The sequence below is a fragment of the Malaya genurostris genome, chromosome 2, assembly GCF_030247185.1.
Source record: "Malaya genurostris strain Urasoe2022 chromosome 2, Malgen_1.1, whole genome shotgun sequence".
NCBI classification, from domain to species: domain Eukaryota; kingdom Metazoa; phylum Arthropoda; class Insecta; order Diptera; family Culicidae; genus Malaya; species Malaya genurostris.
Window position 1 is genome coordinate 325,120,189 of NC_080571.1, and position 144,179 is coordinate 325,264,367.

At 37.6% G+C, this 144,179-nt stretch overlaps 1 protein-coding gene across 1 annotated transcript; it reads left to right on the top strand.

The window, feature by feature from the left end:
• The first annotated feature begins 5,966 nt into the window (after positions 1 to 5,966).
• LOC131431416 (homeobox protein 5-like) lies at positions 5,967 to 111,799 on the top strand. The gene is made up of 3 exons (XM_058597112.1): positions 5,967 to 8,228; positions 34,486 to 34,957; positions 111,107 to 111,799. Exons 1-3 carry the CDS (start codon positions 6,814 to 6,816, stop codon positions 111,431 to 111,433), a joined length of 2,214 nt encoding a protein of 737 aa, XP_058453095.1. The 5' UTR covers positions 5,967 to 6,813; the 3' UTR covers positions 111,434 to 111,799.
• Positions 111,800 to 144,179: the final 32,380 nt, after the last annotated feature.

The window sequence follows — 144,179 nt, forward strand, 5'->3', positions numbered from 1 at the left end:
AAGATCCGCATTGCTTGAAAGCGTTATATTGCTCCTTGGTTCGTCCTATACTGGAAAATGCTAGCCTAATTTGGAATCCGTATCAACTGGTTTGGAATTTACGGATTGAACGCGTACAGAAAAGATTTGTTCGTCTTGCTCTAAGAAACCTTCCTTGGAGGAATCCGCTTGAGCTCCAACCGTATCCCGATCGCTGTCGACTGATCGGACTCGACTCATTAGAAAGACGCAGAAAAATTCAGCAAGCTGTTTTCGTGGCAAAAACGAAGATTCTGTCTCTACTTGATTTCCGTGCTTCACAACGATCGCTGCGCTCCACCAGTTTACTGCAGCCGAGATTTCATCGAGCGACGTTCGGGTATTACGAACCGATAACATCTTGTTTGAGGACGTTTGGCGCTGTTGAACATCTTTACGATTTTGGTGAACCAACTCACACATTTTCGCAGAAAATACTCCGTTCTACAATTTTATGACTTGACTGATACATATTCATTAACACCATTTTATTGTCAGATGAATTTCATAATTATAAATAAATAAAAAAATCAAAGTTACTAGAAATTATGATGGCGACAAGATTGTCGAGGACGAACACTTTCTATCTGTCTTCAGTAAAAAGTTTATTTTTCTACTAGTCTTCACACACGTGCTAGAACATGGTCCTTTATTTCCATAAGACCGCGCCAATAACCCCTACATTTTTGCAGAAGACACCAACATGGAAAAGTTTATGATAAGATCGCCAAATAATTAAAGGCATGAAATTGCAGTTTTAAACTACTGTTTATTGGTGGAAATCTTGTTTTAGAATCTTGATTTTTTTTACTCAAATTTTTGAAACTTTATAAAAGTACTAAATTTATTGAAAGTACGTAAAATTTTAAAGAAAGGTACTTGAAGGTACTAATGAAAATGTAGCCAAATGAAACCGTTACCGAGATACAGCGACTTAAAAATGAACTTTTTGCTCTAGGGTTACTTTTTGCTCTAGGCAGTAGCTTAATGAGTTATATTCATTAGACGATTACTATTCCAGAAACACAAAAATATCGTACATTTATTTCAGTTTCTGTATTTGTAATGGATGTGAAGCATTTTTCAAACTATGATAATAGTCAAAAATATACACAGAAACATGTACCTTATGATCAAAAAAGAACCGGAATTTTCATTTTAAATCTCCCGCGCTTGTCCAATCAATAAACTTTTATTCTCTCAACGTTGGCAACACTTTTATACACATTCTGTCAAATTTTGACGCATATCGTACGATTAGTTTTTGTTTGGCGTCTATACAAAGAAGTTGAAAATTTTTCGTGTGACGATTTTTATAATGAATGAAAATTTAGAACAACGTGCGTGCATCAAATTTTGTGTTGCAAATGGATTTAAGTGTTCCGAAACGTTGAAAATGTTAGAAAAGGCCTTTGGTGAATCGTGTTTAGGAAAAACACAGGCATACGAGTGGTATAAACGCTTCAAAGGTGGTCGTACAAGCTTGGATCATGATGAGATCCCTGGCCGCCCAACAACATCTGTTACTGAAGAAAACATTGAATCGGCGAAGCAAATCGTGTTGCACAATCGTTCTGTACCGATAAGAGAGATTGCTGTGTTGTTGGGCATCTCTTATAGATCAGCCGAACACATTTTAACTGATGCTTTGGGTTTGAAACGCGTCGCTTCTCGGCTGGTGCCAAAAAAGCTGAATTTCATTCAAAAACAGCGTCGTTTTGATGTGGCCAAAGAGATGATTTCCAACGCAGATAGTGACCCCACATTCATCGAATCAAATCATAACTGGTGATGAGGTGTGGATCTATGAATATGACGTCGAAACCGCACAACAATCGACCGAATGGCGTTTCGAAGGCGAGCAGTTGTTCTAAATTTTCATCCATTATAAAAATCGCCACACGAAAACTTTTCAACTTCTTTGTATAGACGCCAAACAAAAACTAATCGTACGATATGCGTCAAAATTTGACAGAATGTGTATAAAAGTGTTGCCAACGTTGAGAGAATAAAAGTTTACCAATTGGACAAGCGCGAGAGTTTTAAAATGAAAATTCCGGTTCTTTTTTGATCATAAGGTATCATAATAAAAAATATATAACTCCATGATATCATGATCACTGTTCATGATATCATGAATGAAAAGGTGAGTTTTATGAAAAATGAAGAGTGCGATCATGCATATCTGATCCCTGACCATGATCATCACAAATACTTGTCGAATCATGTTTAAGCTATTTGCGCATCTAAGTGGTGAAATAAATGAAAGTTATATTTAGCTTGATATTGTTTGATTCATCCAGAACTCAATGGTTTGAAAAAATTGTTTATGTATTTTGAAATGCTATTTAACACATGGGCTGAAAAGTCCCGGGTCTAACAAAGAGAACACGATTTTTTGGTTCAAAATTAACATTATTCATCAACGTAATCTCCAACGCAATCATTCCAGCGCCGCTCTAACATTTCAATACCGCTTTTGTAGAGCGTAGCACCAGCCATGCAATGGTTCTGTACACTTTGAATCGGCTGCGAAGTCAGTTGAAACAGAAGGTCAAATTCCGCTACAGGAATGTAATACCAAGGCTTTGCTTTTTGTAGAACTATTTATCTATTGCCTTAAAGTAGGCCTCAGTTTCAGCGATAATCTCTATCCGTGCGAAATTTCCTACCGGCGAGTATTTTTTCAGCTCTGCGAACAGCCAGTAGTTGCTGGGAGCCAAATCTGACGAATACGGTGGATGTGGAAGCAATTCGGTCGTTTCTTTGCAATCTCAGCCTTCAAACGCTTCAGTAATAATTTCCAGTATATAATTTTCGCTGTTAATGGTATTTCCTTTCTCAAGATAGTCGATAAATATTACACCACGCACATCCCAAAATACCGAGGCCAGAACCTTTCCAACCGATTGCTGTGTTTTCGGGCGCTTTGGACGAGGTTCACCAGTTGCTGTCCACTCAGATAACGATCGTTTTGACTCCGGAGTGAAGTGATGAAACCATGTTTCATCCATTGTCACATATCGACGCAAAATTCCGGTTTGTTACGTTTGAACATGGCCAAACACTGCTCAGAATCATAAACACGCTGTCGTTCTTGGTCAACAGTGAGCAAACGCGGCACCCACTTTGAATAGAGCTTTCTCATAGTCAAATGCTTATGCAATATAAAGCCAACACGTTCTTTTGATATCTTTAAGATATCAGCTAACTCACGCAACTTTATTTTTCGATCATTCAAAACGAGTTTGTGGATTTTATATGCTTTCTGGTGTTACCGCCTCATTTGGACGTGTCGGTGTCTCTACGACCACGTTTGAAGTCCAACGTTTTATTGTTGTTTTTGATGAAGAGAAGTCTCCATAACACATTGCAAACGTTAACAAGTTACAAGATAACGATATTTTTTCAAATTTGGTTTTATATGACTTATCTGGTTAAGTTTTTAACTTATCCTATGTTAAATAACAATTTTAACAAAAAGCAATTTACTGATTATAATTACAATATTATAAGAGCCTTGAAGAGAACAAAATCTAATAATAATAATTCTAAATATTAAAGAATAGGATCACTTATAGAAATCGCTTTATTGTAGCCGAATTTGAATTTTTGGAATGTCGGGTAACAACTGATAAAATAGTATGGATTGAATTCAAAGAGCACACTTTCAAAAAAAAATTGATAAAATAACTGTGATTTTCAGTACAGTCCAAAACTTTCTCCGAGTATATGAACAGTATACAAGATGGAAAAGCAATTGTCAAACACCAAAATGATTCTTATGGATGCCACCGATGAAATTTTAGCCGTAGATGCGGTAAGGTCAGCCGGGTTCGTTATGTTCTGAGGAGCAAAATATGCAGCAGAGAATATTCTTCGTGCAATATACTTATGTACCTTATGATCAAAAAAGAACCGGAATTTTCATTTTAAAATTCCCGCGCTTGTCCAATCGGTAAACTTTTATTCTCTCAACGTTGGCAACACTTTTATACACATTCTGTCAAATTTTGACGCATATCGTACGATTAGTTTTTGTTTGGCGTCTATACAAAAAAGTTGAAAAATTTTCGTGTGGCGATTTTTATAATTTTTATAATGTTTTTTCCTAGACACGATTCACCAAAGGCCTTTTCTAACATTTTCAACGTTTCGGAACACTTAAATCCATTTGCAACACAAAATTTGATGCACGCACGTTGTTCTAAATTTTCATCCATTATAAAAATCGCCACACGAAAATTTTTCAACTTCTTTGTATAGACGCCAAACAAAAACTAATCGTACGATATGCGTCAAAATTTGACAGAATGTGTATAAAAGTGTTGCCAACGTTGAGAGAATAAAAGTTTACCGGTTGGACAAGCGCGGGAATTTTAAAATGAAAATTCCGGTTCTTTTTTGATCATCAGGTATCAATGTTATATATGTTTTGCATTTGGAATACGCATCCGATTGCTAACCTCTTTGGGTGTTCATGCAAGCATATTTATTCAAAATTTTCGCGTCAATAATCGAAATGTCCAAAAGCACACGTGATCTATTGCAGGAAATAGACACATAAATTTGGCTGAGAGTACCTTCGAAGCATAAAATAACCAAAGCATAACTTAACCGAATGAATCTGCGTAAATGATTTAAAAAGAATTCCAACTTAGTTACATTTATGATCATGATATCAGTCGGAATTATTCATGATCTTTGTCAGAGAAAAACGTCACACCTATGCTTACAGTAAAAAATCATGATTTAATGAACACTATTCATGGTGTATTTTCATAATATGAAAATACAGCGTTTTCATGAAATCATGATAGATTTCGCTCATATGAAATCGATTTTGTAAGTGATATGCAATAATAAGAAGTCAGCAACAAATGACAGTCATCTTTGAGAAATCCATTACTTCCTATGATTTTGCTAGGTCTGGTCGAGGCGAAAATATTGGCTTCGATTGTATTGATTGAAATCTCACAATTTAACAATCCTGCTGATGGTGCTTTCTTTTGTAGAACGCTGAAAACTTATGTTCAGGTTTAAAATAATGAATAATAATATGATCAATTTTTTCATGGAACTCCAATGTTTTCCTGCGGAACGCGCGACCAATAGTTGTCGACCAGCACACACTAAGATAGTGTACAAGGGTCACATTTATTAAGCCGCCTATGAAAGCCGTATGGTATATGGTGTATAGTAATAACAATAATAACAAACAACAGCAACAGCAGCAGCAGGTAAAAAGCTAACCAGACCCGGACCCTATCAGCTGAAGCTGAGTCAGACAGCATATTTTTCACGTTTGCATGCTCTCCGTGTTTTGTTTTGCGGCTTTGGAGTATTTGTGGGGGTGGTCATGATATCATTTATTTATACCGTTTATTTATACCCGGCTGTAACCTGTTGGTCGTTCGCCGGCTCATGATATTTACGGGTGATGGCTACAATCGTTGACAACGTTGAAGAGTGCGGGAAATTCGACCTGACCGTAAAGATATTTTGTAATTTACAAGAATCCCGTGCGATGTTTGTTTCAAGCAGTCAAATAGATATTTAATTAGCATAACGTTTAAAATTCGTGGAGCATGTATAGGGTTGGCAAGGGATCGACTTACGCAACCGGTCCCCAACAATTGACATGTTTTCGATAAATAAGATTCAGTAGCATAAGTGCTTCTGTAAATTTTTGATAGAAGAGTTACTTATTATCATAACTGTTTATTTTATTTATATTTTTTTTTTAATTTTTTGTTTAAAAAATCATAGTTCCTCGTTTTAGAAGTATAGCTTAAACCTTCGTAGCATCCCTACCAACATAATCGCCTTACTCGGCTTCATACACCGTCCATTCACATTCACACGCAGCTACCTCCCGGTGTGTTGGTGTTGGTACGAGCTGGCCGACTCGCTTGGAACACCTCCGGTAGTGGTTCGGTTCTGAGGTGCTCTTTAGTTCGCGTTTGAATATCGGTCGGACGGCTCGTGGAGTAGCTGCTAGTAGCAGGGTTTGGATGTTCGATTGGATCCTCACGTACGCGTACGACGACGTTACGGTTCGAGAAAGAAAAAGTAGTTCGCGAATCTGAAGAGCTTCGACTTCTTCGTTGAAACAAGTTTTGGATATTGCTTTTTTTTCGCCGCTAGACGTGTGGTTAATTTGTGCACAAATTTCAGCGCTTGAAGGGTAATCATTTCAGCGATTTCACGCCGTTTAGTAGTAATTCACTAAAAGCCTATCGTTGCCCATTGAAGACCCACGGGCTGGTCGGTGTCGAAACTCCGTCTGCTATTGGAGTAAATTAGATGAATGGTGGTACCCTTCATTGAACGGAATGGTGTGTAGATTAAGTCACTCCGGTTGGTGAAGAGAATCCATGTATCGTGCTGGAAGTTAGTTGACCGCAAAACGAGAAGAAGCGCGATCACATTCGAGTTCGGAATCGGGTTCAGTTGAAAGTGAGAAAAGTAGGTCTCGTGACGATTTATCGCCGGCGGACGCGTAGTCAGCTGGAACTGTGTGGAAGTTTGTTTTCTGTAAGCTGATGATGATTCATGGTCACTACGTCGGGAGGTCATACCGAGATTAAACATTATTACTGTTGTTGTCGCATTTCCTCTGATCTTGGTCGGCTGTTTGTGTTAGTTCAAATCAATGATACGATCGCTGTTCGTTCATTGATTTTGCGGCCATCAGTGAATAGGTGGCGAGAAGAGATCTCGGATTTTGAATTTAAGTGTAGTGTTTGAAAATAATGCATTAGTGTTGTAGGAGAACAGTGTGATAGAATTACAATGTTAAGTACCAGAAAACCGGGTCCCCCGGTTCCTCCAAGGCCAAGTGCTGCTGCAGTGGCCACTGCTCTGGCTAAGCACCGTGAGAATTCTCCTAATCAGTTGGGCATTCATACACTGAAACCTCCTCATCCAGGGCGTACGGTAATTTACAGATCACCTACGCTGGAGCATGACATTCACTCGCAGCAAGTGATTACCAATGGAACTGCTAGTGCCAATGCCTGTCTGAACCACGTTTCGGATAACGGAACAGAACGTCCCTTTCAGAAGTCGGAAATTTACGTCGGTGTATCTAACAGTTACAATGTACCGCGACCTATTCACCCTGTGAACAGTTTTGTTAATCGCAGTATTAACAACGGTAATTCCAACATGGAAAACAGTAAATTAACATATACATCAACATGCAGTATAATTGAGATAAATTCTTCCTCATCGGCATCGACATCGACATCGTCCTCTCCAATGTCAACACTGCAGAAGTCCGACTCCAAACCCAATCTCGTCGGCATCTGTAATGATCGTAATCATCTTAATTCTGCCGACGAGGATGATACCATCGTCAGCCAAAAACTGAATGCCTATAGCCACCGGCACACGGATCCGTTAGAAGACGCTACAATTAAGCGCAATTCGTCGGACGTGATTGTGATCAATTCGGCGTCCTCGGAGCATGACAGTGGCACCGAGCAGTATTCAGCGGATACCAACAGTATCGCAAGTAGTAACTCACTTGAACGGAAAAATAACTTTAAAAACGCAGAAACCCACAAGACACACATGACTGAGATCATCATTGGGCATGGTGCCGACAGTCTGTCGAAAACCACCACCACCACCACGGTCGTTGCCAATGGAACAGCCACTATCATTGAAGCTCGAAATGATGCCCTCCAACATAACGGATCTTCCCCCGATCCAACCACTCATGTGATACGAAGCTCGTCAATTCGGCTACCATACCGCCCCGAACCGGAAGGTGGTGAATATGTAACACCATCACAGGATCAGAATCACGGAGTTAAAGTTATCAAACGTCCTGTGATTGATCCGAAAACAATAGATTCCAAGCTAAGTGAGAAAAAAGTAGCATTCCACGAGCAGCTCATCTCGGAACTGGCTGCAATGAGAAATGCACATGAAAACACAACTTTCGACACAGTTTCGAAACGTCAACGATATCCACCGGATAATCGATCATCAACGGAAGTTTCTCCGAATGGAACTGCCACCCGGCTGGCTAGAATTCGAACTTCTGACTGGATTGAGGTAGGAGACAATGGAAAAGAAGTGATACTCTCTAGTTGCCAAATCAGCTTGGAAGACTCCGGAATGGAGGATGAGGAAAAACTGGATGATGCGTCCTCTGGTGTGGGGGATTCCTGGGATAGCGTGAAGGATGCTGAAGAACGGTAAGTCACGTTTTTTTTCGCGTTGCTAATTTATTGCGTCGGAGAATGTAAGCAAGCATTGTTCTCTGTTCTGTTCTCAGCAAAGGCAGGTTTAGGTCGAAGGTCAACTTGCTGTTGAACAAACTAGCTAGTGCTGTGGTCGCATTTTTGTTAGTCTGTTTGAGATAGAATTGCACGGCGATAGCTATCGGTTCGATTCACACCATACTAGGATCGCTCAATGATTTATGGATCATTATTTGTCGGCGATTGTCGGGGAATGGTACGTTATGACGAACTGTTACCATAAATGTTTGAAGTTTTTTTGTTGTTGTTTAGAGCGAACCATATTTCACTGAGAACTAACCTCGCTAACATCCCACGTTGAAATGCAAATTGAATCTATCGGCCAATCAACGATTTTGCGTAGCCCATCATGTACATTTACTCGTTCAGTGAAGAATATTTCATTCTATCGCTTCGTCATAGTCATAGCCATAGGTTCGTTACATGATTACCTTCCATAACAGCCTTCCGAGTTGTTGCGACTAGTGCATTGGCTACATTGCACAGACATCACAGTTGAGTTCTGGTCGTAACACGAGCTAGCGTTTTCTAACGTGATCAAGCAATTTTGCGATATCATCGCGCATGTAGCCACCGCCCCGCTTGTTGAACTGCCGAGAATGTTTCAGTTCTCGTCTGGAACATACAAATCAGTACAGTCTCGTTAAATGTGCCACGTGTTCGACCGAACGGTAGTCCGTCCAATCACCTGGGAGCGGCCGTAGAGCGCGAAAATTCACTAACGGCAGAAAAAAAAAACATGCAACCCGTAGCAGATGAATAATAAAACAAACAAGAAACCAAACTATTCATACATTATTAGTTCCAACTGTGGGCACTTGATTGTAGCTGTTCGTACTGTTCAATGTCGAATCTAATGCAATATCGGAAGGGCTTATTGTTGTTGGAATGGCCATGTGCTGTGGCCGTTGGTGGTGTGAACTACGGTTAGAGTTGGATGACGCTGTAATTTTTTTTTCGCTGTTGGACTGGCGGTACTTTCAGTTACGTGACGTTACGTGACGTAGATGCAGAGCCATAATTTTGGTTAAATTTGAATCGAGCTTAGCTATTGATCATGGCTTCAAACGATTGAAAACTTCTATTTAATTTTAAGAGAATCTACTACAAAATAAAAATTACAGTGACATTTCGATTTGATCAGTTAGTTTTGAACTGATAATTTATACAATTTGTTCTTATTCAACGCAAACCTTTCTGGTACGATTTTTTTTATTGAGCTTCAGGGCATGACTTATTGAAAAAGCATTAGTTTTGATCGCGATTCCTTTATAAAAACAAAATATTTATCAAAATGAACAGGACAATTTCAATAAATACTTATATTTTCTTGGGTTGTATAAATACTTATATTCTCGGTGAATGTAGTTGTAGACAGTTGCAATCGATTTAGTTTTTTCCATAAATACGTTTATTTCTTAAGGCAATTTACATAAGTTTTTCTTCGCCGTAGCACCACTTTTACATAGAATTCTTATCCTAATATAATTCTAATAAATTCACAACGATTTGAATTTAATAAAACATTTTCCTCTTATTTTTTAAATATCATATTATTTGAACCAAACGATTAACTGCTATAAATTATAAAATAATTGAAATTTTTATACATTTTGTTGATGTTTTCATAAACTGTTTCGAGTTTGTTTGTATCAGCACATCATTTCTATTCAAATTTAGCTATTGGATGAACTAGAGGACGAACACTACGAGTCAGAACTAAGTCTTAAAAGGGTCAATTATTAAATTGAAACTCCAATTGTCTTAAATTGTCTTTTGATAAAAAAGCTTCATGTATGGAAGGTCACGATAAGCAAGAATCTCTCGAACTGGAACATTCGATAGTCTACCTTGGATACGCAAAGAATTTATTAGTTGAGACCTGACACCACGATGCTCCACGCATGTCCAAACGACATGATCAATATCGCAATAACCTTCACCACAAGCACAATCGTTAGTCTCGGGAAGTCCAATTCTAAGGAGATGTGCATCTAACGTGTAGTGATTGGACATGAGTCTGGACGTCACACGAATGAAATCCCTACTCACATCCGGTCCCCTGCGTCATGCATTTGTCGATATTTTAAGAATAATTGAGTGCATCCACCGACCGAGATCATCTTTATCCCAAGAAACTTGGCCGCTGGCAAGTGTTTTTTGGAGAGACGTGCTATAGAATTCGTTGAAAGTAATCGGACGCTCATAAATTTCATCCACAATAGCACCACATTTGGTTAAATTATCGGCTCTTTCATTGCTTGGAATGAGGCAATGAGCCGGGACCCAAAGTATTGTGATTTGATAATTATTATTCAATATGTCGTTCAGGCACTGTTTTATTTTACCCAAGCAAAACGATTCATTGGACATACCAAACCCAGTAGTATCTTCAATTCGTGATCCGTCCGTGTAAAACATTTTCTCAGAGTTGATATGCTCGAACTTTGTTGCTAATGAGTTACGGTAATTTTGAATTTGTTGCTCGACTTTTGTTATTTTTTTTTTGAGTACTTCGCTAAGTTTATATGAAGTTAATGAAGCACCCCAACCAAATAAGCTTGAATACAAATCGAAACCCAGTGGATAGTTTGTTGTTAATAAGTTGCTAATTAGTTACGGTATTTTTAAATTTGTTGCTGATTACATCCTACTATCCATTGAGTATCGATTTGTTTTCAAGCTTATTTGGTCGGGGTGCTTCATTAACCCCACATAAACTTATCAAAATACTAAAAAAAATTGAAAAAAATTGAGCTACGAATTCAAAATTTCTGTAACTAACGAGTAACAAACTATCCACTGGGTTTCGATTTGTTTACAAGCTCATTTTGTTGGGGTTCTTCATTAACTTCATTTGAACGGAGTACACAAAAAAATAAATGAAAATTGAGCATCAAATTCAACATTACCGTAACTAATTAGCAACTAATTAGCAACAAATTATTGACTTATTCGCGTTATCATCGGCTGCTTCGCTAGGTTTTTGTTCATTCGATATCTTCGTGAATATTTGACGAATTTTCACAATCTATGGCTGGTTGTTTGTTTGGTATTACGATTAGGTATCTAAATAGGAAATTATATTTAATTTTCAAAATCAATTGTGAAGGATACCGTCAAATTTTGACCTAGTAGTTAGTATAACTCGGAAAGTAATCATCAGATCCAAAAACAAAAACAATACTTCCAGGAAGATCTTTCATTTTCAACTAGTTTGTTCAAAATCGGTCCAGCCATCTCTGGTATCTACGCCTCTTCATTTTGCACGCACTTACATACACATATTTATTCACTTAGTTCGTCGAGCTGAATCGATTGGTATAAATACTGAAAGTTAGGTATTTCTTATTATTTGCTTTTTCATGTATATTGTAAACAATTAGCAAGACAGTCTGATGAAAATCGATTTCTCATAAATTTTAAAAGAATTAATTATTCAGTATTATTTGTTTTGTTCGACCTCTTGGTGATAATCTGTAAGTGCTAGGTTGATGTTATACGGTGGATGTGCCTCTGCTTCTCAATCCAGCATCAATAATCTTTTACGAGCGCCCAAATGTTCATGTGATCGAGCGTTGTCATGATAGAAAATAACCCCTTTGCGCGTCACTGATCCTGACTGCATAGTGTTTAATATCGGGTTTTAATTTGATTCATCTATTTTATCCCATGGACCCTTTCACTTTAATCTACTGTCTTGAATTTCCCATATTGTATCTGGGAGGTTTTTTTTATAATTATTGATCTACATTCTACAAAGAAAAACAGCACGTAGTACATCTTGGACCTCAAAATCTCTGCAACGAAATTTATTCAATCTACGCTGATACTGGTTTTCACAAATTGAGTCATCAATTATCTCATCCACTTTATACATGGTGGGCCATTTAAAGTGGAAGCATCGGACAACCCAATAACTTTTGATAGAATTGTCAGAACGTTTAATGATATACCGCGTTGGAAGTGTCGTTCCAAGAGAATTTTACCATGGAACAGTACACACTAAAAGAACGCGCTGAAATTGTTCACGAAATGACCGAGAACGAGAACAACTTTTTGCGAAAAATCATCATGTCAGACGAGGCATATTTCACGTTAAATGTATGCGTTAATAACCAAATTTGTCGGTTCTAGTTACAGTTTGGTGTGGTGTTTGTGCGGATATGGTGATTGGTCCTTTTTTTTCAAGACGATAATGGAACACCAAAAACTGTTAATGGCGTTATCGAGTCGTGATAATTGGTTTCGTGATGTTCATTGTTCGCAAAAATGATTTGAATGGCTACTGATTTCAAGAGGACGGTGCAACATGCCATACAGCTCGACTAACAATCCATTTGTTACAACCATTGTTCTTCGGACGAGTCATATTGGAAAACGGTGATTTTGAAATCACCAGACTTTTTTTGTGGGGCTATTTGAAATTCAAAGTATACGCTGATAAGCTAATAACCATAGCTCAACTCAAATAAACATACGACGTGAAGTCGCCGCCATTTCGACGGATACATTGGCCAATACATTTTGTACTTAAGGCCAAAGGTGGCAATTACGCGATATCATTTTCAAAAAAAAAAAAAAAACTGTAACATATCTCCTTGAACCAAAATAAATTATAATCAATATGAGAGCAAATAAAATTTGTTTTCATATATTTTGTTTAGAAAAAATTGCTTCCACTTTAAATGGCCCACCCTGTAGCTAGGACTTTATTCCATTCGAATACCACATGTTTCGATTCAAAAACTCTACGTTATACTTTAGTCGATGGACTCAACAGTTGGCTAGTTCTTGAGCTCGAAAGATGAGATTATTCGATGAGGGATGCATCTTTGCTTTCTATATGGAGCTGCCTTCGAATTCGAATTCGAATATGAAACCGCATTAATAAGTGATCAGGTTCAAGTATATCTGGTTCAATCAGAATAAAACAGTACATTGTATTTCAAAATGCTGGAAAACATTTTCACCAATCGATTTGATGGAACGAAAGTAAGTATTTTGAATGTTTGCCAACGAAAAATTTAATTCAAATCAAACAGTGTTATATTATACTTCCTATAGAACTACGATCCTGTTCTGACTTACGAGATTTCCCTATCAGAAACGACAATATTCAGAGAGTTAATGACACATCCGTTGGAAAGTATTGCTCTGATTTGTCATTCCGAATAAGGCAAAACAGTAAAAATATTTCAACCAATATATTGCTTAACCAATATTCGGTTTACTGCATTAGTTTTCTCGTGAAAGGCAAAGCATGTATCCGAGTGCGCGTGAATCGAATATAGGTTCATATATTTTTCGAATACAGAATTGATTGTAGATCTGTAAATTACTGTTAATTAATTAATACTGTCATTAATTAGTGAAATGTATTTTCATTAGCACAATTATTATTGGAAAATTCTAGTTGTTTATTCCAAGATCGACAAACTACCTTATCTATTACTGAGGACTAACTAAAACAACAACTGAATAATAATTGCATTATTTTGGGTGCATCGGTAAAAGCCTTTTAGTTAAGAGTACAGTTTGATCTCAAATTTATGTAAACCCTTGGTTTCTGTTTAACTATTCTTCGAGTATTTATACAAATAATGAAAAAACTGCGATTTTGTGTGAATATTCTACCAAGTGATTTGTCTATGTAGTATAAAAATATCCCCATTTTGCACGATAGCGAATATGAACGCCGCAACGCACCGGAAGGAAAGTCTTCAGAAACTAATTCTGCCACTTATCTCAAAATATAAAGATTGTTTTGGTTTGGTTTGACTTCTTTCCACTATGCGTGTACCATCTTGAATTGGTATTAACAAAATTATTTCTAAGTTGTAAAAGAGGAGATGATTTCGAAACCTCTTGTAAAACATTAAGAAGGAGGCGCAAGAACTGGTCAGATCCAAGAGTTTGGGATGCAAAATGAATAATACACGTTTGAGTAAAGCAGTTTTCTGCTGTACTCACACTTTTCGGTACAAATCTTAAAGTTTCCTTGAACATAGCTTAGTAAATCTTTGTAAAAATGAACAAACGAACAAACTAGAAAAATATCATTAAGGTCTGAGGCCAGTGTGTTTTAGGGTCTTTTAGAGGGCTGTTTTCACGCTACAAATCTGATTTTCTCAAAAACGGTGACGAACATAAAAACCCCAACTGACAATCTCTTAGAAAATTAGTTTAGATTGTTCTGTGAAAATTTCAGAATGATTCATTGACTTTAGCGGTCGGGACAGTCTTTTTTTCTGAAGAAAGAATTGCAAAGCTGAAAACGCCATCTTTCAACTTGTTCATTGAATATCTCGCCTTCAAAAACAAGGATCAAAAATCTATACTGACAATGTCTAGATAATTTAATTTAGATGCGAATAGTGCTTAAAAACATATATGTTATCGCGATAAAAATGTAGTGAATGTTATTTTTGTGAAGGTAAGTCGATTTTTATGCACGCACCATTTTTTCTGCTCCAGTTTCCTGGTAACGTAACGAAATATGAGAGAGAAATAAAATCGGCTCAGCAAGGCTGCCAAACAAGCGGTAGCTTTATTGGATGCAGACACATTTTATGCAAACTTGTAACCGAAAATATCGAGATTTTTGTGGTCGCCCGGCCCTTCGAGAGTCATTTTGTACATATGCAATAGAGCATGGAGAGAGAGACACGTGGGTATACGCCACCTACTGGCCTCAGCCCTTAATAGCAAACAGCGAAAATAGAATCGTGTGACAAATTTTTTTTCAGAGACAGATTTCTCACATATCCACATCCAGCGGGGAATAGAAAATAAATCCAAAATTGATGACTGTGTGACCTATTTGTGCTTTCTTGCGGAACCACACAAAGCGTGCCTAATTTGAGAATATACTTCCGTTCTCTTCAATCGGATTTCTTTCGGAATAGTGTTTCGCCACTTCCAGAGTAATTCAATTGGCGGAACGATTTTCTCGGTTTGGAGAAAGTTTTCAGGATCATGTCCAGCTTCTGGTGCCTTTTTTTTTTGCTATTTTGCTAATCAAACACTTTATTATTTGTTATTTGATTTTGGTTTGATATGAATTAATCTAAATTCATGTCGAATTTCTGCCATAACAAACAAAATACCTCACTCAGAGCAAATTCAGCAGCTGATAGTTTTATGTAGGAGATCTATTATAGAACTAAAACTGGAACAAACGTATCTTCAGCAAGCCGTTTTAGTTTTTTTTCATTCGATTCATTCGATACTGTCAAATTTAAAACTGGTATACGCTGCAGCTCTATCTTTTGTATTCTAGTAGAACGCTGCTTGTTATAATTTCCAGATTGAAATTATAAAACTGACATAAATTATGCATCTAGAACTAGAACACTACTGAATATGGGCTCAATTTGATGTTTTATATTTTTATCGTAGTAACCGTGGGAAAAAAGAAATGATGATCCACCCGGCGAGCGAACATAATAATATTAAAGCCGGGTCTAAATAAATGATAAAAATATATGATAAAAATCGCAAGTTTCTCTATAATTGCAGAAATGATCGATGAGAGTCTATAGTTGTAATGAATTTTGCTGTAGAACATCACATAAATGACCGGATAAAATTACAATCGTTGGATCACAGTGTTCATATACGATTTGCACGGTTTCATCGGTATATTTTCGTGAACGTAATTTCCCCCATTTTAGAGAAACTCAATCTAGAAGATCAGAACATCGATTCCATAGTCTGAAGAAGGTTGTTTTTTTTTTATTTAAAAGATATTTTTATTCAGGCCTATTTGCGTACAAGCTTTACGTGGCCGATTGAGCCGATTTTTTAAATAATTTTCTTTTGAGTTGGATCTCGTTGTCACACTTTTTCTAGGGGGAGAGGAGCTTCCATTTCCCTCCTGCGAGGATTGAGGGGCACTTCGTTCGTGGTTCGTCTCGTCATCCATTGCCGCATCGATGGTATTGTTGTCGATTTCCGTCTTCTTTTGGCTGTCACAGATGTACTGGGGTTGCTTGGGGTTGGTGTGAAGGAAGCACCGTTGTCCTTTGGTGTGGCTGTCTCCTTGTCCAGTTTATCACATGGCTTACCGTAGTGAACAGCTTTTTGGCAATATTGACATGTGGCCATCTGATTGTCATAGGTAACAAGTGATTTGCACGGAATTCTTGTATCTTGACCGAAAATCACATAAGAAGGTATAGGCTTCTTCAAGTGTATGCGTAATTAACGTACGCCATTTAGAATACCGGGGAAAAAATTCTTCCACTTTTCTTTTTCCATAGAGAGAATCTCTCCGTATTGGGACATAGTTTTACGAATATATGAATCGGTGACGTTTGAGGGAAGATCATGCACACGCACTTCTATAGCACTATCTTCCATATATACTGGAATGTTGTACTTAATGTTCTCGTGCTCCACAAAGTGCACATTGTTATTGTCTTTTGCGAATTGAATTGCATCCAACTCTTTATAAAACTGGATGTAAACAACATTATTTGTCTTATTGCATTGACGTAAATGCACATGTTTAATGTCAAGATGCATTTGCTCCTTAAGCAAACCTTCAAGTTCTCGTATCGAAGGCCGAATTTTGCACTGCCTAAAGTCAACAACAATTGTATTCTTTCGTGTCGGCGGTAGCTTTTGTTCGTTTGGTTCACTCATTTCGAGGTCGTTCTATTGTTCACTACACAATACTGTACTTGATTTTTTCTGTCCCGAACGTAAGCGGTTTTGTTTTATCGACTGACTTGGATGAGATGTGAAAGCGGACTGAAGAAGAAGGTTGTTGATTCTCTGGTATCTCCATAGCAGAACTGTTTCACGTATTGAAATTAGTTTTCAAATTCATTTTTGGCTCTGATGATTAGTTTTGGATCACTTTGTTCAATCTGTCTTCATTGGTGCTTGATACAAACGAAGATAATATGTTCTGTGTACGAATGAAAATTACCATCTGGAATACAGCTACACTTTAGCAGAATATTGATTTTCGTAATTGCTCCGTAAAACAAAAAATAGAAGGAAAGTGGTAAAGTATAGCACATTCCACATTGTAGTAAATTAGTTTAAAAATTGTAGTAACTTAGTTAAGAAATATGAACAATTACGGAACCGAACTACGGAGAGAGCAGAAAAAAAGATATTTTTACGCAAATTTATAAATATGTTTTCCAATTGCCAAAATATTGAGAGGGCATGGCCACTCTAATAAATCATTTGGAGGGGCCAAAAATGCTTTGTGATGACTGAATGAAGTGTGTTCTAGCTGGCTTGCGATATAAGATCCTTACCTCACCGACCGTCCACAGTGTACATGCACATGTGTTTTTCTCACATCTACAAATCTTCATTTAAATTTTCAAAAATAGAAGAACATTGAAGCACATAATTTTGGTCTCTGTTTCTATGCTGTTTCAAGAAAAATACTTCTAAATGTTCTGCAATCAACCTTGAACAAATCTGATCATTATAATAATCCAACTAACCGTGCAATTTACAAATCGATAGCATTCGGCGAGGTGGAACATATTTCGCCTGGTCATGTATAATTAATATAATAGCTTCTTGGTCAATTAAATCTTGGTACTATGCTTTCGGCCGTTCCATCGGCTGATTTATGGTTCCAAATGTGGCTTCATGCAAGGATTTTTGCTGGTGTAAGATTCGGCTCCTATTCATACGGTGTCAAGGTTTCAACTAAAAGCACCGAAAATGGGCTTTTAGAAACTTTCACCGATCACGATCTCTTCAATTTTCTAACCGATCAGTCGGTGAATAATAGCACATTAGCATCTTCAATTGGGGGGAAAGAAGGACTAAACTAGCCGTGAAAACGGAGGAAAAGTAACCCAACTACGGGTTTTTGCTTTGCTGCTTGTGCAGATCACCAAAAGCGGTAAATGATTTTCAAGTGCACGCTGCGACTTAACTAGACCTTGATGTGCGTGTGCTTATTAAGTACCTCCGGTACAATAATTTTCGATCACACTGGAACGTGAGAAGACCGGCAAAACTATGAACGGACACCAATATAATACACTGTCGGATGCAGTCTGACTAAGCGGAAAATTAAGTGGTAACAAACAACAATAGATCGCGCTCCCGATTGACGAGGGGTTTCTCAGGCTAAGTGGCTTTGGTTACCGGGCTAGTTAAGCTACCGGGTAATTTCCGAAACCGTTAGCGTTGGGTGGATATGCCAAAAACTCAGTACCAATATGATGTTTTCGCGCTGGTTTGCTTTAGGGTTTCTCATTGTTTATTAATAACAAGCAGGAATCGATGTGATTTGTTTCACATTTTCAAACCAATGAACGAAAACGTATTTCGTGGGCAGTCGATATTTTATTGCATTTTTGCGACATATTCGTCACATAAATTTGTTAGGTTTAATCCGCTAGTTCTGAACGTTGTTGATTGTTATATCAGATGCGCAACTAAGTAGTCTCAGTTAGAATCTCCCTAACCCCACCCTCGGATACATTGACGGTAGAAGCGTTTTATTTTGAGGTTATCTACGATTCAAATGATTTCATGATGTTTTCATTTGAGCGACGCTGCTGATTGGTCAGGCAATGAATCATCAAACGGAACAGGTATTTATTTGGATGGCGTAATATCTGAAAAATATCTGGAGTGGGGTAGAAATTCTAGCCCCCAAATACGTTAATCTACTAGACAGCATCCAGTATTTTGTTATTTTTGGGTAATAAATATATTTCATCATTATAAATTTTCTTCCAACACTATTCTGTCAGAACAGTTTGTTTACAATATTTCTAAGCTTGGATCATTACGTTTTGAATATATGGATTGACCAATTTTCACAATCATCAATTGTAAACTTTGTCTCGATCATATTGGTATAGTGTATTGTTATCGTGATGAGCAGGTATATAGCCTTATGTAAAGCAAAGAATGTAAATTTTCAGCGTAGCTTGATGTGAGAAAACACAAATTGTTTCAACTTGTGAACAGATTTTCCTGCAAGTTTGCTCTTCATATTGGCTCAGCCATTTTCGACAGAGTTTGCGTCGAAAGAGAAGAAGGGTCGGTCTAATGTGGCGATACCACTCTTCTCAATTCCGGCGCTTCATTGCCTTTTGGAAGGACCCATTTAGGCTTCGTTGGCAAATTTCGATTATTTTTGCAGCTTAAAAATTTTTCCTGGAAATCTCATTTTTACGAGATGTTTAAGTCAATTCGGTACTGTTTCCCAAACAGGCACGAGCGAGAGAATTGTTTTCGACCAACTAGGGGGGGAAGGGGTATAAATGATGAAAAAAACACCATTTTCGTGATTTTTTTCAGAACTATCGTTCAACAAAATAAACTCAAACATTTTGCATAACACAAAGCATCATTCGAACAATATTGTGTAATTTTTTTGTGGGAAAATATTGAGAAATAAGACGGTGAAGAGGTATTTTTGAGAACGCTTCTCATGATTTGCGGTGTCCTCTGTATCTCAGCGCAGACTAATCAGAAGTCAACAAATCAAAACAGCATAGTTAGAGTAAAAGTTTTTCTAGACCCCAACGTTTCTGTTTGATTTTTTTAATTTTTTTTCAATTTTTGGTGGTTTTTTATATGTAGCAAGTGTGTGCAAAATTTGAACAAAATTGTAGCAGTAGTTTTTGAATGACGATGGACACGCACTTTTAAAAGCTACTTTTGAGAAAAACGCGTTTAAAGTTTTTTGTCTATAAAATCAATGGAAACCATTTATTACTCCAGGGAGCCCGCAGGACCTAAAACTTTCAAAAAATCATATTTTTCTTTTATAATATATTATAATGAAACATTTCAAGAATGTTTTGTCAAGTTTTGAAGTCAATCGAAGTAGAAATCTTGAGCCTGTGCGCCGAGCTCTTGTTTCTTCGCAGAATGAGATAGCCATAGATAAAGGTCCATAACTTCCAGAGTTTCGTTCCAATGGACTTGAAAATTTTACAGAATATTATTGAAATGTTTTACTATAAGGAAATATAAAGAAAATAATAAATGATTTTTAAAAAGTGTTAGACCCTACCCGCCCCTTAATATTTTTCTTCGCTCAATTTAGATATTTTGTCGTTTGTGGTTTTTTTTTTAGCTCGATTAAGTCATCTTTCCTAAGATGGAGTTGAGTTTTTTTTGCTTACTAAACCAACGAGCGAACGGCAAATCTTATTTTGCCCTGGGCGCCAAATTTCCTCAGTACGCCACTGAACAGAGGTCTCAACCTTGTAGAGCGGTATCGCAGGTTGGTTTTCTGTAAGCGTCGTTTGATCGTGTTGAGACTAACGAAAATTTCTTTTCTGTCAAATATGACTTAGAATTCACGCAGACGCCGAATAGGACTATTAATAAAAATCTGTGCTATCAGACAGAAAGACAGCCTAAAAGTCCAGTTTGTTTCGTTACACGACAATTCGCTTCGAAGTTTAGAACAATATTTACGTGATCGAGAAACTGCGTCGTAACCAGCCGATTTTACTAGTAAAATAACAACGCCAGACTAGTAAACTAATAACGACAACTTTCAATATGAGTGATGGAAAATTTAAAACCATAGTCCCATAGTCTACGATGGGCTGGGCATGTCATAAGGATGCGGACGACTGCCCAGTGAAAATGGTTCTTGAATCTAATCCGACTGGTACAAGAAGAAGAGGAGCGCAGCGAGCAAGGTGGATCGATCAAGTGGAGGGTGATCTCAGAAGCGTCCGTGCCTTGAGTGACTGGCGACGAGCAGTCATGGACCGAGTTATGTGGAGACGTATGCTTGATACAGCAAAGGACACCCCAGGCCTATAACTGTTAGGTAAGGTAAGATAGTCTGATTCTGTTCGACTCTTAGGTGCATTCAATTCAACTTTAACTGCTATGTACTGAATAGTCGAAGACGAAATGTGAAAATAGAGATAATGTGACGATCTTTTCCTTTCATTTTTTTTTAAATTAAGGAGATTGAAAAGGTTTCCCCTCGTTCACCGTGCATAACTATCACATTCAGAGCTTAAAACTGTCACGCATTCTCAATGAAAGAAACCATTCCAACAGCCTCATTTTCAATATTTTACTGTCTCATTCGTAGATGACCGACACAAGAACAAACGAAGAGAGACGAAGCATTTTCGTTTCTCATCGAAAAAATGAGAGAGTATAATTGCCAACGTCACTCTTTGCTCTATGACAAGACCAAACCAAAGTATCGTCTGCAGGGAGCATCAGCAGGATTTCAATTCTCATTCTTTCATCGATGTATTGAAAATCTGTGACGCTTGGTTATAGAGAGTGTCTAAAATATGACAAATCGAAGTAATTACATCCATGATCCTCTTTGGAAACCAAAACTACTACAAATTCGAGCACCAGCAGGTGAAAGTCATTGTGAAACCTTTTTCTGTCATTTTCGATTCTCAAAACTTCGGTTGAATACCGACACTGCATATTATGGGACTTTCACTAAAAACCACAAATGACTGAAAGAGCGAATGAAAGAAAGAACATAATTTTGAAACTACCGTTCCGCTTATGTCACTGACTGGACATGGATTTTGTTCTCATAGTTTCCAAGCGAAGCTGAGAGTGACATTAATTTCTCCTCGTTTTCGTCTATTTTGAGTAAATAAAAATGACTTTTATTAGCCCTGATCACATTTCGCATTCGTCGTTGCAGTTATATCAATGATTTAATTCTTGGTTCAAGTAACGATGAAATGCATCATGGGGAGCTTGAACAGTTATATTAATAATAAGTTCAAAGATTACGTCAAATGGAATGCCGAGCAGTGTCCTATTTTTGTCTGCTCCGGCATATCGGATTTCTCTGCCATAGACGACGGGTTTGAAGGTGTAAGCGATATATCAAAGGGAAAGCATCGGTCTGATTGGTCAATCGATGCAAAAGTGAAGCTGTTGGAAGCATGCGAATTTATAAATGGAAACAAAATTATAGCTAAAGTTGCAGTCCTACACGTAGCACGCTAGAGGTAGGTTGTTGCTAGACAGCAAGACAAAAAGTGCTATAAAACGATTTGAAGCTTTAATTGGTATGCTCTGATCTTGTGTCATGCAAGTTCGGATGAAATTCCATGTTATGTCGTTTCACTTGAGAAATTGACAACTACCCCAGGGTAAATTTGGAGTGCTTAAGATTAATTTCTAATTTATATAAGACGGACTCGATTGATAATGAGAAAAAGTTTATCACTTCAACCGAAATCGCAGAATGGTATGGAAACTTAACGCTATAAAAATAACTACTTGCATACAAAACTTGAACACAAGCTTGGCGAACAGAAGCTTTATATCAAAATCCGTATTGCAAGTATGTATACATATATACAAGTATGTATACATATACAAGATATAATTGCATTCATTTGGGATATTGGTATAATTTTGTCGGCTATAAAACAAACAATGTTCGGTGTTGGTTCCTTATCAAAATAAATCTAGGCAGACCCTCGTGCAATTGCGGATTCAAAAGTGTGACGATTGATTGAACTGTTTGATTGTGGATCATTGGAAATTTTGGTTGTTTTGTTGCACATCAATGGCTCGAACAACCACATGGGGCTGATTCTTGTAGTTTTTTCTAAGCCATTCACCTCATTTTCTCAATACTACTGTAGCACTTCTTCGCTGTAGTGGCAGCTTGCCAAACTAGACCAAATATTTGTAAGTTTTAGTGCAATGCAAATTGCAAGTCATTGAAAAAACCTTGTACTAAGGTGTTTGTGAAATTTATGTTAGAACCAACGAATTGAATGGCTTCTATCAAAATAACTTTGTTATTCTCATAAGTTATAACAATCTTATAACACTTTTCAAAATGTTAATCTATTAATCTGCACGCGTCGTGTTCGACTCGTCGGTGCATGTCAGTTCGAATTGAACTCTCAGTGCATCATATCAACTTAACACAAACCGCTAGACAGATATAAAATATGACCTCACTTTTGACCACACATGTTAGTTGCGTTGAAGTGCAATGGCTTTGTTTAATGCACCGTAGCGAAATGTTTTTGTTGAGCTGCTATGGTGCTCTAGTAGCTCAGTTTGAGCGGTTATTTCAATCCCCCATGTAAACTTCGTAAATCTAGTTAAATTCGTGTAACGTGATTTTTTGGCATTAAAAATGCCTTACTTTTCACTATACGGGGCCGGGTGTCAATTAAAAGTTTCAAAAATAGTCGCGTAACCTTTTTGTGTCATAATTTTGAACGTTAATAACTCGGTCATTTGTTGATGGATTGTTATAATTTAAAAACCAATCGATTCGGAAACTTTTAACTTAAACATGTATGACGACGTCGTTTCAGTATTTCAATAGTGTACTATTGAAAAAATGGTTGGAATCGACCTATGTTTTCATCCACCAATCCCTGTTGTACAAAATGACGTCAACTTTTTGTTCGGCATAGGAGGCTTTGCGTCATGCATAAAAAACACCGTATCGTTATGACTAGTATGAAGAGAAATCTATAAATACAGGCTGCACAATATTTCTTTGTCTAGTTGATGTTTGACTGTGCATGAAACAAGTAGCTTGTCCAGTGAGCTGATGACTGGATTGTATATGCGTTCACTTGCTGGATTGTCGCTTTTGCATTATGTGTTGGTGAAATTTCCTACTGTCTGCGCAACACCGTGTTCGCTTGAGTATCTTATATATCATCTAGCTATTGAAGAACCGAATCAGCGTGGTTACCGATTCTTTTGAAATATCCCATGTATTTAGCAAATTTTTGGTCGATTTTGCCATTAAAAATGCCTTACACTTCGCTTCCCGAGGCTGGGTGTTGTTTAAAACATGCAAAACTAATCGCGTAACATTTCTCTGTCATAATTTTGAACGCTTATAACTCAGTCATTTGTTGATGGATTTATTTAATTCAACAACTAATCGATTCGGAACCATTTAACTTAAACTTATGAGATAACGTCATTTGAATATTTCAATTGCATACCATTGAAAAATTGGTTTAAATTGAGTATTTTATTTTGGTTCTCTGGTAACTATCAGGCCAATTTAGAATTATCAGCGATAGATTTTCCGGATCTAATTTGCAGCGCTTGTTCCTCGATGATTTGTTAATGGATTTTCCTAATTTAAATGATTCCAAAGCTTCAATATTGTAAGCTTAAAAATGTTTTAATTTGTCAACGGATCGGTTTGCATACTTAAATCTCCATTCCCATACGAACAAAACTTGACAGTATGACTGAACAAGTTGTTGTCCCACCAGGAATTAAACGCTTCAAAAAATTCAAAATTAAATTCTGAAACTTATCTAAAAGTGACCTTCTCGGTTTAGTAGTATAAATAAGTTCCACAGGCTCACATATACAGTACAATTAGATGCAATATCATATAGTATCAAAGATAAACTCAAGGTAAGTTTACTTGCGATTTTACATGTATCGTTTGAATATGAACCCTCGTAGAATTTAGTTAATGACCAGTTTTAGTTGAATTATTATTTGCTTCAAAACAATAAGCGTCTGATGGCTACACGCGTTGTAACTATGACAATGTTTATTCATGTGTTAATAACATCTAGTTACAATATGAACAAAATTTCGGAATTTTGTTGCGTATCCATTCCGTATATTCCTAATATGCCAAAGCGAAAATCAATGTAAGTAACTAAATATTTTATGCGGGCTGTTTCACATGTTTTCTTCCTCGTATTGTTGCCATATTATTTACCGACACTTTCCGAAGATTATCGACGATTTTGAAAGATTAATAAAATTACACCATTACTGAGATTACTGGTACAACATTCTCTTGGATCGATTAACTGTTTATAAAATTAATAAGTCCACCCAGTGAACGACCATTATTAGGTTAAAACTAGGGGTAAATAAACGATATAAATGAAATCAAATTAATAAATTTGTACGTTTCTCGAAAATTATCATCATAAAATAAAATAGTTTCATTTGTTCAGGTTAAAATCTTTAGGTTGTTTGTATCTAAAATTGAGCTTTCAAGTAACTTTAAAGTGTAGTGAAGTTTAGTGTATCATCATCATTATCATCTTTATTTTTGTATTTATTATGAAGACCCTAGAAACGTTTCATTTTTAATGTTATTGTGCTCGGTTGTGTCTTGAATACAACCCTCTAATTTTTTTCTACCAGAATTACCTTCTTGATCACACCGAATCCCTAAAGCGCTTATAACTGTGTATGCCATCTGGATCCATCACAACAGAGTTGCAAACAGTCAATTACAGCGATGTATCTTCCGTTAACATAATGACCTCCATTACAAGTCCATACTTTCTTCGCTTGTCATCGTCAACCCCCGGCCCCATCTCTTTCTCCCAAAAAGCAGTAAATTCCTCTCGACTCAAAACAAGCAAAAACAAACCATTAACTCAGTTTTTGACCGCATTAACAAAACTACAAGGACTGAACGATCATGATGAATATCCGAAAATAGAGAAATAAGTGACAGCCGAAATAGGCTCGGTTCCCGCGTTCCACTGCCATACTGCGGGCATGGCAATTTCGACTGATGGTCAGTGGCCCATTGCTTTGGGCCTAGCTGCTACGAATACTGCTGCCTACCCGGTCGGTTGGTGGTTGATGGCCATCGGTCCGAGAGTACGCGAAACCCAATTTCAGTTGTATAATAAATTCAAACTAGTATTATATGGACACTTAGGTTAGGTTTTCTCCACTGGGCGGTGCTGGCGGAGCGCACGCTTCGGTGAGCAAGCGCAATTTTGCGTTTTTTTTTAGATCCTAAGTGTGCGCACATGCTAAACCAAACAACCGATGGTCGCCCGAGCGATGTAATTGGTGAAAAATTTGGATCATGTGAGCAGATCAGTCAAACTAAATTTTGGCTTGCTAATTGTTGGTTGTAACAACTAGTCGGATGACACTCGGAGGCTTGTTAATGGCTTTTATTTTCTTTCTATGATGTGCTCGGTTTGCGAGATTTCAACAATTGGTTGATCTGGTCACATTAGGTTCGCAATTTGAAGAACCATAACTGTTTCGAGTTTGCCTAAATCAAATGTTTAGTCACGCATTCAAAATGATATTCTAATTGCTGGCAAGGCTTTGCTCTGTTTTTCTCACACATTCCAGTCTGAATCATTTTTTTCATAAAAGTGTTGATAAAATTTTTTGTGGTCACCTCAACACAGGCAAACATAAAGTAAACTTGGTTTCTTTTGTTATTTCCATTATTGTAATTAACTTTATTATTTGTATTTCTTATTAATAGCTGATTCATTTCGATAAATGCTGATCAACACTTATGATGATTCAGAAAAAATACCTAATACAGAAACTATTTTGATATAATATTTAAATTTAAAATTAAAGAGATTCTCAAACAAATGGCTACTACTTTAAATGTCACATACGATTGAGTGCCTTCAGAAAAGATGAAACCGTGAAAAATAGAAAAAATCTTTCATCACCCATTTAATGTACTACTGACTGTTTAAGGCAGGTAAACACTGCGAGCTGTGAAACTGCCTGGTAGCAGATGGGAAAATGTGTGCCATCAATAATGCAACTTTTGCAATCCAATAGACCTAAAAAAAAGCCGAAGCCGGTTTCTAATGCGGTTTACCGATCCGATAAGCTGAGAAAATAAAACCGCTAGCTTCTTGATGAGAAATTGCGCACCAAGGCATCCAGGCAGGCGGTGATCGACGGCGGCTGTGGTGTGGCGATGAGTTTCCATGTTTGGATGCAAAGGCGAATTTTTTCTTCTTCATCATAAAAGTGACATTTGTATGCATTGATAGAAATTTATACAGAAGAAAGATTTGCATGGCAGAGTTTTTCGTATGTGAGGAGGTTGAAAGGCTAAGTGCGGCTAAGTATGTTGTTGCATAATTTTTACTTTCATTCATCATAAATTACTCATCTGTTTGGTATGGTTTTAGGTAATTTCGTAACTGAACAACTGTTTCTGAAATCTCATTTATTTATTTAATATTAAAACTTAATACACATGTGTCGGTAGAACGCATATTATTTTTATTTCAATTTCTTATATATGCGTTTTTTTAAAAGCATTTAACTATTATCAAATTCAATTATTTTGAGTTTCGCGCCCTCGTTATTGTTACTCAACAGTAATATATCGAACAGCTTTCATTTATTGATTCCCGCCCTAAAATAGTACAAACGATAAATCATTCACAATGATTTCCGTAATGAAAGTTTTATGAATTATGTTTGAACGTACTCTAATCGGTAGCTTTAAATTTCGCGATATGGTTTCCGAACTTGTACAGCATATTCCGTAATATAGAATATCATCATCAGAGCGCAGTAAAGAGTATTAATTCGAATGATTCGAGTAGAAATTATTGAAATCACCAGAATTTCGTTTTTGAAATACTGACTAGAAATTTTAGGTATTACCGTTACTACATCCGGACACGAAATTTGTCTATCTTGACTTGACAGATTTTCCCAGGCGATTTATGTGGAGGCATTTGTGCTGCTGTCCAACAGATTCTAAGAATCCATTCAACTCGGGCTCCATGCATAACACTCTTTCAATAACGTGGAAGGGCATAGAAAACAGTATTTCACGTAGAGTAATGCTATGGCAATCACTGCGAAAACCGAGCATTCAACCAAAGGTCGATATACTAAAGGGTGATTTTTTACTGGTATCTTTTTGGCAAACATTGTTTTCGACACCTCACCCGTGAATCGTGTCTTGTGTCATTGTCAAACTAGTCACTGTTTGGTGTTCTTCAAACATTTAATTATATTGATCGTTCTATCGATTCCAATGAAGGTTTCATCAATTTTCTCAATTTTTTGTGTTTTCAAATTCTATATCTCTCTTATAAAATCACCTTTTATTATATTGTTTGAATCCCGTCGTTGGAACTTTCATCAATTGTGAAAGGAAATATTACCTTAAGATAAAAAAAAGAAGGGGAATTTTCATTTTAAAACTCCCGCGCTTGTCCAATCGGTAAACTTTTATTCTCTCAACGTTGGCAACACTTTTTTACACATTCTGTCAAATTTTGACGCATATCGCACGATTAGTTTTTGTTTAGCGTCTATACAAAGAAGTTGAAAAATTTTCGGGTGGCGATTTTTATAATGCATGAAAATTTAGAACAACGTGCGTGCATCAAATGGATTTGCAAATGGATTTAATGTTAGAAAAGGCCTTTGGTGAATCGTGTCTAGGAAAAACACAGGCATACGAGTGGTATAAACGCTTCAAAGGTGGTCGTACAAGCTTGGATCATGATGAGATCCCAGGCCGCCCAACAACATCTGTTACTGAAGAAAACATTGAATCGGCGAAGCAAATCGTGTTGCAAAATCGTTCTGTACCGATTAGAGAGATTGATATGTTTTTGGGCATCTCTTATGGATCAGCCGAACACATTTTAACTGATGTTTTGGGTTTGAAACGCGTCACTTCTCGGCTGGTGCCAAAAAAGCTGAATTTCATTCAAAAAACAGCGTCGTGTTGATGTGGCCAAAGAGATGATTTCCAACGCAGATAGTGACCCCACATTCATCGAATGCATCATAACTGGTGATGAGAATAAAAGTTTACCGATTGGACAAGCGCGGGAATTTTAAAATGAAAATTCCGGTTCTTTTTTTATCATAAGATACATCACTAAAATATTAGGTTTTTATGTATACAATTTATGTCATTATTGCTCATATGCTTTTCTGATTTACAACAGAATCGAGACTTAAAATTAGTGAAGCAAAAGGTTGCGATCATGCGTTTTACGAGGATATTGATCGTTGATGAATAAAGATTATATAAGTGGTCTCAGGAGACTTCCTTGGAAAACGTTAGTTGCCATTTCGAGTGAATTTTAGTATACGGTATTAATTTTAGTGGAATTGTCTACCGATAGTATACTATATCTAGAAATCTATTTCGAAATTCGGTGCAACGACATAGAAAAATGAACACCTGAACACTTTTTACATAACCTTCAATCCCAGGAAAGAATTAGAAGCTTTACCAAGATCATCATACCGAACGATTCTCAACTTTATGTTGGCAGAAGTTAACTTGACTTGAAGTAAAATTAAACGTAGGCGTAATCAAACTTTCATATGCAGGGTAGCTTAATTGGCAAAACAATTTCTCCGGTTGAAAGCTAGCTACTGGTTCGAGCCCTGTCTCTGCGGTAACATTTTCGCGGTTTTCATTACATAGTTGCATTCGTTTGTCATTTTTCTAATCTATTTTCCTCGTTAGATACTGATCAAATTTATCATAGGTATTACAAGATTATAACATTTAATTTCTATATTGATGCAGATAGCTATCGGTTGATCTTCGCAACGTAAAGATAACGAAACTTTCTGTTGGCTTGAATATTGAAACATAATTAAAACAAGAATAGTTAATTTCTTTTTTTTAATTTTTAATGGAGACGCATAAAAAACACTTAATTTAAAATCAAATTGAATTTCACTCGTCATTCTACAATGTTTACATCGTATCAGGTTTGTAATTTCAAATACTATGCTGCTTTTTTTATTTTCTATGAAGAAGCATTCTGGATTTATTCAATGTTTACTGTGCTGTTGGTGACTAAGTTTTAACTAGGGTAAGCGCTCCCTATTTCATCTCAGCTCCAATTTCCATCTCATTCCTTCACCTCATAACTTTGAACATTAATCATATCTTTAAACGTACCTGAACAAAACTGTGGAACGTTTTAAAACATTTATTCTAGGTTTTGCCACACTTTCCAATTGAAAAAAATAGTTAAAAAACCTTCAACGATCGCTTTTTTCATTTAAAATAAACTCACTTTTCGATTTAGGAACCACTTTCCTCTGAAGTTTGACAATTCATCATGTTTACAATTCATGAATATTTACTAATCGATTCGTCTCAAAACATGATCACTATTTTACATAATTACACCACTATTCAGTGTTGGATTACTTCATAGTTAGTAATGTTCACTTTCCACTTGTTTATTCAATTAGTTTAATTATATCATATAGAAAACCTTTGCCACGTTCTTTTCGATCCATTGAGCCTGATTATTCCGCTTCTTTATTTATTTATTTAGGAGCAAAAGATTAGATTTTCGTTCTCCTTCTCCACCAGGCATAAAACCTTCTCATCTTTTGTATCAACAGATTACATTTGTCCAAATGATACAAAATCAAATTTTAAATTACCCTTATTTAAGCTACAAAGCTAACTAACAACTACTCATATTGACTTATTATCTTTAAAAAATTGGCGAAAATAGATTCGGAGAAGATGGTGTTTGATGGTGTTACGAGATAAAATGAAATCAAATTAATCAGAGCAAATATTCAATACGCGAAACATACTGGAAAATGGTTAATTGAATCCATAGTTAGTTCTAGCACGAGGAATTATGAGAAAGGGATTAAAGACTGTCCCAGAAAGTATAGACGCACTATGATTTCGCTTTAAATAATTCACAAGTGTTAGACATTCAAATTTTATTCGATATACTGATAATATTAGACTACAACAACAGAATATTATTCTCAACATTTGCTACTTAGCCATTGTAGACTAGCTGGCGCACCTTCTTGCGAACGTTTCTCATTAAATTCCGTACAGACTTCTTGGCGACAAGTTTTGACACTTTTTCCCAATCTTTTTCGATCTGTTGAATGGTTTCGGCTGCCGAGACATGTTTCCCAAAATTCCTCAATTGGTCGAGGTTGTGGGCAAGTTGGTGGATCATGTCTTTTGGGACGAAAGTGACATTTTTGGTAGTATACCATTCTACCGTAGATTTCGAGTAGTGGCAAGAAGCAAGATCCTTGTGGCTTCGAATCATGGGTAGAAGTCGTTTTTGTAAACATTCCTTGATGTATATTTCGCTGTTGATTGAAGCAGTGGTGATGAAGGGTTTCGGAATCTTACCGCAGCTACAAATTGCTTGCCAGACTATAGTTTTCTTACCAAATTTTTCGGCTTCAATCGATGTCTCGGACCATAGTTAATTCTCGTATAATATTGTGGTCCCGGCAAGGATTTGTAATCGAGTTTCACGTAGGTTTCGTCGTCTATGTTATGATTATGCACTTCAAATTTCCAGCAAGAATCGTATTGTACAGCTTTCGAACCCTCGGCCTGATCGATGCTTTTTGTTTCGGACTACGTTTTGGTATTCGTTTTTCTTATAGGTTCGAAGATTCAAACGTTCTTTAGCACGAAGAACATTTGACTTCGAAGTGCCCACTTTTTTGGCCACATCTAGAACTGAAATCTCCTACTTTTACTCGAACGCCTTCAGTATACGTTTATACAACTGAGGGTTAGCAGGATCTTTTTTTCGATCCGTTTTCGGTTTATCCTCAAAGGTGTTATCCTCACCGAACTTCCTGATTGCATTTCGCACGGCTTTTTCACGTACTTCTTCCATTTTTGCTATCTTTCTCAGTGACAGTCCGCGTTCTGTGCACCATTTGTACACAATTTTTCGATGTTAATTCGCTGAAAGTCCACGCATTTCGAAACAAACTAATGAAAACGAATAAACCACTGCACAAGTGGTTAGAGAAGAGTGTAAACAACAGGACGCAGCCATAAAAATTGACAGATTTTGAACCATTGCGATATGGCAGCGGTTTTTGTTTGCGTTCATACATTCTGGGACAGTTTTTAAACCGCAAATTACGCCGATGAATGTCAAAACTTAGCAGTTGTAGGAAATCTGCAGAATAAAATTCGAGATTGGATCAAGTCCGCAACGAAAACAGCTTTTAGTGTATCTCGGCGGACGTAGCTTTCGTAGCTTGTAAAATTCATCGAATCCCTCCAGGGCAGGCGACGCAAAGCAAAACGAATGAACTTGCGTTGAACAGTTTCAATGCGCAGCTTATCAGTTTGGTAATATGGTGCCAAAATAACAACAGCATATTCCAGTATAGAGCCAACTAGAGTGCAACATAACTATCTCAAGCAGTATAGTTTATTGAAATTTTTTGAAATGCTAAAGATGAAATTTAGCATCTTGAATGCTTTAGAGGGGGTATAATCTTTGTGATCTTTGAAACTAAGTTTTGAATACAATAACACTCCTAGATCCACGATCGATGTCTCCCGTTTTAGTACCGCTTGCGAAATAGTTTAATCATACGTGATCGTGGTTAGTTTACGAGAGAAGGAAGCACCAGTATGAAGGATTGCTTCATATTTGCAATTACAATTTGATGGTTAATCTTGTCCAATGCTGCAGGGAAATCCGTATAGATGGCATCAACTTCCGCTTACAATGATTGAATGATACATGATGTATATGAAACAAGATTCGTGGAAGTAGACCATTTAGGCATGAAACCGTGTTGAGTATCAGATATGTAACTGGAGCAGTTGTGAGTTATGAAGTACAGTACTATTATTTCATATAGTTTAGAAACTGAACATAATGTGGCAATTCCTCGATAGTTTGCAATGAGGGATCTATCGCGTTTCTTATAAACGAGAAAAATGGTAGTTTTTTTTTCCAAGGTTCGGGAAAACATCCAAGTTGGAGAGATAGGTTGAACAGCTTTGTCAAAAGTACAAGGAGACTTCTGCAGCATTTCTTCAACACTAATGACGGAATACCATCAGGGCCGGAACTGAATGATGATTTCAATTCCAAAAATGTATTGTTAACTATGGTAGTCGTAATCGTTGGATATTGACCAATCGATGTACGGAGAAAAACATTGCTGGTAGCCAAGAGAATATCCTGCTTAAGCAAAGTTTCCTCGGAGAAAATTCTGCTAAAGTAGTTGCGGAATAGATTGCAAACACGCAACATATTCGTGCCAGCTTCAGTCTATGTCCATAAATTATTACCAATCTAAGCCGAATATTCACCGGATCTGCATAAGCATTTCCAAAGACGCTTCCGACATGTACTCGTGTTTACCTATTTTGGTCTAGAGTCGACAGATGAAGCATTCAGCGGTATCTGTGGAATCTTGTCCAAAACATGTCGTGTACTTTGACTTATTATCAAAAAATATTGCAGTCTGGAAGGTAGTGATAGTCGCATATGCAAATTGTGGACCTCGTCCAATAACCTATTAAACATAATAATGTTTAACCGTACCCGACCCGAACCCGAATTTGTTGTTTGTTATTCCATACCAATCGAATTCGCTTTTGAAACCATCTCTACTGGAAGAATTCCTATTGTTAAAAGAATAGTGATCTTATTCGCTTCTGTCCAGCAAATTATTTATGGTTAAAGTAATCCCTCCGTATGTTTTCGATGAAAATTGTCAAATGGGTCACTTCACCGAACGCCAAATCGCGAGATCAGCTCAAAGTAGGATGGAACATCAAAATACACGCGAAAACCTTCTGACTACACTTGAGGTTCTCTGCTAAATATTTTTATAATCATCAAGCAATTCTGTCTGTTCGTTTCAATAAAACTAGTTTTATGAGCTATTCAAACGCGGTAGGATACCAACAATCAATAAATGAAGCAAAACGAAAACCTATTGTATAACCATAAACTGCAATAATACTGCTACTGTTCATAATCCAATTGCTGCGTATGGGTTTCAGACACGATCGTATTCCTATATTATCGTTACCTTGTTCCCACATGAGCTGTATTGCTCGCAGCGATGCTGATCTGCGGTTGTTTAAACGACTCAATTTTTCACAGTGAATTAGAGCCGGTTTCTCATCAAATCGTAACGCAGTTTGATACGGCTTTCCACACTCGTTATCCGTGCAGTTTTGAAATCGTTTGGTGTGGTGTAATGCGGCAGAGCTTAACTGGAGTAGCAATCTGTAATAGTCGCTGGAGACACGGGAGAATAGGTGGGTCGTTTCAGTTGTAATTGGTACCAACTGAATGCGAGAGGAGGTAATTTCTTAACCCCTTTTGTTAACAAGTGAACGGGCTTTCTGGAAATGATGAGTCGTTTACGAAAAAGAACGGGATGAATGAGAATCAGGTTAACAATTTCTCCCGCTACTGTGTGAAAACTGCCTTGTAATTTAAAAAGCCGGAATCGGTTTGTCGATTTAATTATTAGTCATTGGCACTAGTTGAGTAAAAGGTGCTACGTCGATCCGTTTGCTGGGGGAAACTTGGGTCGACTATTTGCCATTTTGGGTCAAATGCCTGTGATAATTCTTACTCTAATGATGGTCATTGTTTATTATTTTTTACCGGAATCATTCGACTAATTATATTTCTTTTCTTCTTTGCAGCATCACGATGTCCCTACCGGGACTACCCCCACTGCCAAAAAGTCTTAGTGGTTTCGATCTAGCCGGTCAGCAACTTTTATCTCACCAGCAGCATCATCAGCAGCAGCAACAGCAGCATCAGCATCATCACGTTGCTCAGCACCAGTCATCTCAAACACAGCAACAACAACAATACCATCATCATCATCCTCAGCACACACCTTCGCAGCAGTTGTTGTCTCACCAGCAGCTGCCACCATCGCTGAATCACCATCCCACGAATCCGTTTATCCCGATGGGAGTAAATCTGCAGAGCGTTAGTATGGCATCACTCGTATCTCAGCGCGGTCAGTCACCGATTAGCACCATTAGCAGTTCCAGCAGTATACCGGTCACTCCCAACAGTGGTTCTGGCGGCGGCGGAGGAGGAGGTGTGAGCGTTAGGAAACCAACAACGCTTGATACTCAACTGGCTGTCTTGCGAAGAGAAATGGTAAGTAAAATTATTTGCTTTGTTGGCCGGGTATGTGGGATTTCGTAGCGATTATCTCCGTATCCACGATGATTTAGTTACTTGTCACGCTTTTTCTTACTCCGAAGCAATAGTGACCTATTTTAAAATCAAAAACATTTCTCGCCCTGCTGGAAAATCAAGTTTGTTGTATGGGCATAGACCGTCGTCCGTTCACTTATTTATGCTGTCCCATTCAAGGGACGCTCACATGTCATTACCGAACGGAAATTGAAGAGGCTTGAATGCGTGATCGAACAACTGAGTGTTTGAGTAAGAGAGAGAGAAACAGAGAAAGAGTAGTGAAAGAGGCGATTTAAACAGCAACCCCGTGACCTCTAAATTTGACGAGCACAAAAAGGAGATGCGAAATTGACCCCTACCGCAGCATCACCGGCGTAACTGGCCGCACCTCTCGGGCAATTTCCATCGGCTAGGGTCCCGCCCGCACCGGTAGTGGATAATTGAAACTCAAGCGAAATTAAAAATTCAACACTTTTTACGCTCGGTTTGTTCAATGGCTGAATGGATGGATGAATAGATGCATTCGATGGTCATCAGCACTATGCGCGCCGGCTGTGGACCTCGCTTGTAGGTCAGCGCGTCTCTATGCGCGAAAGTAGTGGCAAGGTCTCACCAAGTCGGTCCCCCAAGTCCACGGAGGCAAGAGCTCTAGCAGCAGAGAAGATCATTATTTATGTCAGATAAAAAGTGAAGTGGCATCAGACGTTCGCAGGAAAGTTGATTGCGATTTTTGTTTTGCTTTCTTTCTGCGGTTAGAGCTTTCTATGATCAGCAGTAAAGCATAGCAAATGCCGCATCTTGATTGTTGATGTGACGTTGATTGCCGCAGTGCCAAAGCTGCGAGTGTATATGTCATTTTTGCAAAGATTATTTCGTTTAATGGTTTGGATCCAGTTTTAGTTGGCGTCAGTAAATTCGAGTTCCGTTCAGGATTTCATTGTCAATTGTTATTCAGCAAGCAACATGTCATTCCAAATTTGTGGAGTGTTCTGAATTTGCTCATTTGTTTTCCAATGGACGTAGGTGCCATTCAATTAATTCTGTCTGTTTTATTTTTGGAACACTTATTTTCCTATCCGATTTTGGTTCTTGGAATGCAATCATTTCGATCTTATACAAACGCCTCTCAGTGTTCTTTTCAGAAGTTTCCCCCCGTTTGTGTGGCGATCAGGAAAAAAACGCGAACCGTTTAAGTTGAACACACCACATCTCGACACGTATGACTCATCTTCGTAAAACGATTCGATCTTCAGGCATACACGCGCCAAGTTGTTGAGCAAACATAAAAAAACGTGAAGGATTGACGAACGAAACAAAAGAGATTCGAGTTGGTAGCAAAACTTTCGAAACGCTTAATTCATTTACTGTGGTCATATTCCTATGCTGAACAGTTCTGATTTTTGAACAAAAAAAAAGAAAAGAATCGTGTATTGTCCAATTTCGCATTACTACGGTACCTGGAAACTACTGGAAATCTACCTTGGGTAACAGGTTCTGAATGATTGAATGAGTCATACTATCCGACCTGTTCCTATCTGATATTAACGAAAGTTTGTTACTCGTTTCTCACTCATTGGGTTTATCTGTACCAGGACGGGAGTGAATCATCTTGGGAGCACAGATATTTACTGTGCGAAGGAACGATATTGCTTAGTTATCTACCTAAGTTTGTGGATGCTTATGAGAGAATTTACCTAGCTTTATTTATTTATTTATGTCAACTTTCATATAAGATATGTTTTGTAGTAAGAAAAATTTTCAAATTCTATTTTCGTTTAATTTTTTACTACTAACGAACCCAAGCCTGCATTCGTACTGACCAGGCACCACATACATGACTTTTTGCTTCAGTTTAAAGCTATTTGTAATTTTTGTCCTAGATCTAAAATATGACTAATGCACAATGATAATGCGCATAATTGTGGTCAATTTTAGTTTAACATTTCCTTGTCTATATTGCAACTTAAGTTTCTAACAACTAATTTCGGTGCTTTCGCAATCAAAAACTCGCAACGAGTAAAACTGATGTGAGTTTGAATAGCCTAAATTAACAATACCATCAAATAAATATAATGTTTAAACCAGTTGTGAATATTTCCTACCTTTTTTGAATCGATTTTGAAACACCTTTTGCCTTATTATTCCGGAAATCGGGAGTCGAAATTGAACAAAATTTGACGGCAGTCCATGGGACCATTTCGTTTGAATCTAAAATATTGAGAATTGCTACTGAATCATCGATGTGAGTTCCATTTTGATGTTCTTTACTGCTACGTCCGGTGCTTGTTAAATCGATAAACTGGGACTACTAGAGCAGAAATGATTTTGTCTGACCATTAAATGTCAGGACCTACAAATTGGAGTAATTAAAAGAACAGTTTTAAAGATTTCGTAGATTTTTTGCGGTGTCTAATATTACGTTTTGGATTTTAAACATTTAACCTTCGGGAACGGATGTTGGATTCGTATAAAATTTGTTAACAATTTTTAGTATCAGAAGACCTTTCATTTGATTCCAAGTTTGTGAAAATCAGTCATCTTTTGGCAAAATTAGAGCGAGCTGTATTTTGAAGGTTTTTTCGGCTACAGGTGGAAACTCTGAATCGGTATAAGTAAGTTTATGGTTAAAGATCTTCAAAATGTGATGTACCAGAATCACGAACACGCACGATTACGTTATAACGCAAATCACGGTTTGATATAGCTATTATTGTTGCATAAGAGAGCAATCTAACATTCGTCAGTAGCGTGTACTCTTACTCTTTCAGTTGTAGGCCACGGTCGGATGTATATAGGAGTCTCCACTCCACTTGATCGATTCATTGGATCATTTTCGAGGACCATTTTAAGCGGGATGTTCTCAGATATTCTAGCAACTTGCCCGGCCCACCGTAACCGTCCGACCTTGATCGTTTGGACGAGGGTTGGTCCTCCCAGCAACTTGCAGTTAATGGTTCATTCGCCGTCTATACGTACCATCTTCAGTCCGCTTTTCACCATAGACGGTTCGCAACACCTTCCGTTCGAAAACACTCAGTGCACGTTGATTCTCCACAAGTATTGTCTAGGACTCATGCCCGTAGATGATCACAGGTCTAATCAGAGTTTTGTAGATAGATAACTTCGTACGACGGCAAATTTTGCTCGATCGAATCGTCCTATGTCCAAAGTTTGTTTTATGTGGAATTTATTCATGCGAATTCGGGTTTTTGAAGTAATACGGTAAGCAGGGTGGCAAGTGACCGGGAAAATCGGAAAAAGCGAAAAAAATCAGGAAATTGGATTCATCGGGAGAAACCGGGAAAAAACCGAGAAATATATTGCAAAACCGGGAAGAATATTACTAGCTGAAATCTGAGTAACGGTTTTAGCATCATTGTTATTCAATGATATAATATAATTTTCAGGCCAACGGCTTTTTCTAATTTTAGTTGACGACAAACATGAATCTAGGGTAGTATCATTAGGTAATGTCGTATTGGGGTTTAAATAGTCGATTCTCGAAAATCCAACTTACAGCTGACAATCGCAAGTGGTCGGTGAACTGAATATAGCGTGAGGCTTCCAGATAACTTTGGTAAATATCTATGCTGGTCGCATCCTACGGTCCGTGTGGGTCCGCGGGAAACACCCCCAGGCTACGAAGACCCGGCGGGTGGCCCGCATGCTGGTCATCGATTGGAGCGGTCTTCCATGGGGGTTGATGGTTATGTTACGGAAGAGAATGAAAGAGACAGAGGAGTAAATATTGTAAAAAATCGTGGTAAAAAGGGGGTATGGGAACGAAATGCCTAGAAAACGACAGAGATCTAATTAGTTGACAACGAGGTGGTGAAGAGACGGGGGAAGGGAAAACAGAAAAGTTAGTGACAAAAGATCTATTTAGTCCCAATGAAGATGGTGAACAGGACGACAGACCGAGAGAATCGGGCGGATCTTAGTGTCGAACCAGTAGTTGGAGATTGTTCTTAGCCATAATTGAAATGTCGTCGAGGAATGGGAGGAACTTTCTCTGCAAGATATAATAGATTACACTTGTATATGAATGTGTTCAAAGAATTGGTATATGAGAAGCATGTCTGAACTATCCCGACTCGCCAACACATCCCGAACCGGAACCTCAGGTGGTCTACCTCGGGCCCTAAGGGATTCCAGTAGCGTCGACCTGGCGTCGCGATACTCTATGCACGACCACACGACATGAATGCCTCCGCTTGATTTTTATTAAGTTTGAAAACAAGTAACACTTGAAAAATTGTTCACAAAGTTTGATAATGATTGCCCTAATTTCATCACAATTTGTCTCAGTAATATCATCTTGAGACTCATATTTGTGTGAGATATTGATTTCAATAGGACTCACAAAATTGTTTCTTATTGATTCATTTTTAACATTAGGTATACCAGAAAATAATAAAAACAGTCATGTGTGCTCAGTACAAACCGGTTACTTGTAACCAAAGTCCCTAGATGACTAAAACAAGGACTGTATTTTTCTTATATGCACTTCTAATAATGAATGTTTCCTTTTCATATATCGAGATAGACGAAAAATACTTCAATCTTCAACTAGCGGGCATATAATAATGTTTTTTTTTGACATGAGATTTCTGTTAAGAGTTTGAATTAAAAGAATATTTAAAATAAAACTCAACAGAGGCCTATTTGAAAAACCAAGAAAATTTAATCTCGCAAACTGAGAAAAAACCGGAAAATCGGCAGTCCATTTGCCACCCTGGGTAAATAATGTTGCCCCCATGAAAAACTCTTCAGCGCAGGGATAAAAAAACGCAGTTCGCGTATGTAAAATCCGTTCATGACTTTTATTCAATGATGACTTTTCTACATAGAATGTAATCAAAAACACATCAGTCATTAAATAAGAAAAAATATGATCTGCTTTTGTGTGCGGTATTAGATAATTTGGTTGATTCCTGCGATCGAATGAATGCATTAGTTAAATGACCTGTTTTATTTTTTATCAATATTAACGTTTTGCAGAAAATTACTACTCAATTAGTTGTGCGTTCGCTGTATGGTATGCAGTGTTGGTGATTGCCCAAAATTTGACAGAAGCTGCTCGATTTTTATCTATATTGTATACAACATTTTCAATGCGGTAGAAGGTGCTACAAGAACTCGAGTCTCTCAATGTATGAACCGTGAGAGAATTTTTCTACATTTCTTCGCACCACTTCATGCTCTGAGCATTTCACGGCCCTTAAAAAAATTACAGTCTGATTGGTGCTGTGTGGAATTTATCAAGAGAGAATCGCAAGTTGACAATTATCGCAGATGATTCTCATACTAGGTTGCAATATTTCAAAACCCTTGTGTGGAGCATTCACATACATTTTAATAGACATAACTTATACAAAGGTTATATGCACATGGTTAGAATAAGCGGCAATAGTAACATGATTCTATCGCAATTATCCACTGCCCATACAGAATCGGATCGCGAAACTAGAATAAGCGACCGTTTGTTGCTTCAGAGAGAATCTCCACAGCAGCGAGCTAACCTTTGATTCTCAGACAGGTCATCGAGAGAAATTCGCTCTCGCATTGGTGTCTATTCTATGTTAAATGAACCATATCGGTTTTTTGTTGCTGCGATGATATCCGTCTCTCTTTGATGGCACTGATTGAACCGTGTGAAGAGTTCTTTGATACGATAAAAGCCATCCTTGATGGTATGTAGTGTCATCTTGTTAGGTCCGGGGGCTCCCAGGTCTCTTTTAAGTATCTCCGGTAACACAAAGTACGACAACATGCAACTATAACGATCACCGTTTAAGGGTCTCACCAGATGTGAAGATAGTCGGACCAAAAAACTTTTGAAACATTTCAGCGTCGTAGACAGGTGTTTGAAATCTGCTTCATACTAGTGTTACTCTAAAAATCATGCTTAGCTATCAGTACCTGAAGTAATAAAGAAAAATTTACGTAGACCAAGGGGCCCATTCATTCTCTTTCTGAGGACGTGGAGGAGGTTAAAGTTCCTCATTTTCGTCTATGGATTGATCCATTATGGCCGATCCACTATCATTCCGGTTATGGCATCGGTTCTGCTTGTCATCGTTCAAGTGGGATACGTAGCCTAGCTCGCCTTGTTTTGAATGTATGTAAACCAGAAGCCTTCATCCTCGCATCAAAGTAGCATTTTCTAAGAATATGTTTTTGTAAAACGAATTAAATGGCAGATAGCATTTTTATACAACGTGTACACTCAAGAAATTCAATACGATTTATTATTTTGCTACCGAAAAAAATACTACTTTCAATTGTGGTTTTCTTTCATATCACCCAACATATCATCAGATTCTTCAGACTTTTTCACTTCGTTTAATAACCTACAAAAAAGAGGCTTCATCACAGCGATCAAATCTGCATTACGCTGTTATCGTGACCATAATCTAACAAACGTGTAATGGAAAATGCTCACACGTCGCTCTGTCGGCACTAGAAATCGATTCGTCATGCTCGGAAGTAGGCATCTTGTATGATAATGCGGAAAGGCCTTCTGCTGCTGCTGCTGCTGATGCTGATGCTACTGTTGTTGTTGTTGTTGCTATTGAATGTAATTTTGTACGGGAGATTAAACGTAATCATCAGCAGTCCGATCAGAGGCGTGGCTCATTAAACACGCACGAAAAGCACATTGGGTTTCAGGGCCTAGACTGATCGGATGAAGAGAGAAGTAAAAGACCAAATCGTGAAACGCTGAAGTGCAGATTTTCCCTTGTACTCAGAAGCAGATGTTGTTCTTGTTCGAAACGATGGGTGAATCTTTCTTAACTGTAGATTCCATTCGGTTGAAGTTGATTGAGAAATTATACAGTTTAGCCAACGTCAGAATTTGAAATTCGATTCCAGCAAACCTCGTTTGTTTGATGGTCGGGTTGCCGATCAGAATGGAACCAATCTATGCTAATCTGTTTCGCCCACGGTTAGGATGCTGCTAGCGTGCAGCCGAGGTGGAATGTTCAGGTAGCTATAATTCTAATTAAATTTAATTCAATCAATTCATAATTCGAAACTCGATCGCACCTGTTTTGCGTGGTTCGTTTTGTTATTTATGTCTGCTTGGTTCATTCGCCCTAGCGGATTGAGTCGGTTCAAATTCGTCGACTATTTGATTAACGGATTTTCCACGTTCTCCGCCTTTAATACACAAACTCGAATACCCAGGGGTTGCACTTTGCACTTTCACTAGCTAAATACTATTATTGATGGTAAAGCTATACATATCTTGAAGGACGCTCAGTTGACTGTCGGACAACTACTGGATGCTAGTGCTAACACTAAAGTAAACAGGTCTCCTCGTATGCACTACTAAGTAGCCGAACTTGACCGTTCAGTTTTCACTACTTATATTCCACTACGACCGAATGCGTTGGTTCCGCACACCGAACCACATGAATTAATTCATGCAAAGAGTCGGTCGTAAACTGGATTTATGGTTTACGACGTCGTTCCGAAGTTTCGATGCTACAGGGGATAGATAGCGATCTTGGTGTAAATGTATTCTCCAGGTTACCGACACCGTTTAGTGCGTTGAAGTTTTATTGGCATATCAGCCAGGCGGTTGATGGTTTGCAGTCCTTTTCAGTTCATCACATCCTTTATCCATTTGGTTGAAGGCGATAATTTAGATTTTATGAGTCCTTCTTAAATTAAATCTTGAATTGTAGCTTATCATGCGACGCAATTCTCGATTGGAACGTTGAACGAGTGAGCACTTAACCCTGGTGCGTTTGAAATGTGTCTTTTTGACATGAGTTAAACAGTTTTTTAAATGTCTGGCAAGATCAGAAAAACTTTTATTTAAACAAAATAATGACCAAGCCGGATGTTGGGTGTGAACTGTCCTAACTGTTCATCAAGTGGCAGATTATCTGAATCAATTACGAAATATTAAAATAGGTATAGCTTTTTATCGGATTTTCGAGTGTTATTCGTCATCCACTAGATTTCGTTTGTTATTGTTTATAAAAAGTCGATATAAAAATGTTGAAATTCCTACAAGAAGAAAGCATTTAGATCGCTATATTTTACTTCAATCAGTAGTTTATTACTTATTTGTTAATCAATGAGATGTAGTCGAGTTATAAGCAAAATTATTACTCTAGTTTCGAGTGAAGCCGTTTTGCACCTGGGTTTCAAATTTGCGCTAGATGTCGATATTTCACATCTCATTATAACTTGTTTTTAAAACTACATGAACAGATATGGTCCTTTACGGGTGCCCAATGCTCAAAATAGGCTAACCATTGAATGATCATACCTCATTCGGACAATATAAATCTGAAAATATGTTCTCGTTCGGCACATCGGCGAAAACATTGCGCTTCGGTCCAAACTAACGAAGTTGCAACATTAGTAGAGTTTGAGCTTTACGTCTGTTTAGCAGTTTATGTTGAACTGCTAGGTGGTGCAACAGTTCAACATAAACTGTTATGCATTAACTGATCGTAGACGTATCGTAAAAATAACTAACGGGTGTTATTTAGAAGGTTTGTTTTTTCAAAAAGGATTACTCTATTGTCTGAAAGTTCTTTCCAAACTGTGAAGCGACGTCGCTACTCAGTATTGTTTGGCTAATCATCATGAATAGAGTTAACTCCAGACCAACGCTTCCGGATCGTGGAAATTAATTTTCGAAATCAGTGTTCAACTAGAACTGTTCATAAGGCACTTTGTGAATTTTATGGTGCATATAATCCTCCGTCTGAGACCACCATAAAAAACATATTTACCGGTCTACATTCACTCTTTTAGATGCCAAGCCATCGAAAGAGAAGAGAATTTGATGCGGTCTATGGGCTGGTGGAATCATCCGTCCTTATTTCTTCAAAAATGAGGAAGGACGAGGCGTTACCGTGAATGGAAATCGATACAGAACCATGATCAATGAATTTTTGTTACCAAAAACAGATTAAGATATGGACGAGGACGAAATATGGTTTCAACAGGATGGTGCCACTTGTCGTACTGCGGCCGACTCATTGAAAGAAAATTTCAACAGCAGTATTTCGAGAAATGGAGTAGTGATTTGACGTGAATCCGTGTTCGTGTGATTTGACACCACTCGATTATTTTTTGAAGTCATTGGTTTATGTAGGTAAACCAACAACACTCGACACTTGACAATTGACACTTTGGAAACAAATATTCAGCGTATCATTGCTGAAATATGCCTTCAAATGCTTGAAAAAGAGGTCCAAAATTAGACCTCCAAAATGACTTTTGTGGAAAAAAGTCGTGGCGGCTATATGCCCGAAATCATATCAAAATGGTCAATGCTAAAAATTTATCTACCGAATAAAAAAAAATGGCCATTTCTTAATTTGGCATGTGTTTTCAAATTTAAAATTAGCAAGCTCTTGAAAAACACACTTTACATAAGTTATGTCCCTATGCATCCTTTTCTTTTGAATCATTTTGTTTGTCCTTAAAAGAGCCAATGTATATTAAATTCTTCGACATTTAACAATGTTAATGATACTTTTCTCGGATGCGAGGGATTGCACGTATTGGCAATTTTGCTTGTTGACGTATCCATTCAACCAGAAATGAGCATCGTCATAACACAATTTTTCGATAAAAAAGTGGATCTTCCTCCAACTTTTCCAGTGCCCATTCGTGATTAAATTGTAGACCAAACGACGATTTATGATTAAATTATAGACCAAACTGAACAAGTTTGACAATGACACAAGACGCGATTCACGTGTAATCTGTCGAAAAAAAAATGTTACCAAAAAGGTACCAGTAAAAAAATCACCCTTTATAACTAATGATTTTCTCATTTCTTTGGAATTTATTGAATGGTACTTAAAAGAACCGATTAATTAAACTTTTTCGATGTTCAAATATGTTGATGTTGGCGCACAAGACAAATCAACACATTGTTCAGTCGCTGGTTTTCATTACCAATTTTCTTATTTCAATGGATGAAAAAATAGAAATTAGTTTTTTAGCAACGGTTTATTGGTTCTTAATTGGTCAAAAGAACCAAAACTTCTGCGATGTTCAACAATGTTGATCGTTTTTTCGACGGATGCGAAGGATCAGCATAATATCGATGAAAAAGTTTTCTCTTGTGCTTGGAGAACGGTGCTCGAAACGACACACATCACAGTCAAGCGTCGAATGATGCCAGCAAACGTGAATTTTTTTATTTTTGTGTCGGTTTTGTTTCATTGAGTAAACAATGTTTGAGATATTGACAACAAACTTACTGCATTCCCCACGTTTACCACGTCAAATAATCGAACAACGAAAAAGTTGTTAAGAAACTTCATCTGGAGTAATTTTATCACGCTTTCGATGTGTAAAATTTGCGAGATGATACACAGGTTAGTATAGCCAAGTAAGGCGTAGTCCTATATCAAAATTAAAGTTTGTCGTGCAAATTGTACCGAAAACTGATGATCTGTCAATGATTTTACACCTGTGAGCTCGAAACAATTTTACTCAACAACAACGAGGTGATGGTGAAGTATTTTTTTCGCTTTACTAAGCTTTAATATAAAGGGTGATTTTTTAAGAGCTTGAGAACTTTTTTAAACAATAAAACGCATAAAATTTGCAAAATCTCATCGGTTCTTTATTTTAAACGTTAGATTGGTACATGACATTTACTTTTTGAAGATAATTTCATTTAAATGTTGACCGCGGCTGCGTCTTAGGTGGTCCATTCGGAAAGTCCAATTTTGGGCAACTTTTTCGAGCATTTCGGCCGGAATAGCCCGAATTTCTTCGGAAATGTTGTCTTCCAAAGCTGGAATAGTTACTGGCTTATTTCTGTAGACTTTAGACTTGACGTAGCCCCACAAAAAATAGTCTAAAGGCGTCAAATCGCATGATCTTGGTGGCCAACTTACCGGTCCATTTCTTGAGATGAATTGTTCTCCGAAGTTTTCCTCTAAAAATGGCCATAGAATCGCGAGCTGTGTGACATGTAGCGCCATCTTGTTGAAACCACATGTCAACCAAGTTCAGTTCTTCCATTTTTGGCAACAAAAAGTTTGTTAGCATCGAACGATAGCGATCGCCATTCACTGTAACGTTGCGTCCAACAGCATCTTTGAAAAAATACGGTCCAATGATTCCACCAGCGTACAAACCACACCAAACAGTGCATTTTTCGGGATGCATGGGCAGTTCTTGAACGGCTTCTGGTTGCTCTTCACTCCAAATGCGGCAATTTTGCTTATTTACGTAGCCATTCAACCAGAAATGAGCCTCATCGCTGAACAAAATTTGTCGATAAAAAAGCGGATTTTCCGAATGGACCACCTAAGACGCAGCCGCGGTCAACATTTAAATGAAATTATCTTCAAAAAGTAAATGTCATGTACCAATCTAACGTTTAAAATAAAGAACCTATGAGATTTTGCAAATTTTATGCGTTTTATTGTTTAAAAAAGTTCTCAAGCTCTTAAAAAATCACCCTTTATAAAAGGGTAAAGATAAAGCTCCTTTACCTTTACCGTCTAAAATTTATTTTATTTGAAATTGGGGACGGGTTTATCGTGATGGATTAGTCGATGTTATTAAATAACATAAGTACACATATCTGAATTTATTTAGGGTTTTTTAGTTACAAACAAAAGTTTAATAATCAAAATTAAATGGTCTTGGTTTCCATATAAAACTAGTGCTACTTAGCAATTCAACTTGTGTCATTAAGCAGATGTACTCCAGTATCAATACTTCTTCCAGTATGACGTGAATACTTCTTCCTTCACTATGGGGCGCCTTTTCAAAATTCGTCCTGTTAAATAATGGGTAGAACTTAATCGTGTATATTTCGAGTTCTATTGAACTCAACAACATAATTCTTTCTTCATATCATCAGAAATATGATCAGCAATTTATTATTAAATTTTAAAAAGTGTGAGATAACCAAGGATGGCTTTTATCGTATCAAAGATCGCTCACTAGCAACTCTTCACACGATTCAATCAGTGCCATCAAAGAGAGACGGATATCATCGCAGCAACAAAAAAACCGGCATGGTTTATTTAACATAGAATAGACACCAGTGTGAAAGCGAATTTCTCTCGATGACCTGTCTGAGAATCAAAGGTTAGCTCGCTGCTGTGGGGATTCTCTCTGAAGTAACAAACGGTCGCTTATTCTCGTTTCGCGATCCGATTCTGTATCGGCAGTGGATAATTCTGTATGGGCAGTGGAGACAGTGGATGTATGGGCAGTGGAGATAACCATAGATTACAAATAAATTAAGTTTGTTGAAATTTTTGGAAACGATGAGAAAAACGCATCACAGCGACTGGACGAGTATAAGACCTCAAAAATCGATCATTTCTCCTCATGCATTGTACGGAACTGGACGTCATGGCGAGGACCTTCAACCAGTAGCAGCAAAAAAAAAAACCCTTTTCGTAGTATTCACTTTTCGGATGTCCTGGATATTCATCGGAAAAAGCTCTAAAATCGGATCTTTTTACAAGTATTGAAATGTTCCCAAAAGAATTGTGCCAAGTTTTCCTCTACTGAGAATGTAAATTCCAAGAAATAACTAATATAACATTTTTTGTTGCATTGTTTACATACATTTGTTTCGTATTATTTAAATGTATGGTAGAATATGTTTGGCGTCAATGAATCGTACTTGAGTATAGATGCACCGTTCCAATTCTGGAAACGAAGCAGTAAAAGTTGCAAAATTCACACAATCAATCAGCTAATACGAATGATTGTCTAAATTTGGAAGTGTGGAAGAGAAATGCCAATTTTACTCGTATTCACATCCTCCAGTTATGTCTGTGACATTACCCACCCGTCTTTTTTATATAGGAATACAATGTACTACGATCCTACTGATTATGAATCCTTCCAGGTCGGGGCTCGAACATATGAAAACTGGCTTGTAAGACCAGCGCCATATGCATTGAACCGCCAACCCGGGCCAATGGCCAATGAACGCATGATGTATGTTCACTGACACACCTAAAACGAAGCTTAAAAGTAAGAAAATAGGTTTGTAAACAAAATCTAACAACTTCAAGAGAATGATCGTATGATCTTTTTGATTTCTTCAATCTCATTGCCTGCTAACTGTGTTCCTATACCTGGATTATTTTAACTTGAATTTTATAGAAATTTTTTCAATGAGATTTAAGTTTACCTTGCTTACTTTTTCACCTCAATCGTATAGCAGTATGTCGCGGTATGGTTGATGTATTTACAGTCATCTTATGTCCGACAAATACTTGTTCCCCTACGCAGCATCAATCCCGGTTCGTAGTTGCTTTGCATTTCCATTATCAAACAAAACACCTGTTTCTAAGAACGCCGGATACCGTTCAATCAAGTCGATCCACTTGTCCAACGGAGCAACAATTTGGTTGTTCACTTCGTCGTAGGTGCACTCACCCACAGATCGATCGAAGTAAACTGATTTGGACTAGCATCGTGTAGCGGTGGTTGCATTTGGTTTATTTATAGGTTATACACAAAACAAAAAAAACCGGTGCAGCGCTAAATCGACTCGGTGCACTGCGAAAGCGGCCGACAAGTTGGTGGTTTTCTTGTATGCAAAGGAGAAAAAAATCCTACAACTCGCGCTCTCGTTGCTTAGCTCGCCGGGAAGCCGAAACGGTTGCATTCAGCAGTACATGTAAATGTATGCTACAATGGAAAGGTCATGTTATGCTGCTTCAACCTGATTATTTGATGTCGGTTGCCGCAGCTACACTTGTACGTTTCGCAATGCTCGGCAGGTTCCTGTGCTCGAGCAGGATGTGTGCGGCGTCATGAGTCTAGTGGAAAATACTTTGTTGCATTTATTTTTTTAGAGTTGATTGATTGCAATCCGAAGCACTTGCCAACAGAATACTAGATTTCATATAATGCTGAGTTCCGTCATGTTTGTCCATGAAAGTAAGAAAAAAGGAAAATCATGTGCTATTTCAGAATAAAATCCGTACTAATGACACTGTTGATGACGAAGCAGAGTTTACGCAGACAGGGAAGATGTTAAAATTAAAACCCACATTTAGTCTCGCCTCCCGACTCTCCAGATATCATGTAGGATCGTAAATGTTGGTCATTAGTTAGAACAACAGACCGTGACCTAGAATTCGTTACAGGAATTGCACGAACGAAATAATAAACTGATCGTTCGAAGGGGGTTTAAAAAAATAATCACAAATGAGGCCCCTCTTCTGAATTCTGAATCAAATCAACGACAGGAGAAAAAAAACAACACCATTTCACCGAGGTTATGGGAAGCAGCTGACGAGCGACTCATTCATTGGAACAATTCGGGGTTTCTCCTCAAATCGGGCTCAGAATCTTGGAACCGTCAAGAACACAATTACTTTGCTACTGCTGCTTTTGATGGCAATGGCAATGGTTTGCACACGGTCAACCATTTTGAGCGGAACCGTTTCCCAGAAAAGGGTGGAGTGGCATGCGAATTCAGTAAACCTTTTAAAACGAGAGAGAGAGAGGCATTCTACGGTTGATGATGAAGGTCTTACCGGAAGTTTGAGACAGTATGCGTTGCAGTTTTATTAGATCGCTATATAAAGACGTAGTTAATGAGAACTTACATCCGGAACAGTAATGATGGTGATTTTTTAAGTCAGTTTATGAAGCGATCACAAAAATAGACACTCGAATTGTTTTGAAAGTTATAATAATAACTGTTCTGCACTGATGAGTCAAAGACGAAACGTAAAAAAAACTGTGTATATTTATTCTCCAACTATCACAATACCGTTACTCGGTGGGATAATTAGTACTGGAGACATAATACATAGTGATGCTGCGGAAATCAAAAAGTCTTGAAAGCTTTTAAGGTTTCTTAATGTCTTAATATCGTATCACATACCAAAAGTGTAGCTATTGATGGTATTTTTATGAGGGTCTATCCTAAAAAAAACTCAATAAACACTGGATGATGGCCAAGAAAATAAGAAATCAAAACGTAGTTAATGAGAACCTATCAAACTTTCCCCGAAGAGTTGTCTGTGTTGTCTGTGAAACTCAAATAAAAATTGTTTTGAATATTCTTAGGCAATTAGAGAAACTTCAATTGTTTTTTATGGTCATTCTCCTAGTCCTGACATAATAATACTAAATTTGTTCAAGAATCTGCCTAACCTATATGTCAATTTCAACACGACACTTTTAGAAACCAAGGTTTCGAATCCTTTCGAGTTTTAGAAAACTTATGGAACTTAAGTTCCAAAACCTAAGTTCCAAATTTGTCGCAAGAAATAGATCCCTTTAAGAAACATAGTCGACGATATTAGTATTCTATACTCTCCTGATCTTAACCTTAAAAAAACGATATGTCCATGCCAGAGGATACTATTGAATTGTCGCGCTATCTATGCTAGGTAGAAATCCTGAAAATTTTTTCAAATAATATAAGCTTAGAGCTTGATTTCTTTCAGTAAGTGTGGAACAGCCTCTGGTTTCTATCGTCGCCGCTTAAAGACAATTTGCCTTGAACAGTATCTAACTGACAATTGTCTTTCGAATCTTCTTGAGGTTCCGTTTGACGATGAACCAACATTTTCATATTGAGTGAAGCTCTGATGTGTCAAGAGTGTTTATGTCCTACCATCTAAGTGTTGTTCGCGACAGGATGCCAAATCTAAACTGGAACGATTGTGTTGCTTGCGGAAAGGTAACAGACATTCCAGTCCTCGTGCTTAGAAATATTAATGTTGCCTTCCAAGCCACAGCAACAGATGGCCTTCCCAACGAGATATCTTTTACAAACTTCGATAACTTGAAGCGTTTGACAATATCTGCACCTGTTCTTTTCTTGTTGCCGTTTGTTATTCCTGTTCATTAAGCTTTCGATACACGGATAGACAGAAATCAGCATTTTGGCGAAAAAATTAGTTGATTTTCTGATTTTAGTTAGTTATTTTTTGAGACAACAAAAAAAAATCTTACTTTGCTGATTTAGATTTTTTAATTCTCATTCCCTTAGTAATGATAAAATATTAGTTTAAATGACTATTTTTTTAGTTGAATTCAACGTGCTGTCATTTATTAGCTAAGGCACACTCCATTTTCATTTAACTAATTTTTGAATTAGAAAAATTAAACGTTGTTGTCAACCAACATGAATGGTTGAATTGGTTTCTGTAATCTGCAGCTATCTGGCGCACTGTCACCGAAAAAACGTTCACACTGTAATGATTACTAGCCACTAGATAGCACACCACTACTGAGAAGAATTTTTCAGTCGCGGTTGTCTTTTCTATATTGACAGGTATAAATACGATAGTTAGATAGTATTGGAGGAAAAGGCATAAACGAAACATAAACTAGTTTTTTTTATAAATTTTCTCTTCTAAATCACTGTTTTCTTCATTCGACTTCGCGACATCGACTCTCTCACTGAAAACTTTGAGCACTCGGAAAGCAAAAACCGAATACAAGTAGTACTCCGGATCCTTTTTAGTTTTTTAAAGGATTGTTTTGCTTTGACACATCTCATGAGTTTTTGGCTAATAAACACATATATATATATATATATATATATATATATATATATATATATATATATATATATATATATATATATATATATATATATATATATATATATATAATTTTTGATTTCTTTGTGCTGTCTTTCAGCAGTGATGGTGACAGAACGAATTCTTCAAATTTTCTGATTTTAATTAGTTGTGAATGAGAATTTCGTATTGGATTGAAATTTTGCTGGCACGGTTGTAGACAACACTCCTAGTATGCTTGCGACATTTAGGAAGGGTAGAGGGATGTTTCACTGAAGCAGCTGGGCACTCGTTTCAAGGTTTTTGTGGTCTCAGGTTTCCGACTGTCGACACATGTTTTTGTTTTTGTAAAATTTGTTTGGCCATATTTTACAAAATTAGCGTGCGAGTATCTCGGGTTTACACGCAATGCGAGAAAAATTTTGATGCGTTGCTTCTCAAGAAACTTTCATATAAAATTTAACCAAATTTTAATCGTGTTATAGATTTGGAAATACCTCAGTTCTCTAACACAAAGGCATCATGATTGTACCGAAGTTTGGATTTCGATTTACAGTTCATATATGATAGATAATGATAGAACAGATAGTATGAACAAACTTGATACACTTCACGGCGAAGCTTACAGAAGACCACAGCGCTTTTATTGACTCCATGATCAATATTGAAAGTCAAAATTTCATTTGAAGGATTTCCAGGATAAGATAATAACTATAAACTTGATAAACTTCTCTATCATATCGGGATTGTAGCATAATTTAGTTAATGCCTTTTTTATAGTGTTAGGGTTACGAAAAACTTTACTTATTTGGTAATTTAGATAAAAATGTCGGTTTAGACAACCAATATGGTTAGACAAAAAAACATGTGTTATTCAAACTCGACCTTCTCCGATTTGGATGAAACTTTGCACATGACTTCAGTATGGCAAACCATAACTTTTGAACCGATGGAGAGGTCAATTCGGCTCACGACTGATATTTAAAAAGGGCGTATGTATTTTTGCATTTCATAAAAATTGCCTTTTTCAAATCGTTGTAACTCGGAACCGTTAATTGTACAAAAATGGCGTTCAGGAAGAAGTTGTAGGGAATCGATTGGGCACTCTAAAAAAATATACACTGAAAAAAAGATTTGATTTTTTTTCTTAATAATTACAAAATAATCCGAAAAAGTTAAATAAAAAAAATCAGGGATTTAATTTTTTTTGATAGTTTTTATTTTAAAGTTGTTATTAAAACCTACAGATTGATGGCTATCCCATCCGTGCCTTTTGAACAATGAAGAAGTTACAGCTAAAATAATTTACAGATATATTCGAAATTTCAAGTTCTCGTTGAAAGATAATCATTTAAACAGTAGAATATTATTCTACAGGTTAAAGGCAATAAATTTGTTCATGATATCCTTTCTTCTAAAAGTAGTTGTTCTTGAGATACTTGGATATTTAATTATAACACCATTTTTTCTATTTCCATGATTTGTTTATTTGCTTGCTATATCTACAATTATCACATGTACAGGAATAGTTCTTAATTATATTAAAGGTTATCAATCTGTAGGTTTTAATAACAGTTTTGAAATAAAAATTATCGAAAAAAAATTAAAATCCTGATATTTTTTAACTTTTTTGGATTATTTTGTAATTATTGAGAAAAAAATCAAATCTATTTTTCAGTGTATATTTTTTTAGAGTGCCCAATCGATTCCCTACAACTTCTTCCTGAACGTCATTTTTGTACAATTAACGGTTTCCGAGTTACAACGATTTGTAAAAGGCAATTTTTGTGAAATGCAAAAATACATACGCCCTTTTTAAAATTCAGTCGTGAGTCGGATTCTCCATCGGTTCAAAACTTATGGTTTGCCATACTGAAGCCATATGCAAAGTTTCATCCAAATCGGAGAAGGTCGAATCTGATTTTGTCACTTTTTCGTCTACTCATTTCTGGAATTGCTCAGTATTTAAATTACATGTCAAACTTCATAAAGTCTGATAAACGATTGATATTTTCTGGGAAATGTATTACATGCCAATCCTCATTAATCGCATTAGCTTCGAGTTGAAATCTTTCCGGACTTTCCCCATTCGTGAACCGGTTGTCTAAATATTATTTTGAAATGTCAAGGTCACGCGATTCCGCGCACGGTGAAATTCTCACCAATATATGGTTACTAAATTCATTTTTCTTCTATTTGAATTTTTATCTATTTGAAGGAATGTCCGAACAATGGAAGTTTATATGTAATCTTAGGGAACAATGTTGATAGTTCCAAAGTTAAAACATCCCTGTTATTGGGAGTTACTGATCGAATGGCGAGTAAATACTTTCAAAAGTATTTATATAATCAGAATATTGCATAGTGAACCTTAAACTCCTGGAAATATCAATCAGATAGAATTTTTCAAAATCTTTGTTGGAAGTATAAATACTAGTTGAACATTCACAATTTTATCTCACTTCCCATCACTGTGTTTCGATAAGAAGTTTATTGGATTTGTTCTGATCAGAAAAAAAACATAACCTTTGAATTGTTCGAACATCGCTCAGAACAACAGTCATAGCTCCAGCAAAATAAAAACGTGATCAATCATTTGTTCCGCGATCTTGACTTCATCCATCCCAGCTGTATTTTAAAACTTTGACAGCTCCGGCGCTAATCGCATCGAGCGCTGTCGCTGTCAGCTCGAGTTTGCAGTTGGTTCTGCTTCTGATTCGATTGAACGCCTCTCGAATCGTCACGGTGTGGCGGTTGTGAGAAAAAGTGATCGATACTGGATATCCCATCCTGTCTTGTGCAGGTAGAGGAGGAGGATGAGGATGAGGGGACGCATACTTACTAGACAGCTATTCGAGCGGAAAGCTACCTCGCTGATGACGCCAAAGATGGAGAAACTGCAATAATGCAACGTGCGTAAAAAGAAGCGAAACTTGGTCGGTTGCACCAAGCGAGAAACCCGTTTCTGTCGTCGAGCGAAGAATATGGTAGCGACTGCATCGGCAGATCTGGTACAGGAAAAGAAAGACCGATCAATATATGGATCATCAGAGCATAACCTCAATATCGTTCGTTGCTTCTTCTATATAGATGTATAAACCACTAGATGTGGCAAGCGGTTCCCGCCGAAAAAAGTCATCGCCATCTGAGATCAGCTCGTTTCCTGTTTGTGCACGCAGCGAGCATCGAAACCCGGGACGGACAACCGGATATTGAAAACCAGACCTCCCGCTCTGGATGGTGCGTGAAAAATGTGTGTGCAATCAACTGAAGCGCCAGCAACCGGTTCCAGCTTTTAACAGATATTTTTGGCCAACGCGTTAATTCGATCCGTTTTGGCTCATTCGAAACCGGTTTGATTGGTCGCCGTGGAAAAGTAGATCACCACAGAAGAACCAGGGTGGGTGGAGGCTTTTTTCTTGGGTGAAGACTGAAACACAAACAAACAAGGAATTAGATTGATCATAGTTGCACCGCGACGTGTAATGTTAAATGTTTTCCATTTATTGGGCTCCATGGAAAAGGTGGTTGGTTGGCTAGTTCGAGTCAATTAGAATTGTGCAATTTGGCGTGGTTGAAAGGTGGCAGTCGAATGGAAAATTACGAAATTTGTCCATTTTAAATCGTGTCTTTTGGTTTACCGGTCATGTTGTGATTTTGTTTAAACTTCAGCACAATTATATATCAGTGAATTGCCTTTCTCAAGACACGAGTTGTAAATAAATATTTTAATTACAGTTTGAAAAGTTTCAGTTATTTAAGATCTTTGAATGTATGTATGTGCTTGAGTAAAGAAGTTTCATTTTTTTCACGTGGATGGATGATTCTACATTTCAAAAATTTTGAATTCGTTATCAATGACTTTTGATAATTATTAATTATTTTCCGGGTTCAGTCTAAACCAATTGTTGATGATCAAGTCATTTGAGTAATAGCCGTTATTATTCAGTAACTCTGTACTCCCGAAACATGCATATCTTTCTCGATTCCAAATATTCAACGAGTGTGAGATCAGCCTGGAATTGGATGGTTGTTTCTAAGTTCTCTACCATGTGTTTCTTGGACTGTTTCATGATTGGTATCATTGTTTACTTTAAACAGTTTGATTCATGTGTCTATCTCGGTCTATGCATGTTTCAAAACCTTACCAAGCTACGCAATCCGTGCACAGTAGATTTTGCAGTTGAAACCATTTTATTTTTATTTTTCGACGAATTCGTTTTCAAATGTCTAGTCGTATTGTACTCAATCCACACATAATCGTATTGTACTCTTTGACACTCAATTGTTAGTACTACTTGGTTTTTCGCGTTATTTGACAGAATGAATGATTGGCCCTCTTTTATTATACCTATCGAAAATATCTGGGCCTTCATGTTGAGCAAACTTGCAGGAAAGCCAATTTGAAGAAGCTATTTCGGAAAAAATGAAAGATTTGGTGTTCTCTTTCAGCAAGCCACACTGAAATTCCATCTGGAAGTGAATCTCGGAAAGGTGGAGGTCATTCTCAATGGTGGTGAAGACTACAGTGTTTATTAATCGATTAAAGGTTGTTTAGTGTTTAATGCACTGTAACGATCGATTGAAATAAATACTTGCATTTCTTTCGAAAAACTCGCGTCTTCTTTCATATAAAACAGGTTGTATCACCTCGAATAGATAGCTCTTAGTGAGACTCTAGAACAAGGAAAACACAGTTGAATTTTCAGTAAGCAATTCATATTCTGCTGTGCCGCGCCATCGAATTTCTGCAATTTTTGCATCTCTCTAGCAGTAAAGGTGACATAAATAGCTCTGACGTTCTATGTATCGAGTTTCAAATAAATCTCCGAATAGTGCTTTCGTTTCTTTTGATGATTAGTTTGGATATGATACCGGGATATGATTTGGATATGGGAAGCCGGCTCAGAAAAACAAGAAATCATACATTTTTATGGACTTTCCATTTCTAGTTACCATTTCCAAATACGATTTGTGTTTTAGTGACATTTTTGCGGTTTTCATTATATATTTGTATTAACATGCCAATTTTACAATATGTTTTTCTCGTTATTTCCAAATAATCTACCAGGAGTTACTGAATCTTCACGTGCCTTGACTAGTTGATATGAAAAAAAGTTGCACTATACTACGAAGTTTTTTTGTGTGGAGGATATTCACCGTGGTTGGGGAAAATTTCATTAAAAAAGCTAACCCAAACAAGAAAACTAATAACTTTTGAAAACTTGCATGAAATCGCACATATCTTCAAAATTCCAAATAAAATGTCACACAACAGAGCAACCTCTTCCGTTTTAACCGATTAGACATTAAATATTTATGGATTGCGAAAAATTCAGTTCAATATTATTTCTGATGTCTCACACAAGACAAAGAAGCAGTTCGTGTTCGCATCTCCTCCGACACAGGAGAAAAACACTTACGGTTGAGACTAAGACACAGTGCAGTGAACAATAGTGTAATCGAAATGAGCAAATTCGATCTATGAAATCCTGAAACTTAACCTTCGCAACCAAACCTAATTTGGAAACGAAATTAAAATTTTGCTGAAAGTACGAATGCATCTGGACGTAGAAGATGTACATATATGAAATACAATTCAACAAGGCTTGTAGCTCAGTGTATATCGTGTTTAGACGTGAACGAGATGCAATTGCATTCGTTTCGGTTAATAACATTAAATACAAAATCCCTGTATACATAGGAGACAGTGCCATAGAAGTGCGTGTACATGACCATCCTCCGCAGATCAATGAAAATTACATCTGATAAAATACGTCGCAGTACGAAAAAGTTCTTTCCATCTAATGAGAAGTATGGTGAATTTTTCACCCGATATCCGGATCGCGATTGCATCAGGCGATTCCGCCTTTCGCGGTTTTTGGCAGGTATCCTTGTAAATCGTTGGTTACCTACGATAATCAGCTATACAATATAATTCATGTACTGAAACTGCGTAAACCAGTGCGTCGTTTACCAAAGACAAGGATAACCATTTAGCAACGATAACTAGTGAATACGATACACCCCGATTGCGTTTTTGAATCAGGAGTATATTTCACCATAGAACCAACTAGCTACTGCGATTTGGTGTTCAACAAGGTGTATTGCAGCAACTAGTAAAGACCCCAAGATTGCGATCAACAAAGAGACGAAAAGAAAATGGGAGATCATCATCATGACAACGAGATCAAATAAAAAAAATCTTAACCATAAAAAAGGCGGGTGGGTAATGTCAGAGACATAACTGGATGTCGTGAATACGAAAACAACTGACATGTTCCTTAACACTTCCGAATATCAATTAGTTGATCAATTGTATGAATTATGCAAGCATTCCTCTTTTTCGCAAAAACAAAGAAGGCTTCACTTGATCTCGATTACTGTGAATTTCTCACAGCAAAAAGTGCAGAAATCTAACCAATCAGTTCTAGATTTGCACTAAACTGAGGATTTTGACCTTCGATTTGCGAAGAAGAAATCCTAATAGTTCTTTAGAAAACTTTTAGAGCCATTAGAACGGCTGATTTTGTGTGATGCTCTCCACCGTTGTCCCCTTTTCGTTGTTTTTTCACCAATGCAAACGACTAGCAGCTGTGACGTAATCACTCTTGTCGGAGGCGAAACTAGCTTTGCAAACGACACACAATACATCTGCTCGCAGTGGTGATAGAATCCAAATTGATCCAATTTTTGTTAAGAGGTTACTTTTTACGTGATTTCGTTTGTAGCTTTTTCACTAATGGGAGGTCCTAACGGCTATAATAGTAACAGAATATAGAATTTTAATGTCGATTATCTCATTTCGGATTTGCATTTCATTGAAAGAAACTATCGGGATGCTGTACGGGATTCATTCCTGCCTTTCAGAAGGACCAAATTGTGGAACTCACTACGATATTAAGCATTGTTCGGGACATTTTTCTCGAACGATTTGTTGTTCATCAGCAGATATTTTGTTCTCTTCCTCAGAACGCGTTCTGATTTGCTGGTGTTGACATGGGTCAAATGGGACAGGTTTTTTAATAGTGTGCTATTGAAATACTTCAATGCTGTTGCTAAACGCATTTAAGTTGAAAAATTTCGATTCTATTGGTAGTTAGATTATATAAATCCTTTTACAGATATCTGAGCTATGAGCTTTAAAAATACGAGAAAGGCAAACGCGCCTTATAAATTATTCTCTTTGATACTCATTTATACCAAACATTTCAGAAAAGTTTAATTTTGAATTATTTGAGACTATGTCACACAACTGAAAATTTTATCATAAAATTGTGATCATATTTCCGATGGTATGTAGCAAAAATTATGTTGATTCGTTAGATATAACAAGAGATATTCACGATCAAAAACTTATCACTCTCTCAGAGGGTACATTTTGAAAAGACGCCCCATAGTAAAGTAAGTCGTATTCACGACAAAAATTGCTCAATCGGACGACAACGTTAAGCTTGTACGAAAAAGCCTGAATAAAAAAAAATTAAATAAAAAAGACAAAGAGGTAGTTTCGGGTCACATATAACGTTACATACCATGATCAAATGAGCGTTGTCCCTTTCATGCTGTTTTCTGGCTTTCGTACGCAACCAAAGTTTTCAAAAGTAACGAGTAGTTCTGTCCCATACCCTAGAAAAAACTACATGATATAATAAGAAAAAACCTTTTTTAATTCACCTAGTGGTGTAATGGTGCCTTTCTCATATTACTAATATTTTCAAAAATATCACTAGAAGATTCGACAAAAAAAAATTAATCTTGAATATAATAAACATTCTTTTGATATGAACTAACATAACCTTTTCAATTTGTAAACAGTTATGTCGAGTTAATAAGAATTTTTCTTTATTTCGCATCGTCGCACTAAATGATTAAACACACTTTGCCCTATAGATCTGGAACCGGAAGTTAGATCCGGATGAAATTAAACAGCAACCTATGAGTTTATAGGAACTTTAATTCGAGCCTAAGTTTGTGGAAATCGACCAAATCATCTCTGAAAAAATTGAGTGAGTCTCGTTTTAGAGTTTTTGATAACTATTTCCGCTACCTCTGGAACCGGGAACATGGAACCAGTATACCCGAAGTCGGTTCGTTTAGTAAGTAACTAATATAGCCTACAAATTGAATTAGTTTTGATCCAAATTTAGAAGAACTCTACCCTCTTTTGCATCGTCAACAAGTCCAAGTGAGTTCTGTTTTTGAAGCTTCACTATTATCGGTGCTTCCGGAAGCGGAAACCGGGGACTAGTAGTCCCAAAGTAGTTTTATATATTCATTAACTAACAAGATCTGCCAATTAGATGAATTTAACAGCAAGTTTTATGAAAATAAGCACCTCGTTTCGCCATCGTTTGTGAAAAAATACTCATGAAATTGAAAATTTTCACTTTTCGGGGACTTTTTAAAGAATTTCAAGACATTTTATTTGTTCTTTAGTTTGAGAAAATCATTTCAGCATTTTTTCATAAATTTGCACATATTTCCTTGTAATTCCGAAACCGGAAGTCGGATTCAAATGAAACCCAGGAAAATTGTGTGAGGCCATAAAACCTTTCATTTGAATCTAAGTTTGTGAAAATCGGTTCTGCCATCTCTGAGAAAATTGAATGAAATTATTTGTCACACACATACACACGCATACATACACACAAACATTTTGTGATCTCGACGAACTGAGTCGAATGGTACATGACACTCGGCCCTCCGGGCCTCCGTTCGAGAGTCGGGTTCCACAGTGATTGTATAACCTTTCTATATGAGAAAGGCAAAAACGGTTTGTTTCACTTTTTACCTTATTCCTTTTCATGTAAAGTAGCCATTTCTTGTTACCGTATTTAATATGTCTAGAGTTAAGACGACCAAAATGCTAGAAATCAGAGTCATTATTATTGCAATATCAGCATGCCAGTATAATTTGATCTCTAGCTTGCCATGGCCGTGATCAATAACGGAGTTGTAGAACATGAGACGTAGTCAATGCTAATGATCTAAGACTTGGCCTTGGTCTCGGTTGTTCTACAATTATTTTAGCATTAGGAAACTAGCACCAAGAGGTTATACTCTGATAGTTCGTATTTCCTACGGGCTTCAAAATCATTGGATCTGTTTAAGTCTGATTATGTTATAAGTCTCACTCGGTAGTGCCGATCCTATTTTGTGATGTCAGGATATTGTTAGCTTCAAACTATTGAAATTTGCATTTACAAATAACTGAAGCCCGACGTGATCGATGCCCATTTTTCCCCTGTGATTCAAATGATCGCGTTATGCGTCTCGAAAGGCCACACCGATTCGATATTATGCTGCCGTTAAATCACTCGATTAATGGAAAACATGTTACAGCACCGTTGTTTATTTCGAACTACAAAGATACTAGAAACCGTAAAAGAACATTTCGCTGTCGTTCACCGCATCTCTTATGTACGCTAGGCACACGGTATTCAATAATCTGAATCAGTTGATCATTATTTTACTGGTCAGTGAGCATGGTCGTTAGGCCCTTGGATAGGTTGTCAGCCACGTTTCATAATTTACGATCACGATCTGTCCCCTTCGATGAACAAGGAGAAAAAAAACGATTCGTTGATCAATCGGAAAAGTGTCACGATCTTTTCTTTTTTTTCCACCGTTCAGTGTCAAACACGATACAGTACTAACAACGTTTTGAGATTGTAATTAACTAAGTAGACTGTGAACACCCATCAACACTAGCTCGTGTGCTAGAACAAGGATAGTTTGTGGTAAGATCTTAGCAATTGGTACCGTTTCGAATAAAGTTGAGTTTCATATTTATCTGAATGGAATTACATAACAAGACGTAATTCAAGAGCAGTGTGCGCATATCCAGCTGTTATTTGGTCTATGAAGATTACATTCAATCCAAAACGAGAAGAAACAATGACTTTGGCCAGTCGGTGTTGGAGCAAGTAATATTTACTCGCGGTAAAGCCTCGCGAAGCCCTCGAGCGGTGGTCAACGATCCGAAGAAATTGTGGGCGCTTACTGTAGGGCACTTAACCTATTTATTTCGGCTCTTTGGCACAGTCTCGAAGCTTGCACTGATTAGCTCTAGGAGCTCGGCTTTCAAGCATCGTTGATCTCGGCATCTCGGGTTACATAAAATTGTTTGGTTTTGGTTGATGGTCATCTGCGCCACCTGTGTTCAGTTGCCGACGCCGCAGCCGCCGTCGTCGCACTGCTTGCGCTCTGTTGCTTTGGATGAAGTAATTTCATTTGAAATGGTAAATTAGACTAATCTAGTTATGGATCGCGGGTGTTATTCAGGGTATGCCCGGACGAAGGGATAGGTGTTGATGAAGTCGCTAAAACAGTGTGCCGAATAGAGGAGTGTAGTCTAGAGTTGTTTGATTGCCGTGGGCAGAATTTTCGCGTTTTAGATGAAGTTCATAACAATGGCTTATTGTTTACACCGGTGGTCGTCTGTTTGTATGGTTTGTCAACATTTCGGTTCCACTGGCAAGCATAACAATGTTTTCATACTCGTTTTAATTTTGCATCATTAGCGACATGCGTTGTTGACACAATCATCATAAACGAAGTTATGCGGAATGAAACCAGTCAGTATGATTGTGAATTTACCGTGTATTAAAGGTATAAAAAATAAAAGCGCAATCCAGCGCCTCTCGAAATTGTACATATTTATTATGATTGCTTATCCGTGAACTTTCCCCTGTCGGACTGATGTTTGATCCTGAAAGCTTAAGACTCAAGTCACATCCTCGCAGTACGTCGTCACCCTGCATTTTTGTTTTGTTTTGGGTGTTTCCTTGCAAACAGAGTCGATCTTTTCACAGTCTCCAATCGTTGCCGTCGTCCAACGAACCCGGACCCGTTGTCCGTTGCAAATTTCTCCTGGCAATGGGTGGGTGGTAGCGGCCGTCGTCGTCGTTGTCGTTGTCGCCGCCGTCGTCGCCGTCGTCACTCTTCTGGGGTTAAATATTTTTCTCACGTTCGAAAACCTGGTTCGCGTATTTATCCAATTTCAATTCAATTTCCACCGAGATATTGTCGTACGTGATCTTCTTTTAGGGGTTTCGAAAACCGCAAAGTCAACATATACCGTTCGGTCCGTCACATGTCAGTGTCGGATTCTCTGTCGTACCGGTGCGGAATTGGTCGAGAATGGTGAAAATGACGAAGCACTAAAACATAATCTGCTGTGTGATGTGTATTGTAATGAATGGTATAATATTGATACAATTCTTCACTAAAATTTGCACATGACGTAAGTCATGCTGTGTTTTATTGTTTGATATCACATCAATTAACATCTTACTAAATTAGCTGAAACGTTAAAGGGACCTGATATAATATAAAAATTCAAGGGCAACTAAAAAGTGAAATTGGGACTACATTTCACTTGGCAAGATATTCACTTGAGACATGATATTTTGGCAAGATATTCTGACCTGGACCTTTGTTTTGTTTATAAATTTTGATTTCAAGGCTATCGAACGATTTATTTGACACGAATCAAAACTCTACTTGATAATATCATACAAGAAATGTATGTAAAAAGCAATTATTTTTCTGTTACTGGATCTCGTAGATATGCTTAATCTAATAGATCTAGGAATTTGAGGTCAATTGGTTCACTAATCGTATTTTCGTCCTATGATTCGTCGTTGTAGATAGCAGTGCTGTTTTTGTTCCTATCGACTCTGTTTGGGATATTGGAACCGTTGATGTTTATAGTTTTGCATTGGTTGCAGTTGATACCTTGATCAATAAAGTTACATTGTTGTTAATATTCGTCTGTAAAATTATGCGAATTTTTATATTCGAATTTTCAAAGTAATGTGGTTTTTAGGCGAATTTTCAGTTATGCGAATTTGCGAAGTTATGCGGTTTTTATGCAAATATTCAAAGTTGCGATTTTTATGCGATACATATCCATGTGTTCATTTGCTTTTTCTAGGCGACTAACGATTTCGCTGGATACAAATTCCCGACACTTCGCATTGGCTCAACCGTATTGAGACATATAATTTCCAAAATGTATCTTCGAGAACCACTGAAAGAAGGTCATGCGCACGCACTTCGATGGCATTGTCTTCTAGGTACAAGAAAATTTGATATAAAACATGTGAACTACATTAAGAGAAGGGGGAAAAAGACTCGTGATCGATGTAGGTATATGTTTCTGTTGAATTTGTTTCCCTAGATATAGGACTGTAAAGTGAATACCGTGGTGACCAAGTACAGCGAAGCATGCTTGGTTTCGTCTAGTTAAATGGACTTTCTCTTCATGTACTTTCATATGCAGGGTAGTTTAATTGGTTAAACAATTTCCTCGGTTAGGAGTTCGAGTCCCGTCTCTGCGGTAGCATTTTTGCGGTATTCATTACATAATTGCATTCACATGTCAATTTTCCAATGCATTTTCCGGAATCTTTTGTTCGTGTTAATGTCAATTTCGGTTTATTGTTTGCAGCACTAGAATGTTCTTCGAACGATTAGTTGATAAATGATGTAGTTAAGTCAATGTTTAAGGGATATTGTGTCATTGTACAAGATTGTTTGGTGGTTTTTCCATTTTGAATCCGACAATCCGACAATACCGATGCCATCTCTTTTTCGACCCCTTGAGTTTCCCTAAGATGCTTTGGATCACTCGTCTCGACTTCAGTCCATTGTCAGGCACATACTCTACTATCTGATGTGTAAAATCTGTATCCAGCATTCAATAACAGTGACCAATCGACACCGAATTGGTATGGTCAAACATGCTTCCGAAGTGAGTTTGCGTTCGTGTTTTTGGCTCGGAGTTTCAGAGGTTTGAGGGCCTGCCAGTTTCGGTCAACACGATACTTTCGAAAACGATATTCCTCGTAAAAATCGTGGAATCGGACTATTCTTGTTTTTCCCTCGTTGTTTTTGTTTATCTGTTTTCAAGAGAACGAAAATCGATTTTTTTCCACATTCAACATGTCTGAGGCACCATAATTTTTGTAGCGATTGCAGCGCATTTTGGAGGTCAATGTTACTTTTCGATCACTTCTTGGCCTGACGGAAATTTTTTATATACTAATATGGAGCACTCTTGCGATTCATGAAGGACATCACAGTAACCTTAGGTTACTAATACAGTACAAATTTTGTAATGCGCGTATGACAACTTTTTCAAATCAGTACACTGAATCAAATAACCCCAAATGTAAGATATATTTCTCCATATGCACTTTACGAAAAAAATAAGCTTTAAATACGGTTTAAAATAAAATCTTTGTCTAATTCGGGAGAGAGATTACAAAGGTATTTTGGTCACTCTGATATATTCTGGCTTCTCGCTAATATTTTTGGTTATAATCAAAATGAAGCGCATATTTATATTTTCTTTACTTTTCTTTACGTTTCGTCTTACGTCAGTGCAGAGCAGTTCAAATTGAACTGCTTAGTGCAAACTTAAACAGTTCAATTTGAACCGCTAAGCAGACGTAAAGTTAATGCTATTTGCAAAACACTTTTTCAATTGGCATCGAAGTGCCATGTCTTTTCTGACGTGCCGAACGAAAACGTCTTTTTCGGCTAATACTGGCCGATTCAGGTGTGGTAATTTAGGGGTTATCCTAAGTTTGTGCTTTGGGCACATAACCGTTTTTACTTTTCTTCACGTTTCGTCTTAGACTCGTCAGTGCAGTGCAGTTCAAATTGAACTGATTAGTGCAAACTTAAACAGTTCAATTTGAATCGCTAAGCAACCTCTAACCGCGGTTCAAATTGAACTGTTTAACGTTCAGTAAAAAAACATCGATCTAATAGTAATTGAACAATCTACAACGATTTTTATAGAAGGGAAACATATTTTCCTTGAGCGTTAGGGGTTAATTTCATTCTACACAGAACTTTGATCGGTCCATAGTCTATAATCAACAACAAAAAATTCTTAGAATTTTTTTTTAGTTTTTTATTGTCTCATCCCATAAAGCAATAAATTCAGTTGAAGCAAGAAATCGTTATGTGCTCAATATAAACACATGCTTGCTTTCTTTCTAATTTGTATTGTTTCCATGACATTTTGCCGGAGTTAGTCGATGCTTATTAACGAAGGGTCAATGAAATTACTTATTGTCGAGACTATTGGTTTACGATTACTGACCCAACATTTTCCCATATTCAAAGGTCGAGCATTTTACTCAAACACATCCTAAAGTTTGACCAGCGTGTGTAAGTTGAAAGATGAATACGCTTCTTGTTATAATAATTAATACGAATAGTAGATTAATACTCCTTTTGTTATATTCTTACGTTTCGCCTTTGGCTCATCAGTGCATTAGCAGTTCATGTTGAGCTGCTACGCCACCTAACGGTTCAACATAAACCGTCTAACAGACGTAAAGTTAACAATATATGCAAAACATCCTTTGCACCGAAGTAGCATCTCCTTCTTGAAGTGCCGAAAGAACGAAACTTAACTCGCTCGGTTCTGATGTTTAGCACTAGAATTTTATCAATGAAACGGTTTTTATTGCACTGTCATTTGTTTACATAGGTTTGCACGCTTGCTGCGCGATAAGAAAAAACTAGTGTAAAATAGTTGCCCGTGAATTGCTTCGAAAATGCATTTCTTCGTGCAGCAATGAATCACGGTGCCCCTGTTTGGGATGTTCGACTGCACGAAAAGTGCCCAAATCGAGCAAAATAGTAGTTTGCTCAGTTAGGGGCCTTAGGTTTTGTCTGGTTTTACATTCAATTTTTCGTTCTCGTTTTATTTAACCAAAGTTAAGAACAAAATTAACAGCACACCCAAATAAGATAAAGTAATATAATAATTGTTAGTTAGCTGTAATAATACCTTAATTTAATTCTAAGCTGCTACAAACAGTGATGAACTATTTATACCAGTGATAATCAAGGATTTCTATGTTCGAGATTATTTCCTAGTGATGATTGTTTTATACATTACGATCAATAAATGTCTAGAATTCGACCGTGATAGATTCTGTAGCTAACCAAACGATCTTTTTCTCCATGGTAGTAAATTTGCATCCAACAAAACTACAACCAGATTTACCGAAATCAAGGAAGTAAAGGCTTCTTGTTCCACAAATCACCCTGTCAGCTGTTTATTGTGTTTTCCTGGCAGCATCGTCTGCAAACTGTCAGCCTCTGCAGACAACATGCAGTTTCGTGAACGTCGTTTCTGGTCTAAAGACTGTGTGCCCCGTGCCGTTTCAAGTAGGGATGAGTTATAGCGGAACTATTTTGCGTTCAAACGTTTACACATTCCACCGGTTGTTGTATTGCTGCATCGGCAAAGACCGACTCGAATAAAATTGCTTCACTCTGTAATGCGGCACAACCCGATGATGTACGACTTGCTGGCTGGAAGAACAACGCAATGGCCTTTTTTGCGTAATGGAAAAATCCACAGATAACAGTTTGACTCATCGTCGCATTAACCGGTACATGTTCTACAGGTTCTCACAATATTATTTTAGCGATAATTTTTGCAATCAGAAACTGACGGTAGAAGATTTCAGCCTTGACTGGTATGCGTAAACAAGTTCGAGCTGTTTAGTACGTGATCAGAACTTTAAAACACCATCGGCAAGTGGCACTACTCGATTAGTCATCCTGCTTGATCACTTCACGGGAAATTGGTCACCGGTTTAATGCGCAACTCAGTTTGATCGCGTTTCATTGCAATGCTCCGTCGGACGCAAAATCCTGAACGTGATCGAATTCATTGATTCGGTTGCTTTCGCGGCAAGATTCGTGGAATGCATTTGCAACACAACCCGCCGCCAGTTAGTGTTTATATGTAAATCTAAACGCTTATATGGGATTGTTCGATGCGCTAAAATTGTTGTTCACACTTTTTTTTTCGTATGCTCACTTCTTAGTTAACAGTACATGTTAAATTTGCCGCGAGGTTATGGGAATTTTCCAAGGCACATCCGAAATCGCTCAACCGTTGTGGGTTTACCAGAGTTTTGAGATATAATGTAGAAGGCTTTCTATAACATGTGAAGCCCTGTACGTTCTCCAGTGTCTAGTTTTTCATTGCTGTAGAGAGCATTATACTTATTTTCTTTCATCAGATTTCAAGTTCGGTGCTACTCGTGATTGTATTTCCTCTCGAAAACAAAACATCAACAACCGAACCGCATTTATTGCCAACTGTTTTCCAATGTTATCATCCGGTGAATGTGAAGCAATCTACAGACCGTTGATAGACCTTGTTGAATAAACTTGTCCTTCAATTACGTTTGTATTTCGCTCCAATGAAAAAAATGCGCAAGACCCTAAATTTGTAAATGAATGGTTATGCATCTGAGGCTCACTCTATCCGTAATAAAATCCAGCATCTTCGAGTAGTCCATCACGGATGTTCGATGTTCGACAGGGAAATTGATTACGCACGCCTTACAGCGGAATTGAAAGTGAACCCGGTGTTCGGAAGAAAGCAGTCGACTTTTTTCTGTCGATGAATAGGGCGGATATGATGATGACGCGAGTAGGGAATAGGGACAAGAAAGAAAGAAAAAATCCGTATGTCGTGCTCCGTCATATATGTCAGATTACTCGATGTTTTAAGTCTAAGTAATGATCTACGAAAAAAAATCCCTCCTTACTAATGGTCGATTTTCTTTCCTTTTCTTTCAGGTGAGTACTGCCAGCGTCGGTCACGGAGCAGATCAAATAGCGGTAGCCGTTGAGTGTGAGTTTGTTTTTGCTCGAATTCATACAAGTGTTGCAATTCATAGCCTTCTCCGTTGGTTGGCTTGTTGGCGGTTGATTTAAGTGCACTCGGAAGACTGCCACTCGGAGGTTATCTGAAAACATTTTGACGATAAAATGTAAAGCGCTAGCGCCGATTAAACAATAGCGATTGCATTTCTAGCGAACAGCTAAACGTTAGTCTCGTACATACAGATCTACGGAACGAAAACGTTGAGAAGGCAAAGTACCCAATCAAGATAAGATCGAGGAAACAATAAAACCATTAAACGGAGTGCATTGAGTTGCTTGTAATGTAAACGGATAAGCCAGTAACACCTTCTGCATTGATGAAGATTAGTTTTTTTGTTGCGGTAAACGTTAGGGAATAGAGTCCATCGAATTTCTAATAGGTCGTTAGTTGTATGTCAGTTTTTGTAGTTTTGAATCAGATTCAAGCATTAAGCATTCTTTTAACATTTTTGGATTTGTTGACAAAAAAATTTCACCTTACTGTTTAGATTCGATTGTGTAGATTCAATGGCAAATTAGCACCGTTTCTTTGTTGATTGGTCTTATCGAGCAATAATTATAGTTAAATTGCTTTACAGAGACGCATTTGCCATTTTGAAAAAAATACTTCTGCTTTGCTCATATTTATCCACCGTTTGCGAGGAATATTTAGTTTTCTTGAGAGCTGGAGGACTTGTAAAGAACCGTAGAAATTGTTGGTATATGCTTTGATTTATTCAATGAATTTGTGTTTGGTTTTCATTTTAAGGTGCTTAACTATGGATTCCATAGTAGGATAACAAGAATGTTGATATTGATGCAGGTAAAGGAGCAGTTAATGATAGGAGAATAAATTTAGTTTGAGCTTTTGGAACTGATAGACTCCTAACTTCAATCATATAATGATTTAAACAATATAATGCTGTGTCGATAGCAGCCGAGTTTCCCAAAACAATATCAGGGTTCACATTGCTTCCGGTATGAGATATGTATCCTAGACGATTAGGTGGCAGAATACAGAACTAATTGAATTAATCATTGCCTTATTTGAAATCCTGAATATTATTGGTAGATGATACGAATCAAAGTCTGAGTAATCCATTCACTGCAAATGTTACATTAATCTGCTAGATCCAAATCAATTAAAGAAGGATTTCTCATAGAAGATAAACTGGTTGGGCTTTTTGGAAATAAAACTGCTTAGAAAAAAAGCAAAGAGTTCATTATGAAGAACTCGTACTTTCTGGTTATTCCACTAGAGATGTTAAGTTTTTTAAACCTCATTAGGAAAAAAAATCGATATCTTATGCGTTATCGATAATTTCATTTAATTCATTTGCTCATCAACGCAAACAAGCGACTACCAATTTCTTATCCTTCACTATATTTTTTCGGATGCTATATCCTGCGGCTTACAAACTGACGTTATCTATACAGACCTATCCATTACCTTTGACAAAATTAATCACGCCATTACAGTCGCATAGTTAAGCAGATTGGGCTTTAGTTCTAAGATGCTCCGTTGATTTCGTTAATACCCCAATAATCGCCGATTATCAATCAAGACAGATAACTTTGTATCCAAACAGTTTATCGCTTCATCAGGGATTCCACAAGGCAGTCAACTTGGACCGCTGATCTTCCTCCTGTACTCCAACGATGTGAATTTTTCTTTGTGATGTCCACGTTTATTTTTCGCTGATAATCTAAAACTATTCCAAATAGTTCGAAGCAACGAGGATTCCGTATTTTTTCAATACCAACATCAAAATTCTTCAAAGTTATGTAAGATAAATCAAATGGCTTTGTACATGAACAAATGCTCAATTATCACGTTCACACGCATTAAAGTTCCTATAAGATACAACTACTGCGTTGGTCTCTATATTGCTCACTCACTCGTACAACGCTCGAGTACTTCTCTAAGATATGTGGAACCCATATTACTTTAATCGCACCAACCGAATAAAATCAGTACAGCACAGATTAGTTCAATTTACTGTTCGACAGCTATCTTGGAATGACTCTTACGAGCTGCCTAGCTACGAAAGCCGCAGATTATTGATTGGACTCGACACTTCCGGTATTCGACGTGATTTATCCCGTACTATGTTGATCGTCACCATATTGAACAACGAAAAAGACTGCTCTGCACCCCGGAGTGAAATTTTTATTTTCGTTTTAAAGATATTTTTATTCAGGCCTATTTGCGTGGCCGAATTAGCCGATTTTTTAAATAAAGAATTTTTTGAAGTGGATCTCGTTGTCACTCTTTTTCTAGGAGGAGAAGAGCTTCCATTTTTATATTACGATGATTGAGGGGCACTTTGTTCGTGGCTCGTCTCGTCCTCCATTGCCGCACCGGTGGTATCGTTGTTGGTTTCTTTTTTTTTCTTCATTTTCCTTGTAATTCGCAGTCTTGGGTTCGTTGTTAGTTGCTGTAGACACGCCTTGTTGTGCATTAATTGCAGTTGCTGGTTGGTTTGATGGTGCAACAGGAGTACTGCACTCACTAGTTTCCGTTGTTGGGCGGTTGTCCTTGTTTTTGTTTGATGATGTTTTTTTTTACAGTTTTAGTGCAAGGTTTGCCGTAGTGTGCAGGTTGTTCACAAAACTGACATGTAACCAGTTGATTTTCATACGTAATCAGCGTTTTACACGGATGTATCCCGTCTTGATCACAACTGATGTAAGATGGAATTACTTTACGTAGTTGCATACGTACCACTCGCACGCCATTCCGAATACCCGAAAAAAAATCCGCGTACTTCCCTTTCGATAGACAGAACTTCACCGTACTGCAACATATTTTTTCCGAACGAACTGATCGCTGGTCTGCGGGGGAAGGTCATGCACGCGTACTTGTATGGCATTGTCCACCAAGTACACAGGGATTTTGTGTTTAATATTGTCACACTCAACGCTGTGCACCTCGTTGTTAACCGAAGCGAATGCAAATGCATCGCTTTCACGTTTAAACATAATATACACACAGTTAGACGACTTGTTGAATTGAATCTCAGTTACATTATTAGCGTCTAGATGCATTCGTTCTTTAAGTAAGATTTCAATTTCATTTGCTGCTGGTCTAACTTTGCAACGCTTGAAATCTATACAAATTGAATTTGGTCTTGTTGGCCAAGTTTCAGGCTTTGTTAAATCGTATTTGACCATTCACTGCACTGTATTATCTTTGTTTCTTTTGCTTCGACCGCAAACGATTTTCGACTGTGTCGGGTGAGATGCGAAGACGAACTGAAAGTTTTATTGTGACTTAAAATTTTTTTGTCGGGCTTCACATTGTCAATTATTAAATTTATGGATTTTATCACAGTCGGTGCATGAAAATTCTTCTGAGGGTTTCGTTCATTGAACAAACGTGTTTACCACAATTTAAACAGAGGCGATTTGGGCCTATTCTAAAAACCGGGAATTTTTATCTCGCAAACCGGGACAAACCCGGAAAATTGACATCGGCAATTAACTTTTCACCCTGTTTGATACTGGGTCTTAACTCCCAAAAATACAGCATTCAATTTTTGTTGGAATGTAAATAATCTCGTATTATTTGTAAGTAAATATCCTTTTATCTTTGAAATTGTTACGAAACGGTCTCACACGCAACGAATAGTAATGTTCATATAAAACAATACGCCGTTGTTTTTATAAATTAATGGGTGCCGAGAAGCTTCGCAATCAAGGCAAAAATGAACGATTTAAACTACTTCTCTATTCAACTTATTTGTCCGAGTAGGCTCCCTCGAACTATTTGTTTCAAAAGAGGTAGTTTTCGAATGTTCGCCATAACACTTCCAAATTTGATTGCCATTGTTGTCTTTCAAATAAGTTTAAGTTTCGAGAAAATTCGGCCGATGAGAAAAATAAGGTTAGTCGGTTACGTCACTTATACTATTATATCTTCAGAAGTGACAACCATTTGATTTTCGAACTTCATCCAAAATCCAATAGTAGCTTTTAAACGAGCTTAGACTTGTAGAAATAAGCTCTGCCTGAAAAAATTGAGCTGTCAAAAACAACGCGTTTTGTCGGTTACGTCCCTTGTGTTATTATATCTCCGGAACCAGAAGTGACAGCCATTTAATCTTCGAACTTGATCAATGGCCCGATAATAGCTTTCAAACGAGCCTAAGTTTGTTGAAATCGGTTTCGACCATCTCCGAGAAATTTTTACTTTCCAAAGTGACAGTAAAACGACGATAATGAGACTGCTGAGGAGATATATTCATAGAAAATATATGAAATGAATTCCAACTTTTTCTTGCATTGCTAAACTTGATATGATAAATGATAAAAAATTGTCATCAAGAGAGGACTATGGAAATCAATTACCAAAGTTTTTCGCCAGTAGGGACGATACATTACATGATTGAGGCATTAGGAAGATTACAAAACAAAATTATGTAAATTTGACACAAATAGGGCACTCTGAATCACGTGAAATATGTGAAGTATCGAGATTCTAGTAAAAATTTGTTAATCGTCGATGATCTAAAGCTGTAAATTAAAACAATTGGAATCACAGAAAAGACGTGAATAGTTTCTACTCGTGTAAATTTTTGTTGAGAACAAGCCTCTAGATGGCTAAATTCCAAATTTCATGACAATCTATCCACTAGTGTTTGAATAACAGCTGATCGTGTCAGACGGGTTCTAGTTCTCATCAAACTATGGAAAAAGACGAGTTTCAGCATTCAACATAAAAGCAACGGTGAAATTGAATGATTTACGGTACGGATTGGTCCATCAACCCCCGTATTATCCAGACCTGGCCCCCAGCGACTATTATCTATTTCCAAACCTGAAAAGGTTTCTCCAGGGAAGGACATTTTTGTCGAATGCTGAGGTCATTCCAGAAACGGAAGCCTATTTTGAATCTTTTTTTCCAAACGGCATCAAAATGTAATAGATGGGTCAAGTTAATTGCTCTAGATGGAGATTATACTGAAGAATAAAAAAGTCTTCACGATAAAAAATCAACACGATAAATAATCAGCTCGGGACTTCTTATTTCATGCAGTGACTTGTATAAAATTTAACTGTAGCCACCGGAGTTGGTATACCTTTCTTTTTTGAAGTTAGTGATACCCGTTTTTGGAGAAAATTTTGAGATACTTTTTGTAGTTATTTGACACCTGATGTTTCCGTTTTGTTAACAATTTATAATTTGCAATATTAATCGGAGACTGTTGGTTCATGTTTTATTAGGTTTTATGTCTTTCCGGCACTCATTAAGCCATAAATTGCAAACACAATTAAAATTACGATTGAATATAGCAGCCATTCTTTGTTTCATTCTAAAACAAAGCATCTTGGCTATATTGTTTCATAGGAAAATGAGTATCAGTAGATTTCAGTGGATAACATGGTTTAAAATGGTATTTACTGTATTTTTCATTTCCGAAGCCATTGATTAAGAGCATTTTCTAGAATTCTTTACGATCCGATGAATACGTGTTACAACTACCAACGTTTAACGTCATCATCACCATCATCACTACTCTCACTTGTTGCGTAGTGTAAAATCTGCATATCGCTCCGATCTATTATCGGCGCACGGTGGCATTCCGACTGTGTCTGGTGGTGGGTTGATGTGCCGGCCCGAGATCAGTATGCAAAACGAAAGCATTTCATTGCTAGGTACTTTGTTTTGTAATTCGCTCACGCGAAACGCATCGCCCGGCCAGCCGACCGGTGCGATGGGGGCCTCTTTCTTGATGTGCATCCGGTGGGACCTTTCAGTGCGCCGAAGCGTTTCGAACTCTGCTCGATCTGTAATTACGGAAAATAAATAAAACCTGACACGCAGCGCATTCTGGGGTGCAACGGCACCGGTAACACTTTTATGGGATGTTGAGGAAGCATCATTGGGTCTTTTTTCGGTGTTCCAAAAAAATGAAATTTATAACAATTATTGGGCGATAAAAAAATGGACTGCATAATTTTGGTGATCTAAGAGTCTTTGATACGAGAATTACAGATTTAATTCGGCTGACTATCAGTTTGTGGCCAAATATCTCCTACAGCTACAGAGCCATTAAAAATAGCTAGGTAAAACAAATAGGCACTCGGATTGTAACCGTAATAAAGTGCACGAACAAATGGGTGAAATCGGTGAATTCCTCGTCTAAGAATTCGTCGTCTAAGGAGTACGACGGTGACACAAAGTCAAAACTCAGATATTATTAATTCCGACAGTTTAATTGCGATTAATTTCGACTTACTTTTTCCGAACGGTGTACTTTCCAACGACTGATCGGAGGGGTCCTTATAGAAGTGATCCAGCCTCATCCGGATCATTCGGTTCAGTTGGTTCAGTGTTGAACAATAATTGGAGTTGACACGCGGTGAGAGCTACCGGCGCTCGCTCACAAGCTGTAGATGCAAATCTCATCCGACTGATGGCGACCGGTGAAAAGTGTGTGGACTTAGTGTCATTCGTAGTGTACCTAATTGGGTGGGACGTCCGGCGGAGCCTTAAGTGTGGATATTACGACCTCGCACACTGTGCTCCGTGAGCCACACGTCAGTCGTCTGGTCCTTCGACAACTGGGCGGCAGTGCCGGCGACAGTCGTTCGACGGGAGAAATTTAATAAATTTTCATTTTCCTGTACGATGCGATAAATCATCTGAAACAGCAGAAAGTCGACAGCCAGGAAATGTACTGGGCGACGTTGAGTTCGCTATACGTGCTTGTTGCTACAGCAGGGATCTTCCTGTTGGATTTTTATTTGACGATATGTGCATGTAATTTACTTGGAATATATCTTGATTATATTTTGATATACAGTTCCATTTAGGTAGATTTGTACGACACTTCGTAGTCGAGAAATGGTTATTAGTAGGTAGTAAATGACAGTTGTGTATCAGGTTTATATTGATAAATTATGACTGGTAATGATCTCATAACAAGCAATAACATGACAATAAACTGCATTTAACTTGATTTTTGATATTGTTGACTTATTGTGAATCAGACAAAATTTTAAGTGGTTATTTGGGAAATAACAACAGAAACGCAAAGCACTTTCGTTAGAGGTTTGAGTTAAATAATTTCTACTCTAATTAACAATTTTTTTTACACATATTAACCCGAGCTACTTTTCCTTACGAGAAAATCTTGGTCTGCAAACAAACCTGTTACCAATTAGCATGCATTTATTTCCACCGCACAGGACATAATGAAATTATCATAATTACAGATACTTCTCCCTGCAGTATTCATTTCCATAATGTCATACTACTTTTGCACCGGCTTCTGACTGCATGAAAGTTTTGTTTTTGCCAGTCTTTGCAGTAAGTATTGCAACACCTTGTTTGTCGCCTTCTAAATGGAGCATAACACTGCGAATCGAATGGAAAAAAATATGATTATGACAGAACCGCAAACAACCTATGCTGCGAAACACACCAAAGTCCTTTGCGTCTAATGGACTTATGGAGTGCGGTTGGCGAAATATTAGGTCGTCATTTAATATAACGCTTCCTTGCCTCGTTGAGGCTCACCAGTGGAGGTGACAGAAATGTGATCCAATAAACAAATTAGCGTATTGGGAACGAGTCCATGAGAAGTTTTAGAAAAGTGCCACAGTGTCAACGTGACGTAATTCTTCGGCTCATCGTAGTTAGATGCTGTTTTCGCTACATGTGAGATCATTCATACATTTTCCCACCCGTGTGAGCAAAAGTCGAGCAGCACGCAAAACTCTCGTTTTTAGCAAAGACAACAATGAGCTCATAAATTTAAATGCTCTAGTCACACAACCGAGTGCAGGTATATTTATCTGAAGTCTTGACAACGAACACCAACAATGAAGATGCATGCGGGAAGTTCTTCATTTGTAGGTGGTTTTCTGTCAACGATTACGCAATATTTACTTGACGATTGTTATGTGCTGGCTAAAATAGTTGGTCTCTATAGAAATGCATGTTACTGCACAATAGTTAGTATGGAGGAGAAAAAAACTAGCGAATGCACGCACTGCAGTGCAAACTGCTTGGTTGTCTCACCATTAGTCAAAGTAAGTCATAATTATGTCCGCGATGAAATTGCTACTTACGCAAATGATATCTGTATTTACTTTCGACTTTGCAGAAAAAGGCTAACAGTGTAATAACAACTGCAAAAAATAAGAAATGTTATCGAGTTATATTTTAGCAAGAACTATATCTTATTACCTCTAATTTTATCAAGTCAAGGTGAATAATTGTTGAAGGCGAATTGAAGTGACGGATCCTTGGTTAGTGGTTCTGGAAGTAATATGCCGATTCAATTAAGTATATTTCTACGTTTACTCTAGCGATTCAAGTTAAACTGCTATGCGCTGTTGCCGTTCTGCAATGCAGTGTATTTTAGTAAGAGTGTTCTGCCTTCGTAGAAACATTCGGTACGAAAAAGCGTTCAGTTTAGACTAGAAATGGATAAACCCATCTAAGGAGTGTATCGAAAAGTAGTAAGAACATTGATTATTGAAAAAAAAAAGCGAAAAAAAAACATATTTTGACATCAGTTTTCAATATATTGTAGAAAAATTACATTTTTATGCATTTCACTGATTATATTGAAGAAAATCCTAGTTTCTGTGAAACGCTCGCACTTTGGACTTGACATTCTTCATTAAATTCTGCACAGTTACTTTTGTGACTTTCCTGGTGGCAGATGTCCAGTTTTTTTTAACTCCTGCATGTTTTGGGACACTGTACCATCCTTCCGAAAGTGCCGCTTGACAATTGCCCAATACCTTTCAATTGGCCGAAGATCCGGGCAGTTCGGTGGGTTGATGTCCTTTTCCACGAATTGTACATTATTTTTGACAACCACTGTAGATCGGAGTTGGCGTAGTGGGCTGAAGCTAAATCCGACCAGAAGAGAGGAGGAGCCTAATGCTTTCTGTACAGTGGCAGCATTCTCTTCTTCAAACATTCTTCCTCGTACACCTTGGCGTTAATTGTGCCCTTCGTGAAGTAAATCGACGATCGCAAACCACAGGTACAAATTGCTTGCCAGACCAACACCTTCGGCCCAAACTTTTCCAGCCCACCGTGGCATAGGTTTCGTCGTCGATCAGGATGCATCCGTCTTTATTCTGTAGAATCTGGTTATACAGTTTTCGCGCTCTTGGTTTGGCCTGAATTTTCTGTACCAGGGACTTTTTCGGCCCCTTCTGTTTGTTGTACGTTTTTAGGGTGTTCCGAACTTTGATCCGTTGAATCATCCCGATGCTGGTGTTGAACTGCTTGGCCAAATCCCGCGTCGACGCCGATGGGTTTTTCCTGATGTACTCAACCACTTTTAAGTCCCGGCCGGGCTGGCTGGGTCCCGTTTTCCTACCGGATCGGGGCAAATCCTTCATGGAAAGGGTCTTACCGAACTTCTCGATAATATTTTTGACACTGGTGTGGTACACTTTCACCCGTTTTGCAATTTCGTTGTGCGTGACACCACTTTCTGAGCACCAAGTGTGCAGAATTTTCTATCGCGTTTCCGGATCAATTCGCCTCATCATTGCAACGATAAACCGTACCGAAACCAATCGATTGCGCAGCTGTTATTGACATGTAAATAAACATGTCACCGCAAAACACGCTGCAAAAAATTAAGCCATTTCAGAGTAATAACTGTTTGAATGTTGCTAACTACTTATCGATACACTTATTAGTTTAGTCTAGAAATGGGCTGATAATAAACATTTTCCGAACACTTTTATTAAAAGTGAGAGAAAACGTTCTCCGAACACTTTTATTAAATTGGTGACATTGGTTAATTGTTCACAATCAAAAATTCTCCAAATTTGTTGTGCGGGTAGGCCGAATTTTCGAGATGCACGAGACACATTTTAGCGCGTTATATCTCTTGCTTTGATACCATATTCTTAACTGAAGAGCAAATGTTAAATTCAAACAGTATGTGTAATGGTCTACTAATAGAAAATAGAAAGCAACTCGTTTTCAACTGCCATAAGCATAGGCCACTGAAACCTCTCCTGAAGGTGTGCATACAAGTTCTCACAGAGCCAAACATGACAAATCTCAGAGCAGAGTTGAGTAATTCGCTCTCTTCTTGAATCTGTGCAGTAACTCATGTGCACGGAAAAGACACCAACACAGCAATGAGAGATATTTCAAATTTTAAATTTTAATGTTTATGAGATCGGCGTAAAGACACGCAATTTCGGTGGACAAGGCATAGTGCTCGACAACGAGGTAAAAGTTCATTTCAATCGAATATTTTTTGATGAAAATGAAATTTATGGCTGTTGGCTGTCAGCATATCCCTTCGTATTCATTTGACTTTTGTTGCCGAAGCTCTCAGAATTCATCCTCATTTGAATAACCGTACCTAGTCACTTGAAGTTTTGCTTGCTCAGTTTGTAGTGCCAAGTAGTCTACCTGTTTCATTGTCTTCACTATGGGTAGTGAGAAAGTGCGAATGAATAAAGACTGTCCCAGAAAGTATGGATGCAACCAAAAACCGCTGCCATTTCGCAATGGTTCAGAATCTGTCAATTTTTATGGCTGCGTCCTGTTGTTTACACTCTTCTCTTAACACTCGTGCAGTTGTTTATTCGTTTTCATTTGCTTTTTTTGAAATGCGTGGACTTTCAGCAGAACAACGTCGAAAAATTGTGTACAAATGGTGCACAGAACACGGACTGTCACAGAGAAAGATAACAAAAATGGAAGGAGTAAGTGAAAAAGCCGTGCGAAATGCAATCAGGAAGCTCGGTGAGGATAACACCTTTGAGGATAAACCGAAAACAAATCGAAAAAAAGGTCCTGCTAATCCTCAGTTGGATAAATGTATACTGAAGGCGTTCGAGCAAAAGAAGAAGGTTTCAGTTCGGGATGTGGCCAAAATAGTGGGCACTTCGAAGTCGAATGTTCTTCGTGCTAAAGAACGTTTGAATCTTCTAATCTATAAGAAGCAGAAACAACCAAAACGTAGTTCGAAACAAGAAGCATCGATCAGGCCGAGGGTTCGAAAACTGTACAATACTATTCTTGCTGGAAATTTGAACTGCATAATCATGGACGACGAAACCTACGTGAAACTCGATTTCAAATCCTTGCCGGGACCACAATATTACACAGTGCGAGAAGGGCAAGTGTTAAACCAGTCCGAGACATCGATAGAAGTCGAAAAATATGGTAAGAAAGCTATGGTCTGGCAAGCAATTTGTAACTGCGGTAAGATTTCGAAACCTTTCAGCACCACTGCTTCAATGAACAGCGAAATATACATCAAAGAATCTTTACAAAAACGACTTCTACTTATGATTCGAAGCCACAAGGATCATGTTGTCTTCTGGCCAGATCTTGCTTCTTGCCACTACTCGAAATCAACGGTAGAATGGTATGACTAAGTAGCAAATGTTGAGAATAATATTTGGTTCTTGTAGTCTAATGTTATTAATATATCGAATAAAATTTGAATGTCTAACACTTGTGAATTATTTACAGCGAAATCAAAGTGCGTCCATACTTTCTGGGACAGTTTTTAGGCATAAACATCAACTCGATAACACAAAGTCTCTCCAAGCATCAAGTTTTCAATCATCACCAGCAAACCAATTAAACTAATTCGAATGTTTACATAAACCTCACTAGAAGACCACTCTCTCATGTAATTGTAAGAGATATTTTGTTACTTCAAAAGAAAGAAAGACGGTGGTTAGACCTTCGGTAGCTTCGGTAGAAAGAGAAACGAATGAAGAACGGGATGATGCCCATTCAGTGCGACAGTGAAGGTTGTGAGTTAGAATGTGTAGTTTACTGCAGTAGAATGCTGTCATTCGCCTCTTCGAGCCAGAAAAACCTTCTGACCCTATGTGCGGGGTTGAGAATCGAACCCAGGTGGGCTGCGTGAAAGGCATCGACTAACCCATCACATTATACCCTCCCACTGTAAGTTTTCGTTGTAAAAGTGCATCGCATTTGTTTAACAGGATTTCGTTGATAACGTAAAGCATTGCAGCTTTGTGGCGTTTTTCGAGTGTTTGTAAGTTTATGAACATACAACGCACTTTATATGATGGAAGAGTAAATGTAGTTCAGTTGAGTCTGAGAAGAGCATACAGTATTGAATTTGACCTCCGGTTGCGGAATTACAGGGAATTAAGTGAATATTATTTCAATTTCATGAGTTTGTTTTTATAAGTGACGTAATGAAAATGAGATGATCAGTGTATTCTTATAGTTTGCAGAACTTAATAATTGCTAACGAGCTCATTCAGATTATTCCAGTTCTCGATTTTTTGCTCCAGAAGCTCCGGAGTAGTCGTCAAAACACCGAGATGGAACTCATGTCCATTTGTTGAACCATTTTTTTCAAAGTTGGATTAAAATAAAATGACCAGTGCTACGATCCTACGGACACTATGAATCCTTCCAAGTCAGGACTCGTACATACGACATCCAGCTTGTTAAACTAGCTTGGCATTGCTTTTATGTTACAGACAGTATAATATGTCGCGTGAGTTTCCAGGAATAAACGATCGGCCTCAGTCTTAAGTGCTTGCCATAAATGACGCTCATTTGGCTCGAAAAATTATACTAAGGTTAACAATGCTAATTGACACGAAAATTCCTTTTTTCGGCCAGGTGCAAATCGCCTGCCAAACCAAGTACTTTTTGAAGAACTCGAACAAGTTTTTCTACTTAAACCGTTCGTGAACCTATCACTTTTCGCAGACATGTTTTGCGTGAAGGAAAGCTTCTGAAGAACTGCTTTATTCGGTACAGTTTTAACAATTCGTTGAAATATACTGTTTTTTCCATATCCACTCTGGACTTGCGTTAGTTTTGAATGTAAATACCTCAACGACTAAGTCAGAAGCGATAAAATGTCCCCTTCAACTGATGAAAACCCAAGAATAATAGTGATTGTAGAAATGTTTGCTCAGACGAAAAGATATATAGAGTTTGGATCCAGAAGAAAAAAAAATAGTTCATACAAATAGGAACCCGGAAACCAAAGAAACACAATTTCGCACTTTAGATAATATACCAAAGAGAAACAAAAAGTCAACCCCCGAAGTTGAAGGCCTGACGAGTGTTTTGCATAATTATGGGCTTAATTGCTTCCTGTGCGGATGGATTTCTTATTCAAAATCCCATCTGTTGCGCTCATCACTACTCACTGAACTGAACACAGCCTTGTCACTTGACACGCGAAGTAGTCGACGAGGTTTGTGATGACAGCTCAGGATTTGCACGAAATTCAATGGGAGGATTTTTTGACTTCTATTTGGTTAAAGTAAAACGTTTCTTTAATATCCACAAGCAAACTGTTTTCAATATTTTTCAATTTTTTCGTGCTGAATATTTACTCTAGACCCATAAAATTCCCCCAACGCTCACGCCTATATTCAAATGAAACGGTTGCGTATAGTCGATATATTATTGGTTATAATATGAGTGGGCGCTTTACCGATCAATTTTGGTAAGGTACAATTAGCGTGATTCAAACTTTTAACCGAATTCATGTCAGGCATCCAGCGAGCCTTCCAATTAGTGATGCGGGTTGCTTATTTCTCAAGTAACTTGCATCTTTTAATCTGAAGAAATTTACACAATAATTGGCTGTTGGCTCTGAAACTCTGACATGTAATTGGAAATTGAATTTAGGTCCAAACCTGCTAGCTAACAGCGCAGATTCCTTAACGTTTACTTGCTCTAAAAACCTCCCCACATCTCAATTATATCGGAACAAAGCTTTTCCAGTGAACATTTACGCACCAATAAAACTACATTCTTTAGACTAATCACTTGTCTTGTTAGCATACCGATTCGAGGTTAGTGGTAAGTGCTGGTCAGTGATGTTATTCCTGGTTTCTGGTTCTTCCTGCGTTCCAGAGCATGCAACAGAACATGATGCTTTGATTACATGTATTCGCGAGCTAAGTCCCGTTGCAAGTGGATAACTGCATTACCGGCTGCTCGGGTTTGTACTGCTAGCTTTATCGTGTTAGTTCTTCCTGGGATTACACGGCTGCTGTCTGGTGATACCATTAATAGTATAATTTGTAGGACGCTACCCCCGCTGCAGTCTCATCGGGCCGGTTATTGGAGGATGAGTCAACTGATAGAATGGGTTTCATAACATCTGGAAGGTTCATGAAAGCTTTGATTTCATCATATTGCTGAAGTTCAAATCTTAGCACAATACAAACATTTTAATTTTTGAAAGATTTGTTGTCAATCTCCAATGATTTCAATCGATCAAGACATCAACTTTCAAACGTATTTGACTGCCTTCTATTCAAACATACTGGGTCTGCTAATTAATGATAATTATTACTCAAAGAACGTGGTGCATAAGAAATGCTTCATTGATTCTTGGTTGTTTATTCTACCCTCTGATTAAAATTGTATCGCTTGAAGGCTCGAAGATGTTGCGCTAATTTCCCACCAAGACCAACTAAAAAGTACCCTAGACAGCAGTTTTACGCTTTTGAAGGTTCTTCGTTCAGACAGAAAAGCATAAAAAAAAACAACATGTTTTCGAAACCTAGCGGTTTGCACGAAGTCGCCGGTTGGGGATGCAGCAGTTGTGCGCTTTGCTCCCATCGTGATATAGCAAAAATGGTTGCAAATGCGTGGGCAAAATCAGTCACCATAGAAAAGTTCGTGTACCGTCTGCCGTTCGGCAGCATGCTTTACGAAATGCGAACTGATGATCACCCTGCAGTAAGGTTTGGGTGTTGCTTGTCACGCAATTTTGTAGTTTTCATGTCACACACGCTTGTAGTTTGAGTCCAGTGTTTTATTCATACATAATATAGTAATAAAAAAAATACTATTTCGACATTTTCAAAACAATAAAACATATTCGTACAAAAGTTCATTGACTGATAAAGCGCAGTAGTGTTGTTCCAAGTTTATAAAATCGCTGCAAGTTTGTTGTTTTTGATTTGTTTCTTGTCTACGGAAGCTCAATTTCACAAGTAAGTATGTGGATGGAATGGCAGCCTAGTTCCTCTTTCTTCCATCGTACCCTGTCATTGTGGCAAAAGTAAAGCATCGTCAAACGTCGGAATATTATCGTAATACGCTTTTCAAATGTGCCAGCCTGTCAGTTTCCGATGGCACCGTCCGGCTGTCTCATTGTGATTCCCATCCTCTGAGCAACGCAATGTGTTCGTTTCGCACGACCAGCTCTACTCAAATTCCCACCTACAATCATATTAGCAACGATCGTGCCAACTTGCTATTATGTAACGTTGTTTCTTGTTTCGTATTTTGTTGTAATTCTATAATTTTATAGCAAACGCACGCACTGATGACCTGGGGCTGCCGTTGCCGTTGAATCAAATTTTAACAATTTATGTCTATTTGTGTACACTTTTCTGATTTATGCTTACTGGGTGTTAGATAGGTGGATAGATTGTGGAAGTAACGATGGGTATAGTTCATGTGGTACATTGAAATACAGTCGATAGCAGAAATTTCAAGAGAGATATTGTTTTTTTACTATCTCGACATACAATACAAAACGCTATTTCAAAAATGCTTCTTTCAAGTATAACGATCATGCGATACATCAATTAAGAAGAATTGCACTTATGTGTATCTTCTGAATTTGAAAGTTACCATTTCAGTTTAGATCGATAGCACGTGCTATTATGACTTGATTAATATACAGAGTTTATTAATGACGAATTTCGCGCTAACTCGAACAAATGCTAGCAGTACCCTCTCAGATTTAATTGAAACTTGCTGTACATGAAGACTTTGTCACAAAAAACACTTTGCATACATAGTTTTTCCAAAAATAATCCTAATGACTGTCTTTTTATGAGGGCCAAACTTTTTTTTCACAATTTTTTTCAAATGGCTGTAGTCTAAAATAAGCAAATCTTACAAAAAAATGTTTTATGAGTGTTTTGTACAAAGTTAATCAAGTTTTCGAATAAAAACACTGAAAAATATTTGACTCCAACACAGAAAAAACTACAAGGATCAACCCCATGGGGTTGTTCGAGCCATTGATGTGGAACAAGGCAACCAAAATTTGTAATGATCTACAATCAAAAAGTTTAATCAATCGTCACACTTTTGAATCCGCAATTGCACGAGATTCTGCTTAGATTGATTTTGATTAGGAACCAACACCGAACATCGTTTGTCTTGATTTGTATTTGTTTTATAGCCGACGAAATTACACCAATATCCCAAATGTATGCGATTATATCTTTGTACATACCTGCGATACGGATTTCGATATTTAAGCTTCTCTTCGCCTAGCTTGTGTTCAAGTTTTGAATGCAAGCAGTTATTTTTATAGCGTTAAGTTTCTCTACCATTCTGCGATTTCGGTTGAAGCGATAAACTTTTACTCATTATCATTCGAGTTCATTCAACTTAGAAATTAATCTTAAGCACTCAAAATTTATCCGGGGTAATTGTCAATTTCTAAGGAGAAACGACATAACATGGAATTTCATCCGAGCTTGCATGACACAAGATCAAAGCATACCAATAAAAGCTTCAAATCGTTTTATGGCACTTTTTGTCTTGCTGTCTAGCAACAACCTACCTCTAGCATGCTACGCGTAGGACTGAAACCAGGGATGCCAGAAGTTAGTAGTGCCATTTCCGTAGATTGATTTTTCTCGGAAACTCTTCCGGTGGAAAGCTTCTTTTTTTTGCTCGCCAGACAAGACTAGTTCCCGTAGTTCTCCGTTGATAAATTCAAATTTCCGTAGATTTCCGTAGGAAAAATCCAATTTTCGTAGATTTTGTCTACGGATCCGTAGGTCCGTAGAATATCTTCGAATCCGTAGATCAACGGAACTTTCCGTAGATCTTACATCGCTGACTGAAACGTTTGCTATAATATCGCTTCTACTTAAAGATTCGCGTGCTTCCAACAGCTTCGCTTTTGCATCGATTGACCAATCAGAGCGATGCCTTCCCTTTGATGTATCGCTTACTCCTTCAAAACCGTCGTCTATGGCAGGGAAATCCGGTATGCCGGTGATTTTTAGCAGACAAAATAAGATACTGCTCGCTACTAATAAAAAATTTCAATCATTTATAATTGAAAATACGTGGCTCGATACATTCAAATCGAAACTTAGAAATATTTCCAATCAAATGATGAAATAATACTAATTATTGATACAAAATAGACTGAGCTGTAAGTGTTTAAAACCTGACCACATTTCTACGTGTATTTTTCCTTGAGTTTCTGATTTGCACCCCTATATAGAAAATAAAGATGTGTTCCACATCAAAAATCGATTTTAAAAATTTAAAGTCGATTTGCAAAATAAATTTGTATATGTTGTTCATGATCTACATCAAACATTACATTGAAACGCCAATGGTCTTAATGAAATGGTAAAGAAGTTTCATGTATGGAAGGTCACGACAAGCAAGAATGTCTTTGGATAGTCTACCTTGGGTACGCAAAGAATATATTTGTTTAGACCTGACATAACGATACTTCACGTATGTCCAAACGACATGATCAAAATCTTAATAACCTTCGTCCAAATCGAAGAAGATGTGCATTTAACGTATAGTGATTGGACATGAGTCTGGACATCACACGAATGAAGTCCCTACTCACATCTAGCCCCCTGAACCATGCCTTTGTCGATATTTTAGGAATAATTGAGTGCATCCACCGACCCAGATCATCTCTATCCCAAGAAGCTTGCCCGCTGGTAAGTGTTCTTTGACGAGACGCGTTATAGAATTCGTTGATAACAATCGGTCTCTCATAAATTTCATCCTCAATAGCACCACGTTTGGCTGAACTATCGGCTCTTTCATTGCCTGGAATGGAGCAATAAGCCGTGACCCAGACTATAGTTTTTTGATAGTTATTATTCAATATATCGTTCAGGCACTGTTTCATTTTGTCCAAGAAAACCGCTTATTCTTGCCAGAGAATTCGATACCCAGATGAACAGCCCAAAAAGAACAAGTTATCCATGGTATCTTGCAATGTTTTTGCAGATTAAAAGCTTTGGGTCCAGTAACTGAAACCACGCCATCATCTGCCAGTTGTCTTAGTGTGCTTGGGGGTACTAGACAGCTGTCAATGTAATTCACGTAAAAACTATAGCGGAGCAGACTGAGGCATGAGTAGCTGATTCTGAATGTTGCCAAATCCCCATGTGAAAAATACATGCGGTTCTCTGACAAAAGGTTGTGCAAATTTTTAATTATAACCGCTGAAAGAACATAAATGGAAACTGAATCAAATGCTTCTTTGATGTCCGAAACTTGAAAATTAAAATCACCGAAGAATATTCAGGCAAAAAACTCATGAGAATGATAAAATCTCACTGCTAGGTAGATTAAGCACATTTTTTGTGCTTTAGCTGATAATGGAAGATGTTTGTTGTTCTCTAGATCCAGATGGAAAAATAATGGACTAAAACCGTAGATTGTCGGACTTTCGAATATTTTGTTATTTTTTATGTGGAACACTTTATTTTCTATATAGGGGTGCAAATCAGAAACTCAAGGATAAATACACGTAGAAATGTGGTCAGGTTTTAAACACTTACAGCTCAGTATATTTTGTATCAATTATTAATATTATTTCATTATTTGATTGGAAATATTTCTAAGATTCGATTTGAATGTATCAAGCCACGTATTTTCAATTATAAATGATTGAAATTTTGATTAGTAGCAAGCAGTGTCCTATTTTGTCTGCTAAAAGTCTCCGGCATACCGGATTTCCCTGCCATAGACGACGGTTTTGAAGGAGTAAACGATATATCAAAGGGAAAGCATCGCGAATCTATAAATAGAAGCAAAATTATAGCTAACGTTCCAGTCCTACGCGTAGCATGCTAGAGGTAGGTTGTTGCTAGACAGCAAGGCAAAAAGTGCCATAAAACGATTTGAAGCTTTAAGTGGAATGCTCTGATCTTGTGTCATTCAATCTCGGATGAAATTCCATGTTATGTCGTTTCGCCTGAGAAATTAACAACTACCCAGGGTAAATTATGAGTGTTTAAGATTAATTTCTAATTTATATAAGATGAACTCGATTGATAATGAGAAAAAGTTGATCACTTCAACCGAAATCGCAGAATGGTAGAGAAACTTAACTCTATAAAAATAACTGCTTGCATACAAAACTTGAACACAAGCTTGGCGAAGAAAAGCTTAAGGGCTGAGGACAGTATCGTAAAGTGGTAGGTTTTTTACTATTTTCCCGTTTCAAATTAAATTTTCTAGGAAACGGTGCAGAATATAGAAAAACCCACCTGACAAAGTCTTCGAAATTTAGTTGAGAATATTCTGTGAAATTTTCAGAATGATTCATTGAGTTTAGCGGTCGTGTTGTATTTTTTTCTGACTGAAGAACTGCTGAAAATTGGAACGCTCGGAAATGTATACCTCTACTTGTTCATCGAATATCTCGGCTTTGAAGGCTTGTATCACAAATCTACCGTGACAAAGTCTAGATAATTTAGTTTAGATGCGATTAGTACATAAAAACATATATGTTATCGCGATAAAAATATAGTCTTATATTTTTCTGTGAAACAAAGTCATTTTCAATGCATCCGCCATTTTTTTCGCTTTGGTTTCCTAATAGCATTCTGAAAAAGGAGAGAGAAATAAAATTGGCTCGACAAAGCTGCCAAACACACAGACATTCAATCTTTGTGAAAGTTGAATAATTTTTCATTGTTCATTGGAATCCATGTAATGTCCAACCCATACGATATATTGATGTGATAAAACTTCTTATCAAAATAATAAAATGTATGCTGGCAACCCGGTACAGTTTGCTCATATACGAGAGAGTACAAGAGAAATACGATGCGCAAAGGGAATTGAGCGAGCCACGTGGTTGATTTAAAAATCAACACGCGACCCTCTGTCCTCAGACCTGAAATATCAAAATCGTATCGCAAGTATGTACAAAGATCGGCTATAAAACAAACAATGTTCTGTGTTGGTTCCTAATCAAGATCAATCTAATGTCGTTTTCGTTTTCAAATTGCACTACACCGGTGTAGCGAAAGATGCACTTAAACCGTTCGTTTTCACCAATTGCACTACACAAGTGCTACACGTTTTCTGCACCGATACCACTGGTGTAGCACTCATTAAAAGTTCGGTGTAGTTCTGTGCAATGGAATCGTTTATTGTAGTCAATGGTTACTGTTTATGTTTTCGTAATTTTTGTTCGTTTATTCACGCCTCAGTGTAGCACTGTACTGGTGTAGTGCAGTTCAAAAACGGAAACGTCATAAGCAGACTCTCGTGCAATTGCGGATTCAAAAGTGTGACGATTGATTGAACTTTTTGATTGTAGATCATTAGAAATTTTGGTTGCCTTGTTCCACATCAATGGCTCGAACAACCCCATGGGGCTGATCCTTGCAGTTTTTAAATAAATTTTGTCTTAATTATCTGCAAGTACGCAACGTTAGAAATAAAAAAGGTGCTGATCAAAATTTTACTTAATACTGTCGTTCCCGAAACCAATCAAGTATACTCACAGTCAGGTCTAATGTCTGCTCAGTTGAAATTCATCACCTAATAAATATTCATAGAAGCAAGAGAAACTAAACTAATTAACTATGACTGGCTGACTGCTCTAGTAATTATACATCTTATGTTCTATTTGTTATTGTTAGTTTTCTAATCGTTTCAACCTATATATTTTCATCTACAAGTCCAATTGCAGCAACAATAGAACATTCTTGTTTTATCTTCGTTGTTTCTGTCATAACTACTTTATTTCAATCTCAACGATACAAAACAGTTCACATTTAGATATTGTTTGTTATTCGCCTTGTCGCACACTGTTGTTAAAATATCTTCTAATGATTTTTTTCGGTATTTAAGTATTATGCTCCATCATCCCTCGTCCGAATCGTCATGTCGTGTCGGATTGAAAAAGAACCAGCGACCATCATATGTCACTTATGCTAATTTGATCACCCGCCTGGCCGATGTGATGATTTTCAAATTAGTCTTGTTGAAATTTCCTGTGTAGCTTTTGATTATACCATTACCATTCGGCCGACTGCCTTCCAGTAACCTTAATGTCGTAATCTGAAATTTAAATCTGATTCAACTGATCAGCGTGCAGACGGCTTCTGAATGACTAATTCAAAGTAACGGCACTCCAAAATAGCGCATTCTCGTGTGACTGCCTGACGCCTGACGAATCGCATTAGGTGAGATTGGGAAATGTCCAGCAGTCTGCAGTGTTGTGTTCTGGTTAGGTTAGGATTTGGTTGGCGCTCCGAAGGTTGGCGGTAAACGACCTCTGCTAATGTGCTGTGGTGGTACCTTTGGAGTCTTCCATCAGAATCACTAACTGTTTGTGTAGCGGAGCCATTGATTACTTCATCGTGTCGTGTATGAACAAGAAGAAGATGAAGGTATCTCTCACGGAAAAAGACTCCATGAACAATTAATTTGCAGGCCAAGCTCCCCTGAACCGCTGCAAAAGAAAAATGTGCAATGAGTGTGCGATTATTAAACCATTACCACAATTATCTCATCAGGGTAGCAACCTGGTGGTGGTTTTATCGTAACTTGACTTGTTTGGCGCAAAAATAACATACCTCAAACATACTCCTCTGCCTTCGAATAAATCCCCGTAGCCTGCGTGTCTCTCATCGAGAGGGTGTTGTTTTCAGAGCTTGTATATGTGGTAATTGAAGCTAATCGAAAGTCTCGTTTATTTGTTAGATTTGTTAATATCTGCCAATCCACTGTGTTCAACTTTGGTATTTGGTATGGTTGGGGATAGCTACATTGTTGTACAAATTTTAAAACCATCAAGCGATTGATTTGGGTTCAAATGTCATCTAAGCTTGGAACTTGTGTAGCAAAAAATTTGATTTTTTTAAATAGGTAGTCCAAAAGTTATTCGAACTGTACTTTTTATTGACTCGAACAAATTGGCGCTGTTCGCAGAAGAAAATGTAAAAGAAAAATATTATACATGTTAATGGAAACTGTTTTGTTTTCTACTCGAATGTGACTATCTCAGCAATTATTTAATCCTTTGCACCGCTACCTTTCCGGTCTAATGCGTTCGTGCGCTGGCGGATCGTTTTGCAGCGCTGTTCAGTTAAGCCCATAGTTGAAGAAAATAATAACACAATAAACAATCGTATTACTCCCCCGCTCGTCCTTCGCCGTTTGTTTGTGTTTTTTCTATTCAAGTTGACACAGAAATTATGCATAGGCGATAAACATAGCCACGGTTTTCGTGCATCGAAGTGATGTTGTGGCTATGCAGAATTGCTTATTGATAGACCCACTGAACATCTATCCGCCGAACCACTCCGGGAAAGACAGTCCTAATTGGTATTCATAGTGATACGGTCAATTAATATTGCCACGATCGTCGCCTGCGAGAGACGCGACTCCGGTGTTCATTGTCCGTGTATGCGGTCTGTCCTCTTCATGCGCCAGTGAGCTAGGATGGAAGCACTCAGCCTTGCAGCAAACGAGTGAACGAGCCATCGATTTAAAGGAAATGTCAACAAAATTTCACAAGCTCTCCGTCGTATTCCTGCAGTAAATTGAATTATGTTTTTTCCCTAACTGTCTCTACCAGGCTAATTGAATTATCACCATTGGCGGATGGAATGATCTATCAAGCTTGAAGTGAGGAAGTCATAGGCAAATCAATCAGACAGACATTTCGATTCGTTATGGATCCATTCAACCAAATAAAACAACGTTGAAAGAACGGAAGAAATTGATGATGAGTGTGTGTGTGTGTGTGTTTTTTTTGCTGAACCTTTATTCGAGAGGAAAAAATGAACTTGCAAAAATCATTATATTTTTCACTGCACATGAAACCGTTATGCATGTCATGCAAATGAAATACGAGCAGTACGGGTAAAAAGCGTACCTTTGAATTTATGATCAGACTTCAATGATCGGACTGTGTCACTTGGAAGCATTGTGTTTTCATCAAAGGACGTGGTGTTGTCAAACCTGATTAAACATCTTACGGACAATGTGATGTTTCACCTGTCGACGGAAGCCGGCGAGAGGCAGGTGTACGCACGATTTTTAATGGAACCTTCGGAGAACCAGTATGAACAGTAGCGGAATCATTTTTTTAAAGAAAAAGCGCCTTTTTTCTACATTGCCAATGGCAAAATATGCATTAATGTGAAAAAAAACTGAACTGTAAATTTCACGGTCAATCGGTTAATAAAAGGGTCCTTGATAACTGTTCAGGTATCGACAACATGCAGCGTACCTTGAGGAAGCTGAACGATTGTTGTATGGTGAATTGTTGAATGACAGGTTTGCATAAGCTTAACATAAATCTCGTATAATTACCTATTATTCTTACTTTATGCTAATTTTTCTTGCAACAGCGCATTGAACTGTTACTGAATACAATACATTTGAAAATTGAAAAATTACGTATACAAATTGAAATCGAAATTCGTTTTGTACATTCCAGTTGGAATCAGATTCAATTGCTTCTATTTTTATGGAAAACCTACCATAGAGAGAATAAAATCGGTTGAAAATCTCAATAATCAAAAACCTTTTCCACCTCCACCCAGTGGTGCGATAATGTCTTTCTCTCTCCATTCAAAAAGTTTCAATAAAACATGTTTTTTCATTGTGATATTTTTTGACACAAGTTCATTCAGATTGGCTCGGGTTGTTCACAACAGAAACCAAATGTATTAGTTCTAGTACATTTGAACTTGTTCATTGGACAAATCTGAAATGTTTTTGCGGTTAGGAAAAAATGCTTTTGTCGGTTACGTCAAAGTCAAACAAAGTCTTGGCATTACATTTCCTTTTTGTGGAAGTGGAAGTCTTTCGGTTTCAACAGACTTCGCAGCCGATTCTTAGCGTTCAGAATCATTGCATGGCTAGTAGTACTACGATTCTACTGACACTAAGAATCCTTCCAAGTCGGGGCTCGAACATACAACAACCGGCTTGTAAAGACTGTCCCAGAAAGCATGGATGCACTTTGATTTCGCTGTAAATAATTCACAAGTGTTAGTGTTAGATATTCAAATTTTATTCGATATATCGATAATATTAGACTACAACAACAGAATATTATTCTCAAAATTTGATACTTAGCCATTGTAGACTAGCTGGCGCACCTTCTTGCGAACGTTTCTCAATAAATTCCGTATAGACTTGGCGACAAGTTTTGACACTTTTTTCCAATCTTTTTCGAACTGTTGAATGGTTTCGGCTGCCGAGACATGTTTCCTAAGATGTGCCTTCGTTAATGCCCAAAATTCCTCAATTGGTCGAAGTTGTGGGCAATTTGGTGGATTCATGTCTTTTGGAACGAAATTGACATTTTTGGTAGTATACCATTCTACCGTTGATTTCAAGTAGTGGCAAGCAAGATCTGCCCAGAAGACAACAGGGTCCTTGTGGCTTCGAATCATGGGTAGAAGTCGTTTTTGTAAACATTCCTTGATGTATATTTCGCTGTTCATTGAAGCAGTGGTTATGGAGGGTTTCGAAATCTTACCGCAGCTACAAATTGCTTGCCAGACCATAGCTTTCTTACCAAATTTTTCGACTTAAATCGATGTCTCGGACTGGTGTAACACTTGCCCTTCTCGCACCGTATAATATTGTGGTCCCGGCAAGGATTTGTAATCAAGTTTCCAGTAGGTTTCGTCGTCCATGATTATGCAGATCAAATTTCCAGCAAGAATCGTATTGTACAGCTTTCGAACCCTCGGCCTGATCGATGCTTTTTGTTTCGGACTACGTTTTGGTTGTTTCTGCTTCTTATAGGTTCGAAGATTCAAACGTTCTTTAGCACGAAGAACATTTGACTTTGAAATGCCCACTTTTTTGGCCACATCCCGAACTGAAACCTCCTTCTTTTGCTCGAACGCCTTCAGTATACGTTTATCCAACTGAGGGTTAGCAGGACCTTTTTTTCGTTTTCGGTTTATCCTCAAAGGTGTTATCCTCACCGAACTTTCTGATTGCATTTCGCACGGCTTTTTCACTTACTCCTTCAATTTTTCGACGTTGTTCTGCTGAAAGTCCACGCATTTCGAAGCAAACTAATGAAAACGAATAAACAACTGTACAAGTGGTTAGAGAAGAGTGTAAACAACAGGACGCAGCCATAAAAATTGACAGATTCTGAACCATTGCGAAATGGCAGCGGTTTTTGGTTGCGTCCATACTTTCTGGGACAGTCTTTAAGATCAGCGCGCTATGCATTGAACCGCCGGGCTACGGTTACGTCACTTCAACGATTATATCTCCAGAACCGGAAGTGTTGATAGCTTTCATATGAGCCTAAGACTGTTGACATCGGTTCTTCCATCTCCGAGAAATTGGGTATTTTTTACTATCTCTTCAGCTCTGTCGTATCCCGAGTCACCTTATGTTACGATTTTTCAACATATTTCTCAAATAGCAAAATTGACTGTAGTGGATTGTGAGTTTTAATGTACGTAATAATACGCTTTTTCAGACATTCTAGCTTGTGCATTTACGAATCCATCCGTTATTTCTCGTTTTTCAATACTATAGGTTGTGGTGAGCTCGATTCATACGCGTTTCTCATCGCTTTTTCTCATGTGGTGATTCTTTAGCGGAACTTTCATTGAAAGCATTTCGTTTAGTTGTTTGTAGTTTTCGTTAGTTCTTACGCATCTTTTACTAACTTAAACTTTAGTTTTCCAACGTATATTCTAAGCCGTCTGGGGGATGGTGAGTCTAATTTTGTCTGCGTCCTTTGTCTCTTTTTCGAATATGGCGATTCGTCAACAATAAAATTGTTGCACTAGAATAATGTGCGAAATTTTATTGATCTGGAACACATATCTTCTTACTGAATAAGCTGTGTTAATGTTTTGTTTACTGTTCCGAGGGTCGCAAAACCATAGCGATAGTTGTTCGTAAGAGTTTTCAAATCAAATATAATTTCGAATAAGCTAACTATCGACTTATTTTATCATTACTTTAGTTCCTCAGTTTGGAATTAATTGAGCTTCAATTAAAATAACTCTATATATCTCTCTTGGTAATCGGTTGCCTAGAGATTGAAGAATAAAACTATAAGTTTAAAAATTTAAATTTTTCTCTGCATTTCGTCTACTATAAATAATACGTGCGTTATGAATAAGATGCGATTTCCATTTTTGTTGATTATTCTTATAAAATAATTACCTTTGATATCGCGTTTCGAGGTACGATTGCGGATTCGGTTGGTTTCAAACCGATTGACTATCGTCCTGAGAGATTGAACGGAACCTAATGCATGAAATTTTAAATCATGAATATATTGCGGAGTTCGGGGTCGTCGTGAATCGGTATTTTGATAATTAATTTATATTTTCAGGTTACGAATATTGGTTTTCAAATCATTAGATCGTATTATCTATCAAGTGAAATTCTGATAGTTTCATCGTTCTACTAACACTATTATATCCACTCTGCACTAGCGGAGATGTGCAGAATTCCTCGGTCACTAGTTGCAACACGTGTTGAACTAACATTCCTTCTCTTCCTACAGTTACCTGCATGGGCATGACGCATTTGGTTCAACATGCAATTCAACTGGTCAATTAGGGGTTTACATTTTTTTGCATAGGACACATGACCGTTTTGTATACTTTATGTTTCGTCTTCGACTCGCCTCATCATCCAGTATATTCCTAAAAAACACGTTTACTTTCGGTACGTCACCTAAAACATCGCAATTCGGTGCAAACTAATACACCCAAACCTCCATTTACGTAACTAATATATTTATACATGTATTAATAAACGTATGCATATGTGAAAATATTTGTATTTGCTAATACATATAAATATTGGTGAAGTAAAAGTGATCATTTATATGTATAAATATATACACATATATGCAGACGGGTAAGTGTCATACATATATAAGGTTCGTAAATGGAGGTTTGGGTGTAAAGTGTTCTGCAAGTGGCAGAAATTTTATGTCTGTTTAGCGGTTTATGTTGAACTACTGGGTAGTATAACAGTTCAACTGTTATGCACTGACATGTCGAAGTCCAAACAAAAATTTCAACTGATTTTTCAGTATAGCCTTGGGTTGTTTTTTAGTTCCACTACGACTCTCGTTGTGATCCTGCCGATCGATAATATGTCGCTCACGTACAAGTTCAAGAAAGCTACACGTGGCTGATATTGCTAATTACAACTACATTGCGATGGTTCGCGGCTTCCATCAGGTATAACTTTTGTCGTGAATATGACTTACTTTACTATGGAGCGCCCTTTCATGGGTAGAACTTAAACATGAATATCTCTTGTTGTATTCAACGCATCAACATAATTTTTTCTCCATATCATCAGAAAGCCACCGTTTTATGGTAAAATTTCCAGTAGTTTGAGATAACCACAAATGATTGAAAATTGAAGTTTTCTAAAAGTTTGATATGAACGAGCATTAAGGTGAAATTCAGTGATAAAATAAGGCATGCAAAGTTTTCAACCACATGTATGGAACGAATCACAATAAGCACAAAGCGTATCGTGCAAAACCGACACATAGAAATGCGGAATTTTTTATGTGATTGAATGCAGTGGGTTTACATTTTTTGTTGGTTAGTTTTTTTATGTTTCAATTATAGAGGTTTTAACCTTAAGGTCATTCACCTCTTCTGGCCAGAAAAGCTTTCTGACTATTTGCGGGGTTGGGGATCGAACCCAACACGCTATACCCGCCCCCGTTTGTTGGTTAGTAAAACAGACACTAAACTATGCATGATTATAAACCATGAGTATTTGCAATTTATTGGTATGAGGGAAACACATTTATGCAAGTTGTTCCTAGGGCTAGGGCTGTCCCGGGTTGGCGGTTCAATGCATAGGACGCTGGTCTTACAAGCCAGTTGTCGTATGTTCGAGCCCCGAGCTGGAACTATTCTTAGTCTCAGTAGGATCCATATTACTAGCCATGCAATGATTCTGTACACTAAGAATCGGCTGCGAAGTCTGTTGAAACAGAAAGGCCAAATTCCACAAAAGGAATGTAATGCCAAGACTTTTTTCCTAGGGTTACTATCTAATTAGTTTTAGTTTTAGTTAGTTTAGAAATACTATGTTTAAGTGAAATGTATCATTTGGATGATTGTAATCTGTTGATGCAAAAGATGAGGAGGTTTTATGCCTGTTGTAGAGCAAGTTTGACAGAAACTAACTCCACCGGGCTTTTCCCTGCTCCAGCATGTTTGTTGAAGACGGTCAATTTAGTCACTCAATTTATAACCGAACTGCTCTTATAATTTTTATTCTCGTATGAGACGAATTTGTTCATTCTTTGATACAGACCAAAATCTTTGGCATTTTTCACTTAACTGATTCCAACTAAGCATCATTTTATGTAAGAACTAAATAATATTCAAATAAAATCTTTTTTATATGGTACTACAACTGGTTTGTAAGATGTTCACTAAAAATATCTAGTTTGTGAAGCGCATAGCATATCAGTTTATAAGTGAATAATATGTCATAATTTCTCATAAAAGTTTGAATTATTATTATTAATATCATTTATTTTACTCCGGCTTTAACCTTTTGGTCGTTTACCGGGGCCTAAATGTTTGAGGGAATTCTAGATGCTTTTCATCCACGCTCGACGAGTTCAATTCATAGTTTTAGAATTCGTGAAATCGAAGATGACTCGGATATTCTTTCAAACTCGCTATACAATTTGTATAGCCGAGACGAGTTTGACAAGTAAGTTATTGAAGTTAATATTATATTAATTCCTAACTTACATTTTGAAATCCCAGGCAAAAAACGATTTGTTGTGCAATGTTTCAATTCATGAATGAATTTGAACATTGCATTTTTAATTAAATCGTTAATTTCAATTTGATTTCAATTATAATTGTACCGTAACAATTCTGCAAGAAAAGTATTGAAAATTTTCAAAATCCACACAATCAATTTACGTGCGATTTTCGATATTCGGATGTGTGGAAAAAGCATGTCAGTTTTATTCGTATTCATTTCGTCCAGATTTGTCTCTGACATTACCCACCCGTCTTTATTGAAACAAAACATATCGTGATGAAAATTTCAACACTGAAAACGGAAGCATTGCAAAACTAACACCATTCCGGATCTAACAGCTAGGAGTGCTACAGTAAAATGAACAATGTGTCCAGATCAAGCTTTTGGAATTTGTTAAGTTAGCGGAATGCCTTAATTTGAATTTTGACCATAACGTATATAGCAATAATTCTTTGGAAGATATACACTTCTCACTTACACAACGAAGTAGTAAGTGTGAAGTGGTCATTAATTGTAACCGGTAAGCCTAGATAATGATTTTCTCCCTGAAAGTGAATTGATTTGTTTTTCCATGTTCAAATGAACCAACAAATTGAATCACACTCAGCAGTAACAATTAAAATTACATCAACAAGCGGAGGCCATATGGCACATAAGTTGAGAAAAAAAATGCTCTTGATTTCCCCGTTCAAGGCCATTCAAGGTGTACCTTCCTCTAAGGCATATAATTGGCATGCTGAGCGAGCAGATGAGATCTCTCAAAAGTTGAAAATAAAAAAAACATACAAACCAACTGGTCCTGCAGCATCACTGGGCAAGCTTGGCCAAAACAAAAATTACGAAAAAAGCAAATAATGACTTATTACCGGCCGCGATGATAATTCGCCGTTGGAGTGAACGCTTTCGCGGTGTCTGCGGACTTCCATCAATCCGACATCTGCAGACAGCGCTAAGTCTCATCATTTCCACAGCTGTCGATCACTTTTACCACTGACATTGACCTTGGCAGAGGCAAGAGCTCATCTCAACGCTGAATCCGGCGCAGCAGGTTGAAATGTTCGTAGTTTGGTAATATTTAAATTCACAACAAATCCTAGACTAAGAAATTTCTTGTCCAGTGCCGCATACAATTCAAGTGGAATGTTGAGCTAGAGAATTTAGGACAGCTAAAATTAAAACCTGAATTTTCATGCGTTGGAATTCCAACTGATCGCAAATTGATAAAATAAACCACAAACGAACGAACAAAAACTCCGAAATTATGCGGCGTGGCCTTCTTTACGAGATGGACAGATAAAACAAACGGGAAAAATCCGATCATCGAGAAATTATCTAATCGATTAAAGAAAATTGTACCGTTCATCGTTTTCCCCAATTTCTTCGGCCGATTTGTTGAGGCATTGTTTACGGTTGGTCATTGGAGAATTGGGTGAACTTGGTTGCGGTATGACTCAATGGTTTTGACGCAACATAATCGTTGTGCGATGGAACGTTGCCTCAGAAATTGCATTTTCCAATCATTTTTTCGAGATGTTCTTTCGTCCCGGTACGGTACGGTGCGTACTGCGGCGGATAAATGGAGTGATGTTAGAACATAATCGAGAACGAGGTTGCATTGAAACTCACTCGACCACTTAGCCAAGATAACGGCTCTGCACGAGGCGATTTGATGATGATCTGTTTAACCAGTTTGGTGCTAATGAAGCTGAATCGTTCGCATGTTTTTGAGACTGCTTTCGAAAGCAGGTTTAGGCGCCAGGGGAAAATAGAAAAAAAAGAAAAAACAGCTGCAGACGTATTACAAACGCCCTATTTATTTTTGATATGAATTATGGTGCACTTCCTGAAGGCGGCTGTTTTGTGTGGTATGCCTTGAAGGCGAAGCAAATTTCTTTGCAGCAAGTATCGCACACCCGCCCTGAAGTGCCTTGGTAAATGTGCCGTATCCGTGGTAATAATTGGGATTTGCGAGGAATTATTGATTAAATAATATTGCTTACTGTATCGCTATAATTGAATTGGCCATGGTCAATCAATTTATTTCAACACCATTTGAAAGAACACGGGTTTAAAAGTTTTGTATCATGGATTTCCTTGGAATTCATACTATCACAAAGCATGATCTCGCATACGGTACATTGTTAGATTACTAAAAGCCAACAGGTTATTACCATAACCGGTCGGCGCCGATCTCGCTATCGCGGATCTATTGGGGGAATAAGCTTAAAGGGTGATATACATCGTTTTCAATTAGTTTCGGTGTTATTGCATTTCGATACAACGGCGGATTTGAAAAGTGCAGGAGGGCTGGTGCATTTTATTACGAACTGAGGAGGTTGGAATGTTACCTTCGAGAAGGCAAACAACATTCTTCTGCTCGAAGCTTAACCGATAAGCTAATCCATAGTATACCAAGCTTTTTATCTCAGAACTCAATAATTAATTAATAGTGCAAGCTTATGAGAAACTAGGGCAAAATATGTCTTCAATATTACAACACAGTTGAATTTGTTTTATCGTTTTAAGACATTATATCCGAGGAAGCAGTTTATCGAGTTTGTAATTAATAATGAGTTTGTACGAAAGTCTCAAAGTCAATTACTCGACTTTTAATCAACGAATTATGATAAAATCGGAATATTTTTGCTTCGGCTCTAGGAAGCAATATCACAGAAAAAATAGTTGGGAAACTGTTCCATACTGCTGTTAAAGACTGTCCCAGAAAGTATGGACGCACTTTGGATTTCGCTGTAAATAATTCACAAGTGTTGGATATTCAAATTTTATTCTATATACTGATAATATTAGACTACAACAACAGAATATTATTCTCAACATTTGCTACTTAGCCATGAAAGACTAGCTGGCGAACGTTCCTCATTAAATTCCGTACAGACTTCTTGGCGACAAGTTTTGACACTTTTTTCTAATCTTTTTCGAATCTGTTGAATGGCTTCGGCTGCCGAGACATGTTTCCTAAGATGTGCCTTCGTTAATGCCCAAAATTCCTCAATTGGTCGGAGTTGTGGGCAATTTGGTGGATTCATGTCTTTTGGGACGAAAGTGACATTTTTGGTAGTATACCATTCTACCGTTGATTTCGAGTAGTGGCTAGAAGCAAGATCTTGCCAGAAGACAACAGGATTCTTGTGGCTTCGAATCATGGGCAGAAGTCGTTTTTGTAAACATTCCTTGATGTATATTTCGCTGTTCATTTTAAGCAGTGGTGATGAAGGGTTTCGAGATCTTACCGCAGCTACAAATTGCTTGCCAGACCATAGCTTTCTTACTAATTTTTTCGACTTCAATCGATGTCTCGGACTGGTTTAACACTTGCCCTTCTCGCACCGTGTAATATTGTGGTCTCGGCAAGGATTTGTAATCGAGTTTCACGTAGGTTTCGTCGTCCATGATTATGCAGTTCAAATTTCCAGCAAGAATCGTATTGTACAGCTTTCGAACCCTCGGCTTGATCGATGCTTCTTGTTTCGGACTACGTTTTGGTTGTTTCTGCTTCTTAGAGGTTCGAAGATTCAAACGTTCTTTAGCACAAAGAGCATTTGACTTCGAAGTGCCCACTTTTTTGCCACATCCCGAACTGAAACCTCCTTCTTTTGCTCGAACGCATTCAGTGTACGTTTATCCAACTGAGGGTTAGCAGGAACTTTTTTTCGACCCGTTTTCGGTTTATTCTTAAAGGTGTTATCCTCATCGAACTTCCTGATTGCATTTCTCACGGCTTTTTCACTTACTCCTTCCATTCTCAATGACAGTCCGCGTTCTGTGCACCATTTGTACACAATTTTTCGACGTTGTTCTGCTGAAAGTCCACGCATTTCGAAACAAACTAATGAAAACGAATAAACAACTGCACAAATGGTTAGAGAAGAGTGTAAACAACAGGACGCAGCCATAAAAATTGTCAGATTCTGATCCATTGCGAAATGGTAGCGGCTTTTGGTTGCGTCCATACTTTCTGGGACAGTCTTTATAGCGACGTGAAAAATCGAAGCGAATGTACTTATTTCCATCTCATTATCAAGGAACGAAGTAACGAACAGAGACAGCTGATCTTATTCTAACTAATGGTTTTCGTATATGAGATGACTACTAAAGCCGTTATCCTATCTAATTTGAATAAAAATTTAATTTTTAAAATAGATGGCGCCATTAGTAGATTCAAGGCAGTAATGTCAGATCTCACGTGTCAACTTAAATGCTTGAACATTAGGTAAATCATTATTTAAACTTGCCCATTTCTATCAGCGTCGTGTAGTTTCCTAAGTGAAATTTTTGTGCGTTTTAGGGCAAATTATCGTAGTTTGCAGGAATCGCTGCTTCCAAGTTACAAGAAGAGTTCGGTGAATTAAAGGACGAGCTTTTTCTGTTTGGCCAGCAGAATTGAAATTGAGAACAGTAAGAATTGACAGCGAAACATTTCGTACAGCAATGCTACACGTCATCGTAGTTGTTTACAAATCGTATTTTCACTGGTGTCAAATTGAGTATCCATCATCAACATAATATGGAGCAATTCGCCAAAGTGAAATATTCACATAGACAAAGTCATCATTTGCATATGGAAAAATCCGAAGCACTATTGTGTCAAACTCAACTAATTTGAAGCGGTCGTTGAAATAATAATAGCTAAAATACGAAACCATGAACGAAGTCGTAACGTTCCACCACGACAACGCTCGGTCAGATGGTGTGGCTTAGGTCAAAAACTTTCTGAATAGCAGTGCATGGAAAAACATCCGTTTAGTCTTGGCATCTTCCGATTGCTACTTATTCGATACAGAACCCACATACCGGAAAACGATTCACTTTGGAATAAAAAATTGGTACGATTTTCTCTTAGGTTCAAAAGATGAGAAATCGTTTTTATATGCAATCCATAAATTGTCTGCAGTGTGGTAAACATTGTGGTTCGCGATAAATATTTTTATACAATAAAGCTTTAAATTTTAGATTTTGAACGAGTTTCGTTAAGTCACATTGGAAAAAGATTGATAAATGAAACGGCAGAAATGAAAATTTGCATGAAAGGGTCACTGCAGGGACGAAACTCGAACCCGTAGTTTTTCCGTTTTGCCAAACTGCCCTGCATATGAAACACATGTTGAAATAAGCCTAATTGAATAGAAGGAACTCAGTTGAGCGCCACGCAGTTCAATTAATAGTCATGCTCGGCTTCTTCTGTTCTTCTTTTATTCTGGAACCATTGTTTCGACGTGTTTGAAATGTCGATGACTATAACGAACGTGGCTCGACACGACAGAGCCTAACGACCTCACAAACCAGATTGAATATGTGAGCAGCGATGCCAGATAGTGCGTGCCAAATTTCCGTATTCCATTCAGTATCGGTGTGGAAATAAAATCAGTATAAATCCGTAAAACTTATTTTACATTGATAACATATATTTATATCAATAATAGCGTAATTTATGTAAGGGCGAAAACTTTTCGGTCGAAAAAGGAAATTTCATAATTTTTTAATGATGGAAAAGCAATGTCTTGGTATTACATTCCTGTAGTGGAGTTTGACCTTCTGTTTCAACAGACCTCGCAGCCGATTCAGACTGTACAGGACCATTGCATGGCTGGTGCTACGAACCTACTGACACTACGAATACTTCCAGGTCGGGGCTCGAACATAGCACAACTGTTTGTTAGACCAGTGCCCTATGCATTGAACCACCAACCCGGGATGGAAAAAAGTATAAAATATTATCATGAACTATATTTTGGTGTGAATTTTTTTCTCATTGTTCGTAGAAAAAGTTTGAAACATAATTCAGTATTAATGTACTACAAACTTTCGGTGCGTTCTGAAAGTACACCAGTTAATAAGTTCAACCGAGTTCAACTTGCGCAGGTTTGCAATGATTTAACTCGGTGGAATTTGTCGCCCGGAATCGGTCCGGTTGTCGAACCGATCACGGTCCTATAGCATCATATGGTAAAGCAGGAAAAACATTCAGTAATATTACTTATATTGGTGGAAAAACCCGAGTTTCTAGAAAATCTGTATAATATCAGTATTTTTTTTTGCAAAATCAGTTTAAAATCCAGTAAATTGTACCAATGCACTTGCTAATAAGTAGAATACTAAAATATCCGTATATCTAGTAACGTCTTTGATATTACCCACCCACCTGTTTTAGCTCGATCCACGGTTGTAGACGACACTAACAGTTTGCATCTCGGACCGAAAGGTTGGGGTTCTGCTGCTTAAAACATTTGGGCACTATTTGTGATGTTTAAATATGTAGGCTACGGCTTACGATTACCCCAGATCCAGTCCTCAAGGCTGCCGTCAAAATGTTCTCGGAGCACTTTTGATGCATCGGTGAAAATTACTTTTGTTACATTCCATAATTTTCAAAATTAGCGAGCAAGGTAATCGGATTGTCGGGATGCACTTGCAAAACAACGTCAAAAAAATGAACAAAAATTGCCGATTTTTGATGGGTTTACCTTCATCCGCACTGACGAAACTACCCATGCAACATCAATCATAGTAACCCATGAGTCAGCAGACAAAAGATTTTTCAGTCGAACTCTAACCGTGATGGCGAATACAGTGAAGACAGATTTTCATTTTTTACGTTTCGCTTTCAGCTCATCAGTGCGTCAGCAGTTTTTGTTGAATTGCTAACGCCACCTAATGGTTCAACATAAATCGCTGAGCAGAGATAAAGTTAATGGTATTTACATATACAGGGTCCGCCATGTAACTTTTTTTTAAACATGCAATAAAACACAAACGGTTCATCCGATTTCAAAACTTATTTTTTCATATTAAAGGACAATCCTTCCGGTTAATCTATATATATAAAAATGCAGAGATCATTCTTTGTAATCGCATCACCTAAGAACGGATGGACGGATTAAGATGATTCTTTTTTTGTTTGATCCGTTTTTACTCCCACCGGGTTCGTACATCAAAAAAATTAGGAAAACTTACCGGAAAAGTGGGAAAAATCCATAAAGTTGTTTTGTATGGACAATGGAATTCTCCGTTGAAAAAGTCGTCTGTGCTTGCTAGATCATCGATAGATGTTTGGCGCACAACGAGTTGCATAAATGTTTGGCCGTCGAAGAAAGGAATACTAGATCGTTGAAAAAATTGTTTGGCGGGCAACGATTCATGATTCATGTGGCTCTTCTTTTCGAGCCACGTGCTTAATTGGGTATCGAAATTATTGCTTGCCAAATGACTCAATGACGGAATGCTCAGTCAGGAGAAAAAGTTCTGATATCATTTACCAGTTGATGAATTGTGTTCAATGGAGTCAGATGAATAGTATTGGTAATCGCGAGCGCGAGTTCAACTAATCAGAATATTTTTGAGTGAATCAATGAAAAGAGTGTGCCGTAGAAGCGCTAAGGTTAACCTAAGAGATTTCACTGCATTCTGCTTTCTAATGATTTAGATTACACTAAGCGCACATAATAAGTTGTATTTAGAACAATGTTCATTGTTCCATTATGATGATTACCATAATGGAACGAGACCGTCATTTTATATTTCATATTCTGTGAAGAATGTTCAAATTGGTAAGATGAATATCAAATTAAAATTTAAGCATCCTCTCTCCAAACAACCAGAAGTTCCACAGTACCTGAAAAATATCCACTTTATTAGAGCTGTGAAGTACGCGTGGCACTTTTTGGCAACTTGAACGTACAGAACAAATTCTGAGAAAACTTTCTCACTACTTAAAAGCTGTAAAAGCTTCAAAGTTTGTTCTGTTCCGTCGGGTGAATATTCAAGTATGAGTAATTCCTTAAAAACAGATTATTCAGAATGCTCTTAAGAAATTTTTTTTTTTTTACGATCTTTTTGTTACTTGGGCTAAATACAAACTGTAAACATATCCTACTCTACCGAATGATCAACTCTAGAAGAGAAACACTTCAGTATTTTGTTAGGTTTATCAATACAAAGTTCTGGTTAGTGAGCTTCTTTATCGATTACCGAAAGCAAGAATCACATCTGAAAGAGAAAACGTGGCACCTTATATCTATTATGTCGAAGCCATTAGTGAGGGATCTCTGTTCAGTATTTTGATCTTTAATATCTGATAATCTGTACATTTGCTCAATTTTTGCTTAACAGAAGTATTTCACATTTTCACATTAATTCTTGGTGATATTTCTTTTTCGGGCTAAAGCGAATGTGTGTTTAATTCCATTGATTGTAGGTTAATCAGAAAAATAATGGAGAGAAACGTTAACCATTTAGTCGTTTGACAACTCTGATATCCGAAAACATAAATTCGAACAAATAATTGTTGGGCGAAACGAAGTTCGACGGGTCAGCTAGTTGTTGAATATAATTACATTCAAATGGCTGCCTCGGCTGGCCTTGCAGTACGCCATACGGTCCAGTTTTTTAGTACATTTTCGATTGTATGCAGCTTTATTTCAGCTATGGCTGCACGAATGTTGTTCTTCAAGGCTTGAATTGTCTTTGGCTTGTCCACATGACACTTATCTTTGACAACCCCCCAAAAAGATAATAGTCTAACGGCGTCAAATCACAGCTCCGAGGCAGCCAAACGACATCCGAATTTCGACTGATAATTCGATCTTCGAAGACTGTTCGCAGAAGATCGATCGCAGCGTTGGCTGTGTGGCACGGAGCGCCGTCTTGTTGGAACCAAATGATGTCCAAGTCTTCCTCTTCAAGTAACGGGAAGAACCAATCGCGATATTGACCGTGGCGGCGGCTGCTGCCTCATTCTCGAAGAAAAATGGCCCAATGATGCCGCCAGACCAAAATCCGCACCAAACCGTCACTCTCTGAGGATGCATCGGTTTCTCCATGATAACGTGCGGGTTTTCCGTCCCCCAGATGCGACAATTTTTGCTTATTAACATACCCGCCGAGATGAAAATGTGCCTCATCCGAGAAGATGATTTTTTGGCAAAAATCGACGTCTTCTTCAAGCTGATCGCAAGCCTAGTTGGTACTATTTTCATGCGTTCCTCAAGTGTATACACAACCATTTTCGTTCAGCGGAAGGATATAACTAAGTTTCTGTCAAATCAAAAGTTACATTAAGGTTATCAAAGTCGAAATAACCGCTAGTTAAAAAAAATATATATATATATGTCGGACCCTGTACTCTTATTACACCGAAGTGCTATGTCCTCACTAACGTGCCGAAAGAAACGAAATTAAGTGACGACGTTCTGAAGGAACGCCGTTCAGAAGTGTGCGCGTTCAAAGAATGGCACCCTGACGCGTCGAAAACGGACAACGTGCAGCACTCTGTGGACGACGGATATGTCCGTTCCGGCATCTACAACATCTTGGCTCTATTAGACAACAATCAGAGCATCGAAAAGGGCTTCGGTTCCGGACGGCCGACGACCCTGAGCGACAAGAAGCTCTAAAGGGAGTTGAAAAGGAAGACTAAGGGAGAAATCTCAGAGCTGAAAGTAATGACGGAGCGTCAGCGGCTGAATGAGATAGTCAATTCGATTTTCGACGATGACGAGACCTATCTCACCCTGAATGGCAACGGCTGGCAGGGCACTTCGTATTTTACATCTCCCACAAAGGAAGTGAGCTCCGAGGTGAAGATTTTTTCACACACCAAGTTCGCCAAGAACTGTGACTGAAAATCAGCGAAACAGGGAATGTCAAAGCCGCTCTTCTTTCACTCATCGTGAACGGGGAAATTTGGGGCATGTTCAGGAGTGTTCTAGTTCTAGATGCATAATTTATGTCAGTTACAAAATTTAAATCTGAATTTTATAACAAGAAAAACTGGCAGCCCAAGCAGTGTTTTACTCGTGTTTCAAATATACAAAAAATAGAACGGCATCGTAGACCAGTTTTTAATATGACAGAAGAACTGGTAGAATAAATAAAACTAGAACGGCTTGCTGGGGATACGTTTGTTCCAGTTTCTGCTCTATTATAGATCTTCCATATAGAACTTCTAGCTGCTGAATTTGCTCTTAGAGTACGAAATATCTGGCGGAAGTTGCGTTTTTCATCCAGAAATACCATAAAAAATTCTGGGCCAACCTGCAACGTAAGATCTACTCAAACAATTTTGTAGTGAAAACTGAAGAGGAATTAAAAAATAAAACGAAAAAATAACTCAAAAACATGCCTACACGCATGTTTTCGTTCGGCGAATGTTCCGGGTAAATGTTGGAAGGCCGCTCGCGAGTAATCTTGAATTATTACACCCTTCACCCCCTACCACCCACCCCCCCCCCCCTCCCCCCAATGAGGTTTTTTTAATGCAAACGTTGTTTACGAGTTCACGAGTTTTTTTCACAGCAGAGGTTGATTAATTTTCGATCGAAACGCCCTTCGAAGCAGTTCCCGATCAACAGAGCATAACAGGATTCTATCAAAATTATATGTGATCCTAATATTTATATCTCAATATGTTATAAATATGATTCCAAATCAGAAGCAAACATTCAGATTTTATTAAGATTAAGATTATAGCAAGTCCAGATATTATATTAAGGGTCGTTATATTTCAGGTAAAACTATACTAGAGAATTGAAAAAAAAGAGGTCAAACACTTTTGTCGATCATGTTTCTGACTTTCAACCCGAAAAATGCTATGCTTCAATAACAAACAGTAACATAACAGTAACAAACATTTTTTCCTATTTCACATACCTGGAGATGCTTTTGAAAACAATAATTTGATATTTGATTTTGAAATGACAGCTTAAATTTTAAATTTAAGAACGTTCATAAGTAATTCCTACTCAAATTGTGTAAAGTTGTTATTCAAATATTAATTTTAAATTGAAAATAAATATTTTTCAAGATTATTTTGCACATTTTCTTTTATGAACAAAGAATGGTAAGGGTAAAAGCTTCAAAACTCGGGTCTAAACGATGAAAAAAATCATCATATTTGCGAATTTTTACTAGAATTATCGTTCAACAAAATAAATTCAAATGTTTTGCACATCATTCGAAGAGCATTTTGTAATTTTTTCGTGGAAAAATATTGAGAAATAAGTCGGTGAATAGGTATTTTTGAGAACGCTTATTAATAATCATGATTTGCGGTGTCCACTGTATCTCAGCGCAGACTAATCAGAAGTGAACAAATGAACGCAGCATAGTTAGAGTAGAAGATTTTCTAGACTCCAATGTTTCTGTTTGATTTTTTTTAGTTTTTTTTTAAATTTTTGGGTTGTTCAAAGTGAAAACTACGATTTTTCACGAAAAAATCCGCCATTTTGTAGCTGTAAAACCTCCCCAAAGTAACAAACAACGAAAAAGAAAACGTTGGGGTCTGTTTTTCTATATGTAGAAAGTGTGTGCAAAATTTGAAAAAAAAATGGTTCAGTAGTTTTTGAATAACGATAATCATTTCCGTTCATTTACAACTATTCTTCAGTACCATAAAAAAGCTTGCTCATAGTTCTAAAATAGCTCCTTTGTCATTCCTATGCCGGTTGGAAGGAAACGACGAAAGAGGTGGAGAGCGATAGATTGTTTTTGTAGCAATATGGACTTACACTAGTTATTATATTATGCCAATATATCCTTCCAACCTCAGTTGGTTCTCATGGCCCGATGCAATCGTAGCGTATGTTGGCAACTCAAAACTTCCCGGTTCGAAACCAGTCGCTTAACTGTATATGTTTTTTTTATCGCAAATCAAATCGCCTAAAGGTATGCAATTTCATCTTACTTGGCGAAATCTATTTTTAGATTTGCACGATAAAGCCTTAACCCCAAAAAATGGGTAATAACAGCTGAAAAGTCGTACTAAATTTGTAACAAATTTAGATATAATATTGATATTTACATATCAAGGTTTGTTACAATTTTGTTATCACCTAGGTTAAATTGAGTTATAATTTTTGTTATTTTAACTATTAACAAGGCCAAGCTTATAACTAATTCAGATAGAAAAAACGAAACAACCCCAGATACAATTTTGTTATCCCTTGTTGATCGGGTTGGCATCTAGATTCTGGGCCTTATTACGGGTATCACTAGACGGTGAAAACCAAGTGAAGTGAATGTAGGTCTTTATCGCGAAAGTCGCTTCAGATAAAAAAGTAATTATTTAGATTAGCTTGTTGTTATTACGAACATCAAATCACCAAAATTTTGTTGAATAAAATGATTTTTTTCACTACAGTGATCACTTCACTATGCGTGATACTGGTAATAGGTAAAATCAAGTAAAGTGACATGTAAGTGAAGTGAATGTGAAAGTGGAAGTGAGAACGGTAATAAGGGCCTCTAAGACTAAGAAGCAAAAATAAAAACCTTTTTCGAACCAAGAAAAGTGTACATGAACATGTACAAGTGTGTTTGATCAAGTCAGTTTCGTGATATGTGATCTTCCGGGTAGCTCTATTGGCATAGCAGTTCTACGAAATAAAGAAACTTGGAAAGCACTGTTATGACCTAAGGGGGATATTTTTCAGTAAATTCAATTTTGATTATATTTCAGCTATCCTTTTTCAATATCGTCGTTTTCGTTGGGTAATCATACCGTAGTTAATAACTATGCTAGCAAACACACTCAAAAAAAAGCACTAGAAGGAAAGTAAGGAACGAGGCGGAATGAACTGACATATTACTATGTGAGTGTCGTACACAATTAGCCATCCGAGCATGCCGGCTATAGTAAATATCAATTGAACACAATCGATTTACTTTTACTCTTATTTCACTTCCAATTCATGAAATCCGACTGGAATTGTTTCAATGGATTGGCGAGCCAGGCAATCGCCGACCGGATTTCCCACCCGTCTTGAGAAAGCTCATTCAAACGGCTGGCTATATCACATGTCGTTGCACCTTCCGGGGCAGGATATACTTTTTTTTCGACACGCTATCCGACGCTGCGGACCGATTCAATAAATATTTTCCAACGATAAGCGAGCTTCTAACCAATTGTGCGATTGTTTACTAATAACTCTTGTCCCCGATGGCTTGGGTTGTGCGACACCAAATACAACGGATTGTAATCAAATGGCGAGTTGGTCTATGCAAAAGACATGTATTCCTAGTGATTTAGTGGCTTTCCATGCCGCAGTTAACTGCATTTCCCTCCCCGATGACTAGTCGATGTAAGGCAGCTTTGCGAAAGGGAGAAAAACACAACAAAATGTTTAATCCTATTCAGGCACCGGCTGAAATGTCACACTTCATGTGGTTTTATTGAGGAAATCGGTAATGAGACGAACCAATCGTAATGCGTCACCAGCGAGCGGTGGTTGGAAATGTAATATGAAAATGTGTCTGCTCGTTGGCAAGAAATTGTTTCCGTCGGTTCCTTACGCGGTGATTATCACTACTGTTCAGTTCGCTGACAGGCTGGTAAGCTTTGAGTTATGCGCGGGCACGTGAATATTAGTCGAGAATAACTCGTTTGCTGTCACTCGACGATCGATGTTCGAACTTTCACCAGGATGTAGAATTCTCTGAAGATGGTTGGACGGGGAAAATTTATGCTTGTGGACATTTGCTGATAGATGATTGCCCGCTCGTTTTCATTAAATATTTATTAGGATACACAAACATGGACTAATTGATGATACTGTTTATTTCAGAGCCGTGGGAAGTTCTGATTGTAGAATTATTAAACCGAAGACATAATTACTTGGGTCTGCTCTGCGACACGGAATTATGTAATTAAGCTTTACAATGTGAAAAAATATGGCATTCCGGTGGGACAATTCTGCTCACAACCCCCAATGGGAATTTCATAACAGAGTATAACTTAAGATTGTTTTTTTTTACAGTGATTAAAGATGGTATCTGAATCATTAAGAACTATTTCTCGGCTTGATACGGGTTGGTATGTGTAACTTTGTAGCTTGTCTACGCGACTGTTCGCTTAAAATCTATTCTTAAATGTTGGATCTGACGACTTTCCTCACCACCAGTGAGCAGTCGGTGATTATGACAAAATAGACTATAACATAAAGTAGAACTATCTCCGTAATGACAATTTCTATGGTGAGATGATTGCTGCGTGTGCTTCCGTTAGCTTAGATGATTCTCTTGATCTGTTCCGTAGACGCTGACACCGTCTTGATTGAAAAAAAAAACAAACTATTACTAAATCATTTGTCTTTTCTTATCTTGCAGTACGGTCTGAGACAGCTGGATCTGTCGCTTCTGTCCCAACTGTGGGCGCTAAATGAGTCAATTCAGGAGTTCCGGACGATGCTGCAGGAGCAGGAAACTCTCTCGCCACCCTCGCCAACGCCTTCCAATTCGGACGCCAATTCCGTGTCGTCCGACGATGATGAAGACGAATCGTCAAACACCGCAACGACCGGTGGAATTGGACCGAATCACAACTTGATCGAGTCGGTCGCAGCCGCTTCGGTGCTTTCTTCGAACCAATCGAACCGGATGAGAGCGCCACCACCTCCACCACCCAATCGGAAAGCACCCTCCCGACCGGTTTGAGTTTTCCACAGCAGGCCTAGATATTCCAAAAAGCAACTTCACTCTCTCCAAGTTCTAGCCAATAATTGAACAAATTTACTCCGTTTCGGAGCGATCCAGTGCATTGGGTGGATCTAAAGCGTTAACTATTTATGTTGCCGCCGAAGCAGCAATCACAAAACACGTAAGTCAATAGAACAAGACAATGGTGAGGGTTTCCGAGGGCTAGCGCTCAGCGAGAACCGCACCCTAATCATTAAGTAAGTATTTGCTCTGCAGCCCTTTTGTACATAGTAATTAAACGTAATTCTTTCAATTCACTACAAATAAACAATAAAGAAACCATGTTCCAAAATAGAAATCGCAAGCGTCAAACAACGAGTAAAATTGCAGATTTTTTTAATAGAAAATTTGAGAACGAGCTCTGGTGAAATACTACCAACAAAAAACATACACGGTGCTCCATAAGTTTCGATACACTTTAACATCTTTAAAAAGTGGAAAATTTCTTGACGTGAATACGTCTTACATTACTATGGGGCGTCTGTTCAAAATTCGTCATTGGAAAGAATGGGTGAATATCTCTAGTGATGTGTGATGTGATGTGAAGTGAAGCCACCATCAGTTCAAGGACTTGCCAGTGGATGCGGGTAGACTTACAGTAGCCCCGATATGACTCATCCATTCACCTTCTTACTATAGCTGTTACCGAAAAGCGAACAAAAAGGGTTGGGCGGATACGTAAGTAGAGTCACTTACTCGTATTCCGCGGGAATAAAAGATGCTCTTCCAACCATAAAATCCAGTGCATGGATGAAGCATATCGCTATACATGCTTGAACCCGCCTGATGGTTTGTTTGAGAAGGGCGCGTCAGACTCATTTCAAACCTTCAGAAGGAAACAAGTTTCCTTCAAGTGACTTGGGCTGGCTATCCACAATACCTCGTCCAGTCATCAATTCGTCCGATGCCCTGATGCTCCCTCCCTTTTACGCCCCCGTGCAAAATGTTTTATATTGATAAATACAATGAAACATAGTGTAATGAAATTAATATAACATAAAATGATATAATAGATTACAAAATAATATAATACAATGTCATACAATATAATATAATATATTGTAAAACATGATATAAAATAACAGTCAATGTAGAGAGTCAGTTATGCTCTTCTATCTTCGCAATACTGAAGGAAGTAGAATATTTCTCTTCTAATAACAATAATAATATCCACATCTATAAAAATAATATATGTTATTATTATTGATGACAAATTAATAATAATAACAATCAATATAATAATGAAGATAACAACAAAAAACAATATAATATAGCACAATGAATTATATAATAAATAATAGAATAAATAAAATGATATGTTGCGATATGCTATGATATTATATTACTCATTCTGCCATCAACGCATTCCATCGACCTTTTGTCACCACAGACACACGGGTAGGCATGAAACAGGAACCAGTGAGGACCAAGCTCACCTTGTGACGACCTTGATATTTAGTTGAAAGTTACTTTAAAAATGATAACTTATAAGGAAAACAAATTTATATTTTGCGCAGAGGTACGTAGTACTACTCATAATAAACCCTACAATATAATATAATATAATAAAACATAATGCGATACAATATAACATAACATAATAGAAATATAATATAACATAATATAATAAAATATAATGTAATATAATACAATATAATATGATATAATGCAATGCAGTATAATACCATACAACATAGTATTTAATAACATAAAATAGGGTAAGACGATAATATATGAAATAATATGCTATGATACAATATAACAGGTAATGTCGCAGTGTAAGTTACGCTCTTCTAATAATAATAATAATAATAATAATAATAATAATAATAATAATAATAATAATAATAATAATAATAATAATAATAATAATAATAATAATAATAATAATAATAATAATAATAATAATAATAATAATAATAATAATAATAATAATAATAATAATAAAAATAATAATAATACATGATGTAATAAACAACACAATTATATGTAGTAATATACTATGATAAACACTGCACTTTAGGATGGGCTTCAACCTACAAGCCATTTCGCACCCTCTCATTCTGCTACTAACGCAGAAGGCGATAGCACCCAGTCGACGCCGTTCTATTGACCAAATGTCATCATAGACGCTCGGGGAGGCATGAGATAGGGACTTGTGAGGACTTAGTTATCTCACCATTTGACGACCTTTCTAGTTGTACTAAACGCAGCATGGTATCAGAAATACGATCAGCAATTTATATTTTCAATTATGTGAGAAAACCAGAAATTACTCTGAAATTTTATTTTCCTCAACTTTGTGAACAATGAGAAAACTCATCAAGTCTTCGCACTCGGGCGACAGTTTTGAGGTAGCCTCAGTCGCCTTCAACCTGTCTCACTTTTAACTTTTGAACCTCTATTCCGAAACTAAATAATGAAACAAGATTCTGAAACTAAATTCTAAACCTTAATTGAGTTCATAATTAAGGTCGTCCAGAAGCAAGGTCCCGAAATTTAGATTTAGAATTCAGTTCAATTGTGAATTGTGTAACTGAATTCGAAGCTAGCTCCAGGTTTCGAATTTATTTATTGAATATCCAGAATTTAGTTTCTGGTGTAGATAAACAAATGGTGGTTCATTTGTTGAGTTTATTTGTGGTGTAGAATATGTTTGTCATACTTCAGTATAGATTAACTGTTACAGTTTTGGAAGTGAAACAGTATCAGCTGCAAAATTCAACCAATAAATTTTTAGGTACGATTATTGAACAAAAGAAAACACGTTAGTTTTATTCGTATTCACGTCCTCCAGTTATTTTTCTAACATTACCCAAGTCGCAAGTGGCACTTACGGATTTTGAGAATTACCGTCCTAAAAAGGTTTAAGATTCTGACCTTGTATTCGTTTGTTAAGAAATTCGGATAAATTGACCCGATAGTAGTCTTGGACCACATTTGCCGTATGGGTTGATCCTACGTCCAACTACAACACGTAGAGGCTTCGGAGACTGGGGGCAACAACCTTCTCCAAAGCCACAGTTTTGTAGCACACCGCGTTAGTTTTGACGTTTATTTTCGTTCACAATTTGAATGAAGGTGATCGACCGGATTTCGCTGGGTCATCTATCGAGGACGCCTCTTGGTCAGAGCTGCTAAATGTCACTATCAACGAGCAACTTTGCACGACGAAGATTGGAAAGTTTATGTCACTGGACTGCTGCCAACCAGGCTCTACCAATCATCATATATTGAGTGTCTGAGAGTCGATCTGTCATAACTTAAATTCTCTTGATATTATACTCACCAGGACGCTCATTGATTGCCGATGCTATTGTTGTTATCATTATTTCTCCGGTCACTGCTTGATTACGATGTGACTAAATATTAATCAAGCAGCATAAACATTGAATTAAATTCATGTACACCAATAAACTCCGAAATCCAATGACTTTTTACAAAGAACAATTAACTTTATCAATTTATGTTTATGTTAATACTCTCAAGGAATTTTTTTACTTCAACAGGGAATACGAGAATGAGAGAGAGAACAAAATGCGTCACCTGTCTTTGACTAAGTATACTTCTTCTTGGTCATTGAGCTATCGAGTATCTCATTTGACAGACACTTTGACCGTACCGATTACAGTTGACGATGATTTTAGTCAGTCTGTCAAGGTCATTTGACATGACTGACAATTTGCAGCTCTGCTCTTGGTATCGTCTCACGGTCGTCATGTAGACAATCACGCCGGATTGCTCTGGTGTAGCACTTTCGAGCAGAAATGACAATAACAAACCGTCCAAAAATTGCACTTATGCTCGAAAGTGCAAAACCAGAGCAATCCACGTCAACAGTGTTTTTTCAATGAATAACGGCATAAGCTAATGCTGACACCAATACCAATAGAGAATATGTACATGGTGTATGCTTACACTTTAATAAAAAATTGTTTTCATGCTTATTGAACACCGTGTATAGGTCTTTGAGTTGAATCGAATGATTCGAGATAGGGGAGCCGGGGCTGGTTGGCCGAGTTTCGCTTCCGGAATTTCTGTACTCTTTCTGGTTAGACTTTTTGTTAAACGATTTGCTCTGTCATGAAGAAACACTTTTCGAGCACAGGTGTGCTTATTCCATTCCTGAGAAAAAAATCGGCCAACCAACCCCAGAACCGGGGTAGGTTGGCCGAGTTTGAAAAAATATGTGAAACACATCAAATGTACCAATGGAAAACGTTTGTTAGTTTAAAAAAGTTAGCATGCATCATTTTTATTATAAAGGCACGTGAAAAAAATCTCCTTTTTGGTTAGAGAACGTTTTCAGCTTCACTTCTACCTTTTCCTTCACCAGCGTTTGCGCTTACGATTGGTTTCACAGTGCTACTTTTATTGAAGAATTGGTAAAATTTTGGATCAATTCGCTTGACTACCTTGTCGCTGTTCCGAATCAGTTCGCATACTCGCCTTGGGGAGAGGTCTGACGTTTTCAGGATGGTTTACATCTGCAGCAGATTCTATACTGATGGACGTTTTGTTCGGGGTTGGGTCAATCTGCGACAAATCCTCTCAGGAAGTCTAAATGCTAAAAGTTTCAATGGTATTTGTTTCAAAAAATTTTGGTGTCATTTTTTCAATCGACAATTTCTGACTTATAATGATTATAATCTCTTATTCCCTGTATTCCCATGACTTATTTCCCATGTATATTTTTCCTTATAACCAATATAAGCATAATATACAATTAAGTCTAAAAATTAAGCGTTTCACGAACATACAAATGCACTTTGCACCTGAGAATATCTTATATAAAGCTTGCGTCATTTAGAATTGAAACCAGCTTTTGCTCATATTGTGGCGCTCCTGGTGGACGAATTTGGAATTTCCTGGCGCCCACGTGTCAGGAATTTTGTCAGCTTCACGTTTGATTTTTGACATTCCACAAATCGACTGTACTTTGTAAGCAATCAACATGGAAGCAGAAATAAGGGAAGAAAATGTGCACAGTTATTTGGAAAATCCATTGTGGTCTGCATCTAGGCTAGCTAAACAGCTGAAATTGCCCAGAAATACCGTATGGCGCGTTATCAAACGGTATAAGGGAACATTGACGACGATTCGGAAGCCTCAAGCCAATCGTCGGAGCGGAACTGTCGACCGGAAACTGCGTGGTAAGATTTTGAAGGCGATTAAGAGGAATCCTAATCTGTCGGACCGTGATTTGGCCAGAGAATTCAGTACTGCCCATAGTACCGTGAGGAGAACTCGACTCCGGGAAGGAATCAAGTCGTATCGAGCTAGCAAACAGCCAAATCGGACCATAAAACAGAATAGTGTGGAAACTATATGACCAGGTGCTGACCAAATTCGACGGGTGTCTTCTGATGGACGATGAAACCTATTTCAAGGCTGACTTCGGGCAAATCCCAGGTCAAAAATTTTACTTTACTTGGTGGGATATTCCAGCCAAATTTAAATTTGTTTTTGCCGACAAATTTGCAGCAAAAATTTATGATTTAGCAGGGCATTTGCAGTTGTGGCAAAAAAACGAAAGTTTTCGTTACAAATAAGACAATAACATCGGAACTATACCAAAAAGAGTGTCTCCCAAAACGAATTTTGCCGTTCATTCGATCCCACGACCATCCCGTAATGTTTTGGCCAGATTTGGCAAGCTGTCATTACAGCAAAGTCGTTCAAGAATGGTATGCAGAGAAAGGGGTCCAGTTTGTTCCGAAAAACCTTAACCCAAGCAACTGGTCCCAGTTCCACCCTATTGAGAAATATTGGGCAATCATAAAGAGGAGACTCAAGGCAAAGGGAAAGGTTGTCAAAGACATCAATCAGATGACGACCTGGTGGAATAAGATAGCTAAAACGATGGACGACGAAGGTGTGCGCAGCCTAATGAGCCGTGTTACAGGAAAAAATCGAGAATTCCTTCGAAACCGTGACGAATAATTTTATCCGTATTTTTTCTTAAAAGTATGACAACGCTACATTTGTATAAAAAAGATCTTGAATTCAATAATGAATAACTGAAATACAGGCAATTGTCTTTGTTCCAATTCTATCTGAAGTAAGCTTTAGTACTTTCAGAAATGATTTCACACTGTTATCTCACGGGATATAGGCAATTAATTCGTTTTGAAGAATGGTAGTTATCTATTCTGTTTTGCAAACAGAAATTTAGTATCTATTCTTTTCAAATGAAATCAAAAAGAACGAATTTCAAAGAAAGAGTATGGGGGACGGGTATAGCGTGATGGGCTAGTCGATGCCTTTCACGCAGCCCGCCTGGGTTCGATTCCCAACCCCGCACATAGGGTCAGAAAGTTTTTCTGGCCCGAAGAGGCGAATGACATTAATGTTAAAGCCTCTATAATTGAAACAGAAAAAAAAGAAATAGTATGGACACGATTAAGGTAAAATACCCATTTATGAGTACCACAAATACCCATTTCCAATTTAAATTCGAGCGGTCTTAAGTAGGGTATCATTTGACGTATAAAACTGGGTGAAATACTACCTATATCTATCAATGAACCACCAAAACTTTAAAAAATAAAATCAAACCTGTTTTAATCCCAGTAGTGTAATGATGCCCTTCTCATATCAATCATATTCTCATAGAATCTGTGGTATTCTATTTAAAATATTTCTCTTCGATTCCTGAAAGAAACCAAATAGATTGTTTGTGCATGAACTAGTATAATCTACAGAATGAAACAATTCTCTGATCGGTTAGGTCGTTCACAAGAAAACGTCTACGAGTTCCACTATTGTAGGTATTTCCGGAACCGGAACCCGAGAACCGCTATAATCGATATCGGTTCGTACGGTCAACTAATCAACTAATATGACGTACAAACTCTATTATTTTGATTTTAACATCGTACTCTAAACGACGGTGATTTTTTTTTGAATCCGAAAATATGCAGTAATTTCTGGTAGGACCAGAAGACCATTTATTTGACCCTAAGAATGGGAATATTGGCTCTGCAAACTCTGAGAAATGTGAGTAAGATCCATTTTTTTGCATATGATTATTATCTCCCGTCGTTAATCGAAAACCGTGAACCAGCATAGCCGGAATCGTTTTAACGTTTTTTGTTTCGCAGCTTTAAGTGAGGGTACAAAATCTTTAATTTTACTCTACAATTCCGGAACCGGAAGTCGGCTTCGGATGGAATACAGGAATATTTGGTGTGGAACAACTAAACCTTTCATTTGAACCTAAGTTTGAGGAAATCAACCAAACCATCGCCGAGAATAGTGAGTGAGAACCATTTTGGAAATTATTTCCGGAATCGGAAACCGGAAACCAGGGTAGTCGGAATCGGTTTGTTTGGCTGCCTACTGATAATGACTATCGATTTGTGTAATTTTGAGTCCAGTTTAGAAAATTTTTACGGTTAAATTCATAGATTCAAATCTAGGAACACCTCACTGAGTATTATTACAGTTATTTTGATATGTCTATCAAGCAATATCGCAAAACAAATTTCTACTGAAGCAGAGATGACTACTGGAATCGTTATCCTTAAAACGTCGAAATTTTTTAAAGTAAAGTTTGAATCGTGTTTATCTCATCATGCTGATTTTCTACATGAGACATGTGAGAAGCGAGTATAGACAGTTTAGGCGTATATGGAAAATGAATTGAATTGTGCTGAGTTACGCCTGATATATATGCAACAGGCATGGCTTGCGTGGTATATAAACTGTGTAATTCTAGCGTTCAACTTGAAAATAGTCGATCATGTTGTATTCAGCCTTTGAAGCGTTTTCGAGTTGGAAATCCATACCACATATTCGAGCAGTTTACCGACAGATGACATAAACATGTTATTTCTTAATGGTAACAATAACTAACTATTCTATCATTTAGGGGTTATCCTAAGTTTGTGCTTTGGGCACATAATCGTTTTTACTTTTCTTTACGTTTCGTCTTAGACTCGTCACTGCAGAGCAGTTCAAATTGAACTGCTTAGTTTAAGTTTGCACTAAGCAGTTCAATTTGAACTGCTCTGCACTGACGAGTCTAAGACGAAACGTAAAGAAAAGCAATAACTATTCTATATTAGTATACCAGAATATTGGATCCACATCATGTTTTCTTATTTTGTGTGACTTCAGGGTTCCGGTTGGCGGATTAATACCAAACTTTCCCTCACCAACGAGCGGTTGATGTCGCGTTCCTTGTTTGCGATAATTAACATATCCCATCCATAATTCACACGTATTTTACGCACACGTTCGCTCTCTACCAGGCAACGATCGATCACGCAGCTGTGCTATGTGAATTTCCTTTGATCGTATCATGCGTGTAGGACTTTGCCCAACACCAAACACCCTCGCGTTTTCTTTTGCCGCATAATGCTGAAAGAATTGGAATTTCGCGCGCGACGCGACGCGGCAACCGCCACCCAGCCAGATCATGCTGTCAAGCCGATCTCTCAGTCAGTCTTTCACTCGGTCAATTTGTGCATCGTGGCTTTGACTTTGTTCTGCAATTCCTTACATCTACGACTTGCGGGTGGTTCGGCGGAATTTTGTGGGTTACCACCGAGTAAGTCGTGCAGAAACAATTTCCACTGTCGTCCTTTTGCAGAGGGAGTAATTTCTTGGACTCTCTTTCAATCCGTCTTGTTGGCATTTTGCGGTCAGCGAGGGAAGCGCTGCTGCTCTGTATAGTGATCTGTTAAACGGCCTTTTTCATGTGGTTTATAAATCTCTGAGACCTCCATGGAACCATGGCTAGTCTAGACAAGTGACGATTAATGCAGGGTATGAGCTATTCGCAGGAGGAACGTAATTGACTGTGATGAATCGGGAGCGTGTGTATAACTGAAAATGATGCATCCGTATTAAGGTCAACTAGCCTTGATACTTTGATCGACGAGTTGATTGTGTTAGTGATTAGAAATGTTGAGCCAAATTGGGACCAATAGATTATACTTTTCAGAGTGTTCAATGAGCAAGCCGCATTGAAAAGATCACACAAACGCTGTTTCAATATTTCATTCCACTTTTGTAGCCCACTCGTAAACCCTACGTATTTGCTAGTACGATATTTTCCATATGCGCCGATTTTTCAATCGTCTCAACTGAATAATTTAACGCATCATTGAGCATAATTGTTTGTGGGGTTCCTCTCTACCCACATATTGGTAAAATGGTCGTTCGCGTTACTTGTGGAGCTTTCGCAGTGGTGAAGGCGTACAGTACTTTGAACAACGGCAAAATATATTGAAATCATTCACTCCTTTGCGTGGCTTTTGTCGGCTTCACGACTTAAAAACAGGCCACTAAACGAGAATCTCTCTTTTGGCAGAGTTATTTGATGATGAATGGGTAGAGTTTTTAACCGATGCGCACACCGCTGGATTATGATATGGTACTAAGTGGGTCTTTGAAAACTTACTTTTAGGTTGGTTACTCTTCAGATTGGTAAGATCTAGGATGTAATACCTTCAAAAATATCCGTCAAAAAAATTCTATCGCTTTGTGGTTTTTTACAAGAGTTAGCAAACAATTATCTCAAATTTTGAATAGCTGAATGGACTAAGCAATGGTTTTTTAACAATATTAACCCCTATTTTGTACTTCGATCGTATCGAAATATTTCGATCGAATGTAGAAATTTTCATTCTGTAATTCGATCGAATGACACTTTTGTATGGAAAACTTGAACTCTGATACTAAATTCTAGATACAGGATGCAAAATTTCGTATTTGATCGAAATAATCCTCTTCGAACGAATTACAGAATCGGGGTGATTGATTAGCATAATTAAATAAGACGGTGAACTACACAGAATGTCAAATCACATTTTATCATTTTCAAAGTATATACAATTATTTCCTATTTAATTTTCATAATGTTAAGAACAGGATGTTTCAAAACATAATCATAAGCAAAACTGCAAGGATCAGCTCCATGGGATTATTGGAGCTATTTCAATCAAACAGTTCATTACTGCACTTCATTTTTAATGTGCAATTGAACGAGAGTCTCATTAGGTGCAAGATCCTTATTAGCAGCACAAAGCTTTTAGTATTTCGTGTGAAAATTCGAAAAACATCGAACACTTGAGCCTAGAACATAAACTCTGTTCGTCTTGATTTGTGTTTGTCTTGTATTCGACGAAATTATATCAATAGCCCAGACATATGTGATTTTATATCTCTGTGCTAAGTGTTACGGATTCTGATATTCAACCTTATTTCGCCAAGTTTGTGTTCAAGTTTTGCTTGCATGCAGTTATTTTTATAGCGTTACGTTTCTCTTGCGAATGTGTAACGTAGCGAATCGTGTTCGCTATATTCATCAAAACTCTCAAGGTTCTAGTCTTGCGCGTGCAAGTTAAGGGAGGCACTCTATGAAACAGTAGGACAATGCTCCGTTTTCTTTATTTTACTGTATGTATGTATGTATGTGTGAAGCCACCATCAGTTCAAGGCATTACCAGTGGATGCAGGTAGACTTACAGTAGATCCGAATTTGATTATCAGATAACTTTCATATTACTGCTGTTAAGAAGGCCAAAATGGGCGCCTTCCAGCAATAACATCCGGCCATATAATAAAAGAATTCGCTGTACCAGCTTAAACCTGCCTGATGGTTTGTTTGTTAGAAGGGTGCGTCTTACTCATTTCAGACCTTCTGGGGAAAACACACAGCTTTCCCCTGTGAATCGGGTTGACATTTCACTCCTTCATCCAGTCATTCACTTGTAAGATACCCTGATGCACTCCCATCCCTCTTCCCTTACAATGTACTTGAGCATAGTATTATATAATGTAACATAATACACTTTAATATAATTTCCGGCAGTATAATACAATAAAATACAATATAGTATAAAACGGTGCAAAATCGTATGGTACAGTGTATTATAGTCTACTATAATATTTAATGATGAATATAATAGTATCATAATGTTATGTGACATAATATAGTAAAATATACCATAATATATTATAATATAGACACTGAATATAATAAAATATTATTATGCATAAAATATAAAAATGTAATACATCACAATGCAATATAATACACTTTTAATTGTGTATTAAAAAAATACCTTACAATACTATATAAAACAATACCAAACATTGTCCCATAATGTAGTATAATATAGTACAATGTAATATAATATAATACCACAAAATATGACGTAATATAATATGATACAATTTAATAATATATGTGTAAAGTGAAATGTTTAGTATGGAAATGAAAATTTAGCTGATAATGATAAAGATTATAATAATGGTAACAATAGTAATAATAATAATAATAATAATAGTAATAATAATAATAATACTTAAATACTACAAAATAATATAATATAACATAATATAGTATAATATATTTTAATTTAATATAATATAATACAATGTCATACAATATAATATATTATAAATCAATATATAAAATAACAGTTAATGTAGAGTGTCAGTTATGCTCTTCTATCTTCGCAATACTGCAGGAAGTGAAATATTTCTCTTCTAATAACAATAATAATATCCCCAGCTATAAAAATAATATATGTTATTATTATTGATGACAAATTAATAATACTAACAATAAATATAATAATGAAAATAATTATAAAAAACAACATAATATAGTACAATGAATTATATAATAAATAATAGAATGAATAAAATTATATGTTGCGATATGCTATGATATTATATTACTTCAATTTATATGTCATTTCTCATCCTCTCATTCTGCCATCAACGCATTCCATCGACCAATTGTCACCACAGATATACGTGTAGGCATAAAACAGGAACCAGTGAGGACCAAGCTCACCTTGTGACGACCTTGATATTTAGTTAAAATTTACTTTAAAAATGATAACTTATAAGGAAAACAAATTTAAATTTTGCGCAGAGGAACGTAGTACTACTCATAATAAACCCTATAATATAATATAATATAATATAATATAATATAATATAATATAATACAACATAATGCAATACAATATAACATAATATAATAGAATACAATATAATATAATATATATAATATAATACCATATAATATGATATAATGCAATGCAGTATAATACCATACAACATAGTATATAATAACATAAAATAGTGTAAGACGATAATATGTGAAATAATATGCTATGATACAATATAACAGTTAATGTCGCAGTGTAAGTTACGCTCTTCTAATAATAATAATAATAATAATAATAATAATAATAATAATAATAATAATAATAATAATAATAATAATAATAATAATAATAATACATGATGTAATAAACAACAGAATTATATGTTGTAATATACTATGATAAACACTGCACTTTAGGATGGGCTTCAACCTACATGCCATTTCGCACCCTCTCATTCTGCTACTAACGCAGAAGGCGATAGCACCCAGTCGACGCCGTTCTATTGACCAAATGTCATCATAGACGCTCGGGGAGGCATGAGATAGGGACTTGTGAGGACTTAGTTATCTCACCATTTGACGACCTGCTCCGTTTTCTTTATTTTACTGTACAGAAACCGAAGGGCTGAAAATTTCTTTTGAAACATCTGTAGATGTTCGTTTGAGGATAAAAAAAAAATTGTTCATAAATCAAATATATTTGTAATGCCGAACATAAGGAGTGTATCGATAAGTAGTTAGCAACATTCAAACATTTATTACTCTGAAATGGCTTAATTTTTTGCAGCGTGTTTTGCGGTGACATGTTTGTTTACATGTCAGTAACAGCTGCGCAATCGATTGGTTTCGGTACGGGTTATCGTTTCAATGATGAGTCGAATTGATCCGGAAACGCGAAACAAAATTCTGCTCTCTTGGTGCTCAGAAAGTGGTGTCACGTACAACGAAATTGCAAAACGGGTGAAAGTGCACCACACCAGTGTCAAAAATATTATCGAGAAGTTCGGTAAGACCCTTTCCATGAAGGATTTGACCCGATCCGGTAGGAAAACGGGTCCCTGATTTTTTTGGTTCAAAATTAACTGCATCCATTAACGTAATCTCCTTCAAGAGCACCGCAATCGTTCCAGTGCCGCTCTAACATTTCAATACCACTTTTGTAGAACGATTTATCTTCTGCCTCAAAAAAGGCCTCAGTTTAAGCGAGAACCTCTACATCCGGGCGAATTTTTCTGCCGGCGAGCATTTTTTTTTTCAGATCCGCGAACAGTCAGTAGTCCCTGGGAGCCAAATCTGGCGAATACGGTGGATATGGGAGCAATTCAAAGTTCAATTCATGTAGTTTGTGCGTTTGTGTAGGAGCGTTGTCTTTTTGAAACAAAATTTTTTTCCTTTGACACATGCGGTCGTTTCTTTGCAAATTTCGGTCTTCAAACGCTATATAATATTCACTGTTAATGGTATTTCCCTTCTCAAGATAGTCGATAAATATTACACCACGCATATCCCAAAATACCGATTGTTGTGCTTTCGGACGAGATTCACCAGTTCACTCAAATGACGATCGTTTTGGTTCCGGGTTGAAGTGATGAATCCAAGTTTCATCCATTGTCACATATCGACACAAAACTGCGGTTTGTTACGTTTAAATATGACCAAACACTGTTCAGAATCATCAACAAGTTCTGTTTTTGGTCAATAGTGAGCAAACGCGGCACCCACTTCGAACAGAGCTTTCTCATAGTCAAATGCTCATGTACTATAAATCCAACACGTTCTTTTGCTATCTTTATGATGTCAGCTAACTCGCGCAGCTTAACTTTTCGATCATTCAAAACGATTTTGTGGATTTTTTTATGTTTTCTTGTGTTTTTCAGCCTCATTTGGACGTCCATTGCGTTCTGCATCATCGGTGTTTCTACGACCACGTTGGAAGTAAGCAAACCAAGGTTTTATTGTTGTTTCTGATGAAGCGGATTCTCCATAACACATTTGAAGCCTTCGAACGGTATTTTGCCCATCAAGAAGCCATGTAAAATTAAAACACGAAATTGTTTTTGACCAACTGTTCTTAAAATAACAAAAGTAGCGTCACTCTCAGCACAAACCCCTAAACTAATGAATAAAATATCATGACATATAAACAGCTGTCTTTTAAAGGTTAGTATTAACTTTAAAAAAGGAGGCTGCAATAAAACAAGCGCTATCTATGTGTTAGGCCCGGGACTTTTCAGCCCATGTTTTACAGTTATTAATACACTTTCCTCAATCACTTTTATTTACTTTTATTTTGTTAAGGTTAGATAAATATCGCTATTCAACAAAGAACTGTTGTTTACTTATTCTTCCAGAAGAATCCAGCTATTTTGAACCGAGAGCGAATGGATCGCTCATCTCTAATTCGTATGGAGACGTTTGATTCGATGGGAAAATAATAAAACCTGGGTTGAATTAAATCATGTCATGGATGTTCTGTGTGTCAAGTGTATGATTCACGGTTTGACGTGAATGGTATAATTGGTGGAAATATTTTTATTTTTTATAGAATTTTTTGTCACTTTATGGTGAAAACTAATTTTTAGGTAACAACTAGCAGGTTATTATTTTATTGCATGGTCGTTTCGCCGTTTCTCCAACAGGTATAAAACCTTCTCATCTTTGGTAGCAACAATGTAATGTAAATGTAGTTCATCCAAATTTTATCAAAAATAAATGAACTTTTTTCTACTATTTGTCCCTCTGAACTTATTTTGTTGGCCTGCACGTCATCACACATCAACTGCTCGCAGGGATGCCAAATCGTGGACGAAGTTTTCCAATCGGGTTAGTTGAGAATTTTCTGTAATGAGCTATAGAAGTGTGTTGTCGTTCCGGAACGGAGCGAAAATTTCAGAAACTTGTTTTCTTTAGTTACAATATATGGTAGTCTTGACAGCACTTTTTAGCCCTAAGTATCAAGGCCTAAATTGTCCTAATTGCGGTAAAACAATTATATGATACCATCAAACTCGAAGAAATGACTGGTTAGGTATATCGATCGATCCCCCAAGATGATTCGCTCTCATTCCAGAACATCTTTCATTATATAACATTCTCATTTAAAAAAAAAGTTTCCTCCTGCATTTTTAAACTAAAAATAAATCACCAAAAAACCGACTGCCTAAATTTTTCAACTGCCGCGGCTCAGCACTCTGGCGTTCAGTTCAGTGAAAAGCACCAAAGTCAATCTGTCATTTACTCTAATAGGCCATATTGCTCTTCAAGTTCACCACGGACTGATGCATCATTGGGCACTCGGATGAGTAATGAGCGCATAAACGTTTATTCCTGAAAGAGTTAAACGGCAGTTCCCTTGCAGATGTCACCCTCGAGTACCCCTAGAGGGACAGGGAATATTACATCCAACCGCGTTAAGCTTTGTTGTTTTTCCGTTCCAGCTGGTTTTTATTCCGAGCACTCCTTTTGAATGTGCGATTCGGGCTCGTTAGAGAAATGCCGTTCAACAGCTCTCAGTCATTCGATTGTTTCTTTCTTCAAGTGCTGATGTCACTCTCCCTCCTTAGTTGGTGGAGTTCGTTGTTTCGACAATCACTTAAACTGCACTTAAGGCAAATTACCCCATTGTGGCAGGGGAAAATCGACCCAAAAAGGAAATTGAGCCTAGAAAACGTCTCGTCTCCGTTTATTATCGGTTTCTGGTCGGAATCGAAACCAAACGAAAGAGAAATTGAAAATTTTATCAATAGTCGAAAACGGTACAGTAAAAAATAATACCCATTCCAATAGCTCAAACCGTTTGCTTTTTTTTACCATCCCACTTTGTTCGTTCGTGCCACTACGAGAAGCTCTTTATGAAGTCAAAAAAGGCGCTCACTCGCCGGTTCACTGGCGTGGGAGGATGACTTGACGGATGCTGTGCCGGCTGAAGAGACGAAAGGTAAATAATGGAAATATTTGTAAAATTCTTTCAGAGCTCGGTTAGTGGGATTTTTTTTCTCTTCTTCCCGTAGTAAAATGGAATCTTGCGGAAGGTGAGAAGGAAAAAAAAATCAGCATCAATAGACGTGGAGACGTTTTCGAGTAGACGACGTCTCAGGGCCAAGTCCGGTGTGCTATCGCTCTCTACCGTTGTGTGTACAATAAAATCAACCTATTTGGACCTCTTGCAGAGCGGCAACGGTTTGTTGAGAGGGTACGTGTTCCTTGTTGCCACCTCTCGTGGAAGATTGAAGTCTTATTTTTTTTTCGTCATGTTCTTCTTGTCGGTGTTTTGTCCTTATAAATTATTTATACGCACATTCCTTGAGTGATTGTTCGTGGGAAAGATGCTTGCTAAAATGGGCGATCCAAAGGATTTTACTAGGAATTGAGAGAATTTTAAATGATTCGATTGTATGATTTGATGCTCTCCTCCGAGTGATGGTGTCAAGCTGCTTCTAGGACGTTCTACTTGACGAATGATGCAGTGGACACGATCATGTCTGTGGGATGCCTGCTGTGATCTTTGATCGATTCAAGTTTGGGACTTTGTTAATTGGAAACGTATTCTCGAAACGTCCAAAGAGTTGGGTAGTTGGGCACTAAGTTTTCATATTAGCAAAAGATGAATACAGATTGGTTTTCTCCGCGAGGAACAAAGAACTGAAACAGTAAAAAAGAGCACCGAAGGCAACTAAATCACGACTACTGCCGCTGGTTGCGAAGTCAGCCATCTAAAATATGAGGGCTCGACTGGTGCGCAAAGGTCCCATTGTTCTGATAGCGGCGAAGCTATTCGAATTCTGGATTTCTTCAATTGCAGATCTTTCGTGGAGCATCGTTGGGTTCGGAGATACTTTGTAGATTGTATGCCTCAGAAGAGGGTACTTGACGCGCATTCAGACAATAATGGCAGAGTCGGCATAACCGCGGTTGCAAGGCAAGAAAAGTGAATTCATTAGAAGAAGGATTGAAGGCTGGCTGGCTGGCTGGCGGGGTATTGGGACAGCAAGTTTCCGAATCGGGATGATGATGTGTGCCTCTTGTTTTGCGGCCGTGCCGAGGTTTCCCAGGGGAACTTCTGTCGTCGTTCAGGTTGTTTGGCGTTTGCGAAGCCGTTGTAGAGCGTATGTCCCGCGCTGGTTACAGGCCTTGTTAACAATTGTCAATGTGATCAGTGCAAAAATCTCACTGGGATCCATCCTGGTAAGTTAGGGTTCTTTCTCCTGGTAAGGGCTCATATGGGCCGGTAGTGTCATGCAGAGAGCAAGTATGCCTCGTTTGAAATGTTTATGACGCTGATAATCACATGATCAAGATCTGCGCACTTTGCTCTACTCTGCTTTTTGGCCCATCTCGTCGAACATACGTGAATGAATGTGCTGCCCGGTTTGCCTTCGCTCCTCTGGTGGTTGGGATTTTTTCCCCGGCTCAGTAACTTACCACTTATGGCCATGACAGTGGCCCTGTGCTGGTGGCCGCCAGGCGCGATCTAATCGCGTCCGTTTGCTGCTTCGAATTCGCGATGTTTGCCGTACGGGCGCAGAATATTTGACTTCAAACGAAGAAATCCCAAAGTTGAGTACTTGCCTGCCTACGTTTGTGTGTTGTACATGCTTGCAAATGGAAAGAGAGAGAGAAAAAAAACGGTCGGGCCGTTAACGAATGTGATGAGAAACAACGATGAACATCACGCTTGTTGGTTGGTCTGAAGTAGTTTAGTGCTGATATAAAACCAGTAGATCAAATACCAGAATGTGGATCAATGTTTTTGTCTAATTAATGTTACTCATGTTAGGGCTGCACAGAAAGCATTGGTTGGTATATGTGGAGGTAAATTACCGCTACGACATTCTTCGTTTATGACATATTTTTATTGAATTAATGTGGTTAATATATTGCAAGAAAGTTCCACACTATAATAAACATCCAAAGGGCTACTTAAGCAAGTAGGTAAAACAGTATTTTAACGGTTGATTTTTCAGTAGGCAGATTATATTTTACGAAAAGATCTGCTTCTCTGATATGCTTAAACCATTATCTACAAGATGAAATGGTACAAGTGAACGCATATCCTTAAACTCTATTTAGAAACAGTTTCCGGTTCCTGAATCGTAAGACGGCGTTTAAGCTTTGGTGTTTTTTATTTCTGTTTGGCAGTTTGGCCTATCAAACATGTCAAACTAAGAACGGAAAATTTCTTATAAAAGAAACTGTCGGGCCATTTATCAAGTTCAAAGATCAAATGGCTGTGACTTTTGGTTCCGGAGATATAATGGTATAAGTGACGTAACCGACGAAACACGTTGTTTTTATCGCTCCAATGTATATAAGGGTGCCAATATGTTGGGATCACCTCTAATTTCGTAAAGCGCTATTGTTCAAAAGTTTAAGCACCTCGAAAAAAGTCCTCATGCAAAATTTGAGCTAAATCGGACATGGGTAAGGGGTGCTTCCCAGTCAGCGGTTAAAGTTTGAAAATTTTCGATCTTGAAAAAGCACCATAGGGAGGAGTACATGAAATTTCCGAAATCAAAAATTTGTATTTATGCCAAATATCTTTTGAAAAAATCGACTTTCTGGGACTTTATTTGATATATTTTTAGTCCCAGAAAGTAGATTTGAAAAAAGTATTTTTTTTTCGAGATGACACTAAATCTCGCCGTTTCATGCAATTCTAAGACTTTTGGCAGCAATTTTTTTTTTCGATTTCGGAAATTCCAAAGGAAAGTCCATACCCTATCCCCCCCCCCCCCCCCCCCCGTCCCCCGTCCCATATGGTGATTTTTCAAGATCTATGAAAATTCCATTAAGTTGACTAAGAGTTTTTATAGATTAGCATCACTCTTCTCATACAAACAGGCAACGCAAATGTCAAGCGTTTGGTTGAAAAAATGATGCCAACTATGTGATACAAACACTGAAGAATGCTTTTGTGAACTACTCGATTCAATCTGAATCAATTGGTGTCAAAATTAGTATCCGAAATTATTTAAAAATAGTATGAAATATATTTTCATGAGACTGTTATGAAAGAAGAGAAAGGCATTATCACACCACTAGGTGGATTAAGAAGGGTTTTATCGATATGTGATTTATGAACCCTCATAGTGTGAATGAAAGAAATAGTTGAAACATGATTTTCCAAGTGGATCTCGAACTGTTTTAAACGAAAGCAAACTATTTTGAACAAAATCACGAAAAATTTGTTATGTTTACATGTTTAATAAGACTGTTATTGCATTGTCTTTTCTACTACAATCGATTTTTTTCACTTGTTATGACTCGAAGCTGTAACTTTGTTCTACTTTCAGTTTAATATTCAACTAAAACCAAATAGAAACCAGTAGATGTAGGTAAAAGATAAAATGAAACCGTGCGAACTTGTACGCTGAACATATTCGATCATGTACTAAATTTTGCGTCGCGTTGTAGTTTCCACAAGCCTGTAACGATGCTCTGTCCTTATACAGAAGTTTCACATGTTTCTGCTCTACCTTAAAGTTCGCATCCAGAAATAATCTACGCATATAATACGAAGGTTCTTCGATAAGTTTCGATATATGGCAACACTTATTTCATTGTGCCAAATCTGATATCAGCATCGTGTAAATTTACGTCTCTATAGATGCACATAAAATAAGCGTCGCATGGCATTACACTTAAATTCACAATTTCAAGTATGTAAAAATGAATAATATTTTTAACCTCACAGCTAATTTAATTGTAGTTGGCATCGAAACAGACACAACATTTTTGTATACATTTTAATAGATGTAATATTCAGTCATTACCCAAGAAATTACGGTGTGCTGATATTTACGTCCCTTCCAGTGTAAGTTTCATTTTTTTTTTATAAGAGTGTAGTTGAGAGTTCTTAATAATACACACCAGAAAAATTGGAATCACTCATACGATGTAATTCATAAAGACCTATTTTGTCAAATGACGGAAAATTTAATTTGTAATGACTTAATGTTTCAATGGACTAGCATTAATTTGACTGGTTTCGACTGTACTATTCGTTCGGCTAGCGGGTTCGACTGCGTGAACTTAAATCCATCTTTTGTGCTTCTATGACTCAGTCGATTGACGGACGTACTTTGTGATTCAATGATTCTTGGTTCAAGTTACGGCGGTCGCTATCATTATTCTTTTTTTTTTTTATTTCAATGAATTTCATGTCATGGAATTTTAGACAGAGTATTAAATGTTCTTGAACGGAACAAGCCCATCAGAATAAATTTGCTCACATGGCACGTTCCCCTTGATTCATTGGAGATTTGTGCCTTGCCATCAATTAGCATTAGTTTTTAGCATCATTTTCCCGATATATAAGAGGGAAGGATTGAAGGGAAATTGTAAGGTTTGGACTAGGAGGATGGGGAAAATTGACGACACAACACCACAAAAAAGCAGAAGTAAATTCTGCACCCCTAAGGGATGCTGAAAATTTGCTGGGGATCACATTTAGTGGAAGCAGAAGTGAATTTTGAACCTCTACGAGATCCCGAACAGTCTGCTGTAAAACCTATTTAGGTTTGTTACTATGTGCGTTCTTTCTGATGAACGATGCACAGTTAATAAATCTCCAATCCCGAGAGGATTTAAAGATTTTACCAAAGCGACACCATTATGCACTCCCGGAAGAATGCAGAACGATTTGCAGTATGTACGAGCAGAAGTAAATTCGGTACCCCGTAAAGGATGCCAAACAATCTGCTAAACCCTATTTAAGGTGAATACAGAATGGATTCATTCACTCCATGAAGAACAATGAACCCTGCTGACTATAGCTCCTTATCACATTGGGTGAGTAACGAGAGAATATCCTTTTGCTGGCATGTTTGGATGCAGCCCAAGAACGAATCTTGTGCTTTATCCAACTAGTTGAAAGTGGTAAAGCTGGTTCAGAACCAACGAAATCATTCGTTGCACCAGCTCTAGCCAACTCATCAGCCCATTCATTTCCAGTAATGCCAGAATGGCCGGGTACCAATAAGAAGCATTTGAGATGCTAAGGTTTTCTATTTGAGTTCGACATGCGATCACTAGATTCGACCGTGAGTCATTCGAACTGAATGCTTTTAAGGCTGCCTGACTGTCGGAACAAAAATAAATTCGTTTACCACAGATCCTCTGCTGAAGTGCCGATTGTATTAAACACAGAATCGCGTAGATTTCTGCTTCGAACACAGTACAGTATTTACGAAGTGAATGAGACTACCCTAGCCTTATTTCACGACAGTAGACACCAGCAGCAGCACGACCATTCAACAGAGAACCGTCCTTATAACAAACTATGTGTTCATCAAGTTGTCGTTCCAAATAACCAGTCAACCATTCCTCACGAAGAGGATAACTCACATTGAATGTTTTGAAAGGAAAACTGCATGTGAGAGTTAGGTCACTAGGAGCGAGTAAATACTCATCCCACGTAACCATTTGAGACCACAAGCGAGTGTGGCTGGTAGCATAATCTAATGGGTTACTGTTCCAAAGCCCTGTAACCCTAAGACGGTATGCACAAGATAATGCTTCTTGTTTTAGGAACACATGTAGTGGTTTAATACACAGTAGCCTTTAAAGCAGCAGTAGGAGTTGTCGTGAATGCTCCTGTCATCGCCATTAGGACCATCCTTTGGAGATGATTTAGCTTTGACTGAACTGTCGCAACTTCTTCTTTCTGCCACCATACAAGACATCCGTATGCTAAAAATGGTCTAACGATAGTTGTGTAGATCCAATGAATGTATCTGGGTTTGAGTCCCCATGATTTTCCAAAAGCTCGTCTACATTGACCGAAAGCCATGCAAGCTTTTTCAATCCTGAAGTCAATGTGAGCAGACCAATTCAGTTTTGAATTAAAAATAACTCCGACGTATTTAACTTGATCAACCACAGTGACCTCTGAACCGAAGAACTGTAATGGACGAGCTCCTGTAATTATCGTACGATGAGTGAAAAACACTATTGATGTTTTCCTGGATTTACAGATAATCTAAGCTGACAACACCATTGTTGAACAGATCGCAGGGCTTGCTGCATTAAATCAAAGAGAGTGTTAATGCTTATACCGGTCATCAATAAATGATAATCGTCGGCAAAACCATAAGTCGGAATTACAAGGTTATTAAGTTTCCTTAATAAACCATCAGCGACTAGGTTCCATAAAAGTGGGGATAGTACACCACCTTGAGGACACCCACAGACACTTAGCATTGTAATCTCTGCTTGCCGAAGCGATGAACAAAGAAGTTGATTGCTAAGCATTGCGTGTATCCAGTAAGGGAAAAACCCAAGATATTCCATTCACGACTGCATTGTTTAACCTCCTGCAGCCATTCAGTCCCCGGCACGGAAATGCACCTTGACTAAGGAGTTCCTATTTTTGTGGCCTTTTACAACATGGAACAGGAAACCAGTGGATCAATTCTTGGGTAGAAAATAATTCCGCCACGGCTTACCTGTTTGGTGGACTTATACCACCGGTACAGGTGGATCGTAGCATTATTCTTAGCCAGTTGGGAAACCGCTACCGACACTACACGGCTATCTAGGCTGCTCAGAGAGGGAAGTTGACATTGATGGACAACTTCCAGCAGCCGAATAAATTTCATGTCATGGAATTTTAGACAGAGTATTAAATTCTCTTGAACGGAACTAACCCAACATTAAGTCATTACAAATGAAATTTTCTTTTATTTGACAAATTAGGCCCATATAAATTGCATCGTTTGAGGGATTAAGTCACCTGTAAAATTAAATTTTTTGTGTGTAGCTAATCGCACTCAACAGTTCCGGAACTAGATGTTGGATTAGTAGTTATGATTAATATCGATTGATAATAATGTGCTTATTAATATATGAGTTTTGTCGTGAATACGACTTACTTTACTACGGGGTGCCTTTTCAAAATTTACCCTCTGAGAGAGTGATAAGTTTTTGATCGTGAATATCTCTTCTTGTATCTAATGAATCAACATAATTTTTGCTACATGCCATCGGAAATATGATCACAATTTTATGATAAAATTTTCAGTTGTGACATAATCTCAAATAGTTAAAAATTTAACTTTTCTGAAATGTTTGGTATAAACGAGTATCAAAGAGGATAATTCATATGGCGCGTTTGCCTTTCTCGTATTTTGAAAGCTCATAGCTCAGTGATCTGTGGAAGGATTTATATAATCTAACTACCAATAGAATCGAAATTTTTCAACTTAAACGTGTATAGCAAAAGCATTGAAGTATTTCAATAGTACACTATTGAAAAATCTATCTCATTTGACCCATGTCAACACCAGCCAATCAGAACGCGTTCTGAGGAGGAGAAGAAAATAGCTGCTGCTGTACAACAAATCGTTCAAGAAAAATGTTCCGAAAAGTGGTGAATATCGTAGTGAGTTCCTCAATTTGGTCCTTCTGAATGCTAGAAACGAATTCCTACAGCATATTGATAGTTTCTTTCAATAAATTATGCAAATGCGAAATAAAATAATCGACATTAATATTCTGTATGCGACTATTTTTATAGCCGTTAGGACCGCCCATTAGTGAAAAAGCTACAAACGAAATCACGTAAAAGAAAGCTCCTAACAAAAATCTAATCAGTTTGGATTCTATCGCCAATGCGAGCAGATGTATTTTGTGCCGTTTGCAAAGCTAGTTTCGCTTCCGACAAGAGCGATTACGTCACAGCTGCCAGACATTTCGATGGATGAAAAAGCAACGTTGGAAAGCATTATAAAAAATCAGCCGTTCTAATGGCTCTAAAAGGTTTCTGAAGAACTATTAGGATGTGTTGTTCGCAAATCGAAAGAAAATATCCTCAGTTTAGTGCAAATGTAGAACAGTTTGGTTAGATTTTTGCACTTTTCGCTGTGTGAAATTCAGAGTAATCGAGAATAACCGAGATCAAGTGAAGCCTTCTTTGTTTTTGCGAAAAATGTGGAAAAGGGGAATGCTTGCATAATTCATACAATTGATCAACTAATTTATATTCGGAAGTGTTAAGGAACATGTCATTTGTTTTCGTATTCACGACATCCAGTTATGTCTCTGACATTACCCACCCGCCTTTTGGTTTTTTTTTACTCCGTTTCTAACCTTACCGGGGATAAAAAATGATCCAATAATTTTGATACTTTTTCGAAAAAAGTACCTGACTCAGTCTTAAAATACATACAAATGTTACCCTTCCACCGTTTCGGTCTTTGGTGATGACTGTTTTCAAGGAAAAGGCAAATTTTATTGTGTTACATTAACAAAAACATAAAGCATGAAAAAGTTACGCAATGTGAAACTTACTAAAGTCTATCGTATACCTTGATAACAAAGTACCCGGAATTTATTATTAATTAAATTAAAAATACCAGATTATCGTGATCGCTTGGCCGAATGCGATACGCAATGTTACAGTTTAGTCGAATCGATTACAACAATAATCGTTTTGAGAGACTCGATTCGAGATCAGGTTCCAGTAAGTGTACGAGTGTAAAGGCTCAAGCCATTCAAATCCCGAGTTCAATCCATGTATAAACAAGATTCCATGGATTATGTTAAGTGTTGTTCGCATTACGATGCCGACAAGTTTCCAGGTTGCCTGAGGGGGGGTATCCGCTTCAATCTTGGCCTGCAGCCGTCGAATCAAGTTCATCCCAAAACAAGTCCCATCAAGCTACCAAGCGTGAAACACTTTTGATCCGGTCAACTGGACCGACCGGATCTCGAACATGTAGGCATTCAACTAGTGCCTACCTAAAAACCAGTATCAGATTGCCAATGCCGAGCCCATCTCTTTCGCTCTCGTTTGCGATCAAACTCACTGCTAATTTCACATGCTACGAAACGATGGTTTGAAGCTGTTTATTTCGGCTTTTCGGCTTGACATGCGGCAACTCGCACAAGCTTCCGACATCCGGGAAACGGATCTAGCAGCACCGCAATTATATTTGCCACTAGACCCCGGGGCGAAGCAGCGAATCTATTTGTTTTGGTCCTACCGGCTGAAAATAATATAATAAAACGCAAAAAGTTGAATGAAACTTATACCGCGGAAATGGTAGGAAAAAAAAACTTTGAGTGCGAATCAAAGCCTCGTTTGCCTGCCGTTGGCGGCTCACACAGCACACACAGTTTTGTTTGGAAATCGCATTTGTACAAACCATTAAGACGACCGTCGAATGACTGCTCCTACTTTAACGAGAGGGCAATAAAAAATGGGCGAGAAAAACGCAAATAATGAAAGAACACAGCAGTCGTTTGTTCTCGACAAATCGAAAGTATGGCAAGGTGTGGCTACAGGAAAGGGGGCTCAGTTGGCGGCTTTGCTGTCACACAAGGCGTGCAAATTCCAATATTCCAATCTTTTTGATTGTTTTCTGAGCTGGAACTGCCTTCCCGTGATAAATTAGCAATTCTGTTAGGTATGAACAAGAGCGATCATGTCCGGCGTTAATCAGTCTATAATGTAAATAACCGAGTTTTGTATAAAATACTTGGAATAATATTTTGAATAAATCGGGAGGCATTCTTTCAAATTTATTTATTCAAAACTATTTCAATTTGTAGGATACGATAGTTCATGCCCGAATAAATTATCCTAATTTGTTCATCATTAAACTGAAAAGTTTTTGTAAAATGCTATAGCAATATTAGTATGACTAACATGGAAAAGACACCATCGCATCACTAGGTGAATTAAAACAAGTTTTTTTTCTAACTAAAATTGTTGTCCAAGTTTTTATCGTAGCATCCTATAATAATAATAATCCTATAATTCATGGGCTGCTTCCAAAAATTTTTGTAACGTATGCTATTGGACATACTACATCAAAGTAAACAGTTTACTACACACTACTGAATAACAAAATCACCTTTCATACGAAAAAACAAATTCTATAATTTTATAGCATTTTTCGTCGCATTTGAAATATTTCTATCGCATGCAGAATTTCATAAAGCATATTATAATTCATCTGGCGAATAAAAACCACTGTTTACAGTACTCACGTCGAATGGCTCCAATCGTAGATACACGCAGTAGTCAATGGTCAAGCGCAAAGCGAGTGATGTCAGCTAGCCAAACAACGTGAAGGAGCTGGAATGCTCGCACACTAGACATGCTTCTTCTCGTGATCATCATCATCATCATCTGCGCAGACTGCGTCGAACGGTTTTCTCGGCCGCACACCTACATGCGAGGGTTATTTGAATAATAAACAAATTTCCAGCGCGTGCTGAATCTACGGAGAATGTTTTGTTTGGTACGATTGATCGTTCGTTGTTCGTGGTGCTGCTTCTTCAATCCTTTGCGGATCGCGGATCGCGGTATGTACCAGCACCTCGAGATACATCCATTCGATTCGTTGTTTATCCGTATCAATTAGTATTCGTACGTGAATTTGTTTACTTTCCCGCCACCGAGTGTTGATTTCGCTATGAAGAGAACTCGATGCGGTTGGCCGACTTCGGTGCCAAGCATATGTTTTCTGCAAGTTCGCACTGTGTATTGTGTATTTTGTTATGCTTTAATTAACGGTTTGTTTACACGTCGTACAGGAAAACGAAAGCCTTGGAAAGCGATATCTGTGGTGAGGATTTTGCATCGGTCTCAATTTGCAGAGAACAGTTGATACTAATGTTAATTAATGACTCTTATAACAATTTCACGATACTGCTGCTTTGCTTCCATTTGCTCACGAGAATGTCTGGAAATGAATAATCTGGTTGCATTTTATTCAGGCCAGCTGCAAATTTTTTGGATACATAGTAATGAACAAATTGCTTTAACAACTTTTTGTTTGGTAATTACGACTGTTTACATCGATATACTTACAGTGGAAATGAAATTTGCCGAGTCAATAATATTAGAAACAAATTTTCTCCCAAATTTTTAGCATCCAGCAGCTTACTATGAATTTATTTATTCAGAGATAACAAATTTGCATTTGATAGGTTCAACCGTAGATATTTTCTTGCAATTAGTTTCATTCTACGAGTATTTCTTATAATTTGTTTGGAAAAGCATCTTTGTGTAAGGTTTTAGAAATCGAAAATCCCGAGACACTTTTCTAATTATTTTTTTCTATTCATCACTCGTATTTCGCACAAACACATATTTTGTCAGACACGGAAAATGTTTACAAATAGTAAACGAAGTATGTATCTACTTAGAATATGGGAGAGATAAATCGTTGAACGGTAGGATTGTTTGGAGTAGTATTTTCTCCGAATTGGCTGGTTTTCGAAGAACAGTAACTCTGAGCTATTTAAAAAATCCACGAGCTTAGTAGGACGATAGAATTGAAGTATGATTTTACTCGAAACCAATGTTGGTGCTCACTGAAAACAGATTCTGTTAACGGGATCCATAGTTTTTTTAGTTCTCCCTGTTCGATTCTTTTGTAGATCTTACCCTGTTCGTTTCACTGTTTCGGAAGCACCGATCTTACTCACGCTGCTAGTCGGCTGGTTACCTTTTGTAACTTCTTCCTACGTTGTTCAGTATGAGAAAACATTCAAGGAGCATTCATAACTTGTAGATTTCGATTTTCTGCAATAATTGTCGACTTACGATTCTCTCTTGGTAAATTCCATACAGCGCCGATCATTGCAAAACTGTATCTATTTTGGTAAAGGCCGTGAAATACTCAGAGAATAAGGTGGAGCCAAAAAATGTAGAAAAAAAATCTCTCACGGTTTATGCATTGAGAGGCAGCAAGTTCTTGTAGCACCATCTACCGGATTGATGATGTTGTATACAATGTAGAGAAATATAGAGCCACTCTCAGTCAAATTATCGGCAATCACCAACACTGTTTCGGGTATAACGAAACTTATTGTTTCACAGTTACGTAAGATTATCGGAAAAATGTATAAAATTCTATAGGAGTTACTGCTTGTGAAACAGTCCAAAAATCTAAAGGTGTAATTGTTTCAAATAGGTTTTCGAAACTGACTGTGTAATATGTCTACTCGAAGAGTTTCATATATGATTTACTTTTAACAAAACTTTCTACTGTGAAACACATCGAACTTTTCTTGAAGGTTGAAAAGTTGCATAATTTTCAGTAACAATGATTCCTGAAATAAGAAACTTGTTATACATCGTACAATCGAAATGCGTTTTTCTAATCATACAATAACTACGAGAATAACTGAAAAATTCTATATAAGATGAATGTTTGCTACTGTTAAATTTTGTTTAATAAATAAGTTGGAATTATTTAAAATCACTGTCATAGCTCGGTTGTTTTCCGATATTTACTTTGCTCTTGTCATTTTCAATCCTTTAGATACAGTTTCGAGGCTGTAATATCGATTAAAATTCGGTGAGATGACTAGTTTAATACAAGTTTAAAATGATCTAAATTTAAGGTTTAGCTTCTTGAAATCGAAAGCAAATGAAGTACGAAGTCATGACGTGTATTTTCAAGTGTCGATGCATCGAGTGAAAGGAGATTTAAGTTCAACATAAAAGTTAATGCACTTCAAAGTGATGACGTGTTACAGTGTACGTATATTATAATATTTCCTTTGAGAAAATCGTACATGGGCTGAAAAGTCCCGGGCCTAACAAAGAGAATACGATTTTTTTGGTTCAAAATTAACTTTATTCATCAACGTAATCTCCATCAAGAGCAACGCAATCAATCCAGCACCGCTCTAACATTTCAACCTCTTTTGTAGAACGAATAATCTTTTGCCTCAAAATAGGCCTCAGTTTCAGCGATAACCTCTTCATTCGTGCAAAATTTCTTACTGGCGAGCATTTTTTTCAGATCTGCGAACAGTCAGTAGTCCCTGGAAGCCAAATATAGCGAATACGGTGGATGTGGGAGCAATTCAAAGTTCAATTAATGTAGTTTTGCCATTGTTTGGATTGATTTGTGACACGGGGTGTTGTCTTGATGAAATAAAATTCTTTTTCTTTGCCATATGCGATCGTTTCTCTGCAATTTCAGCCTTTAAACACTCCAATAACGCTACACAGAAAGGAAAAATGAAACTTACACGACATGTAAACCGATAGTACTATGAAATAGACATCAGTTGAAACGAAAATCTGATTTAAAACCATGATTGATGTAAAATTACATTAAAATTCATTTAGTTTTTCATTGGACAAGTTTTTCATTGTATATTTACAAACCGCTTCGTTTTGTAATGTAAATTTCCATTCAATTGCCTGCTCCAAATATGTGCATGAAAATAAATGTAAAATCACAAAATATTTTTATCTGTGTATATAATATTCACTGTTAATGGTATTTCCTTTCTCAAAATAGTCGATAAATATTACACCAAGCACATCCCAAAATACCGATTTTTGTGCTTTCGGACGAGGTTCACCAGTTACTGTTCACTCAGATGACGATCGTTTTGGTTCCGGGTTGAAGTGATGAATCCGTGTTCCATCCATTGTCACATATCGACGCAAAAATTCCGGGTTTGTTACGTTCAAACATGGCCAAACACTGCCTAGAATCATCAACACGTTCTCGTTTTTGGTCAACAGTGAGCATTGAAAACGATTTAGTGGATTTTTGTATGTTTTCTGGTGTTACCGCCTCAATTGGACGTTCACTGCGTTCTGCATCATCGGTGTCTACGACTACGACCACGTTTGAAGTCAGCAAACCCACGTTTTATTGTTGTTTCTGATGGTCTCCATAACACTTTTCAAACCATTGTTTCGCTTGAACGGTATTTTTTCCATCAATAAGCAGTGTAAAGTGTTCTGAAAATAACAAATGTATCGTCAATCTTAGCACAATAACTCACAAACTAATGAATAGAATATCATGAAATTTTAAAAGCTGTCTTTTTAAGGTTAGTATTAACTGAAAAATAGGTGACTGCAATAAAACTAGTGCCATCTGTGTGTTAGGCCCGGGACTTTTCAGTCCATGAGTTAAACATGAATTTAAAGAAAAAGCTGAGTCCAAACTTTTTCCGGGCAGTGTATAAATAAAAAAAAAATATTCATATTGGTTTTTTTTTTTTTATTCAATAATATAATTATTTTTAAGGCACACTGCTTTAGCTCTAAGGTGCCAAGGACTTTTTCTAATTTTATTAACGACTAACTTAAAACTAGGATAGTATGATTGGATAATGTTGTATTGGGGTCGCAGTGGTCGACTTTGGCAGATCCAACCTTCAGCTGGCGATCGGCACCGGCCGGTGGGTGGAATATATCATGAGTCTTCCAGATGACGTTGGCCGCATCCCTCGGTCTGTGTGGGTCCGCGGGAAACACCCCCAGGCTACGAATACCCGGCGGGTGGCCCGCATGACTAGAGCGACCTTCCGTGGGCGATGATGGTGATGTAAATATAACGAAAAAATATAGAGAAGTAAATATTGCGGAAAACGAAGTAAAATGGGGATATGGGAACGAAATGACTAAGAACGACAGAGATCTAATTAGTTGACATCGAGATGGAGAAGAGACGGGGAGGGGGGAAGCGAAAAGGTTAGTGACAGCAAAAAGATCTTGTTAGTTCCGATGAAGATGGTGGACAGATGAGGAATCGGGATAATCGGCGGAAGTTAGTGTCGAGCCTGCAGGTGAAAATAATTCTTAGCCACAGTTGAAATAACGTCGATAAATAGGAGGAACTTTCTAAGCAAGATGTAACAGATTACACTTGTATATTAATGTGTTTGAGGAACTGGTATATCAGAAGCATATATGAACTATCCCGACTCGCCAACACATCCCGAACCGGAACCTCAGTCGGTCTACCTCGGGCCCTGAGGGATTCCAATAGCTCCGATCTGGCGTCGCGATACTCTACGCACGACCACACGACATGCTCGATGTCCTGATAACCGTCGCCACAGGTGCAGAGCCCGTTCTCCACGATCCCGATACGCCGGAGATGTGCGTTGAATGTATAGTGATTTGACATGAGTCGTGACATAACGCGAATGAAATCACGACTCACGTTCATCCCCTTGAACCAAGGTTTCGTCGATACCTTAGGGATAATGGAGTGTAGCCATCGTCCCAGTTCGTCATTCGTCCATGAAGTTTGCCAACTTTCGAGAGTTTTCTGACGAGAAATACTGAAAAATTCATTGAAGCAGATTGGTCTTTCATAAATGTCACCTTGTAATGCGCCCACCTTAGCCAATGAGTCTGCCTTTTCATTGCCCGGAATGGAACAATGCGAAGGGACCCAGACTAACGATATTGAATAAGACCGTTCAGATAAAGTTCGCAAGTGTTCCCGTATTTTCCCCAGGAAATATGGGGGATACTTTCCTGGCTTCATTGCCCGGAGAGCTTCTATTGAACTTAGACTGTCCGTGACAATGACGTAATGGTCTTTGGGCAATGTTTCAATGATCTCGAGGGTGTACTGAATAGCAGCTAATTCTGCGACGTAAACTGAAGCCGGATCACTGAGTTTGTAAGAAGCGGTGATGTTTTGATTGAAGATGCCGAAGCCTGTGGACCTGTCGATGTTTGATCCATCAGTGTAAAACACCTTTTCACAGTTGACTGTTCTAAATTTATTATAAAATATATTAGGGGCCACTCGAGGGCGTACGTGTTCCGGAATTCCACGAATCTCTTCTCTCATGGATGTGTCGAAAAACACAGTAGAATCAGAAGTATCCAAGAAATGAGCACGGTTGGGAGCAAACGAAGAAGGATTAATATTCTGAGCCATGTAATCAAAATACAAGGACATAAAACGGGTTTGAGAATTAAGCTCAACTAACCTTTCGAAGTTTTCAATCACCAGAGGATTCAAAATGTCGCATCGAATGAGCAAACGATATGAGAGATCCCAGAACCGGTTTTTCAACGGTAAGACGCCCGTCAACACTTCAAGACTCATCGTATGAGTTGATTGCATGCAACCCAAGGCAATACGCAAACAACGATACTGAATTCTTTCCAGCTTAATGAAATGGGTGTTCGCGGCGGATCGGAAGCAGAAGCATCCATATTCCATAACGGACAATATCGTTGTTTGGTACAATCTGATCAGGTCTCCTGGGTGGGCACCCCACCAAGTTCCGGTTATTGTACGAAGAAAATTGATTCTCTGCTGGCATTTTTGTTTCAGATACCTAATGTGACATCCCCAGGTGCCTTTGGAGTCGAACCAGACCCCGAGATATTTGAATGTGAAGACCTGAGCTATGTTTTCACCCCCTAGTTGAAGCTGTAGTTGTGCTGGTTCTCGCTTCCTTGAAAATACAACCAGCTCAGTTTTCTCCGTAGAGAACTCGATACCCATTTGAAGAGCCCATGTGGATAAGTTGGCAAGAGTATCTTGTAACGGCCCTTGCAGATCGCCAGCTTTGGGTCCTATAATGGACACAACGCTGTCGTCGGCAAGTTGTCTCAGCGTGCAAGATGTGTTGATACATTTATCGATGTCGTTTACGTAAAAATTGTATAAAAGGGGGCTTAAGCATGAGCCCTGAGGAAGACCCATGTAACTGAATCGTATTGTCGACAAATCACCATGCGCGAAATACATGTATTTTTCGGACAATAGATTGTACAAAAAGTTATTCAAAATTGGTGAAAGACCATGCTGATGCAACTTCTCAGATAGGATATTTATAGAAACTGAGTCAAAAGCCCCCTTGATGTCTAGGAAAACTGACGCCATTTGTTCCTTAAGAGCAAATGCCATTTGAATTTCGGTTGAGAGCAACGCAAGACAATCGTTCGTTCCTTTGCCCCTGCGGAAACCAAATTGTGTATCTGAAAGTAAGCCATTAATCTCGACCCAATTGTCTAGACGAAACAGAATCATTTTTTCGAACAATTTCCGG

Coding starts and splice junctions, on each gene's coding strand:
- LOC131431416 (XM_058597112.1), top strand. CDS start 6,814: ATGTTAAGTACCAGAAAACCGGGTCCCCCGGTTCCTCCAAGGCCAAGT. Junction 8,229..34,485: donor GTGAAGGATGCTGAAGAACG/GTAAGTCACGTT, acceptor TCTTCTTTGCAG/CATCACGATGTCCCTACCGG. Junction 34,958..111,106: donor CTGTCTTGCGAAGAGAAATG/GTAAGTAAAATT, acceptor CTTATCTTGCAG/TACGGTCTGAGACAGCTGGA.